Source organism: Gymnodraco acuticeps, unplaced genomic scaffold, assembly GCF_902827175.1.
Source record: "Gymnodraco acuticeps unplaced genomic scaffold, fGymAcu1.1, whole genome shotgun sequence".
NCBI classification, from domain to species: domain Eukaryota; kingdom Metazoa; phylum Chordata; class Actinopteri; order Perciformes; family Bathydraconidae; genus Gymnodraco; species Gymnodraco acuticeps.
In genome coordinates this window covers 920,882-1,065,060 of record NW_022991705.1, presented here as the reverse complement: position 1 = coordinate 1,065,060, position 144,179 = coordinate 920,882, and the positions used below count along the sequence as shown (strand labels likewise).

The window sequence follows — 144,179 nt, the reverse complement described above, 5'->3', positions numbered from 1 at the left end:
AAGTGCAATAAGAAGCTACAGGAACGTTAATCTACGTCGGTAATCATAGCATACAGCCCATGTAGTATATTATTTTACAAATAATGAATTACAGCAAACATGTGCAATATATCCATTATTACAGCTCCGTGGGCTGGCAGTAAGGCGATATGGTCCGTTGTTATTGTGCATCCATGGGTAAAGATAAACGCATGTAGTGCTAAACACGTCACATCACATGAACGTGCCGGGCAGCGCGGTCCCGTGGGTTAGATGCGCGTTCATAATGCAGAGGGAAATAACTCTCAAAATAACGTTATTAGCACATTTCTACAACTTGAGGAACGAATGTTTTTAATAAGGGCTATACAAGTGTTCATACTGGGTTGTTTATTTAGTTTAAAAAAAATGATCCAACGAGTTACAGACCACTCTTTCCCCATGTAAGTCAATGGGAACAAGTGTTTCCGGGCCCAGCAACCAAACGGAAGTGTAGTACCGCCGTTTGGCCACTACGAATATTCTCATCAGACTCCGGCGCACTTCCTGGGGGCTTGGTTGGTCCCTCTGTACATTCACATGGGCCCGCTATAGTAACTCAATGAGAGAGTAATGTCAATTGACCAATCATATTTTCCCTCTAAATGGGTGGGCTTTATTTTCGCGGACTTTATGACAAGTTCCACCCGCTTCGAAAGTCTATGCCAGAGCCCTAGAGAGATAAGAGTTACGACACTCTTTGATGTCGCCGCCAGCCGGTCACGTGGTTTATGTATGCCGGGATAGTTCCAAACGCACTTCCGTTGCAATGCTTCTCTATGGCAAAAACAGCACAAACATGGTCAAAATAGTCATAGATTAAACCAACGCTGTTATTTTTTAAAGATTGCTTTCATATTTACATGATGTGGTTACACTTTGTATGGATTGGCACTATTTATAAGTTTCGTTATTTAACGATATTTTGAGGGGAAAGTGTGGTAGCACAAGCAGGCTATGTTGCTGTCACTGCCAGGGCAGTCACGTCCGTAGTATAGTTGCGCTGCGCTGTCATGTTCTTCTATGGGACAGACAGACAGCAGCGATTGCGTTATTGAATGGTAAACATATATAAAAAAACACACACACCCAAGTACTTTTTCAGCTGTAATTGCATACTTTTTATTGACAGTTTTGCATTTGGAGAGGCAGGGTGACAACACGGAAAGCTTGGTAGCCTATAACTTAGATCCGTTTTATATTTTTGGAGGGAAACGCTTGTAGTCATGTTAGCATGGGTAGCATGATCATGTTAAGACTATGAATATCATTTTACCACAACAGTGGATGAACAATTGATATATGTGTTTGAACAAGAACAAGAGGAAGAACAAAGTAAAAGGGACGAACAAATGTGTGAACAAGTATTAAGAACAGTGTATGGAAAAAGTGATGTGATGTGGGATGTGTGTTAGAACAAAACAAAGTAAAATGAATGAGAAGGAGAACAAAGAGGGTTAGGGTTCAACAGAAAAAGATTAATTCAGCCAAAAAACACAATTTTGATTAATCTAAAGCAGGGGTCACCAACCTTTTTTAGGGTGAGGGCTACTTTCAAAAAATAAAACAAATCGGGGGCTACTTTTACTCCTCTTTTTTTGTTTTTTGCTGATGATCACAACCAATAACAAATCACTTAAACTGGTTTATTCTCATGTTATGTTACCTAGTTAGCCTTCTTTCTTTTTATTTATGCATATTTTACTAATCACTCCCCTTTTAAACTTTTTTTTTTTACTGTCCTATAGCACATGTTGGAATAATTTCTTACTTTATCTATATTAAATAGATAAAGGTGTGCTCTCCCTAGCTCTCTCTCTCTCTCCCTCCATCCCTAGCTCTCTCTCTCTCCCTCCCTCCCTAGCTCTCTCTCTCTCCCTCCCTCCCTAGCTCTCTCTCTCTCTCCCTCCCTCCCTAGCTCTCTCGCTCTCTCTCTCTCTCTCCCTCCCTCCCTAGCTCTCTCGCTCGCTCGCTCTCTCTCTCCCTCCTTCCTTCCCTCCCTCGCTCTCTTGCTCTCTCTCCCTCTGTCTCGCTTGCTCACAGAGGCTGTGTGCTCCTCCGTGGCTTGCGTTAAAAAATTATAATAAATATATTTGTAAAGTGGGGGGACACAAACAGGATTTCGAAAAGAGCGGGGGACATGTCCCCCCTGTCCCCAGTGGAAATTACACCATGCGTGTGTGCGTCAAGTGCAATAAACATATATGCAATTTGCAACACACAGAGTAAAACTCTGCCCCTCATGTGCAGTATAGGCTGGCATGATAGGCTGTTCAATGGGGCTGATGACGTGTAGATTCTGCCAGAAGGAAAATCAGCGGGGAGGTGCCACATAGCTTTTCTTCCCGACTGCAACGCTGGTCCCGCAAATCAAGCAAGAACGTGATTGGTCGATATTCATTGTGGGGGTGGGGGAGGGGTGTAAGATAGATATAGAGTTGTAGTAAGTAGATAGAGTTCGCTATGATTTAGGTTTCCTTTATGCATAGTGTAGATTCCTTTAATTACATTTCCTTTTTTGTTTTGTGTGTATTTTATACATTTTGGATTTGCTTGGCGAGCTATTTTTAGAACATGCCCCGCGGGCGACTCACGTTACCCCTGCGGGCGACTAAGTGCCCGCGGGCACCGTGTTGGCTACCCCTGATCTAAAGTGTAAAACAATCGTCAACACAGACCAAATTAGTGCCCTTGGACAACAAAACATATGGTGGGGCAAAGAAACAATAAATTAAATTGAGACAGAGTGGGAGACTGAAAATGATTACTATGATAAATATTCAAACTATTTACAAAACTATTTACAGAAGCTCCTGTTGAACCATGGTTCTACAGAGCAACAAAAACAGGTTTGTCAATGACGAGGCCACTTTGCTAGGGGGAGGTGATCCAGCGACGAGACAATAAAAATAAAAGAGAAACTGAAAAAAGCAATTCATATTAGGTTCTGTTGAGACACTACAGAATATAAAACCTTCCAAGCCATGACCTCTGCCTGAAATCAGGACCACTCAGAGGAGAATGCAGCACATCAAACTGGAGTCAGGAGTGTGAATAATACATTTTGGGCAAAACAAATTGTTGCTTACCAATACAGTGGCTGCACAATGGACACCAAAAAGTGAAAAACAGAAGCATAATTGTGCGAACAACAATTGTGGAGGGGGGGGGGGGGGGGCATTTTACAAATATTTACAAACAACTATTTACGTAAAAACAAACAATTTATAAAAAAGCAATACTATTTACAAAAAAGGGTTAGGGTAAGCAACTATTTATAAAAAAGCAATACTATTTACAAAAAAGCAATACTATTTACAAAAAAGGGTTTAGGGTAAGCAACTATTTACAAAAAAGCAATACAGAACTCTAGGGCATCCAGGAGCCTAACCATTTTCAAAAAAACAAAAAGGTTCCTTTGTGAAAGGGACATCCTCTTCATCTGTTTCCTGGGCCCTAAAAAGCAGAGCAAGAATAGGAACAGTGGTGAATAAGGGGAGAGAATACAGTTGGGAGCAGACCGAACAGAGGACATAGCAATATTCATGTTAAAAATGTTGCACAACAAATATTATGGCACTTTCGTTTATATTGCATTTTAATAGATCAGTTGTCATACCATGGTTGGATGTGCAGCATTTGGATGCTCTAATCCATTGGTTCTCAAATGGGGGTACGCGGACCCCTAGGGGTACGTTGGAGTACTGCAGGGGGTACGTGACATTTATTTTATGTTAATGAAAAAAAAAAAATACCAATTTTAGGAAAAGTAAGGAAGTTTGAGCAGTGTGGGTTTTATATGAACAGAGTTACACATATTTCAAAACGCGAAGTGTAATAACTGCAGTTTGCCTCCCTGTCAGAATGACAAAGATCCTCAGTGAAGCACAAGCCCATGTTTCTCACTACATTGTAAGTACAACTTATTAAAAAGATCAGTTCAATGCAACTAATGTCGTCTTGATGTTAAAATTGCTTTGCGATGAATTTAGTGATGGATTGTAAACATTTGAAATGTAGCATTTAAGTGTTTCTCAGTTACTGTTGTTGTTTTAATAAATCAGACACTGATGGTGCAGCGCTGTACTGTACCTCTTTATATAGGCATTTCTTCCCAAACAAATTGTTTTTGCGCTGATCAAGGGGTACTTGGCTGAATTTCTTTTTCAAAGGGGGTACATTATTGAAAAAAGTTTGAGAATCACTGCTCTAATCGATCCGAGAAGGGGTTCCAGATGTATGGCTTCCCTAAGGACGTAGAGCGAAGGAAGAGATGGATGGCAATGGTCAACAGACAAAACCTGTGTCTGACAGAGGACAACAACAGCAGAAAACTCTGTCATGTAAGTAATGTTCACAGAGGTGTCATGACTTGTTAACATTTTAAAGGGCATCATATTTACAAGTGTAGAGAATTATGACTCTTCAATTACATTTGAAGTGTGGAGTGGAAACTGATCACACCTACCTACCTACCTACCTACAGGTACACTTTGAAGACGACCAATATATTGGCAACAAATCAGGAGAAAATTTGAGGTTGAGGCCAGATGCTGTTCCAACAGTATTTATACATCGGCCTAAGCCGAAAAGGAGGAAATCCACGTCAAGGAGTATGCCTCCAGCTGTTAATGTCAGGAATGATGACCACACCTATTATGACACATCAAACATTGGTATGATATATGAAGCTAACAATGTTATATAATTCAAGGATAGACTACACTCCTAATGCAACCTTCAGATTATACAGCTTCAAAACTACCAGGGTTCAGGGATTCTCTGAAGATTAATATACCACATGTAGATAATCTACAGATGTCTTCATACTTTACATTGCCAATAGACGGACTTAGATGAATGTCACTATAGGAGTATAGTGTACCCTTAAATGACAATAGGTGCACATGTAAAGGCAGCATACACATACAGTATAACAGCAAGTTTGCCTTGTTATTGTTACAGAGATTCAGGGAGATATTGAGGTGGAGTTCCAAGGGAATGAAAGGGACATAACAGACAGAGAGAGTGAGACAGATGTCAGCAGACTGCCAGGGGCCAGTATGTCAGGGGCCGACAATCAAGAGGCCACCTTACCAGAGATCAGTGTGCCAGGAGCCAGTCAGTCAGGGGTCAGCTATGAAGAGGTCAGTTTGCCAGGGTCAGGTGCTCCAGGGACCAGACTGCCAAGGGCCAGTTGTGACCGGGCTCACGTGGAGGATCTAATGAGGCAACTGAGAAGGGAGAGATTATTAAGAAAGAGAGCAGAGAGGGCTCTGGTAAACCGGAAAAGGATTAATTCGGCATTAAAAAACACAATTTGATTAATCTAAAGTTTAAAAAAATCTTCAACACAGACCAAATTAGAGCCAGATTACCGTCCATCTGATGAGGTTTTCACCCTTGTTCAGAACGTGGACCAGCTGTTCCGTGTGAGGACGAGCGATTCCCTCATGGAGTCCTCAAATGCAGTGTCACAGCTGGAACAAGAAGCCATGTTGCTGGACAGCAACCTTCCCTCATGCCATGACCTGAAGAAAAAAATCCTCTCAACATACATCAGGCTGAGGTTAAGGATTGCATCAAAGTGCATCAGGGCTGAGAGGAAGGATAAACATAAAGGGTATCTTGGCAGCAAGAGTCAGAGTAAGAAGGCAAAGAAGACCCAACAGACCTCTGCACCGAAGGTCATAATATCTAGGCCACTGCCAAACACCTTACTCGTTGCCATCAATGTACTTGGCATCTCCATTCCCGGTCCACCGTCAGCAGCCTCCAGCCTCCTCTTCTTTCAGCAGTCATCACCTGCAGCCGTTGCCAGCACCAGCCTCCTTCAGCAGCAGCACCCTCCAGCAGCAGCACCCTCCTCCAGCAGCAGCACCCTCCTCCAGCAGCAGCACCCTCCTCCAGCAGCAGCACCCTCCTCCAGCAGCAGCACCCTCCTTCAGCAGCAGCAGCCTCCGCCAGCAGCAGCTGCAACAGCCATGGCTGACATATGAGGCTGAATAAAAAAAAGTGCTAATTATTTTTTTGTTAAAAATAAACATTTTGGATGCATGACCATGTTTTAGGCTCATCCTTCATTCACTGCTGTAGAGTAGACTATTCAATAGGCTATTATTATTTTAAAGGTGACATGTCATGCTTTTCCGGTTATTACCCGTCCCCTTGTGTGTTATGAAGGTTTGTATGCATGTAAATGGTGTGCAGAGTCAAAACCCTCAAAGTACACCCTGTAGCGAATAAAACTCTAAAACAGAAAATACCTCCTCAAAACGCCTCGTTGGAGATACGTCACTGTCCATTTGATTCTTCCTGGTACATCATGACGTCATGTCGTCCCCGGAACGAAATGGACCAATCCGTGGAGCCGTTACGTTACGTCCGCGGAGCCGTTACGTTAAGCCCCCGCTGATTGGTCCAAATTGACCAATCCACGGACTTCCTCACACACTCAGTGCAGGCAGCTCTGCTGATATCTCCTCCCTGCCTGCAGGCTGATAACAGACAGTTGGGATCGCGGCGAAATTCTCTCTGCAGACCCATTCTCACAGCGTTTATCAACCTTTTTCTTACTCAATATCAAGCCACACTTATTGTTTTTACTTCGGCTGTGACTTTGTGTGCGCTCAGGGTGAGTTTGGCTGTGTTTCGCTGTGTATCGCTAAACAAGGAAATCCCACCTCCAGGGAGCTCAGCGCGATTCACAACGTCCCGACCGGTCCCGACCAATCGGAGCACACTGGGCTAACAGGGAGGGGGGGCAAGAGCTGCAACGAGCCGTTTAGTGGAGAGAGTGAATACTGCTGAATACACATACTTTACAGAGATGCTGTATGCGAAACCAATGTGAGTTTGGAAAATTGCACAGTATAAATCTATTCTAGTAGACCTCAACAATGGAATTATGATCAGTGGAAATGGCCATGACATGGGACCTTTAAGACTGAATAATACCTTTGAAGAACAATCATTAAACCAGAGTGTATATTACAATACAAAGGAATCTATCCTAGCATGCCATCAACCATTCAAAAGTAGCGCTAGGCTAGTTGTACAGTACAGATGAGTTAACACGGAACAGTACAAAAAAAACTAAGTACAGTCAACATGTCACATAATGAAATGTTAGTATATCCCAAAATTCAATGGAATATTAAATGAAATATTTATCACAAACGCCACCTCATTTCTACTAGTGCTAGCAGTTAAGTCATATCATACAGAAAAAGCCGACTAAGGATGGCTGACACGGTCAGGTTCAGCAGATAAAAACCAAAATAACAAAAAAAAACACATAATCAATCTAAATCCTGCTTGTTAGTTACCCAGCATCATTGATATATAAGCTGCTAGCGATTAATTACTGAAATCTTACCTTCAAAGCTGACGAAGTCGCGCTAGCTAACTAGCAGGCAATGCTAGCAAAATTGGTTGTAACAACCAAGATAAAATATAGATAATTACGCTGTGCATTAGGGCTGAACGATATACCGTGTCATAGCGATAACCGCGGTATGCGCATGCGCGGTATTCACACCGCAGGGACGTGCGGTTTTATTCATTTAAAAAAAAAATGCTAACGCACTTTAGCACAGAATTCAAAATAAAGATACCCTTATTACTTATCGAAACTGCACATACAATATATCCGATTAAAGCTGAGACTCCACAGATTATTTAAGTATAGTATCTAAGCGATCCGATCTCGCAACAGGGGAACCAAACACAGACATCACAACACGTACCTTTTACGGAGCTTTTACGGGAGATCGTCTCACCGTAGCTGTCAATCTGATCAAAAGACGTGTTCAATGGCATAAAACGCGGCTGAATCGGTTGATCCATAGGTTGATAATGTATCTGTGGCTTTGAAGCAATTGTTTATAATCCATAATTCCATTTTTATGTAAAAATCGGATCACAAAAGTTAGCTCCTAATGGTAGCCACCTTGGTGGTATGCAGCTTCCAGTTTTGGCTACGCGTCGTCACTCTCACTCCTTATTTGTTCATGTGTTGGTGTGTGTAGAACTTCCCCTGATATTTGACCTTTTTAGACAGATTTAGCACAAAAAAAACCTCTTTTGGGGCCATTTGGGTGGATTTTCCATATCTCTGGCCCACCTTGCTGGATTTTGACATGTGACATCTCTTTCTGACCGTCAGAGCCAATGGAATCGAGGGGGAAATCACACAGTCCTTATTTGGTAATGTGTGTGTGAGAGACTTCCGCATAGCCAATACCGGAAGCAGCAGCCACTATGGTGGCTACCATTAGCAGCTAACTTTTGCTCTGCGATATTTACATAAAAATGGAATTATGGATTATAAATTAAATCATTTTTTTATACAGAGACGTTAAAAACCTATGGATTAACCGATTCAGCCGCGTTTTTTCTTTCTCGTTTTAATGCCATTGAACACGTCTTTTGATCAGATTGACAGCTACGGTGAGACATCTCCCCTCGAAGCTACATAAAGGTACGTGTTGTGATGTCTGTGTTTGCTTCCCCTGTCCGAGTTCAGATCACTCAGTGATGATACTATATACCAGGGGCGTCGCCTGGGGTAGGCATCCGGGGCTTTAGCCCCGGATGTTTTTTCTTTAGCCCCGGACAAATTCTCCCTCAATAATATAATACATGAACCTACTTTACCTATAGGACGGACAGCAGAAATGTAATTTCCCATGTTCAGTGAATGCAACACAGAGGCAAGACGACGCAACCAGACCAATCAGAGAGTTGCATGGAAATAAACGTGTTTTATTGGCTGACAGGTACGTACCTCTCCTCTGTGACAATGTTTAAACTTTAAACTGTCAGCACCGGACGCGGAGATTCTGAAGATGGACATTAGACATTTCTTTAATAAAAAAGACGGCAATTCTCAAGTGGTGGCTCATACAACAACCCCAGAGCCACCACCTGAGCCAGATGAACAAGGTATGTACCTGTCAGTAAACTTACAAGTTATGCGAACATGTAAGCAAAGCATACATTATAGCTACGTTGACGTTACTTTGAATCGCGCGGGTAAGCTAAACCGTTAGCAAGTAGCTAGAGCTAGCCAGATATATTAAATAAACACTTTGTCATACAATCTAAATGTTGTGTTTTTTAGCGTTACTTGGTGATTTCAAAGAAAGCTCTCTGGGAAATGTTGACTTACTGTCTGTGTTCGACATGAAGCTAGAAGCTACCTTACCAGTTGATCCTGATTCCTGAGTCCTGTCAGTTAAAGTGTTTCATAGTTAGCTTAGCTAAGCATCAACCTAGCACTGAAATATATGGATGTTATGTGACAGTATTTCTGAGAAAAAGTCAGTTGAAATGGTGGCATAGTTGCCACTGCTTTACGTGTCGACAGCATGTTTGAACGTATTTGCAGCAGTAAATGTGGCTGTCTGGCCACTGACGTTGCCATAACAACACCTGCATTTAAATGTGCAACCTCTTTTTGTGACATATTTTGCATGAAAATATAATTCTTCTGATTTATATTTCCTATTGACAGCTAGTTTCTATGTGAACATTATGAGATGGACAGCCAGCTAACAAGCTTTTTATACAAATATTTCAGATCAAAGCCAATCCAGTGGGGCTCCTGAAAGGGAGCAAGGGACACTATGCTCCCAAATATTAAGCCTTGACCCGCATCTTAAAATTGATATGATCAAAAAATGATCTGCATTGTCGGAGGCCTTTTTTCCTCATTATCATGTCAAATTGTACAGCTTTCCTTAGTGTTGAATGCAGAAAGATGACTATATTAGAGTATTAAGTGAAAATGACTATATTAAAGTTTTAAGTAAATATATTAAGTGAATTACTCAAACTGCATTTGTATAGGAATGATTCTGTCCTATTGGCTGATAACTACTCTAACAGTGATATCTACAAGATATGTAAATTTAACAATTTTCAATTGGTTAGTATTACATTTTGTGACAGTGTGGTGACACTCATTTTAATGAAGACAAATGTGTGTATCTTGAAATTCATTTATTTGACAGAGCTGGAAACTGATACATACTTGTTTGTGTTTACCTACACAGTCATCACAGATGAGCCAAACAGAGTAGAGGATGAAGAAAGGAGAACAGGAGAAAGGGACACACAAGAAGGAGAAACAACAGACCAGAACGACAATGGAGACAACAATGAACAGGAACACCAGAACAGACAAGAGTCAATGGGTAACATGACTGATTTAGGGACTGCAGATACAGGGCCAAGGCAAGTGAGACATCACTGCTTTCCATCCAGCATGTTTGGCCAGCAAAAGAGATCATTTCAACCGCAAACAGCAAGTGATGAGGGATTATTATTTCCTCCTTCCATCCCTTTTTTCTGTTTAATCTGATTAATAACTACTTCTAATAATTTGACATAGTTTATGATTTAATTGGAAAATGAAGTGTTTTTAAATAATAAACCCGTTTCTGATTCTGATTCTTTGATTTATTTTTGACATATGGGTGTTGAGAGATGTATCCATATCTCTTAATGTTGCTCTCAAAGTGCACAAGATTGATGCTTTTAACTTCAGTATTTAAAAAAAGAATTCCTGGGGGACCCCAGAGGAGGTGAGTTCCCCCCAAAATAGCACTTTATCTCTGCTTATGTAACTCCGGTGTAGTGTCCCCTCGTCAACAGATCACTCAGAGCTGGTGATTACTTTCCTGCATTTCAATGGACAGCATATAAAAAGGACACGTGAGCTGCATTGCTTAAGAGATCCTCTCATGCTATCTCTTTTACAAAATAAGTGTCCAGTCAACAACAAAACATCAGTGATCGTATTGTGGTAGTATATTTTTCACAAGCAATGTGAAACATTAAACTTATACAAACTGGTGTACAAAACTCACATACCTGCGTTGATCTCCTGGAGTGTCTCTACTCTTTCTTCTCCACATCTCTTGTCCACCATCAGAGATTGCAAACATTTCAGAAACAGCTAGAGGTAGGGGACAAACAACTTGTTCGCTGGGCATGTCAAAAACCTCCCTGCTTTGATCAAGACTTTAGGGAGCCTTTCAGCCCCTCTAGTAAAGGGACTGGAAAGCAAGCTTTGAAAATTCAGTACCATCTACATGCTGTCATGTTCCAGACACTGCTCTCAACCACTCAGGGCCTGCTTAAATACCTGCAGAAAGAAACATTTGACTTGGTGCAGGCAGTAGATTACAAGACAGCAGTTGGGAACACACTGAAAAGTTACCAAAGTAACGAGAAAGCACATGAGGTCTATGACAAGACCAAGGCCCTGTGCAATGATCTTGATATTCCCGAAACTGTGACACAGAGGAAGAAGCGTAGAAACATGGAAGACTTTGTAGTCAAAGCATCATGTGGAGCAATGTGAAACATTAAACATAAATAAACTGGTGTACAAAACTCGCATACCTGCATTTCAATGGACAGCATAAAAGGACTCGTGAGCTGGGTTCTGGTGCTCAGATTAGCTATTGATGATCACGTTGATAAATCATATAAAACAAATCACACTAAAAACATGTTGCTGTGATTGTGAGCATTAAACAATTAACATTAAACTAAACAAACACAACAGTACGTTATTGTCCTTATAAAATAAAAACATACATTTTGTCCACCGAGATAATACAGGCACCTTACCCTCAAGAGATCCTCACGTGCTATGAGAATCTCCCACAATCCATTGCCGTAACAAAGCTAATGCAGGCACACGTTTGTGACACCAGATGGCGCAATTGTGTATGTGCGTGTGGGGAGTCTTGCAGTAGAAGATTTGACTGTTGCGCCGCCACTGTGGGCTAAGCCCCGAATGTTTCCAGCAGGTCCAGGCGACGCCCCTGATATATACCTAAATAATCTGTGGAACCTCAGCTTTAATCGGATATCTTGTAAGTGCAGCTACGATAAGTAATAATAAGGGTACTTTTATCTTGAGTTCTGTGCCAAAGTGCGTTAGCATTTTTCGCTCAGGGGTCATTTAGATGCTTCTTATGAGACTTGTGTTTTGTTTTGGTATAAAATGGTTTGTATCGTCCAACAAGTCCTCCAACTCATACGACCAAATGGGTCGATTGTTTAAGCCCTTATTACGACAAAATATGTCGTTTGTTCAAGCGCTTAATACGACCTATAATTACGTTTTAAAGTTGTCGGCTTCTAGTGCTCCCGTTGAATGCAAACGTTACAGATGTTCGTTTATTCACAAATAACCCTCTCTGTAAAATCCTAAATTGTAGGATAGTTTGGCCATTAAAACGCTTTATGATTAGATTTCTAGCGAGAAGTATATATTGTACTTTTAGAATCCACGTCCAGTCGTTATGTAGGATCTATAGTTTGATAGATATTACGAAGATGATTTGAGGTTTCGTCAGGAGAACGTGTATATGCGGCAAGCTTCCATGTAAAGTTACGGGTTGAAAACAGTATTTCCGGTCTCGACGTTTTCATAATAAAACCAATGATCAAATGATTTAACAGTGATATCTGCAGTACTCATCCACTAAAAAACATCAGTTTATCCTAGTTAATTATACGACATTAATTGGTTTAAATTGTGTACAATGCTTTTGTGTTTTTCCCATAGGGTTTTCTCTTTAGATTCTGAGAGACACATTTCTTTTTTCAGAGGTTTTGATAGGCTAAAATCACGCCGCAATGCACGTCGGGATATGGTGTTTATGTGATATGAAATCGGAAAACATTTAAAAAAATAATAATAATACTTTATTCCGAGTGTTCTTGCTTTTCTCTTTGAAAGTCATCACATAACGGCATTGTAATACACGGTTCGGCTGCATTAAATATTACATATCTGCCGTAGATATGTATTTATAGAGCCCTGATCAGAAGACCTTTTGACAAACTGTAAGAGATGCCGCCAAAACTGAATACGTGACGTGGACCATAAAATATCAACAATTAAACAACATCTTCCATTTCTTTTCACACAATACGTCTCCTTGCAGTATCAACACTAATTCGGCTGACTTTTATATTTGATCCAATTGGTAGATAGTCTGTATTTACACCATAACGGTGCACAGCTGATAGAAAGGGATTTTTTTGTAGTTTTTAAAGATATTACTGATTTTCTGAACTACCTTTCCAACTCCTCATGCAGTTGACTGTTACAGGTCTATACAAGTTTATGGTACAATGAATAAGCTTCACATTGAGAGACTGAAACTGTATTTTCCTTTACCGTTCTGTTTTAATTTCACAATAAAGTGAATAGTCATATTATGTTTGATATTATTATGTTTTATTAACTAGACCACTGGTCTAAACCGTACCTCCTAGTGGTTAAAGCACGTTATTGAATTTAGTTGTTGAATAAGTTTAATTTTTATGAAAACATTTAAATATTAAGAGTAGCCTACATACAAAATAGGGGTCAATGATAGAAATATAGAATAGAAAATATCAAGAAGATACTGTAGTGATCTCTACAATAAAACAGTTTAGTGCAGGACGTCCAAAGATATTAACAGGTGGATGTGCAAAACAGACCAACTGATAAGGCTGAATTTTACTCAGGTGTAACGAAAGTCTGATTTAAGGGTTGTTTATATAGGTTGACCTCTGAATTGTAGTGGAGTAGAACAAAGTAGTACATGCTGCTGTAACAAAAACATTTCCCAAATTGGGATCAATAAAGTATCTTATCTTAAGATGATCGATGGCTACTGCCATATTTGCTAAATGTGCATCTGAACCTTGACAAGTGCATGTTTCAGGCTTATCAATTAACAACAGGAGGGGTCACAGACATAAGACCAGCTGTTAAATAAAGCTCTTCTGACCTTAGCTGTCATGTGGGTATATTAATGCTGCCCATTATGGACACAAGCAATTTTCACCCATGTATTAATTATATGTTTTAAATTTGATAACACCAATGTGTTTCGTATCCCCTAAACCTCCAGGGATGTATACAGTTTAATACTGGCAACTTCTAATTGTGGGAAATACGAAAACGTCTTTTAAAACTACAATTCCCAGTGGAGACGTGCCATAGAACATGTTGCGATACACACAATAGCCAGCATGTGTAATTCTGGGTGGGGGGGGGCTGGAGCCGGGGGCTGGACCTGTCCAAGTCCAGTTTTGGATAGTCTGGCGTGGTTCCATTCCATTTCAAAGAGCTGTTTGACACTCGGCGTAACCTTGTCGAACTGCCACTCCAACATCCAATCACAGAGCTTGAGGGCTAATCACGGGGTTTGTAAAGCAAGGCGGATGTTGTAGTCCCAAATGATAGCTGGGGATTCTGGGTAGTGTAGTGTCTTCGGAAACTCTGTAGTGTCTAAACTCTGAAACTATTTGTTTCTCCGAATCGAAGGTTAAAAACACAAAAGCATTGTACACAATTTAAGCCAATCAATATTGTGTAATTAACAAGGATAAACGGATGTTTTTTAGTGGATGAGTCATGGAGATATCACTGTGTAATCATTTGACAGTGTGGGGAATACTTCCGGTTTTAAATACTGTTTTCACCCACGCTAACTTTACATGGAAGCTGCCCCACACATTCTCCTGGCGAGACCTCAAATCATCTTCGTATATCTATCAAACTGTAGATCCTACACATCCACTGGACGTAGATTATAAAAGTACAATATACACTTCTCGCTAGAGATCTAATAAAAAAGCATTTTAATAGCCAAACTATTCCACAATTTATTTGTGAATAAATGACCCTCCGGAGCGTTTGCAATCGACAGGAGCATGTTGTTTCTTACACGACCACTAGAGGTGCTACACTTTAAAACGTGACTCTGGGTCGTATTTAGCTGCTGAACAATCGACCTATTTGGTCGTTTTTTGTAGGAGGACAGGCTGGTATCGTCAGTTAGCTGAGATTATTTCCGTTAATCTGGTATAACACATTAATAGGTTCTTAAATATTACGATCCCCTGAGACACTGTCGTGAAACAAAAAAGTAAAGTACCCGCCGGGACTTTGGGGTTTAACAGGTTAAAAAAAACGCGATATATACCGCAGGGGGGGGAAAAACCGCGATGTCGGTTTTTTTCAATACCGTGCAGCCCTACTGTGCATATACAAATGAAGACCAGTATAAGCATCATAAAGGGCCTCTGATACAATATAGACAGTTGACAATTCAAAAGAGTTCGATATTTCAGCAACTTACCTCTGGAACTAATCGACGCGCCGTAATGTAAGTGAATGAGGTCCAACGCCCAAATGACAATATTTGGAACTATTTCGATGTCCATACCCCGGAAGTAGGCGCCACCAATTTTTACAACGGAGGTCTATGGGAGTGTCGTAACTCTTATCTCTCTAGGGCTCTGGTCTATGCAAGTGGTGCAGTGACACGTCCTAAAACCCGGAAGTAAGCTGCGCTCGGATTCCCTCGACAGAAAGCAATGGGATTTCTCCATAGGATTTTGGAAAATAGCTTGAAATAAGGTCTGTGGAAAACGAACCTGTTAGATAAATGCAAGTTGTGTTCAGCCGGATAATATCCACATGCCTACCCTACTTTTATAATTTTCGAATCATAAATCTAATCGATAGATTTATGATTAGCATAAGTTTGTTCATGATGGCTCATGTCAGTGACATCGTTGCAAAATTATTAACCGAGTCTTTTTCAAGATTGAGTTACAATGATAAATTGGAGTGGCAAAGGATCAGCTGCATGACCCGCCATCAAGTGCTTCATCCAAAAGGACAGGAGGATGGACTTTGTGTTTAAGTGATCATCAAAGGTAGGCCTAAGTCATTTTCAATGTGGGCCCCTGTGCCGACTTAGTTCATTTGTAATTGTTGCTTGGCTGTGGGTGCCCTGTCATGATAGGTGTTTAGATAAATTGTGTTGTTTTGTGTGGTAGAGCAGTGGTTCTCAAACTTTTTTCAATAATGTACCCCCATTGAAAAAAAAATTCAGCCAAGTACCCCCTGATCAGCACAAAAACAATTTGTTAAGGAAAAAATGCCTAGCCTATATAAAGAGGTACAGTACAGCGCTGCACCATCAGTGTCTGATTTATTAAAACAACAACATTGTAACTGAGAAACACTTAAATGCTACATTTAAAATGTTTACAATCCATCACTAAATTCATGGCAAACCAATTTTAACATCATGCAATAACACTAAGACGACATTAGTTGCATTGAACTGATCTTTTTAATAAGTTGTACTTACAATTTAGTGAGAAACATGGGCTTGTGCTTCACTGAGGATCTTTGTCATTCTCGGTGACAGGAAGGCAAACTGCAGTTATTACACTTCGCGTTTTTAAATATGTGTAACTCTGTTAATATAAAACCCACACTCTTCCCACTCTTCTTTACTTTTCCCAAAATTGGTATATTTATTTATTTATTTTGGGGCGTGGGGAATAAAGAGAAAAAAATATAAAATATGAGCATTTTATGAGCATGGGATTTTGACCCCTCATTCCTCATATAAACATATGCATAATGCTGCGCTTTACTTTGTGGCCACACACCGTTGCCAAGCAACGCTGATTGTTTAGGTGTCCTTTGATAAGCAGGCAGTCATATAATTAACTAGAACTAGCTAGATCTGATAGATTTGGACATAAACGGGAGTGAAGTTTAACCGGACGCGAGAGAGATCAGAGATCAGATCAGCTGCTGCTGACGGAGAACACGCAGCTCTGCATGATCACAGCTCCACCGCTGTGACGGACCGTTGAGTGGAGCAAAATTAAATAGGCTACACTAAGAGTTAGACCTAACACACTTAGCTTGTTTATCTACTCTGGAACAAGCTAAACTAGTTATAAATATATTTATTCTTTACTGTCGGGTCACTTATTACAGGTTCAGCGAGCTGCACGAGACTGATGGGCTGTCAGGAGAGGGAGAGGAAAAGAGAGCACCCCGTTTATTTTCCCCATTTTATTATCCAGAATTACTGTAAACCTTTGAATAAAGTAGTTACTATTAGTAGTTTGTTTAAATGCATTACTTTTGTTGTTTTTTTCATTAACATAAAATAAATCTCACGTACCCCCTGCAGTACTGCAACGTACCCCTAGGGGTCCGCGTACCCCCATTTGAGAACCACTGTGGTAGAGGGTCGCTGTCATTGATGCGTTTTGCACCCCGGACCGCTGTTTTGATATTCCGTTGAAGTATACGCTGTGACGTAATAACTCTTCTTTTTTTTCTTTTTTTCGAGGGCAGGGGTGGGGGTCAGAGGGTCAGAGGTATAAAAGTCACGTCTCGCCACTGAATTCTGATTATTCTGACAAGAAACAACAAAAACAAACAAAGGTACTTTTAAAGTTTAAACATGTTACACTTTTGTGTAACATGCATTACATGGGAACAAATATGGCTACCACTTCCTATTTTTTTATGGGATCCACCTTGTGATAGCTCTGCCAGCAGTGAGCCGCTCTGTAAGGGAGGGTCGTTTATTCACAAATAACCCTCTCTGGAAAATCCTAAATTTTGGAATAGTTTGGCCATTAAAATGCTTTTTTATTAGATTTCTAGCGATGATGATTTGAGGTCTCGCCAGGAGAACGTGTATATGCGGCAGCTTCCATGTAAAGTTAGCGTGAACCCTCACGGGGTGAAAACAGTATTTCCGGTCTCGAAGTTTTCATAATAAAACCGGAAGTATTCCCCTCACTGTCAAATGATTACACAGTGATATCTCCATTACTCATCCACTAAAAAACATCAGTTTATCCTTGTTAATTACACAATATTGATTGGTTTAAATTGTGTACAATGCTTTTGTGTTTGTAACCTTTATTCGGAGAAACACATTTTTTTTTCGGAGTTTAGACACAACAGAGTTTCCGAAGACACTACACTACCCAGAATCCCCAGCTATCATTTGGGACTACAACATCCGCCTTGCTTTACAAACCCCGTGATTAGTCCTCAAGCTCTGTGATTGGATGTTGGAGTGGCAGTGCGACAAGGTTACGCCGAGCGTCAAACAGCTCTTTGAAATGGGATGGAACCACGGCAGACTATCCTAAACTGGACTCGGACGGGTCCATCCCGTCCCCCCTCCCCCACCCTGTCCCCAGAATTACACATGCTGGCTATTGTGTGTTTCGCAACATGTTCTATGGCACGTCTCTACTGGGAATTGTAGTTTTAAAAGACGTTTTCGTATTTCCCACAATTAGAAGTTGCCAGAATGAAACTGTTTACACCCCTGGAGGTTTAGGATACGAAACACATTGGTGTTATCAAATTTAAAACATATAATTAATAAATGGGTGAAAATTGCTTGTGTCCATAATGGGCAACATTAATATACCCACATGACAGCTAAGGTCAGAAGAGCTTTATTTAACAGCTGGTCTTATGTCTGTGACCCCTCCTGTTGTTAATTGATAAGCCTGAAACATGCACTTGTATAGGTTCAGAGACAAATTTTGCAAATATGGCAGTAGCCATCGATCATCTTAAGATAAGATAAGATAAGATATACTTTATTGATCCCAAGTTGGGAAATGTTTTTGTTACAGCAGCATGTACTACTTTGTTCTACTCCACTACAATTCAGAGGTTAACCTGGTATTTTTACTCCACTACATTTATTTTAGTTACTTTGCAGATTCTGATTAATGATGTGAAATATAAACAACCCTTAAAGCAGACTTTAGTTACACCTGAGTCAAATTCAGGGAAGGTGATTGTCAAGTGCCAAAATAAACTATGCAATATATTAGACGTTAAGTACTTTGTCAGACTTAATATTTATCTGTTGATAACCCCAACGTGTTTTTCTTATTCAAAAGAAGACCTTAACTTAAAGTATTCTTTAATGTTTAAATAAAGCCTTATTAATTTGTCTGTTTTGCACATCCTCCTGTTAATATCTATTGACGTCCTCCACTAGCTGATTTATTGTAGAGATCTTCTTGATATTTTCTATTCTATATTTCTATAATTGACCTTCTACTTTCCCCCTATTTTGTATGGAGGCTACTCTTAATATTTAAATGTTTTCATCAAATATAACATTCAACAACAAAATTCAATAACGTGCTTCAACCACTAGACGGTGCGGGTTAAAAAAACAGTGGTCTAGTTAATAAAACATAATAACATCCAACATAATATTACTATTAACTTTATTGTGAAATTAAAACAGAACGGTAAAGAAAAATACAGTTTCAGTCTCTCGATTTGAAGCTTATGCATTGTACCATGAACCTGTATAGACCTGTAACAGTCAACTGCATGAGGAGTTGTAAAGGTAGTTCAGTAAATCAGTAATATCTTTAAAAACTATAAGTCCCTTTCTATCAGCTGTGCACCGTTATGGTGTAAATACAGACTATCTACCAATTGGATCAAATATAAAAGTCAGCCGAATTAGTGTTGATACTGCAAGGAGACGTATTGTGTGAAAAGAAATGGAAGATGTTTTTTAATTGTTGATATATTTATGATCCTCGTCACGTATTCAGTTCCGGCGGCATTTCTTACAGTTTGTCCAAAGGTCTTCTGATCAGGGCCCTATAAATAAAGAACTATGGCAGATGTGTAATATTTAATGGAGCCGAACCATGTATTACAATGCAGTTATGTGATGACTTTCAAAGAGAAAAGCAAGAACACTCGGAATAAAGTAGGCTATTTTTTTTTTTTACATGTTTTCCTATTTCATATCGCATAAACACCATATCCCAACGTGCATTGCGGCTAAAACATCCAGGATTATGGGTGTAGTTCTATGTTATATTTCACACAGGCTCCGCCCTCTACTGGACTCTATGGGTACTACTCTCTATCATGCTGTGCGTGCTTTCACCTACTGAGTTTACGTAAACGTAGCCGGCCAATCGGGGCGAGCCTACCTGAATGCGCGCGCAGGCCCACAGTATATAAAAGCGGCTACACCCGCCGCCCACTATCCTTTTTCTCTTCAGACGAGCTGACAACTGAAGAGTTAAACGAACGAAGATTAGAAGATTAGAAGGAAAAACTCACTCACCATTACTGGAAGCTCGGCCATGCACCTGCCCTGGTTTGATCGCGGGCGCCGGTCTCCACCACCTCTGCTTAGACTAGAGTTTTTGGGGGACCAGGATATGACTGAGGCGGTGCCATTCACGTCGCCATTCCAGCGGGCCGGATGGCTCCGTTTGCCGTTGTCGGGCACTTCCGGGTCCGGTCCATGGAGGTCCACCGCCCTAGGTGATGACCATGGCGGCGGAGCGCAGCTGCTCCCAGCGGGCAGCAGGCTGGGCAGGGAGCTGAGAACAGCTTTGCCATGCTACCGCGTGACAAGGCGACTGCAAATAAACACGGGTGTGTTGGGCATCTCGCTCATTGCTGGAGATGCCCCCACCTCACCACTCAGAGCGATTATTTGTAGCTTGATCGTGGCCGCCGCCGTTGTCTGCCGTGTGATATCCCGGTGAGGGATCACGCCGCATGGCACTTTCCAAAAGGACCGTGTTGTTGATCTCCCGGGCCGGGAGCCCCCGTGTTTACGCGGAAGGGCTCTTTGGATCGATCTCCTTGGTTACGTGGGTGAGGAGTAGTCGCAGCGTGGCTGCTTCTTGCTCATCCCCAGAGGAAATAACACTGTCCCACACTCCCCGCCCCCTCTGTAAACTCCAGCATAGGAGCCAGCAGGTGGGCGCGTGCACGTGAGTGGAATAAACCGAAGTGCTGTCAAAACACTGTGCGGGTTCAAGAGAGAGTGATGTGTGTGTGAGAAACGCATTCAGTGAAAACGATTGCATTTATCCCAGAGTAAGAGTCATCTCTCTCCACATTTCCACTTTTCACCATAATGTCCGTTTCAAAGAGCAGGAGCGGGAGCGTGCCGCGGTGCGTTCAATGACCTCAGTAGAAAATCGGCCCTTTTCTGTGTCAGCCCCCATGCCAAAACTCCCTTCTTATGGAAAGGTTTGGCAGCGGAGTAGGCCACCAGAGAATACTACAGCTTCTTAGCTTTGGCTCCACAGCTGCTGGCATGTCCCCTGAACACAGTTTTGTGGGGAATGGAAGCCCCACAAAAGCTGTGTACTGACAGAGTAGAGGGGCAGGACACTGAGACTGGGTTACTCACTCAAGCTTTGCAGCGTCCCTCCTCCATTCAGGGGCAATAGAGTCAAATCTATCATCCTGGGAGGAGATAGGTTTCCTTTCAACAGGAAGTCGAAAAGAGGCCCTGTTGCATGAACGGTGGGTTACGTATTGTAACCAGGGCCGCCTTAATGCACGGGCTGACCTGGGCTGAAGCCCAGGGGCCTACGGAGATCGTGGGCCTATCATGAGCCAATAAAAAAAAATATATATATCTTTTTTTATTTTATTTCGGGTGTTTTTTAAAAATATTTTAAATAAACAAAGTCTTAGCTTTCAGAATATGAAACTTTTATTTCCAAAATCACACGATAAATACATTTTTGAAGCTTGTAAAGGGAAGAAGACAGCTCTCCCTCGCCACTCTGCTGTTCCACAGCGCGGCTTCCCCTCCCTCCGCTGAAATTATTAATGTAAGGTGTATAGTAATCATAGATAACATGGCAGGGTCCGTTACAGTTTGTTTTCATCTGATTTAAAATAAACAAAGTCTTGGCTTTCAGAATATTAAACTTGTTTCGGCAAATACAGATGATAAATACAACTTTGAAGCTTTTAACGGCATAATTACAAGCGGAGAACAGAGTAACTTGAAACAGCCGGTGTTTCTCGTGAGTGTTTTCCCCGGGAAACAAACAACACACACAAACGCAAAAATACACAAACACACACACGTATATACACACACACACACACACACACACACACACACACACACACACACTCGTGAGCTTCCCCCAGACCAGTAATCCAAATGAAAATATCTTCCCTCCATACTATTTTGATCATTTGCTCCGCTAATCAATCAGATCGATGGATTCCAGAGATTTTTCTCAAAAATGATGACTCCGTAACAGTCAGTGGGCACCACTTAACAGCCAATCGGAATGAGAATATGCTTCACATGTGATTTATTCAAATTGCGAGTGATTGAGTGACAGATGAAGGTTGTTTAGGAGAAAATGTCTGAGAAGAAAAAGTTTGAGAGTGGCGGATGAGGAGGAAGGACAGATTAGTTCTGTACCGAGCGGCATCGGTGCCGGTGTCGGTACCATATGTGTTCGGGGTACCATATGTGTTTGGGGTCCATCTCTTACCAATGACGTCATGACGTCACGCATTGTGATTGGCTGTACGGTAATTTACCGGTAATTTCGATGTATATTTCCATTGAAAATGCTAACCACTAGCCGCAAAGCTAGCATCGCAGCCACTGCTCCGTTTTCGGAGATTTTGCACACGTTTTTCACAAACATTTTCACACGCTAGGAGTATGGGAGTACTTCCATTCGCTTCGTCTTGGTCTGTAGATGTGATTTGATGTGTCGTGTGTCCCCCAAAAATAACAATCGACAGTGTAAACATAATTATGTAAATAACCCAATTTGTGTTCTGTGAAACGGAAAAGGATTTTACATTGGTTTTGTTACTTTCGTTGCAGTGTCTTAAATGTAATTTAGGTGAACTTCCTGTTTGAGTAAGAGTCATCTCTCTCCACATTCCACATTTCCCCATAATGTCCATTTCAAAGAGACGGCATTATGACGACCCCCCCCCCCCCCCCCCCCCCCCCCCGAGAGCGGGCCGCGGTGCGTTCACGGACAGAAGAAGCTCAGATTAATGCCTCTTTCTCTCTGAGAGAAAACAGCATTATGGCGGAGCGCGCGCTCTCACGTTCATGCCGTGGTGTGTTCAGGGACCTCAGTGAAAAATCGGCCGTTTTGTTCTCTGAGTGGAAACTGCATTATAGAAAAACGGCCCTTTCTGTGTCAGCCCCCCATGGGTCAAACTTCCTTTTATGGAGGGTTTGACGGCGGAGTGGGCCACCAGAGAGTACCACAGCCTCATAGCTGCGGCTCCGCAGCTGATTGCACATCCCCTAACACAATGTTATGGGGAATGGAAAATCAGTGGTGTATTAACAGGGCGGACGGACAGGACACTGAGACTGGGTTATTCACTCCAGTTTTGCAGCATCCCTCCTCCGTTCAGAGGCATGAGAGAGGCAAATCTGTCATCCAAGGAGGAGATAAGTTTTCTCTCGGCATGTGCACTCTCAAGTCAGAGAGAAGGGGCACTATTCCCTGTACTTCCTGGTTCCCAAGAAGACAGGAGAATTCAGGCCCATTCTGGATCTTCAAATGCCTGCACCAGCACATTGCATGCAAGAAGTTCCATATGTTAACTATGAAACAGTTACTGGAACTGGTGCAGCCAGGCGATTGGTTCACAACCATCGACCTGAAGAACGCTTACTTTCATGGCGAAATGGCTCCAAAACACAGAAAGTATTTGCGTTTTGCCTTCCAGGGGGTAGCCTACGAGTACAACAGACTGACGTTCGGCTACTCCCTATCCCCACGCACGCTACGGCGCTGCAACCGCTGCGGGACCATGACATGAGGGTGTTCTTTTATCTGGGCGACCTCATAGTCATGGCCAGGTCCAGGGAATGGGCAATGTTTCACACAGCCCAATAGATCCTACACCTAACCAAGTTGGGTTGAAAAAGAGTTGCGGTCAATTGGAAGAAGAGCTCCCCCATACCTCACCAGCAGGTAGAATATCTGGGGGTGATGCTCGATGCAGGCAGACTACGTCCCACCCTGACAGAAAGCAGACAGGCATCCCTGCTGCGTGCAGTCTGCAGGCTGTGTCAGGGGGCGACGGTGACAGCTTTGATCATCATGCAGACTTTGGGTCTCATGACGGCTGCTCACTCCGTAGTGCCACTCGGACTTCTGCATGCACGTCGCATACAGAGGTGGCTTACCGGCCTTCGTTTAGATCTCAAGACACAAACGACGTCTGGTTATCATCCCCCCCTCAGTAGAGAGCAACCTCCGATTCTGGGAGTCCCCAGATAATCTGCGTAGGGGAGCTCCACTGGGGCAAGTGACCTCCTATATCACAGTCTTTACAGACGCTTCAGTGACAGGATGGGGGGGGGACGTGCCTAGAGAGAGCTGTAGGTGGTTGCTGGCCTCTGACAGAGGCTCGGCACAGCAACCTCCTGGAGCTGCAAGCAGTGATGCTGGTCCTACAGCACTTCAAACCCTTAATACAGGGTAAACATGTGCTAGTGAGGAGCGACAACCGCACCACAGTGGCGTACATCAACAGGCAAGGCGGAGTCCGCTCAATAGCCTTGTTGACAGCGGCAGAGAACCTGTGGTTGTGGGTTTCACAGATTGTGTTGTCTCTAAGGGCCCTGCACATCCCGGGACGGGAGAACGGGGGGGCCGACCTCATGTCAAGAGGCGGACCCCTGCCAGACGAGTGGAGGCTTCACCCGGAGGTGGTGAAGCAGTTCTGGACTCAGTTCGGGAGAGCAGAGGTGGACCTGTTCGCCAATCGGCGTAACAGCCACTGTGCCCTGTGGTTCTCCCTGGCTCGGTGGGACAATCCGCCCTTGGGGGTGGACGCATTTGCACACGAGCCATGGCCAAGGAAGCTGCTTTACGCCTTTCCACCACTGCACCTTATGTGTGTGAAAAATGCATTTAGTAAAGACTATGGCATTTATCCCAGAGTAAGAGTCATCTCTCTCCACAATTCCACATTTTCCCATAATGTCTCGTTGAGATCGGCAAGGCCGTTTTCATACGATGTTAATTGGACACCCATTATGAGACGCGGCCCCCGTGAGAGTGGCCGCGGTGCGTTCAGGGACCTCCGCAGAAGAACAGTGGGTTACGTAGTGTAAAAACGACTGCAGTTATCCCAGAGTAAGAGTCATCTCTCTCCACAATTCCACATTTTCCCATAATGTCTCGTTGAGATCGGCAAGGCCGTTTTCATACGATGTTAATTGGACACCCATTATGAGGCGCGGCCCCCGTGAGAGTGGCCGCGGTGCGTTCAGGGACCTCCGCAGAAGAACAGTGCGTTACGTAGTGTAAAAACGACTGCAGTTATCCCAGAGTAAGAGTCATCTCTCTCCACATTCCACATTTCCCCATAATGTCCATTTCAAAGAGACGGCATTATGACGACCCCCCCCCCCCCCCCCCCCCCCCCCGAGAGCGGGCCGCGGTGCGTTCACGGACAGAAGAAGCTCAGATTAATGCCTCTTTCTCTCTGAGAGAAAACAGCATTATGGTCGGCAAGGCCGTTTTCCCTTCTGGATAGGGTGAGGCAGGGAGCAGCTGTCAGTCATCCTAGTGGCCCCAGATCGCCGCCTGGCGCCGTGGTACGTGGGGTAACACAGATGATGGTGGGCCAGCCCTGGGCTATTCCTCAGGTCTGGGGAGCGCTGTCTCAGGAAGCAGGGGCAATAGGGGCGTTACCCACTCTGGGCCAACCTCTCCAGGCTTGGCTCCTGAGAGGGACAGGCTGAGACAGGTGGGGCTGTCTGACAACGTTATTCAGACTATCCAAGCAGCAGGAGCAGAATCCACCACAGCCTGTTACAGGCCAAAGTGGGCGGGATTCCGGCGATGGTGTGAAGGAAGGAGTCTAGAGCCTCTGTCGTGCACGCTGGGCTCTATTCTTACCTACTTACAGATACTGGTGGACAGGGGGCTGGCTCATTCCACAATTAAGGTGTATGCAGCAGCCATTTCATCCTGCCATGAGGGATTTGGAGGCAGGTCAGCCTTCAGTCAGCCGCTTATGTCGCGGTTTTTGCAGGGGGTCAGGAGACAGCGCCCAGTGGTGCACACCTCCTCCCTGCAGTGGGACCTGCCGTTGGTGCTCGAGGCTCTGGTCACAGAACCATTTGAGCCCCTGGAGCTCTCCTCCCTGAAAGCACTGTCATGGAAGACAGCATTGCTACTTGCCTTGACTTCGGACAAAAGAGTGTCCGAGCTGACTGCTCTGTCGGTGCACCCAAGCTGCCTTTTGATCCGGGGTGACCGTAGCGGGGCGACACTCAGACCGAACCCCTCCTTTACTACTAAGAGCCTAAGGAGTTCGTTCAGGTCAAGGGCTATTCAGTTAGGTGGCTTTAATCTTCCACCCCATATTGAGGCCAGGGAGGCTAAATTGTACCTCCTCTGCCCAGTGCGTGCGCTAGCATGTTATGTAGAGCGCACGGCTGCCATTAGATGCACTGAACAGCTGTTTGTGTGCTTTGGGGATGGTGTGGCTAGAAAAGCTCTCTCCAAGAAGCGCCTAACAGGATGGCTATGCGGGTGCATTACACATGCCTATGGGCGGGCGGGGAGAGCCCTCCCCACTGGGGTCCGTGCGCATTCTACACGGGCTGTGGCTGTGGCTGTGTCAAACAGCCTTATTCAGCAGCGTGAGTGTAGAAGATATATGCACGTCGGCGTCTTGGTCTACGCCAGGCTCCTTCATAAAATGTTATCTCCTGGACATGTCTGGCTCCTTCTCGTCGCCTGTGAGGCAACGCATGACTGGTGAGAGGGGGGGTGGCTGTGGGTCAGCAGGTGTGTCCCCCCCTGGACATAAAGCACTTGTGTTTTCCCATGCTCCTGAGGGACTCGGGAGACATGGTGCGCAATCAGCCCCATACAAGGCTGGAGGCAGGCTGGGAGAGCCTTCCTCACTATTGTCCATACCCACTCTACATGGAGCGTGTGTGAGTGTGGGCGAAGTGGTGCACTTATGTTTTCCCATGCTCCTGAGGGACCTGGGGAACAAGGTGCGCGGTAGGCTCCAGACGGAGTCTCCGCACAGATCTTTTCCATGCACCCTCTACACGAGGTAAGCGTGTGTGAGTGTGCCTTATCCAAATTGCGGCCCCAACTTCTCTACGGTTACAACCGGATGGGAGGAAGTGGGGATGCAATGGATGTTAGCGAAAAGCCGGTCAGGGACGGTGTGGTGGGTCGATGTTGTTGGATGACAGGGCGTGTATACATCGGGGCTCCACCCACTGTACCCATAGAGTCCAGTAGAGGGCAGAGCCTGTGTGAAATATAACAGGGGGTTACGTATTGTAACCCTAGTTATATAAGCACAGGCGGAGCCCTCTACCTGGGGGCCCTGTCTTTCCTAGTTCGCTCGCTGAAGAGTGTATAGGATAGTGGGCGGCGGGTGTAGCCGCCTTTATATACTGTGGGCCTGCGCGCGCATTCAGGTAGGCTCGCCCCGATTGGCCGGCTACATTTACGTAAACTCAGTAGGTGAAAGCACGCACAGCATGATAGAGAGTAGTACCCATAGAGTCCAGTAGAGGGCTCCGCCTGTGCTTATATAACTAGGGTTACAATACGTAACCCCCTGTTTTATCCTATCAAAACCTCTGAAAAAATAAATGTGTCTCTCAGAATCGAAAGAGAAAAACCTATGGGGAAAACACAAAAGCATTTTACACAATTTAAACTAATTAATGTCGTATAATTAACAAGGATAAACTGATGTTTTTTAGTGGATGAGTATTGCAGATATCACTGTTAAATCATTTGATCATTGGTTTTATTATGAAAACTTCGAGACCGGAAATACTGTTTTCAACCCGTAACTTTACATGAAGGCTGCCGCATACCTCAAATCATCTTCGTAATATCTATCAAACTATAGATCCTACATATCGACTGGACGTGGATTCTAAAAGTACAATATACACTTCTCGCTAGAAATCTAATCAAAAAGCATTTTAATGGCCAAACTATCCTACAATTTAGGATTTTACAGAGAGGGTTATTTGTGAATAAACGACCCTCTGTAACGTTTGCAATCAACGGGAGCACTAGAGGGCGAACACTTTAAAACGTGATTATAGGTCGTATTAAGCGCTTGAACAAAATACCTATTTGGTCGTAATAAGGGCTTGAACAATCAACCTATTTGGTCGTATGAGTTGGAGGACTTGTTAGTGTAAAGGAATATTTTAGTCTGATGTCTTTGTGTTCTTAGCTGTCCTGAGAAACTTTACATGAGTGACTACTCTTTTCCTGTGTGGGGGAAGGGTTTACTGCCCGACGCCTTTACGAGACAGAGCATCTTTGTTTGTTCATCTGGAATCGATTGGGGTAAAGGCCCGCGTTTCTAGGCTCCGCCCCTTCTCAGAGACCAGGTTCGAGCGGTTCCGTCTTTGTGTGGGCAGAGTTCATTTGGCAGCTTGCATTAAACAGTACGAGTTGCTTTGTTAATCCTCCGGCCGTTTTGTCTCTCAATAAATATCAGTGTATTGACTAAGGCAAATCCAGATTCCATTCCTTTCAAGAACATTGGCTCAGCATTGATAACAGAAGTTTTCCTAACAGTTAGCACCAGCATTAGCAAACATGGTAGCTGTGACTCACAGGGTGGAATATACTCTACATACCTGTGGTGACAGCAGGAACAAAGACTTTCCTCGCAAATATGCATGTGTGGGACACTGCATCACTCACAGGTAAACCTGAGAGTGCTCGTGTGAAGTGAAGAGCTGTGGAGCCTGACCTCTCTCTCTGTTAGCGACCCCATACACATATTTATCATCCTCTCACAGTTTACTTCAACTTTTCTTCCATCCTTTTTGGTGATAAAATAAACCGTATTAGCTAAATGTATTTTGTTAAATGTTGATGTATAGTGCTACGGAGAGAAAAATAAACGTAACCTTTGGACTGTTTTGACTGCACAATACTTGAGTACACATTTGAGGTACTTGTACTTTACTTTAGTATTTTCATTTTTATAGCACATTATACTTCCACTCTGCTACATTTTTTGTATTCAACTATATATGTTTTACAGATATAGTTAATATATAAATTCAGATTTTGATGCACAATACTTCCATCCAACATTGAATTTCAGTAATTAAAACCATGGGTGGGTTAGCTGGGGAGCCTCTGGAGCAGAAATGAAAGAGTTTTCACATTTTTTACGTTTTGGTAAGTTTTTAGGGAAATGTTGTAATATTGCAACGTTGGGCTTAGGTGGGAGCAGAAACTCACATTGTCTGAATACATATATTGAACAACTAAGGGTTGATTTGCAGGATTGATTGCTTACTTAGTCAGTATATAGCATGAATAATCACACATCAGTCATATTTGTTATGAATAGTCATTTATTAAATATGAATACAATGGTAGTCCCAAAAACAGTTCCTATTGTCGGAAAAGCAGAGACGGACGTCACACATTATTAACCCGAAAGCACACAAAAAGCACACTTCAGATGCTCAAGGTCCTTGAGATGCTTCACGCGTTGACATTTCACCGATATCTGTTACGGTTCTTCAACAAAACGTTCACATGTAAGAGGTTTATCTCTCATTCAGAACAATGGAAAGGCTCTCCTCTCACTGATTACTGCACATCACCATGGAAACCTTTGATCTCTGGGCTCAAGTGCAGGTGTTTCATAACGACGTTAGCTCAAATATAAACACCAATGTCATGGAACACGATGATGTCATAACTCCAACTGACATGCTCAGAACGCCACAAAACATCACATGATGGTTAACGCTGTGGCCCTGAACAGCTCTACATCAAATCTGATGTTACATAATGTGGTGTAACTATGGCAACGCATCCCTCGCCATAAAACACGATGTCGCTGTAACTCCAATGGACACGGTCCAATCGTCCCCCAATCTTCACTTGTATATCACCTCTATGGCTCAACAGCTCTATGCCAAATCTGAGATCTCACTATAGGCCGTTTCCATGGAAACGCATCCCTCGCCATAAAACACGATGTTGCTATAACTTCCTGTGTAAATGGTCAAAAAGTGCTCAAACTTCACGTGTGCTAACAGTCCAGCCGTGAAGACATCTACGTGAGTTTTGAGATTTCTTCAAATATCGTTGCCATGGTTTTCTCATAACTTCAGTGAAAATGCTCCAAACGGCCTAAAACTTCACAGGTTTGGTTACGATGCAGCCCTCAACACATCTAAGCGTATTATGGGGTTTCATCAAATGCCGTTGCCATGGTGACAGATCACTCGCCATCAAGTTAGTTGAAACGTTTACAGTTAAAATATTCTGATGCTTTTCAAAGCCTTTTTACTTTCTTTTCTCTTCTTAATACACATTCATTCACTACTACTTACATTTAATATCTAACTCCTTCAACCTACTTTCAGCTGCAGAAACCATTCAACTATTACATTATTCAGCTATGTCAGGACATCAAGGCTATACATGTGGTTGTTTATACCTTTTTTAAACCTTTCCTTTTAAATATTAAGCTTCTTCACTATTTTTCCTACTCTTCCAGTTTAACATTTCACTTCCAAGTCTTCAACAAAGTCCTTGCAATGCCTTTGAGCTGTAACTATTTTGATTCAAATCATTTCACTTTTCTGCATTTCTCCGCTAAGTTCAGCAACACACTTACTTGGTTTTTGTAGCTAAAAGCAGCTACAGAGACCATTCAACTAATAAAATATTCAGCTTTTTCTGCATTTTCAGCTAAATTCAGCAACAAATGTTCACAGTTTACAGCATTCGCACGCATTTTCAGGAAATGCATTTTCTAGTTAATAAATATCAATAATAAATATGCTTATTATAGTGTAATAGATTACCTGAAGGAATAGATAGGTTGGTGGGACAAGTGTTCATTCTGTCTGGCTTAGCCTATTGTCATACTAAAAGGAATGCATGCACCACCACCTTCCAGGTGTTCCGATGCAACAAGTATATTAATCCTATTTACATTGTACACTTGAGTCAACCTGTGTTACGGTTTGGGAAAGGTAGGACCCAAAAGCAGACTACAAAAAAAGGTAAGTTGGTAGAAAACAAAAACGAGCTTTATTGTAAAAGCTGATGGCAAAAACAAAAAGGAAGCACAAGCAAGATATAATACAAAAAGCTGATGATGACTGACATGGAGAGTGACGGGAAAAACAAACAATGAACTGACGGCCCGGGAGCAAGGCAGAGTCCATGGTGGGGGTCTCGGGCGGACGGCCCGGGGGCAAGGCAGAGTCCATGGAGCGGGTCTCGGGTGGACGGCCCGGGGGCAAGGCAGAGTCCATGGAGGGGGTCTCGGGCGGACGGCCCGGGGGAAAGGCAGAGTTTGAGGAGGGGGTCTCGGGCAGACGGCCCGGGGGCAAGGCAGAGTTTGAGGAGGAGGTCTCAGGCGGAGACGGGACCCTGGACGGAACATGGGCCGGCGTCAGTGGGACCCCCGACGGAGCAAGGGCTGGTGTTGGCAGGACCCTCGCACGTGTCGGCGGGACCCCCAACAGGACAGGATCTGGTGTTGGCAGGAAATCCGGCAGAACAGTAGTCGGCGGGGCCTCCAACGGCACAGGACATAGGGTTGGCAGGACCCCCCGGCAGAAGAGCAGTCGGCGGGACCCCCAACGGGACAGGACACAGGGTTGGCAGGACCCCCGGCAGAAGAGTAGTCGGCAGGACCCCCAACGGGACAGGACATAGGGTTGGCAGGACCCCCGGCAGGAGAGTAGTCGGCGGGACCTCCAACGGCACAGGACATGGAGTTGGCAGGACCCCCAGCGGAACCTCCAACGGCACTTGAGTAGGGACTTGAATAGGGACTTGAGTAGGGACTCGAGTAGGGACTGGAGAGGGGACTCGAAATGGAACTCGAGAGGGAACTCGAGAGGAGACTTGAGCGGGGACTCGAAAGGGAACTTGAGAGGTGGCTTGAGAGGGGACTCGAAAGGAGACTCGAGAGGGAACTCGAGAGGTGACTCGAGAGGGAACTTGAGCGGGGATTCGAGAGGGAACTTGAGAGGTGGCTTGAGAGGGGACTCGAGAAGAGACTCGAGAGGGGACCTGAGAGGGAACACGAGAGGAGACTTGAGACGGTCGGTTCGCCGACAGAACACGGGGGGCTGGAGTCGGCCGGAATGCCGACAAGACACGGGGAGCCATGGCGTCGGCCGGAGAGCCAACAGGAGACGAGGGGCTGGAGTCGGCCGGTACGCCAACAGGACACGGGAAGCTGGCGTCGGCCGGAGAGCCAGTACTGGAGCCGAAACCATGGCTACTGGAGCCGGAACCATGGCTGTTGGGCACGGAACAGAAGCCTGGACCCTGGCTGTGTAAGCCAGGTAATGGAGCACGGAAGCATGGCTGTGTGGGCCGGTACTGGTGCACGGATCCATGGCTTTGTGGGCCGGTTCTGGAGCCGGAACCATGGCTGCTGGGGCCAGAACTGAGGCTGGGACCATGGCTGCTGGGGCCAGGACTGAGGCCGGAACCATGGCTGCTGGGGCCGGAACCATGGCTGGTATTGGCCGGTTCTGGAGCCGGAAACATGGCTGTGTGGCTGATGGCAAAAACACAAAGGAAGCACAAGGAAGATATAATACAAAAAGCTGACGATGACTGACATGGAGATTGACGGGAAAAACAAACAATGAACCGACATCGAACACAGGAAGAGACAAGACTAAATACAGGGAGGGGGAATCACGAGACGAGAAACAGCCGGGCAGGGAAGGAGAAACACAAGGGCAACAGGTGAACACAATCAGACAATCAGACACACCAGGGAAACTAACGACAGGGAGGAAAACACAGGGAGAAGGACCAGACAAGAAACAAGGAGGAAAATATGACAGGGAGAACAGAAAAGCAAAATAACCCTATAATTGTGTGAGTGTATTGCCAGAGGGCACATTTACTACCCAATAGCATTGTGAGGCTGAACAAAAGGACCTTTTGACTATGTGAATGTAGTCTTTAAGGATAGCTTAAAGTAATGTTGTAAAATTAAAACCGTGGGCCTTTACAGGGTTAAATGTGAAGATTTGCTGCTTTTGTTTTATTATATATTTTTAATATTTAAAAACCAAAACCCACCGCCACTCGAACAGCTTCCTCTTGTCTGATACTTGCCTCAACAACAAGGCCGGGACCCCCCTGACCCTGGCTCTTAACCCCTCCTCAGACACTTGTGTTACATTGCGAGCAAATCTTGTTTAACTTGTGTTTTTTATTGCAAATAAAGGAGAGTATACATCATATTTTACGTTACTTAGTTCTCTGTGAATTAAATTTGTTATAATAGTCTTTTAAATCGTTGTTATTATTGTAAAATGACTACTTTGCCACAATGTATTCCTCTCTCTGTGTCTGTGTGTTCACACCAAAGCTCATCCCTGTGTGTAACCCCACTCTGATTCTGAAGAACCTGTCTGTGTTTCAGTGATACTCACTCTCTGCAGCGTCCTGCGTGGGCTAGGGTGTGGTGTGTAAAACTACACCCAGGGCTATGAAGGTGTTGCTATTAGTGAAAACACAATAGGTGGATTTAGCTCAGCCCATACCTGCAGCAGGGGGAGGCTTGGATTTCAGCCCCCCCCCACAGTGTCCACACTGTGGGGAAATGTTTTGCAAACAGCATTCCCTGCTCTTGATTCGTCACTGTTTGCGGCACGAAGCCAAACACACGGAAGCTGTTGTCTGAAGCTTCTTCTCTGTTGAACCACTCAGTGTCAGGTTTGGTTACTGAAATGCACTCTTTTTGTATTGAATCATGGATTGCCCAAGATGTATGGATAACTCTACATGTCCAATTTCTAAAAGCACACCTTCCCCCGACTCCCTCAGCTACATGCAGGAAATGAATATTTTGTATGAACATCTGACAGTAAGTTTGTGAGGAATTCCACACCAGACCCTGAACGCGGCTCTGGCTGAAGTTGTCTTTCATGCCTCAGCTGCAAACAGATCTTGTGGCTTCAGCACCTCTGTGTAAACTGCATGAGGACTTCTATCAGTTTCAACACTCCTAGTGCACCATAACTAACTAATAGCAGCAGAGAAGTGATGTTTTGTTCCAAAGAGGGTTGGTCCAGACTCAGCAGCTTCCTTTTTGTATCAGGAATCTTAGCCAGTCCTCTTGCCTGCTGTGCTTTGTTGTGCAGGCCCCATCTCTATGGATGATAAAGAGAAGAGAAGAACCACTATCATATTAAAAAGGGCTTTTGTTACATGACGGGATCAGAACATTAAAGCATCCGTGGCCCATAGGATCAATAACCGTCTTTTATAGCAGTGGTCAGATCTTTTAGTGAAGCTTTCACATGTGGTTTTGAAATATAGCATCTTCCAGCTGTCAATCAAATCTCAACATGCTATTTGATGGTGGCTTCACTTATTTGTTGCACAGTGTAATTTGTATTTGTTGAGTACTTTGTCTGCACTGTATGAGCTGATGTGGGGGCAAACAATGTTTCCCAATTGGGTATTAATAAAGCTTTCTGAACTAAAAAGTATAGCACTATCAGAATCAGTTGTAGACGTAGAAACAGTAGTGTATTAACAGCAGTAATAATAAAGATAAACATTGCTACTACCCCAACTACTGCTAATGCAAGTACTACTAATACTAATATTAATTACACATGCGCACCTCAGAAAAAAAAGGCAACCTCTTTGCTGATGATCATCAGAAAAACACAAAGTACAAACACATTTCTACTTTTATATTATTACTTGGTAAGATACCACCACGGCTCCTGGAAGACCCCCACACACAGGGGCGGACTGGGGGGAAAAAGTGGCCCGGGGATTAATTGACAGACAGGCCCACTTAATGCGCGGCATGTATCAGCCGGCCGGCGACGAAAGTATGTTACTTAACGAAAAACCCTATGCATTTTATGTTATTTTGGACCATTATTCATATAGTAATCACATTACCTGAGCCCTTGAGTTGTCTAGAGCAAAAATAGTTACGGCATATATTTAGTGATTTTAATGTTAACAGATTATTGATGCAATAACATTTTGACCCAATTTGCCTGACTTGACACATGGAATAAAACGTGGGCGTAGGAAGCATCCTCAATGTGGGTGAGACAATTTAACAGGGGGCGTGGGCAGGTGGTGGACCTCACCTCCTCTAGGGGGGTCCGGGGGCAAGCTCCTCCGGGAAGAGATTTTTTTAAATGTTGAAGTTAAATGCATCAATCTGGTCCATTTTGAGATCAAAATTAGGGACTAAATCTATGGCAGTCAGTGGGGGCTTGGACTGTGAGCCGTAGGGTCGCCGGTTCAAGTCCCCGACCAGACCTACATTTGGAGTGTGGACTTCTACTTGGAGAGGTCCCAGTTCACCTCCTGCCCTGCCGTGGTGCCCTTGAGCAAGGCGCCGGGCATCCCCCTTCCCCCCTCACTCCCATTGCTCCCCGGGCGCTGTACAATAGCTGCCCACTGCTCCGAGTACTAGACTCCTGGTACTAGGATGGGTTAAAAGCAGAGAACACATTTCACTGTGTGCTGTGTGCTCTGCATGTGTGACCATTAAAGAGGGTTTCATCCCTCCCAATTCTTCTTCTTTCTTCTTCTCTTATTCTTCTTCGCTGTCTTCTTATCTTCTTCTTCTTCAATTCTTCTTCTTCTCTTCTTTCTTCTATGCGTCTCTTCTTCTTCTCTTCTTCTTCTTCTTCTTCTTCTTCTTCTCTTCTCTTCTTCTTCTTCTTCTTCTTCTTCTTCTTCTCTTCTTCTTCTTCTTCACCTTCACCCATATAAACAGAACTGTAAACAGATTAACTTTTTCTTTCAACATTTATTTGAACAGCAAGTGGAGGCAAAAGTGACTGCACCCAAAACAATAAACCTGCTAGCTAACTAGCCTAAACTCAGTAACAGAATGTGGGCAACACGTTCTTCTCCACAGCCGCGCGACCTCTGAGTCAGACGTCACTTCCCCCTTTTCTATCCTACGGGTGCAGCCACTCCCCTGAACCCCGTTTCCTTGTGTCTTTATAATTTCAAATCTAGTCAAAAAGTTCTGCGAGGAGTGACCAAACTGATTCCAAGTCTGACAGATATTTGCCTACTTTTGAATACAGGAGACATACAGGTGACATGAGGGAGGTCTGTCAGCTTGCTCACAAAATGTATGCCATCACAGCCGAGCCTTCCACATATTAATATGCATGATTTAAGAGGAAAGTCCTTCAATTGATGGTGTTCTTTTGAAAAGAAGAAATGTCTTCACACTGAGTGCTATAACATAATGCAACAAGCTCAGGAGGATGAGGAGCCTCAGCTAACTCTTTAGAAAATAGATCAGATGTATTCTGCGCAACAAAGGATATGTTATTCAGTTATAAAACTGATTTGGGATTATAACTATAAGTATACTGGCGCATCATCTGTTGTATTGTTTGTTAGTGTTAGTTGGACTATCTAGTATCCTATACCAGACATTTCAATTATAAAATACAACTTTTTCCTCTCTAATACTTACAGAAGTATCCAAAAAGTATTATTATAATATAAATCATAAAATCCCCCATAAGCAATCTGAAACAGAATACCTGTTGTAATCCATCTGAGGGGTCCAGATCTCTGTTTCCAGACCAGCAGAGTCACTTTTATTCCCATGTTTAAATTCAGTATAAACTGTTGGGGTTACTTTTAAAATGTATCCCATTACAGTTACTAGTTACGTGTAAAATCATGTTATCAGTCACCTAATCTGAGTATCAAAACATAAAAGTAATGCAACCTGATTACTTTCCATTACTTTTGTATAACATCATTTTTCCAATGCAATGCCGATAAACAAGATTAATTAAATAAGTTAAAATTAAATATGTTATACTGAGATGTATTATTTAAGACAATGTAATCAGAGTATAAGGGAACATAAAAGTGTAAAAGTCCCACATTTTGTTCTCAGAAGACAGCAGCAGCCACACTTTGAATATGTATATGTGTAGGAACATGGAAACCAACAGCAGGAGGCCTTAATGTTGTTTGACTGCTTTAGTCAGACAGATTCTGCTCTGCCACATGCTAACACAAACAAACACACACACACACACACACACACATTCATTTCCCACTAATATCTCTGTCTGTTTTTAAAATGGCTTGTTTTGCTGTGACTTCAGACCACCACTCCTTCTCCCTCAGACTGTTCAGAGGAGGGGGGGGGGGTGAAAGCTCCTGGCAGTCTAATGCAAGTCCACACATGCCTGCATGGGAATGTCTGCCCAACCTGAGGAGACTTAAGGATTGTCAGGATGGGCGCATTAACATAAGAAATATACCTGCAGATATCTTAAATCCCACAATAAAACATGCGCATTTCCGGATCTTACAGGATCTTGTATGTTTAATGTCCACTTTGTTATCTTTTGGCTCCTGACCAATCAGCACTACCGTGTTTTTACTTACATCGTCACGTTGCATAACCCTCCAATGACTTCACGTTCTCCCGCAGCCTCACCGTGGGCGGAGAGACTTCACCTGAAGAGGCCAGAAACATTTCCTCCTCCGCCCTGTCTGCCCCCAGGTGAGTGGAGAGTGTTACCTGGCTGAAACCTGCACCTATCGCTCTGCTTTCCATCGGAACGGCTGCTCTTTAACTCTGGAGAAAAGGTGAATACCCATTTCATATTCTTCTCAAAGCACTCCTTTAAATGTACCCGACACCTGCGCTTGTTTTTACTTCTCCCTAGGAGATGATTTGGTGTGCCGTTTTGAACCTTAGTTTAAAAACAGAGAGGACTTTATTTGGGATTTCCCTTTACGCGCTTGCGTAAAGCCTCTTTGACGCGCTGTGTCCGGAGGTGCAGTGTGCACGAGGAGGTTTCCCCGTGTGTGTGACTGTGCCAAGCCGGGTCTACTCATCGCTTGATCTATGATGAATATTGCGTGGGAAAGGCTGTAGATATGATGTGGCCACTATGTTCCACAGCATGATTTAAATGCGCATTATTTATCATACACTCACTGCTGGTGTGAGTGGATGCGCTTTTCCTTTCCTGTAGCTACATCTAACAGAAGGAGCGCGTCCTCCAAGTGACAGCAGGCGGGCAGTACAAAGATAGGTATGCAGATAAAGGGACAGGAATCATGTAACATGTATATAGTGTCTGTTGCTATTGGGACATGTAACAGAACGTGAGAGACATTTAGGACATTTGTGTTCTCCATAGAAAACGAATAAACTATTAATCCCACAAGGGGATGTTCAGTCTTCACTCGTTTTTAGAGAACACCCCTGAAATACATACACATGTACAGGATTGATAAACACTCCCGAAATGCAACGCATGCATTAATAGAGGTATCAGAGTCAATGGGGTGCAGTTGAGGGTTTGGTACCTTGCTTAAGGATACATCGGAACTTTTTTTGTCCGTACGCGGACTCGAACCAGTGACCATCCGGTTCCATACGGACTGAGCAACTACCTACTGTTCAGCAGCTGTATTCATGAACTTGCTTCATATTGATGCTAGACTGCTGCTCAAAGTGGTTGAAGTCATGTTTTGAGAGCTCAGTGTGTTTCATTCTCGCGTTGCTGTGATTTGGTTTTACGAGAGACCACTACAGCGAGCGCTCGTGCGCTCTGACCACGTCGCGCCTCCTGGAGGACCCGAGCGCGAGTGGGCGGCACCAGCTGGTGCAGTGATGCTCAAGACCAATGCTGCTTTCAAACCCATAGGAAATAACCATACATTCACACGTTATATTTAAAGTAGCTGGAAGACTAGTTCCCCATCATTTTTGTTTTACATTCAGCCATTGATTAATTATTTACACATCCTTCAATGCATAAAAAATAAAATGGTTCAGATTTAGTAAGCAAAAAACAGTGGGTTCCTCGTGTGTGTTATCATCATTTTGAAGAGTGAAGATTGGGATTTTCAGAAATATTAATAACCAGTAATATTTGATACATCTACACAGGGCAGTCCCTGGCCAACTTGGGGCCCCAAGCGACATTGTGAGATGAACTCTCAAAACCAAAATGCACCAACAATAATGAACAAAAAAATCCAGAAAAGCGAGCAGTCAGGAATTGAGATACAAAGATATAATACTTTTTGGATTTTAAATGATTATTTTCAGTATAGTGTTACCTCGTTCAGATATGCATAGATATGTCGTTTTTGATAAACACATTTTTCTATTGAATACTTTGGCTAAAATAACTAAATTATTATTTCCTTTTTGGACCCCAACAACTAATGTCTGAATTAAAGAAGAATATGCACAATTAAAGTACTTTTAAAAGCGTTCCCATTTTATGATTGGATCTTGTTATCCAGGTCCCCCGAAAAGACCCTGAGGGATTTTCAAAGCTCTAATTGTGGTTAATTCTCTGCTGAATGGTAGTAGAGGCATTTAAAAAAAAAATCTAAACTCTCTTTTCTCTACCCCCACCACAACAGTCTCATTTATTAAATCAATCCGAAAAATAGAAGGAAAAAAAACGTGTCTTAGTCCAACTAAACCTAAAAGGTGAAGTCATGTCAAAGAATTGTCCCGACACTTACCGTGGCGTTTTATGCCAATGGTTAACATGACCTAGGAATATTGCCATCCTTATCGTTATAGAAGTAGCTTCCCTGCACAATTATTGTAGAAATATCCAGTTAAACAGTTTCAGTTTATCACCTGAAAACTGAAATCTCTGAGGAAAACCGCTGTTATCTGTTTTCCTATGGAACTTGAACGCACCACCATTCTAGACAGTTTTGGCACGATTTTCGCTCAGCTTCCCTGCGCGTTATCCCTCTGCTGAGTGAGGGGATAATACCATTTAGACAGAGAGCGTCCTCACACGAGGACAAGATGTTTTAGCATAGAAGTCTCACTGTGACAGATGATGATATTCAGGCAGGAATTATCCAGAGCTTTTGTAATATTCTTTTTTGTATATAAACTAAAATAAATAGATTAATCCAGTCGTTTCAATCGAAGGAGTTATTTATTTTCGGACAGATCACACAGGGAATTTGTGACGGTCTTTCCTAAAGAATGAATTAGTGGCTCTCGGGCAGCGTTTACATGCAACAGCGCAGAAAGCCCCGCAGCACACGGACGCACGGATAGATGCTGTAGACCGCGTTCACCGGGACTCAGAGCGCCTTTTAGAGCCGATGGAGCGACAGGATGATGGGGAGGATAGTGCCGAGGAGCCGGGTAAGAGCTTTACACCTTTGGCAAGAAACGCAGGAATATGATGGCCAATATTTGTGCAGTAGGGAGAACATAGAGTTGGTACTCTATTTTCCAATTGTCATGCATGTCCCTAAATTCCCTCTGGTCAGTTCAGAAGATAGCGCACGTGCACTGGGTCTATACAGCTGTTTGTATGGAGAGAGCAACATCACAGTGAGCCCATAAAAGGAGATTTTGACATTAAAATGCACATAAGTGCTACTTTTATTTATTATTTTCTCATCGGGCAGTCTCATTGAGATCACGGTCTGGGAGGGAGACCTGAAAGCAAGAAACTCTTACGTCAGCTGCAAAAACACAAACAATACAAATCATTACAAGGAATGAAAATAGTTTGATAAAAAAATACCCGCTACTAAAGTCTCCCATTAGATAACAAGACTCCAGTTCAGCTTGAAGTCTGTGTAAAAGGCACAGTCCCTGAAAACAGTTCTGCCAACGTGTGTGTACAGGTATACTTTCTAAGGTAAAGCATTGACTGTACATTTTAATGAGAGAACATGTGCGGTAGTTTGGAAGCTTTTTAAATGAAAATCACAAGATGGCTTTACTGCTGGGCTGTAAGGAGCTTCATTCTATTGTTACACCAAAAACAAAAATATGTAGTTTGTGATTTAAAATGATACACTACAATACAATGCAGGGTAACATGGCTATAGTTTGGATGGTAGTTTCACAGACGTCCTTCTATTTAACACAAGAAGTTTGATTTCTTCCATTACATGTTGTGGAATGTTGGACCAAAAACTGTTGTGGGTAGTGAGGATAGTTGGTGTGTATATCTTTTAAGATGAGTTTCAGCCATGTTTAAGTTAACAGTGATTACAACTACACATTGTGGATGCTTTTTGATTGTGTAAAGTCATTTCTAAGTCGAAATAAAACACAAGGTGTGAAATAAAATGTTGCTGATAATATGAGCAATATTATATATGTATAGTGCAGCTAAGTGGAATCACTGTCATGAACATGAACAGATCGGCAGAGGGATGCTCTTTTGGTCATTCTCAACATGTGTCCATATTTCCCAGCCATGCTCTCTCATGTGAGCTCAGTTGGTTTGACACACCTGTTTGATTCTCCACACATGCCTCAGAAGTTTTGTGGCTTTCTTCCAGAAGCAGGCAACATGTGCTGAATTGTTGGATAGTTGAATTATGTGGCACCCTCTTTCTTATGAAACAGAGCCATTGTGTAACACGTAAGTATTTGTGGTGGACAGGTACACATTGGGGTTGATAGATGCCAGTTCCCATCGCCCTGAGTAAACACTGTCAGCATGCCTTGTGATACTGTTAGATTGCTATTATATTCAATGTAAACCACTCCTGTGTAGCCAAGGCCAAGGCAGGTGAAACAAGGTTCAGCCGTTGAGTTTTTCTGCAGGTTTTCTGATTCCTGGATTTCCTAAAAGTGTTGGCATGATCCTCGCACCAGTTCTCAAGGTAACAGGCAAATGACTATTCCAGTGATTTGCATGGAGATCTTTTATTTTGCAGCATGTCTCTGTTCGGGCTTGGCTCTTATTATATTGCAGTTACTATTCTGCTAACTGAGGTCAAAGGTATTTCCTAACCTGTTGACCATGCTAACACACTGCTTTTTGATATCTAAGAGAACACAAATGGTAACATGATAACCTTGTGTGTGCAGATTTCAGAAACAGGGGGTTATCATAGTCATACATGTAGATTTACAGTGAAACATCTCATGTTGTGAAAGCAAATCCATTCCCACACTGGGTGCCGCTTGTCTAGGCTGTGTATCAAGACATTTGGCAGATTATATCAAGACTTGGGCAAGGTTGCGTTGCCATGGAGTACCTGAAACTAATAAAGCCGTTATAAATCTGATTGATATTATTTTAAGGAAACACATAATGAGGTTGCAGAGACTTGTCGGAACTTAATTGTGGCAATTAGAGGATTTCCTGTGGCAGTATCTACCAACAAACCAATAGCACAATTCAACAACAGCATCAAGGACTTTCTTCATGCAATGATAATTACATATAAAGAATACTGTTTAACCAGATAAAGAACACACATTTGGGGAAGTATTCTTGCCTGGATTCTGAGTGAGATATTCAGTATCAGTAGGCTGATTCTTGTCAACAACAAATAGCGTGTGCGTTCCATTTTCACTCTACAGCGAGAAGCTCATGGGGCTTTCCCGAACCTGTGTCGAGAGCTGGAGTTAAATGAAATCTCAGATTTGCCTTCTTAATAGTTTGTTTGGGTCCCTCACTTCCGTTTCGCTTCTCATGCCCTGATTGAGTGATTTCTTTGACATTTTGACAGTAGGGCGTGTCGCCGCTCATCGTCGGCCTGACGCCCACAGACGCCGATAATCAGCTTGGTGTGTCCGTGCCTTTAGGTAGGCCTGGCCTATAATAATAATAATATAATAATGCCCATTGCCAAGCATCGTTGTAGCATTTCCCTCCGAATAATGGTTGAAGACTTGACAAATGATATGAATTTATTGAAATCTCCAATATCAACGTAAGAGCTATAAAGACACAAAAATAACAAATACATTTAGGCTCCATCCGTATTAGAATCACTTTAGCATACTACCAAAAGTAAACTGTAAACAGACAGCAAAGCTACATATACAGCATATAAACGAATTAGCACAAAACCCACATGTTTATATTATAGTTAATACCAACTTTGTGCCTCTTCGGGGGGTGCTAAACTTAAACATAAACGTTATCCTTTACTTTCTCCGTGTTTATATGTAGTTTAATCTCCGCTCCTTTTCGCTGTCACGTTGTTTCCATAGCAACAACAACTTCCTGTCAACAGCGTACACTCGCCTTCAAAATAAAAGCATCTAAATAACACAGGAAGTTAACCTAAATTACATTTAAGACATATTTACAACTGCAACGAAAGTAACAAAAACAATGTAATATCCTTTTCAGTTTCACAGAACACAAATTGGGTTATTTACAATCGTTAGTTTGGTAACTCTTTTATTACACTAGGTAACAGCAACAATAGGTTGTAGCATTCAAACCTGCTCATGGACTTGCAGTGGTCCTCGCTTTTTATATGTCTCTCCAACGAGTTACGCAGGTGCTTCCAGTCTACATATCCATCCCTCGTAAATGCACCTTCAGCTCCTGGGCTGGGGAAATGTCTGCACATTTTACAGAAAAGCGCTGTATTCCACCCAGGGAAAATCTTCATACCACCTCAACCAGTTTTTACCGGAAATTAGTTCCGTTCAAAGGATAAAACACATACCACAGTAATTCAACTCGATATTTGTTCACTTGAATTTCACTTTGAATGCTTGGATATTCTCAATGGGTGAATACAAAAATGTATAATAATAATACAAAATAAAAAAAATTACACCGAAGCTTTCTCAGGGTGGGCCAATGAGTAAACTGGGTGGTGGCTATGCCACTGCATCAAGTTCACTTCAGGTATTTAAATTTGCCCAAACAAAACAAGCCTGTTCTATCCTCTCACGTTTACAGCGAGCTTCGCCTGAGGCCCTGTCCTGTCTGTGCCAGTTCTACATAACACCATGGAGCTCAATGATCCATTTAAGTGTCATTGTTGAGCTATAGTTGCCTTCATTTCATGTACACTTTCTAACTTCCCCTTCATCGGAAAGTTGGACGCAACAAGTCCTCTTACCTATGGACATGACTTTACTTTGTATAGCCAAGCCTCCACGAAAAATATCTCGCTAAGAGGTTCTGTGGCAGTCTAACAGCTCCTTGCTTGTGATTGAGCTTCTGTGGTAGGGCACTCATTATGTACACCACCACTAAAGCTGGTTGTCAGGAAGACAGAAAGACTCATTTAAGTGTTTATAGGAACATCTTTCCCACTGGTTCCTACTGAAGCCATTATAGGCTGCAAATCATGTATATTCAGTCAGAAACAGGACTCAAGTTACTGGTTAAGTCTGAATGAAACTGTTGGCTGCATAACACTTCCACTAAGCATATAAACAATATCATTGTGGAGGCAATATTAAAATATATATATAGCAATAGCAACAATTCATAGTCTTATTAGGGTGATAGTCATCCCGTGAGGGATCTCATCTTACAAGAATAATGACTCTACTATCCAATGTTGGCAGTAAACAACTGCAGTTCAGAGGAAATTGGGCGTATTAACTTGGCATTTACCCTGTCAACAGATGGTAATGCTGGTGTCCCTATACTGTAGAGTCCAATGTATTAGCTCACCCTTCAATCTTTTTACCTTCTTGTCTCTTTATTGAATGTTATCTCTTGGAAGCATTTCTATAATGTCTTCAGAAAGTTGCAGTGCGAATCCTGATTAGCCAACAAAACGTATTGGTTCGTTTTTGGAAATATGGACATTTCAAAATAACTATGAGTTGGGATTGCTTATGTAAGGAAGTCACATAACAAGTAAGTCAATGTTGGTTTCAAATAATGATGGAAGCCTTTTTTGACCAAACCCAAGACTCTTGCCATTACCGGATTTCGGTGCTCTTTATACTCACATGTCCTGGCCCGTGATAACATCACCTAATTGATTATGTGGGTTGTTAATTATTGTGCTTTACTATTGTAGGTATAAATAAGAACAACGTAGGAAAACAGCCTGTAATATTAACCAATCATTGCTCAATGATAGTTATGTCCCTATCATCAGTAGAAACAGGCGTGTGTTAACCGACTTGGCAATAAACCTGTTCCTGATTCTGATTCTTATGATGATAGTGACAATAACAAATGCACAATCCAAACAACATGCTGCTGTATTACATAATTAACAAATGTAGACCTAATTTGTCTGACTTCCTTTAAATATTTTTTAAAACATACCTCTTTATAGCCACCAACACGTGAGGCTGTCTAGTGCAGCTTTATAGAACCACACAGCACTGGTGGCATGGTTTGCAGTCCATTAGCTTCAAACCACTTCTTCTTCAACGTTTCCCAGGTTTTCTCCAGACTGAGATTCTTCAACAGATTACCACTCAAACTCTTCCACACTGACATGAAGAGCTGCTTTAAAGGACCACAGTGATGGTTTGTTTGAGCTCATTAACTATATTGTTTATACTTTACGGTCTCAGGCTAGAAAATGACATTCTTCACTTCTAAAAGGGGAAATTAATAATCTTTTTTCTCAAAGCAAGGTTACATCTGTGAGTTGGATGTAGAAGTGTCAGAATCAATATAGATGTTTTTATTTTAAAGTAAATTCAGATTGAACATAGTAAAAAAATGTAAATTATAGTGTCCGCCCAAAAAGAACAAATTACTTATAGTGAAAACCACCCTTGAATGATGGGATGGTAGACTAAAAGCTTTAGGAATCCAAACTATAACATATAATAGAGAACTGCAGTGACGCGTCCTAAAACCCGGAAGTAAACTTCTTCCGGTTCCTTCGTCAAAAACCAATGCAATTTCTCCATAGGATTTTGGGAAATAGCTGGAAATAAGGTCTGTGGTTGACACACATTTAAGAGACGGATCACGTTTTGTTCAGCCGGATAATCTCCACATGTCTACCCTACTTTTATAATTTTTGAATCATAAATCTAGTCGCCAGAAGCAAAATGCTAACTTTATGCTATAAACTAACTACAAGCTAGTACAGCAGAAGGGTCGCACGACTTCAATGTCACGCCAACTTAAGATCGTTTCAACTGGCTTGCACTGAAACTGCACTTTGAACACTTTAAATATATTATTAACATGCTACACTGTATACCCCGGTTATCTAGGGCCTTTTTGTTTTGTTTAATGTATACATGTCACACTGTGGGAAACGATATTTCTGGATGTACAACACATGTAGAATTTTTGACAATAAAGCTGACTTTGACTTCCGCGTGCTTGCATATTTTAACAAAGCTTTTTTTAGCCACACTGAATTTAACTAGAAGTCATGGCTGTCAATTACCAGTCTGATATCGTTTTACAAAGATGACAAGAAGTGTAGATAGAGGAGAGAACCACTACAAGTCAGGACACGTACAACAGTGCAGCCTAGATGAAGGTGTGCTTACCGGTGTTGTCAGGGCTAGCATGAGGGACAAGGTTTATAGTGTCGGTGAATAGTGATAGCAAGAGTACCGTTAACCTAGAGTTAATTTATTCACATTAGTGACATTAATTCCCATCAACAAATCCATTTTATGTGTCACATGAAATCTTTATTACAAATATTACACACCAGAAAACACAGAAATATCCATGAAATAAACATACAGTAGGCTGTAAACAATTAAAGGGATAATTGGGAAGGCATTACAAATGTAAATATATTTTAAATAATAAAACAATCCCACCACCACAGGTATCTACAGGAGAAGAGGGAATTCTCTCCACAAAATGTGAATGCCCACGTGGAGAATGGAAATGCAGTCATGCGGCTGCATTAGCCATCTTTGCCATCCACAATTTCAGCTGCACTGACACCCCCGGTCAGTGGAAGAAGTCAAAGGCAGCTAAACGTACGCATTCAGTGGAGGAGCTATTTCCTCCAACCAATAACTCATTCAACCCGCTGACAAGAGAGCCCACCTCCGAAGATCGTGACTGGCTGAGGAACAGACTCGGGGGCAGGTTCTCAGGAATTTCTTGGCTTCTCTCCCCCGAGCCAGAAGAGGAACACTACAGCTTGGAAACACTTACTGTTCCTGAAATTCTCAAATCTGTTGGGCATCAGGGACCTGAGGCAATTGTGGCAAGCATGGCATTGTCTGAGGAGCAACAGAGGGCAATTCAGGTGGCTACCACTGGTCAGCGAACCAACCCAAACTGGCATTTGTTCAGGAAAGGAAGGTTGACTGCCAGCAACTTTGGAGCTGTCCTGAGGTCAAAGCGTGTGACTGCTTCCCTTACGGCCCCTACACACGGCGGCGTGCGTTGTCGCTTGCCAGCGGGGGGGGCTGAAACTCGACCAACAACCAATCACATGAATCTCCCGCACCAGACACACAAGCACGCGGTTTGATTGGCTAGAGCTTGTACTGGCATATGATTCGATTGGCTGACGCCTCCGTCGAGGCGTCAAAAGTAGAACATTGCTCTACTTTTGCAGCGAGCACCACGAGAGAAGCTACGCTTTGCTCCCACAATGCAGTGCGGCGAATCGTGACGTCACCCCATTCAAAGTAAATAGGCAGAAGCGTTGAAGCGGCAACGCACGCCGCCGTATGTAGGGCCCGTTATTGCCAGGGTGCTAGGGAAACAACAGGCCCTTGATGGTGTTTTGTCTGTACAGTGGGGGACTATGAATGAATGTGAGGGCGTCAGGGCATTCACCACTGCAACCCAGATGCAGGTCCATGAGTCAGATTTGTGGCTCTCCCAATCAGGATTGTTGGGGGTTATCTCCATATGGTCTGGAGGTAAAGTGTCCCTGGGAAAGCCAGGGAAATGACAATTAGTGAAGCATTGCAAACCAAGGGCTTCTGTGTCAGTAAGGAGGGAGAAACATTCAGCCTGCGTGAGGAACATCCTTACTGGCACCAAGTGCAAGGTCAGCTTCACCTCACTGCAAGAAAGAAGAAGAAATGAAAAAATTGTGAATCGTTTTTAATTTACATTTACTCGCCTTTGCAATGTTGTGGTTGTTAGAGTGTTAGGCTTCCTGTCAGCTCGTCTGTTGGGAAGATATAAAATATTAGTTTCATGGAAGTCACACCGTCACATATAAGAGCATTAAGACATACAGTACATAGGCTAAAACAAAACATCTAAAGATATAACCTTGCACTTTGATAAGTCTCGTGAACATTTTCACTATTTTGACATTTTTATAGATGAAAATTGAACTAAAGAAATAAATGGTAGATTAATCCATATTGAAAATAGGTGTCAGCTGCTACACTAATTATAATAGTTATATTTCTTAATTAATTAAGATAAGATATTACTGTATTGATCCCAATTTGGGAAATGTTTGTTGCAGCAGCATAACAAGAAAAACTAAATATAAGTTATTATATATACAAAAGTATGTGAGGGATGGAATATTAAATTGAATATAAATGTAAAATGTACATGTGATTTTACGTCCAAGAGAAGCTATGGAGCAGAGAGTTCTCTGCCAGCCAGAGGTGATTTGTTATTAGTTCAATATGTCAAACTGATTTCCCTGACTACAATCTTTAGTTACGTGGTGAAACGTTATGCTGCTTGTACTAATTAGACTTATCATATAAGCCACACAGGTTTTAATAGGATGTATTCATTATCTTTACTTATGTTGCGGTCTTTTCAGCAGCGCCATCTCTAAAACGGCGATACAGTCACTACCCATCATTTACATTTCACCGTGACATGGACAAAAATGTAACGTCAGCTTACCAGACTCTCCTTTGGAAAACATTTAGTTACTTTTTTAGTTACTCCACCTCCTCACCTGCTGCGACCTCGGTGGGAGGAGGACAGAGCTCTTTTAGAATATTCCGAACCGTTTTGGGGCCAAGCACATTGGCTGTTATCATCTCAGCCTTTGTTCTTCCACATTGCATTTTGTGTTCGAATCACTAAACATGGCACTTGCCAGTTTATTACTGCAGTCCATGCTGTTGTAACTCAAACCATGCTTAACTGTGTGATACACTGATGGTACCTCACATGCAGCAACTTTGTCTTGTTCTGCAGTTGAACTGCCGAAGAATTTAGTTATATTTGATGCACCTTTATTTTGTGTTGCTCGCTTGTGCATTTCTGTGCCAGCATGAAAACTCACTCCGACACAAGGTGCAGAAGACCCGAGACAGATCTCCACTCACGGGCTTTACCCAACTGTGTTTTTCTTCCCACTGTTTGTTGTAAGACACAAGTCTTTTCTTTTTAGAAGGGCCAGGGCCCAGAACCACATCCTCTCTCTCTTCTCCTCTTTCATTATCACCTCCTCCACCGGCAGCGCTCATTTTCTCACACAACTGAACAGGCTGACATGCCACACAAACAATGATGCCGCGCCCGCCGCCCGCGGCCCACCGGAGAACAAAATCTCACACACACACACACACACACACACACACACACACACACACACACACACACACACACACACACACACACACACACACACACACACACACACACACACACACACACACACACACACACACACACACACACACACACACACACACACACACACACACACACACACACACACACACACACACACACACACACACACGTGCGAGCATTGTGCCTGCCCTGTCAACTGAGCGGTCCTAGCGCCCTTCACATACAGCACACAAACACACAGGCACGCAGCCAGACACACTGAATTGCGCGCAAACAGAAACATATTTTTTATTTTTCCCTTTACACGGGAGTCCGGGACAAACAAAGTCCCGTACGGGACACGTCCTTTTTGCCTCAAATACGGGGCGTCCCGGCTAATACGGGTCGGTTGGCAACCCTACCTGTGGCTGCAACCCGGAGCAAAGCAACAAACCATTGCGTAGCTAACTAGTAGCGCTAGCTTTAGCTAACGTTAGCTAACGAAACGAACTGCCGAGTAAAATTGGAAAACAATGGTAATTAAATATTCTATAATTTGTAAAACTACGGTGTTAAAAACGACAATTTCAAAAATACAGATTCTAATGGTCAGATATAGATATACAGATACTAAAGATAGGCAGGTACATGCTTTCAAGCAGAACACAGGGGAAAACAAACTTAGCGGGAGTGTTTATGTGTTGTATAACGGCCTCGACAATTTCTGTAGTCCTATTCAGCCACTCGGTAACAACTAGAGATGTCCCGATCCCGATCTCCGGATCGGATCGGCCCCCGATACTGGGTTTTAAGGTGGATCGGGATCGGCAGATCCAATTAAATGTCATGGCCGATCCATAGTTAATATTTCCCATGATTCCATTGTTACGTTGTTACGTTGTTTGTCGTTGTTGTTCTAGCATCAGCCGCCATTATCGAGTTGGAAAAGTGGAACGGACACATATCGTTAGCTAGTTAAAATGTCTGCAGTTTGGCATCATTTTAAAATAACTACAAGTGAGTCGCCGACTGCGACATGCAAAGTCTGTGGTGTGAAAGTCTCATGAGGTGGTGCTAACAGGGTCTCCTACAACACCACAAACCTAATAAAACATCTTAAAAAGCACCACCCCGACGAACACGCCGCCTACTGTAAAGCGACAGCGTCTGCGACTGATGGACTCCATCAACAAACACTGTGGGACAGCTTGAAACGAAAGGCTTTACTTCCTCGAGACTCCGAGAGATTTCGCAAGATTACTGAGCTGATTGTGGAGTGCATAGCAGGGGACGACCAGCCAATTTAACTTGTGGAAAACTCCGGTTTTTGTCGTCTAATAAATTATTTGGGTGCCTGTCTATTTCTTAATGTATACGAAATTAAATGCTGTTTGCCAACACAAAAAGTGATATCGGAAATCGGTATCGGAAAACCGGTATCGGGAAATATCGGGATCGGATCGGAACCTATATGAAAATATCGGAATCGGATCGGAAGCTAAAAAATGAGATCGGGACATCCCTAGTAACAACCATCGTTTTTTCAGACACGTAAACTCTTCAAAAATCACCAGTGGGGTCACTGCTGATGTATTTAATGTCGTAGAACAAAACGTGATTTATCTCTTAAATTTGTGTCAACCACAGACCTTATTTCCAGCTATTTTCCAAAACCTTATGGAGAAAATGCATTGCTTTTTGACGAAGGAACCGGAAGTGCTAAAAATGCTAACTTACTTCCGGGTTTTAGGAAGCGTCACTGCAGTTCTCTATAAGTACCCTGCATCAAGATTGATGCAAAACAAGTGAAGTTTGACCTTTTTAGAGAGTTTTAGAAGAAAAAAACACTTCTGGGGTCATTTGGGTGCATTTTCCAGATCTCTAGCCCCCCTCACTCGATTTTGATGATTGACATATCTTTTTGACCATTAAAGCCAATAGAATCGAGGGGAAGTTCCTAAAATCCATCTAAACATTACCCATTGGTGAATGAGTGCTGCGCAGCCAGAATGCCAAGGAACCGGAAGTTGCGATACACTCTGGTGGCTATCATTAGCAGCTAATTAATTTTTACATACAAATTGAGTTATGGATTATCAATAATTTGGTGACAGACACATTGGATTAACCCTCAGCAGCGTTTTTATCGTTTTAATGCCATTGAACACGACTTTTGATCAGAATAACAGCTAAGGTGAGACGATCTCCCGTGTTTGCTCCGTAATGCTACGTGTTGTGATGTATGTGTTTGCTTCCCCTGTCGCGAGTTCTGATCGCTCAGTGATGACACCAATACCTATATAATCTGTGGAATCTCAGCTTTAATCGGGTATCTTGTATGTGCAGCTACGATAAGGAATAAGGGTACTTTTACCTTGAGTTCTGTGCCAAGTGCGTTAGCATTTTCACTCAGGGGTCATTTAGACGCTTCTTATGAGACTTGTGTTTTGTTTCGGTAAAAATGGTTCGTACTGTCAGTTAGCTGAGTTTCTTCCCGTTAATCTGATATGACGGTAATGATGGTAATAGGTTTTTAAATATTAAGAAGCCCTGAGACACAGTTTTGTGAGAAAAAACCCTGCAGGTTAAGGCTGCACCCTGTTGCATTAGACAGACTTTTACCATCAGACAGTCAGTGGTTTTAGTTCATTTAATAACAAGGAAATCTCTCTGATGGATTATCTGCAGTAACTTTTGAACGGCTGCAAGTTGATTCAAATTATTAATGAAATGAAATCTTAACTCAATGTATTTAACATCTGGGATGCTAAAAACCAAGTGATCCCAAGTTGGTTTTGGTTTCTCCGCCTCCATATTGATTGTTTTGCTTCAGTCTCACAGCTCTCTTCAGTGTTGTTTCCAGCAGCAGCTGTTCAGGAAATAAACTGTGATATACACTTTGCAGTACACTATCTGCTTGGCACAAACTTCAGTTATGCAAAGTTAGCATCTAGCTAGTGAACACAGTGGAGCATTTAGCAGCTAAAGAGCCAGATATTACAGGAGTTGTTGGAAACCAAAACAGAGCTTGGAGAGTTTTAACATATGTTCATCGCAAAAATAACCACAAATAAACAGAGAAGTTGACTTATTCAAAATGTACTTAATTTGTAGTTTGTTATTGTCAAAGGGCAATGCACCAGAATAGTCTCTTTGCTCAGCCTTGTTTGAGGCGCAGATGTTTGTAGTTCTCTGATGGCCCCTTGCAGAACTGATAGTTCATTTTTCATTCTGACAAAATCATAAGGGTGGTGAAATGTATCAGTGGAATGATGGTACAGCATTTTACAGTCATATGTTCTACCAACAATGAACAGTCACTGAAGACCGAAATGTACGCAAACCATTCACTGTTGTCTTATGAACCCCCCCTCTTCTGGTCTTGACGGATGATAAAGTGTCCCCAAAGAGGTTTCTACCGAAGTGGGCAATTGCCGAGTTGGCAATTTCCTCAAGGAGTTGTGTTTCTGTTAAACCTAACCGACGATAGGTTGGGACGTGTCACGTGTGCCGCAGACGATAGGTTGGGATGTGTCACGTGTGCTGGATGACGTTATAGGAGCGAAAATTCTGGATCTGCTCCCCCCCTTTTTTTTTTTTTGTTAGATGTGGGTACGGAGGAAAAGAGAGAGAGTTTTGTTTTGTTTTTGTTTTGTTCATCAAAAAGTGCATTTTGCATGATAGGTCCCCTTTAACTTGTGTTTACAGTACCCAGAGAGGACGCCTTCCGAGTGTCATCTTGTTAAACGTCTGAGAACTGAGAATATCTAATATTACTAATCTCTCTAAACATTGAACACATCAGCATCGAGTTGTGTTTAGCAGTGTAACAAGCAGTTATCCAGTGATATTGATACTATATGAACACCCAGGAGAGGTGCATTCAATTGTTTTCTTCATGATGGTTCCTCCCGAGCTTTTTATTAATTAAAAGTATCCATCACGGTTGATGGGAATGTCATGATTACAGACTGTGGCCTGGTGTAAGAGAAGGTATAAATATATATGAGTGCTTTAGCCTACAGCAGTCTGTGACTAATAACCTTCATCTTGAGAGCTTCATTACACACAGAGGAAGGTGACCATGTTGAAATGTCTGCCATTGGAGCACACTAACCTCCATCCCATAATTCTTTTCAGAGATAATACTCAGCCTCCGCTAATGAGTTCACATAAATCAGCTGGATCGTGCTAATTTTGGGGATATTACAGAAGAACAGCTTGTAATATAATGGTTGAACCAGCCTTGCGTTTATCAGTATCCATGGCGACAGCTGTTTCCTGTAAATGGAGAGTTGCCGTCATCCGTCTTTATCTGTTTATTTCTAGCCTTCCTCAGTGTGCCGTGCTGCGTTTACTGCCGTCTCGTAAAGTTTGTGAGTGATCTTGGACAATAGGGGGTAAAATGTGTTACATTTATGAACCAAATTGTTACCATGGAAACAAAACGTAATATCTCAAAATTGTATTCTGAATGGTTGTTAATAATGTTTTATTTTCGTATAATAAATGGCTGATAGTAGCATTTCCCTTGATGAGCTGCTAAACAATCTGTCTCATTTAGCAGATTATAAAAATCTGGCTTTCACATTTGGTTTGTAATATAAATCCTCACTGCATCAATTATTGTTTTTGGATTTACTCATTTGAACTTGCCTGAAGATGATCATATCCATACAGTTTTGCTTATTGAGGGATTACTGAATGAGTTGATCAAGAGCCTGTTTGAAACAACCTTTATTATATATTTTTTGGGAATTTTATGATGCTGTTTTACATATTTTTAAAGCAGTGCAACGTACTGTGGCAACACTAACTTGAAAGAAAATGCATTAGTTATCCAATTTAAAGTCAAGTACAAAACAGTTCTGCTTTCAGAAAAATAGAAGCTGCATCGTAGGTTGTCTCTAATGGTTTCATATTGCATTTAGTCATATATGTAGTCTCAGTGTGAATTGTGTGGCAGGAAGCTTTGGCCGGGAGTCAGATTCTTACTAACATGAAAGAAACACTATTGTTCAGCTGCAGTTGAACCAACAGCTGCTCTTGATGGCTCTGTTTCCCCTGTATAATGTCACTGAGAAAACAACTCGATGTAATCTGTAATGGATTTGTTTCTTTCTCATTTGATGGGGTGCTCTTTTCAGTCTGTTATGTATGTGCATGTTTAAAGCCTCGACACAGGAAGATTTAGCAATATGTTTTATAATAATACATTTATTTGTATTTAAGCATGCCTTTCACGATACCCAAGGACACCATACACTTCAATTAATACTCTAAGACAGTGATTCTCAAACTTTTTTCAATAATGTACCCCCTTTGAAAAAAAAATTCAGCCAAGTACCCCCTGATCAGCGCAAAAACGATGTTTGCCTATACAAAGAGGTACAGTACAGCGCTGCACCATCAGTGTCTGATTTATTAAAACAACAACCTTGTAACTGAGAAACACTTAAATGCTACATTTCAAATGTTTACAATCCATCACTAAATTCATGGCAAACCAATTTTAACATCATGCAATAACACTAAGACGACATTAGTTGCATTGAACTGATCTTTTTAATAAGTTGTACTTACAATGTAGTGAGAAACATGGGCTTGTGCTTCACTGAGGATCTTTGTCATTCTGACAGGAAGGCAAACTGCAGTTATTACACTTCGCGTTCTGAAATATGTGTAACTCTGTTCATATAAAACCCACACTGCTCAAACTTCTTTACTTTTCCTAAAATTGGTATATTTATCTTTTTTTTCATTAACATAAAATAAATCTCACGTACCCCCTGCAGTACTCCAACGTACCCCTAGGGGCCCGCGTACCCCCATTTGAGAACCACTGCTCTAAGAGGTTCAAAGCAGCATCACATGATAAAAAAGAAACAAACAGGCAAACATGGAGGAGACAATCAAAGAAGACACAAATGATGGGGACAGGTTGTTCAGAGGATGGTGAGCACTACAGTGAGGAGGCTTTTGTTGGGATTTGACTGTGGTGATTGTGTCAGGAGGATGTGTGTTGTGAGGGACTAAAAGCCTGAGTAACCATGGTGATTTATCCACTGCGACATCAACAAAAAGAAAAAGTCGGGTAGAAACAGGATATTTAGCCTGGATCAAGGGCTTTAAACTCTGCATGGTCAGTGCTATTGTTAGGCTAATAACTCATTTCATATTCATCTCTCTGCTCCTCTCCCAGGATCTCCGGCCCTAGCTCGTGAGCACTCAGGCAGCCCACAGCAGGAGGTGTCTGGCAGCATGAGGAGGAACGACAACTACCTGCCGGTCCCTGGCGAGGAGAAGAACCTGGATGTGGACAACACCACTGCCAGGAGCAACGAGTCCATAGTAAGACCCGACACCGTACTTTTCTACTGGGTCATGATGTGTGGCGTAGAGCAGTGACTTAGGGCCATTACGGAGGATCAGTCAAATACATTTTTATGAAAAGAGCCAAAAAGGTGCACATTACATTTCATTAGAACACAGAGGAATATTTTCATGGCTTTGTTTCTTGACATAGTTAGCAAAGACTTGCATGTCTCTGATTACTGTGAAAAATGCTCAAATATCAAGCCTGAAAGTATCAAGTTAAAAGTGGTCTAATATTTCTTTGGATTACCGGTTAACATTGGAGTTAGTTGGAAGCCTGGTTAGTCAAATCAAGACGCTGAAGGTTGGCTTGTATGTCGGAATCAAACACAGAGGGGTGGGACAACGCGTCTGTATTTGACGACCAGGAAATGATAACCACCTGCAGTAACACTTGAAGCTGGGGACATGGGCACACAGAGTTCTAGAATACTCCTCAACTTACTAGGAATAGGAAATAGGAAAACCTCTTGCAGGTAAACCTGTGTGTGTGGCAGGGTTGTGTTTAAAAAATATGACAATAGCAGGGACCTTAAGGTGATACCATTTCCAAAAGAGTATCATTTGACACGGATTTGTGATGGAGGCATTCAGTTGCATGAAAGGTCAACGCCACTCCCCAAAGCCATAGTTTAGTTTTGCAGGCGTCTTGACAAGCTAAAGTGCAAATACACACATGGCCCTCTCATGAAAACAATTTATTTCTTTGAGTAAAAAATATTCACAATGTGCTTAGGTGCTTACACAGCAATGCAGGACACAATACAAATGGAGAGATTTCCTGAAGATAACTCAGTGGAATCTTCACTTGCATTGCATCACAGTTGTTTGTGACACGAGCTGTGTTGTGTAATGAGCGCTGATGAAAGGTCAGGTGCACACACTGCATGCCAACACAGGCTCACCTCTGATATGTGATTATGATCGGCTCCACACTGTTACCATGGTGCTGGATATAAGTGATGCCCTATTATATGCTACATGTATATTGTGAACAGCCCAGTTACAGCATTCCTATGTTATGGAAATGTGGGGACTACTCAAAAGTATGTGGTGCATAAACCATTTCAAAGTGCTAACCATCAATAACTCTAACTTATGCTTTGTCATTGCATTCATAAATACCTTTTGACTCTCTACTACACCTATGCCAAAATAACTGCTGTAATTTAGGCTATAGCCAACTGTTTTATATGTTCATAGTGTCCGGGGAACAGGAAGTCATTTGTTTTACAGAACATGACTGAAATGCAACAGGGCACTTGAATATTGAGCTTGAGCAGCAGTAAAAAGAGCAGCTATGAAAGCGCCACTTGAGCTGAAGGATATTCCTGCAGCTCGGCGCCTCTCCTTCAGCAGACAGCTTTTTCATGTTCACCACAAACAATGTCCTTTATACTGGAGATCAAGGGTCTAAATGAAACATATGTTCATATTAGCTCAGAGTGAAAGTGTTGCAACCTTTCACATGTTTACATTATTTATAGATTTTTATTGTGAAGATATATTACAGCCAATTGACTTGCTTGTTCCGTGTCACTGCTGCAGCTGTTTTCAAAAGCAAACAGCTGTAAAGACTGCTCACTACCTGCTGAACAGTAAACACACACATATTATCTGCTGAACCTAGTGGAGCCTTTAGCAGCTAAAGAGGCAGATATTTCCCTCAGGAGTTACACCAGAGAGTGAATGTTGGACCGACAATCATCAGGTGTCCAGAGACATGATATCACATGAATAATAATGTTCCTTTGTGTCTGCTAGATGTGTTGATAGACGATAGATGATATTGTCAAAAAAGTGATTGCAGGTTGAATGATCTATTTAATATTGCATTCGCTTACTCACCACTGAAATGTGTTTTTATAATCTTCATGTTCTATTGAAGTCTGTTTCATTACAGTTATGCATGGACTTAAGGGAGGAATTATGAAAATGTGTTGTCTAGACTTAATAATAATGAAGACTTCATTTGAATTTGGTATCTTTTGAAAGGTTTGCATAATAATACATAATTGTCAAATTAATCCGTTTTAAATCTAGGAAAATGTGTTTTATCCAAAAATAAAAAGTGCACTCAATTGTCTCCCAAACGTCGCCTCTCTGTTCATGGGACACTGAAGCGGCTGTCTATACTGATTCTGTCTGAGAATGTCAAAGCCTCGAGCTGCACTGGAGCAGACAAAGTCATCTGAAGGAAATGTAGCTGACCCTTAAATCATTCATCATTTCACATCAGAAACCATAGGACATTCAAATGTGACGCACACAGCTGGGACCAGGACCATGGGAAACGTACCTAAAATATTAGATCAAACTTTTTTAGCTTGTTCTAACAATGTGATCACATGATTCCTTCCGTCCTGCAGATCTGCTGTAAGCTAGCTTGCTAACGTAGGCCTACTGTAGATAACCTAGCCATTTTAAATATACTGACAAACAGCGACGTGCAGTAAGGGGAGGCAGGGGAGGCAGAGCCTCACCTGTCATACTTCAATGTAACGGAAAAACAACTAAAGCAAAACTAAATAGTAATAATAATAAAATGTCTCCACTGATCTGTGTTGTAAATGTGATTTCTGTATGATTCCAATCGCTTTTTATAGTCAAAATCAGCTAATTTGACGAGCTCCGCTACAACTACATGGGAGCGATGAGGAGTGAGACAGGGACGAGCTCTGCCTCTCGTAAGCCCACAGTAACTGACTGGAGCGCGGGCACTAATTTAACGCGGGCACTTATTTTGTGAGCGCGCTCAAGCCAGTTACTGTGTGGTGAGGTGAGGCACAGATGAGCTCTGCCTCACCTCAGAATGCGTCACCTCACAGAAACTGGCTGGAAAGCGGGCCCTAAGCGCATGCCTGCACCATCTCACTGTATGTCACCAATGTAATGTTTGTAGATCCCTTTATTACATTTACCCTCGCCATCCATAGTCTCTAAATAACTTATTTCACGTATGATATTTAAGCCCGCTGGTCTCATCATACAACGGCAATGAAAAAAGCACCAGGGGAGGCAGCCATAACCTCTGCCGCACTGAAGGGGGCGCACGTGAGCCCACAGGTTCTTGTTGTTACTGTTATTCTACGCAGGGACGGTAGACACAAACAACAAACTAGACTTTTGAAACTACAGGAAGATAAGGAGGACTTTTACAAAAAAGTAATAGAGATTGTTGTCCAGAAGGATAGCATGGACTTCATCTTCAAGTCAAGGTAAGACCACCATTGTAATGAAAATGGGATCTTACTAAGAAAGTACAATCCAATATTTAGATTTTGGGTATCCTTTTGTTGAACGGTCTGTTTAAAATGAATCGAAGCATCAGACTAAAAAAGCTTTTGAAAATAACAGAATATTTCGATTAAGGTCAAAATATAATATTTGTAAATCTGACTCTGAAAGAGTCAGTGCCTCACCAGCCATGAACCTCACCGCACGTCACTGCTGACAAAACACTTACAATTATAAAACTGACTAACTCTGCCAACAGTGACACTTGTTTAAATGTATAATCTTCGAACATCAACAACCCTTTCCGTGCTTTTGAAAACAGCTGCAGCAGTGACACAGAACCTTTTTTAGTGTCCCCGTTTACGTGGTGTTTTGAGCTTCGGCGTTTTTTCATTTCAGCGTTTGTTTTATACAGTGCTTTAAGTAAAACCCATTTGGCACATATGTTTTTTTATATTGGACTTGTTTTTGAAAGTGCAGCTCATGTTTCTCCTCATGGAAATGTGTTTGGGCATTACATCAGCCACTGTAAGATAAGAATGTACACAATAGAGGAACAAAGAGAACAGCAACATAGGAGTACATGCCATCTGAAACAATACAAAAAGAAACTCTGGTGGAGCAAGGCACTAATTATGTTTTAGGAATTATACTCAGAGGACGTCTTGGTTAAAAATGTACTTCTGCTTTGCAGCAAAATCAAAGCTTTCACTTTTCCTCTAGAGGGATTAGTTATTTCAAAGAGTCGCTTTCTCACTTAGATCTTGTGCTATTCAGCTTCCGAAATACTGAAGAATGAGCCACTTCAAAAACTGTATACACTGAGGCCAGTGGAATATACAGTGGAGTATGACAATGTTACATGTTGTTAACAAGCTTCTATGTAATGTTGTGAGCACCGTAAATGGGATTGTTTTTACCTGTGTACAGATAATGTACAGATATCTCTATCATAAAACGTTCTGCATTGCCCTTGCCTATCTGGGTTTGTAATAACTTACTGCACATTTATTATTGGCACTGCGGCCAAAATTGTGATTGAAAGCCTCCAACGTGCAAAAAGACAGTTCCCAGTGCTGCATGCTGCTCACTGCTGCTGCGAAAAACATTAGTGACTTGAAAACTGCTGGCTCGTCTCAGCCTTGAGCTTATTATGGCTCAGAAATCTGTCTGTGTGTGCGTGTGTGTGTGTGTGTGTGTGTGTGTGTGCGTGTGTGTGTGTGCGTGTGTGTGCACGTGCGTGCGTGTGTGCGTGGGTGGGTGGCTGTGTACATGTGGAAGCCCAGAGGAGAGGAGAGCCTCATTTCCCGGTGGCTTAGTGAGAAAAGAGTTCCTATTGGTGAATGATGCATACACCACCACATCCTCATGCAGGGCCCTATGAGGAGCGACCTCTGACCTTTGCTGCTATGACTACTTCCTGTTGAGAGAGGGCTAAAGATGAGTATGTGTGTGGGGATGAGGCAGGGGGCTGCTATATACAGTTTACACACACAGCAGACCCTCCTGATACTGGTTCTTATCTCCCACAGGATCAGTGGGTCGGTGGCTGTAAAAGGAAAAGCTCTTCCACTCAGTGTCAATATTAGTTTTGAGTTTTATTGTTGATTTACATCGATGAGAGCAATTCATCTTCAGTAAATGGCTCTTTTATTGGCCATGCAATTGTCTCTATATCACTAAGTAAACATCCGTGTTGGATATCAGCAGCTTTTAGTGCCATGACACATTCCCATGCAGTATTTGCTGCCTTCAGATTTGCGTATTCTCGTCACTCTAGGAGTTAATCTTTATTTGTACTGCTTTAAAGCTGCATGTTAACTGATGAGTCAACATAACATTCACATGCATCATTACATTACATGTCACTCGTTAGACGCTTTTATCCAAAGCGACTTACATACTCAATACTGTGGGCAATCCCCACAGGAGCACTTTGGGCTGAAGTGTCTCAGGGACACAACGACATGCTGACTGCAGTGGGGTTTGAACCTGTGACCCCCTGATCCGAACACCAACGCACTAACCCACTGCACACACACCATCACAACCAGACACTCAAAAAATAGCTTTCTCCAAATGCTAAATGCACACAACACTATAAACACAAATGCAATGGGTCAGTACCTGCAACCACAGCAAAGTTATCACTGTATACAAATATACCATAGACACACCAAGCAGAACCAGAGCAACACCATTTAGTCTAAATATTGTCCAATATTCGTTTAGCTCTGTTTTTGGTCTCCACCAAGTATTAAAAGAAAATCTCTGCCTAATTTGCTATTAAATGCTTGGCTTTGTTCATCAGCTCATTTCTAACTTTGTCTTTCTTAACTTAAAGCAACATTAGAGTGCCAGTTTTAGTGCTAGGTAGCATGCTGAACCAAGATAGTCGACATGGTAAACATGGTTTCCAAAACATCCTCTCTAATTTTCAACATCAACTTCTTTTTAACTGTGCAAACAAACTGTAGCCCTAAACTTGTATCTACTTTTACATTAGTTTACTTAACCAATAAAGCTGCTAGCATGGCTGTATACTCTTGTTATTGGTTAATACCCGCATTATCTGGTAGACTATTTGTGGAACATAATTCCTTTTTAGATGCACATGTTTACACAATATAACCCCCTACAGTATTTGTTTTGACTCTATTTGTATGTCTGTCCTCTATTGTGACCTTCCTTGTTTTGGTGACCCAGTGACATCACTTTCCCCAAAGCATCATCAATTCTCATGTAATGTAATCAAAACAAAGATGTATCCGTCAGCACGCCTTTTGTACTGTGTGTCAACTTTGCCGAGGGTCAGTGCAAGTCGCTGAGGATCTGTGTGTGTTTGACCCATGTGTGCCTCATGGTTGTGTCATAAGTGTGTTACCATAACCTCTGCCAGCACACACACACACACATTCTAGCACACACTCACGCACACACACACAAATGTGAATAGCCTGGAGTTTAGTTACATTACATTACATGTCACTTGTTAGACGCTTTTATCCAAAGCGACTTACATACTCAATACTGTGGGCAATCCCCACAGGAGCAGTTTGGGGTGAAGTGTTTGAAGTATTTCACCGCATTTGCTCCTGTGGGTAATATCCACAGTAATGACATTTACATGTCTAATATGTGTAATATGTCATTGTAAAGCGCTTGAGCACCTGTAAAAGCGATCTAATAAAAAATGTAATGCATTATTATTATTAAGTGTCTTGCCCAGGGACACAACAACATGCTGACTGTAGTGGGGTTTGAACCTGATCCGAACATCAACCCACTGCACCATACGCCTCCCTAGTTCATCAAGTGGCAGGATACACTGAGCTGTAATCAGACAGGGTAAGGTCAAAATGACGTTTTTATTTAGATTTATGCTAGATTGCACCAGAAAATACATCTGAAAAATAAATACGACATCAAAGATGGTGGTTTTTCAGAGTTTTAACAGAAACTAAAAGAATGAATGTTGTCAAATTGTAGTTTAAGGTTATTTTCTGCAGTGATATTTTGTTGGTGGCCTAGTCTTAATAGAATTTCATTCTAAATCCTACCTCAGCTGTTTTCAGTGTATTAATATGAGTACAATCTGTTTTGAGACTGCTCTTAACATACTGCAACATACAGTATACATTCAGCAAACCAATCCCTTTTCCACACAATGTAGTCTCCCTAATATCCTGTTCTAAATGATGATTATGACTTACGGCCCGTCCACACGGTGGCGTGCATTGAAGCTTCAACGCTTCTGCCCATTCACTTTGAATGGGGTGATGTCACGCTTTGCCGAACTGCATTGTGGGAGCGTCGTTTCGCTTTGCTCGCGTTGCTCGCTTCAAAAGTTGAGCAATGTTCAACTTTTGAAACTTCGACGGAAGCATCAGCCAATCGAATCATATGCCAGTACAAGCTCTAGCCAATCAAACCACTGCTTGTGTGTCCGGGGCGGGAGATTCATGTGATTGGTTGTTGGTTGAGCTTCAGACACGCCCGCCGGCAAGCTTCAACGCACGCCGCCGTGTGGACGCTGCGTTAAGCATTTCAAGCCTGTAGATCCTATATTTCTGCCTCTGCAAAAATAGTTAAACTGTGGCTTCCTGACAAAAAGTCACACTTCAGCTAACAAGTACCATGCAATTTAAGCCCGGGGGAGAAATGCTAACGCTAACGCAACATTAGCATCAGCGATCTTTTCTACTTCATACTTCATTTGTGCAGACAAATGGTTGACATTAAACATTAAAAGATCAGGCAGTTCAGAGAGAATCAAAGGCAGGCAGGCAGGCAGGCAGGCAGGCAGGCAGGCAGGCAGGCAGGCAGGCAGGCAGGCAGGCAGGCAGGCAGGCAGGCAGGCAGGCAGGCAGGCAGGCAGGCAGGCAGGCAGGCAGGCAGGCAGGCAGGCAGGCAGGCAGGCAGGCAGGCAGGCAGGCAGGCAGGCAGGCAGGCAGGCAGGCAGGCAGGCAGGCAGGCAGGCAGGCAGGCAGGCAGGCAGGCAGGCAGGCAGGCAGGCAGCTTTGCATGACATTCTTCTGGACGTGTTGATAGTAAGGGTAGTCAATCCCTTTAAGACAGTAGTCACGGCCATCTCGGTGACATGTGTTGTTGTGCGAGACCAGAGATGTAGTTCATTGAGTGTTTCATATGTGTAATTCGTGGCACAATTCAAACGGGATCGAAAGATAATCTTTCTCTCTCCATTGACTTCACTACATAATTTTTCCGAAATAAGGTCCCATGGAGCTCTACTGGAAGGGGAGGGACTTTGCCACTCTATAGTAACTCAATGAGAGAGTAATGTCAAACGTCAGTACAATTGACCAATCATGTCTTCCCTCTAAACTCGCAGACTTTATGACAAGTTCCGCCCGCTGTGAAGTTTATACATGTGTATGGTATAAAGTGGTGCAGTGACGCGCCCTAAAACCCGGAAGTAAGCTGCGCATGGATTCCCCATGGGATTCCCTCGACAAAAAAGCAATGGGATTTCTCCATAGGATTTTGGAAAATAGCTTGAAATAAGGTCTGTGGAAAACGAACCTGTTAGATCAGTGGTTCTCAAACTTTTTTCAATAATGTACCCCCTTTGAAAAGAAAATTCAGCCAAGTACCCCCTGATCAGCACAAAAACAATTTGTTAAAGAAAAAATGCCTATATAAAGAGGTACAGCACAGCGCTGCACCATCGGTGTCTGATTTATTAAAACAACAACAATAACTGAGAAACACTTAAATGCTACATTTCAAATGTTTACAATCCATCACTAAATTCATGGCAAACCAATTTTAACATCATGCAATAACACTAAGACGACATTAGTTGCATTGAACTGATCTTTTTAATAAGTTGTACTTACAATTTAGTGAGAAACATGGGCTTGTGCTTCACTGAGGATCTTTATCATTCTCGGTGACAGGGAGGCTAAATGAAGCTTAGCGCAAGTTCAGGCAGGAAGACCTATCATTCCGTATTGCACGTCATGGCAATACTCGCTCCCTTCACTAGCTAGATGACAGGGAGTGCCACTCCTTAGCTAACCTATCACTCCCCTCCATTCACAAGCCTAATTATCGCACCTGTTAATCCCTCTATATATGCTCTCCCCTTTTCTATCAGCTGTCTTCCAGGTGTCAACGCGCAACCCTCCTCCACCCCTTCGCCTCCTGCTTTCAACTCAGGGCCAAGCTTAACCTTCTCCCTTCCAACCGGACCTAACCACTTATCACCACCACCAGTGTCTAGACCCAGGGGGGTTCATCGGAAACGGTTATTTCCCTTCCCGAATGATATCCTACAAAACCTGGGCCTAATCGCCAAACACCATTTCATTCACTTGTTATAAACTGTCATCATTATGTTTCATTTATATAATGTGACCGATAATAAACATGTATTCCATACATCACGTCTCTCCTGATTGAACTGCAGTTATTACACTTCGCGTTTTTAAATATGTGTAACTCTGTTCATATAAAACCCACACTGCTCAAGCTTCCTTACTTTTCCCAAAATTGGTATATTTATTTATTTTGGGGCGTGGAGAATGAAGAGAAAAAAATATGAGCATTTTATGAGCATGGGATTTTGACCCCTCATTCCTCATATAAACATATGCATAATGCTGCGCTTTACTTTGTGGCCACACACCGTTGCCAAGCAACGCTTATTGTTTAGGTGTCCTTTGATAAGCAGGCAGTCATATAATTAACTAGAACTAGCTAGATCTGATAGATTTGGACATAAACGGGAGTGAAGTATAACCGGACGCGAGAGAGATCAGAGATCAGATCAGCTGCTGCTGACGGAGAACACGCAGCTCTGCATGATCACAGCTCCGCCGCTGTGACGGACCGTTGAGTGGAGCAAAACACACTAAGAGTTAGACCTAACACACTTAGCTAGTTTATCTACTCTGGAACAAGCTAAACTAGTTATAAATATATTTATTCTTTACTGTCGGGTCACTTATTACAGGTTCAGCGAGCTGCACGAGACTGACGGGCTGTCAGGAGAGGGAGAGGAAAAGAGAGCACCCCGTTTATTTTCCCCATTTTATTATCCAGAGTTACTGTAAACCTTTGAATAAAGTGGTTACTATTAGTAGTTTGTTTAAATGCATTACTTATGTTGTTTTTTTCATTAACATAAAATACATCTCACGTACCCCCTGCAGTACTGCAACGTATTGTCATACTGATATTTTGTACAAACTGTAAAGTCCACTGAGACAAATGTAACATTTGTGATATTGGGCTATATAAATAAACATTGATTGATTGATTGATTGATTGATTGATTGAACGTACCCCTAGGGGTCCACGTACCTCCATTTGAGAATCACTGTGTTAGATAAATGCACGATCGCAGACATTGCTTTGGTGTGACAGAACATATTTGACCACAGTAAAAACAATGGAGAGATTGTTGACCTTGTTGTATTTTAACTTTGTCCTTCTTTTTAAATTAGATGTTTATATATAAATACATCTAGTCATTTCCCTCTTTGCCTGTCTTTCTTCTAGCCAATGAAAAATATGTATGCGGATGACGGCTCGCCTCTGTCTTCACGACTTGGCCCATACTTCTCTGACGGACGGCGCCGGGTGGACTACGTGCTGGCATACCAAATCCAAAAGCCTGCCAGCATTCGGCGCCAGTCCTCCAGGTTCGGAGATAATAACTTCATCCGACGGCTCCGGCGCAGCCTGAGCATGAGAAGCAGCCGTGCCCCCCTGCAGCCAAAAGAAGACCCTGAGATCGCCGCCCAGGATCAACGGACTGACTACCATGAGGATGACAAGCGCTTTCGGCGGGAGGAGTTTGAGGAAAACCTCCTGGAGACTGGGCTGGAGCTGGAAAAGGACGAAGCGGTGAGATATAAATGTGATTTGACAATTGACCTGTCTTTCAAGGTTTCAGTTGTAGCACTATACCTTTGCATTTTACAACATTAACATTGGCAATACTTGAAATTGTTAGTCCTATTTGAAACTGACTCCATGCTAAAAGGCTAATGCTAAAGCTGCATGTTCCAGGCAAGTCATCCTGAGCATAACGTTGTTATCCAGGTAGATTAGCAACATTGCCCTTGGATAGCAGTGTTTACCAGTTAAACATGGTAAAATAAGAAATACAAGATCAAACCTTTTTTTGTATCTAACATAAACTTCTTTGTCTGCTTAGTTTACAAAGTATATTATTCGTTTTTTCTCCTGGAAAATGGAATTGAGTGAGAGTAATAGATCTGAAATACATTTCCATTATTTCTTCTTATAAGTACCTACCTGCTATAAAATAGCTATTATACGCTCTTTCTTCAGCAAAATGTAGGATCAAAGTAAGTCCAAAGTGTCAGCCATTGACAAAGCATTGAGTGTACTAGTCCCTACTGGTCTGAATTAATATGTCTGCACACTTTAGTGAAAGAGCTTGAAGATAGGAGTATGTGATTTTGTGCACAGTTTGTAACATTAGGTGCTCAGTGTGTAACACACGTGTGTACAAAAGCGTATGATGATAATAAAATAGAGGAACTAAAGAAATACAGATACAATCTGAAAGAACAGGAACAATAATCATATTACTAAAAGAGAACAGAATATTGTGTGTCACTGAGTGTTCAACAACATTAAGAGGCTGTGCTTGAGCTGGTATAATAAACAATGTTCACCAGGAGGATTTAGCTTGTAAGTGGGCAAATATTTGCTAATTAGTATTTAACACAAAGTACAACTGATATTTGACAAGAGGGAAATCGTTGACCCGTTTGTGGCACGAGAAGTAATGTCAGAGGACTGAATACTTGCAAACATATTGTGCAAAACTGTGAGAAGTAGCAGAGAAAGAAAATACATTTTGCCTTTGATTCCAGCGCATATTAAGTAAGCAAGTCTGTTTTTGATTGGCGCTTTCACACCGGAGTACTTTTACCCGTACTTTTCCCGTTTAATTCCGATAGTGCCTGGAATTTTGCGTTCACACCAAAAAGATAACTTTTACCCCCCTTTTTAGTGCCTGCTAGAGAGGTGGTACTATCCTGGGGAGAAAAAAGTACCAATTTCTGATTGGCTGGGCGAATTGCAAACCACGCCCCGTAAAACTCTGAAAAGTTTTGTGAAGCCGTTGTATTTGCTGGCATTAGCATTATTAGCATTAGCATTAGCCCCGCGCACCAACGGAGAGAGACTAACTTATGGCAACACAAAATAAAACATGGGAGCGGTGGAGATGAGGAGGTGTCGGCGTTCTGGCGATTTACTCGGAAGGCTTCAGTAGAAGCTGCTGGGAGTCCCAGCAGCTTCTACTGAAGCCAGTCCCCAACTCCGGGGACTTCCGGCCGAAGCAGAAGAAGAAGAAGAAGTGACATCAGCGGCTTCATTTGCCTAATCCTCCCTCAGGGAATTTATTTCGGTGTGAACGCGATCTGTACTTAGTTCCATGGGGGCACTAAGTGCGGCAAGGTACTTATGAGACAAATGAAATGATGTTGTTGCCTTTATAACTTCAAAGGAAAGGCTTATTTTAGGTAATGTAGTTCTTCTGAGTATATGCTTACATTTTAAATACTGATCAAATTGGTTTACATTGTATTATTGACACTCTTTTTAATTGAATCCCCCTCTTTAAAACTGACTCCAGAGAATTACTCTGGTGTTTATTTGTACATCTTATCTTATCTAAACGTGGATGTATGGTCGGCTATATTGTTAGAAGCTCTTGTCTCACTGCTGAGCATTTGCTACGTGAGTGGACCCATGAACACAGGGACTATGTTTTCATTAACAGTGAACCAGAGCTATTTGTCATCTCCTCGTCCGTTTTCTGTAGAAAAGCTAAATGGGGGGAAATTGGCTCTTGGCACAATGAGTCATCCAATAAAAACTGCACGAACAAACCTGTGACATAATGTAGCTTGATATTTAACACATTTAAAAAAGAAAAAGAAGCTTTTAGCAACTCACAGTGTCAGGAGATGTCACTCTAAATGGTTTGAAATGTTTGGGCAAACTTTGGAGAAGGTGAACTATGGAGGACGATGAAGGCAGGAGTGTGCCTATAGATCATATTCTGTAGGCTGATCCATGATGGAAGCCTGATGATAGATACAATTAGGTTTCCCTTTTCAAGTCCATGGTTTTCATATATCTTGCCTTTGGGTTTTTATCACAAAATAATATTGCCACTTTTGAAGGAAACTAAAATCATAAAGCTGTGTTTACATTTTTCCCATTTAGTTTAAGTGTTGGTGGTGTTAGGTTTGTTCATGTGGACTAGCATCTACTAAGAAAGGTATAAGCCAATATGGAAGTGCCCTAAACCTGCATGTTGTTTCTTAATTGATTTATTATGGTCTGTTAAGGTCCCAAATGCTAGTTTCAAGTATTTTTGTAAATATGGTTTCTTTGAAAGTGAAAAATACGTTAAAGCATAGGCTTTAGGTCTTGGCTAACTTGTGAGTGACAGATCCATTCAGCCCAATGTTGTATATCTACCTTTCACCACTGCATGGCTGCTGCATATTCTTTTGATGACAAATCCGGTTACGTGGACATTAACCCTTAAAGGCCGAGCGAGCCGCCCGCGGCTTCAAAGAGGTAGCGTTCTAAAATGCTTAATAACTTTTTAACCGCTAATCCTATCCATCTGATTTAAAAGTGAGGTAAAGCGGCTATTCTAGGCTTTTCGCTGGTATCACTATGTCCTTTTCCGGGATTCAGAGGCTCCGACGTGATCGGGGCAACGTCATCACATTTTACAGCCTTGATTCGTCAAGGAGACCCACGCGGCCCCTCCGTCTGAGCCAAACAGCAAAGGTTTTAGACTAAGTCCCACCCCCCTGTGTCCGGATAGGTTTAAAATGTAAAGGTCCAGGCAAACCTCTGCCCATGCTACCATCTTCTCGACCAATCAACATAGGTTGCTGTGTATGTTTTTGGCGGCGGGAGATAAACAAAGAGAAACAGAGAGACGAGAGATTAATACTAAAGAAGAGTAATTTTGCCAGCGTAAGAGAAATAAATAAAACACGAGATATCTAGAAACAGTCACACACATACACAAATACACATACATACATACACACACACACATATCCCAAGACAAATTCAAACCAACATGTCAAAACGGCGTTACACTACGGAAGAAGCCATAGAATTTATTTTGTCTGGCGGACCGCTTAGCAATGCAGCGGTGGATTCCTCAGATTCTGAAGCTGACAACTGGCAATGAAGAGGAGTATGATCACGGGATTGATCCCTTCGAAGATAAAAAAGTGAGTAACTTTGCTTATTTCTTATTGTTTGTGTTGCATTTATCGGTTGTTGTTTCTGTATAACGCCGAAAATAATTAGTCTTTAGTTTAGTTTTTATAATGGATGGCCATTTGCCGTAATTGTGTCATAAAGTGAAGTCCTGAGCTCAAGATTCACTATCAATAGAGGCTACTATTTATTTCAGTAAAAAAACGTCAAGCAATACCTTCCATTTATTGCCTCATTCCGCTTGCCCTCTTTGGTTGTTTGTTATGAGGTCTAATGTTATTATATTCATTGCATTACAATTCAGTTACTGATTCCATCAACTAGTAATGTTAGCAGAGGGATAAAGTGTGAATCAAATCAAAAGTTGAGACTGTGTTTAGAAAATAGATAGGATGACACTGGAGAAATAAAAGCAATAAAATAAATTCAGACATTTATATCTGTATATTTTCCTCCCTTTTATTTTAGTACAGAGGATGAGAGAGGGGATGCACAAGCCACTGTCCCCATCAGTAGGCCTCCTTCAAACCGAGAGGGAAAAGAATGGCCGGGAGGGTGCAGCATCCAGAAAAAAGGCCAAACCAATGCCAGCCCCCCTGACAGTGAAAGGGAGAGGAAGAGTGTTACGACCCGCCTCCCTACTCAATAGTAGTGGCTCGTGAGGCAGTCCGCAACATAAAACAAAAGTACACAACACGTAGGCACTAAACTGTGATCGTACATTTATTGCCACAATACTTAATCATTCCACTGGAGGACAGGTAAAACAAACAAACAGACGGAGGGGACTTGGGCCAACCACACCACGGGCCGTAGGATCCAGAGCCTTCCTCCGCTACCCAAAATCCAACAGAACCTAACGGGAGAAATAAAGCCGCGAAAACCTAATACTAACACGTCCTCCAGGAAACACAACAAAAAGGCAAAAGAGCTCTGACACAGCAGAGACATCCGGAGTAGTGATCGGCCTCCTCCTTCTCCTTCAGTCTCCTCTTTTATGCTCGGCTGATTGGCAACTGGGAACACCTGCGCCAAGCTCGGCTGAGTGACAACTGGGAACACCTGGGGAAGGCGGAGCCAGGTGTACCTGCACAGCAGAGAGAACAAAGAGGACAACAAAAGGGGGGGAGTACGTAACAGAGGAAAAGGGAAAAAAACATCTCTGATCCCAGAAGAGCCAGGAGCTGTTTGGAACGGACCTGAGGTGCCAGATACTGCCCAACAACTACCACACTTTTGCCCGAAAAGAGCCCCTGGAGTCCAAGGTTTTGTTGGTGTGGAGTATACTCCTGCACAAATATTTAGACATTTTTTGAACAACCAAGCTGTAAATATCATCTGCAAGAACACAAACAAAAATGCTGAAAAGGAGCAGGCTAAGGGGGAAAAGTTTGTTTGGGAAAGCCGGTAAAATTCCTCATGTATGTCGGCCTTATGATGTTCATGGCACTTCTAAAACTGAGAGACTACTGGAGGAAGGGATCACACCTAAGTGTTCTCTTTCCTGCTTCTGTCATGACAAGAGACAGGTTCATGGCAATCAGCAGAGCTGTACACCTGAGCGACCCAGACCATGATGAATGTGGATACATTTCCTTTGCTCTTTATATATTTTTCTAATATTTTGTTTATAGTTTGAAGATCATTTGCTCTTTGTACTTTTGCACTTTCTATATATTTCGAATACGTTGTTTATAGTTTCAATATAATTTGCACTTTGTTAATTTGCACTTTGAATTTGTTTCACTGTTTGTGTTAATGTTCAAATGATAATATATTTCTCTGAAACAAGTCATTTTTGTTGCAATGCCATCTGTTATGGTTTAATTTTTTACTCTCAACGTTTTTTTGACAGAAGAAACATGATCAGTCATTTAAATATGGAAATACATTTCGTTTTAATTATTCCATATTATCCTAGGCGTTTTTCAGAAAAACGCCTAGGGTAATATTGTAATAAATAGCTGTAACTTGCTCAGGGAACATAATATGCAGATGACATTTTATTTGAAAAACATCTAAATACAGCTTTGTAAATAATAAAAAAGAAAATTCCTATGTTCCTGGCGGAGTAAACAGTAAAAAAACACAACATTTGTACTGGTGTTTTTGAAAAGTGCTGGTAAATTCAGCCATTATCACAAAAAGTTATGGTAAAATTTGGACTTTAAATTAGCCAGACTTGAACTAGAGGTTCTCCTGAATCAAATGAGGTAAGGCACTTGATACTGACTGCTAGAAAAGGTTAGAACAGGTTAGGAGAAACAAATAAATACAGGAGAGTCAGGCAGGCGAAAATTCCGTCTAGGTCTTTAAAGGCCCTGTCACACTGTCCCGAAATTGACACCCGATGGACACACGATAAAGGAAATGTTCAAATTCGGCTGTGATCGTAGCAACATCGGGCCATTCGTGAGGGCATCTTAAGCCATCGTATGACCGCCGGTGGAGTTTCTCAGGCTCCGGCAGCAACTTAGTGAGCGGCAACTTCGTAAGGCATCGTGAGGGCATCTTGTCAAATCGTGTTATCATCGGTGCCATCGGGCATTCGCCCTCACTCTGATCGGGGCGAATGCCCGATGGCACCGATGATAACACGATGCCCTCACGATGGCCTTACGAAGGGCACAATTGACACACGAATTCAACACGAAAATGAACCTTCGCAAGGTCCTTCGGCAATTTTTTGGCATGCCAAAGATTTTGCCACCGCTCACGAAGTTGCTGCCGGAGCCTGAGAAACTCCACCGGCGGTCATACGAAGGCTTAAGATGCCCTCACAAATGGCCCGATGTTGCTACGATCACAGCCGAATTTGAACATTTCCTTTATCGTGTGTCCATCGGGTTGTTTTATTGCACAACAAAATCATGTAAATATATTATGTAAATAACCCAATTTGTGTTCTGTGAAACTAAAAAGGATATAATATATTATTTTGAAGGACAGTTGACAGGAAGTTGTTGTTGTTATGGAAACAACATTACGGAGAAAACGTAATATTTTCTACATATAACGACGGATAAAGTAAAGAACAAAGTCTGAAGATATCAGTACAGTATCATAGTACTGTAACACAATTGTTTTTGGTACTTTCATTGCAGTTGTATGTCTTAAATGTAATGTAAATGTTGCCTTCGTGTGTGGTTCGCGGCCATCATCGTGCGAAATTCACAATTCCATATTCGTGTGTCCATCGGGTGTCAATTTCGGGACAGTGTGACAGGGCCTTAAGGGTTAACTCAAATCTGGCTTGAAGGTGTCAGATACAGCACTAAGCAATAATTGAACTACTCCTTAAAAAGTGCAGCTATGTTCTAAAATACATTGTTGCATTCTGAAAAATAAATAAAATAACATTGTCTCTTATTGACCTGAGTATATCAACCAACATTCTGTATTTATCTAAGCATATAGCAGAGGCTTTTGACAAAAGCTTAGGGTAGCTTGCTCTTTTTCCCCCCATACATTTGTAGTCAGACCTGATTCAAACACTAACTAAATGATGTATTTAGATGTACCATAATGGCTGTTTTTAATAAACAAACATATAAACCCAATGAACATTGCCGGATCCTTCCAGCTGCAGCAACCTTATTTCACCACGGATTTACTCTATCAGTCATTAGCTATCAGCTCACACACAGAAAATATTGATTTTATATTTAAATAACTGGAAAATCTCAGTGATGTATACCGTTAGTCAGCTAGTTGGAATTTGGTATGTATTTCTGTATCCAGACAGGTCAGTGTGCCGAGCTGAAGTGTGTGAAGTGAGTCTGGCAGTGTGTGAGTGGTTTTACATAACAGCAGGCCTAGAGGCTGCAGAAACATTCCCATATGCAGCAATAAAGATGTGAGGTTTTTTTTGCAGAAATAGCTGCAGAGGATTTTTCTTGGACTATAAAAGTAGAGATTTCAGAACAACAACTTTCTGTTCTGCCAGCTTGTTTGTTCTGATATGTCAACAAAATATGCATTATTTATAGATGTGGTTTTAGAAAATAATGAATTGTCCCAATTTTATTTATTCCGTTTATTTCTCAGGGACATTGCATATTCATGAACATGACTGTGAATATATTATTTACTAACACAAGGCAGTTCAAACAGAATATTATTTTAATATCCAAACTGTGTTTGTATTTCAGACTAAGATCTCTGGAATTGGCTTCTTGAAGATCCATGCTCCTTGGAACGTTCTGTGTCGTGAGGCTGAGTTCATGAAGCTCAAGATGCCAACCAAGAAGGTACTCCACCCATCAGTCAATCGCCAATTTGTCAAATGCATATTTCCCGTAGCTTTTTCTTGTCATTAGGCTAATTGAACTGGTTCCCAGAGCTGCACTGCTTTGTGACAAGAGTGAAGACAAATGTTTCCTGTTCTGAGGCCAATTTGCGGTGACAGCTCAAACAAGCCTTGTAATGTTAATTTGATAGAAATCCAACCGGATTGCTAAATGCATAAATAACCAGTGGAAATGTGTTTAATTCCATATTGTATCATGTTTTCTGTATTTATAATGGTAGTGTGTGTGGCAAGAATCTCACTACATCTACCTTATCATGAATTAATCAAAATTAGAGGTTTTGTAAATTGGAGCAAAACACAAAAATACGAACCACATTGTCTGAATATTGTGCATTTCTGTAGATAAATACCAGATTAAAACCTCAGTAGTCAAGATTTTAGGTTCAAAGGCTATCTTATTCTTCAATTAGACATATCTAATGGTTCCAACTAAGTCAAGAGCTCTTCATTTAGTAAAGGTGTCCTGCAAGGGCCTAGTTTTGGTCCCATTCTGTTCATTAATTACATACATCCTAATCTGGCCATTGTAAACATAGTCTGCTTTTGAATCATTTTTATCCTATAACATTTTAAGCTTTTGAAAAAAATTCTGATGTCAATATGACCACCTTTTTTAAGTATATGCAGTGAAATAACATGCAGTCCTCTGACTTCCAGCTGAATGTAGTTATTTGACCTCCCCTGCAGGTTTACGAGGTGAAACAAGGCAGTAATCTGGTGGAGAAGATCCGACTGTTCATCCACAAAGTCACAGCTCCCCTCCACCCCAAAGTGGACGCCAACCGGCCACAAAGCATCAAGTCCCTCTCTCACCCCTTCTCCAGAGAGAAGCAGCATCTGTGAGTCACATCTCTGGGGACTTTCTGTCTGTAATCTTTCTAACACATGTAGCTTTGTGCATCTTGCTATGCTATGTACATGCTAAAAAGATTGAACACATGTGATGCACACTTTCTGACAGAATGTTTACAGGACACTTATACATTGATACAACCTCATTAATGCACAATGGAAGTTGTGAGGTATATTGGACGATTGTCAACATAGTCAAATGTACCTTGTTATCAGTCTATCCACCAGCAAAGAAATAGGCACAAAGGGAACAAAGCCTTTGCCATAGATTGATACACTTAAAATGTGTCATTTTGTAATATGTTAATATGAGGTGTTTTTGACAGCTAGTGTTAGGAGTAGAACTGATATAGATAGTTTAGATAGGCCTAAACCAAAAGTAAAAAAAAGAATATAAATATAAGTCCTGCAAATGGTCTCAGGACATCTCTATTTACTGTGGATTGTTAACTTAAAATGCTAAGATGTTTCTGACCATGAAATCGATTCATACATCAGCATTTCAGTCCATTTCAAATCTAGTACACTGGATCGACACAATATAACTCTACAACAACATATTGACCATTTCATCAGCCCAGTTAGCGACTAGCTGGTGAACAGAGTGGTGCATTTAGCAGCTAAATAAACATTATTTTCTCAGGACTTGTTGAAGAGCAAGAGTTAAGAAAGTAAATATTGGACCTACATTTGTCGCGTGGACACATCTTGATGTGAATGCTAGTGTTGCCTGGTGTGTTATGGATGAGGCAACTATTCACTTATACAGTAGTCTGTATCACCTCCACATGTGGCTCACACCTCTGTTCTCAACTTTGAAAAGTGGAAGAGCCTGAAAGTGCTGATACACAACTTTGAAATATCTATAGTTACAGTAGTTGGCTAAATGATTCAATGTTATCCAGGTTGCTGAAGAAACCGTTATCTTTTACATGTGTGTAACACTATTGTATATAAATGTGGGTATAAGTGTGTTTAGATACATTCATAGATCTCAGTCATAGATTCAAAGAGAATGTTCCAAAACACATCATTTACCTCTGACCTGGAGTGTTTTGAGATTAGTTGGTTGCAGAGTGTTGCAGGACTTATTTATAATTTTGGTCGTCCCTTTAAATATCAGTAAGCAGAGCCATGTCTGCGTAGGTGCCATGTATCAACTGAAGTCTGCATATAGTAGGATAATGCAGTAAAACTTCCATAATAATCTCACACTGCAGTAAGATATTTCAATAGATACAATATTCTGAAGCGAGAGCTCATGGTGAAATATTCTCTCCAGCTGGTAGATGAAAGTTATTTCTGTGTGACTATAAGAATAGTGTTGGATTTGAAACCTAAAAGAAGAATTAGCATGTTTGATGATGTTTCACCTCTGAGTAAAGCAAAGTAGCATTACCCACACAGACACACACAGAGGTAGCAACCTCAGAGGTGTCAATTGGAATCAAATACTGACAGGAAGGCTGAAGCGTGACGCTCTCCTGCTGCATTCTGCTGAAGCTCCCATTCCTCAGCTTTCTCTGCCTCCAGGAAATGAACACAACTCGCCTGAATTGCAAAAGTCATTTACATTTTCTCAACAGTGTGTTGGAGGATTTTGGAAAAGGCAAAATAAAGGTTTAGACTCATTTAGTGGATAAACTACAGACAGAAAAAATGACTTATTTGCTGCTTTCAGTCCCAACAAGTAAAAGCATTTTGAAAAGGCAGTGATCAGAGAGGAAGAATGTCTTAGCATAAACGTCAGCCTGCTGGGATGTATGGAGGAGAGAGTGGGCAGTGGGCAGCTATATTTACAGCTCTGACTAACAACTAGCAGGAGATTTCCCTCCACATATTTTCCATCACTTCATCTTCATCAGTACTGCCACTTCCCATAGATTAAGCCTAGATTACAGTAACAAATGTCTTTAGAAACTACATGAACTCAATCTGGCTTTATCAGACAATGCCGTGCCTGTTCCGCCCATTGATTGGCCTCCAAGGCAAGGCAAGGCAAGGCAATTTATATAGCACCTTTCAACAAAAGGCAATTCAAGGTGCTTTACAAAAATGAAAGACATTCAGAAAAAGGCATTTAAAAACAGTCATTAAAAAGCAAAGATAAAAAATAATAAACATTAAAAGAAAAATACATGTATAAAAAGTGACAGTGCAGTTTAAGACATGAATAGTTCACACAGATGTTCAATTTTACTGATGGCTTTCTTTAAGGTTTCTCCGAACATGAGCTGTGTACGCTTGTATGGCACATACGTCCCGAGCAGCATACACAGAGAAAACCAGCCAGGACAAAGTCCCCAGACACTGATTCCCTGGGGTTACTAGCCCCAAATGTTCATTAACCAAAAAACGAAACACAACCGCTCAGTTTCAATTAGAAGCAGCGGCAAAAAATAAGTCTTCAGCCTGGATTTAAAAGTAGTCAGAGTTGCAGCGGACCTGCAGGTTTCTGGGAGTTTGTTCCAGATATTTGGAGCATAATAACTGAACGCTGCTTTACCTTGTTTAGTTCTGACTCTGGGGACAGAAAGCTGACCAGTCCCTGAAGACCTGAGAGATCTGGATGGTTCATAATTTAGCAGGAGGTCAGAAATGTATTTTGGGCCTAAACCATTCAGTGCTTTATAAACCAGCAGCAGTATTTTTTAAATCAATGACACACACAGGAAGCCAGTGTAAAGATTTCAGAACAGGAGTGATGTGATCCACTTTCTTAGTGTTAGTGAGGACTCGAGCAGCAGCGTTCTGAATCAGCTGCAGCTTTCTAATAGATGTTTTAGTGAGACCTGTGAAGACACCATTACAGTAGTCCAATCTACTGAAGATAAAAGCATGCACAAGTTTTCCTAACTTTTATACGTTCTGCCTTGGCTCCAAAAACCATTACCTCAGTTCTATCTTTGTTTAATTGGAGAAAGTTCTGACACATCCAGTCATTGATTTGTTCAATGCACTTACTCAGTGTTTGAATTGGAGCATAGTCTCCTGGTGAAATTGTTACGTAAATGTGTGTGTCATCTGCATAGCTATGGTAACTTATTTTGTTGTTTTTCATTATCTGAGCCAGTGGTAGCATGTAGATGTTAAAGAGAAGAGGCCCCAAGATGGAGCCTTGAGGAACCCCACATGTCATATTTGTCAACTCAGATGTGTATTTACCTATAGAAACAAAGTTGTTTCTGTCCTTTAAGTAGGATTCAAACCAATTTAGAACTGTTGATGAAAGTCCCACCCAGTTTTCCAGTCGGTCTAGTAATATGTTGTGGTCAACAGTGTCAAACGCAGCGTCTTAGAGATGGAACATTTGCCAATAATGTATCCTGCTAACTGCAGCCAGGATGGTTGTGCCACAGCAGTAAGCTCATGCACACATCTCAACTATTAGAAAGATGGAGAGAACATGTTGCTGTAGCAGCAGTAAGTAGAAAAATAAACTGTTAGAAACATGTTCTCTTCATCTCTAAAACGCCTGCCCATATTGTCTGACTCTCTTTCTTATCCGTCAAAGTCCGTTTTTGGGTGAAGCTCTTCAGTGCAGGCAGTTGCCAATGCCGGAATAGCAACTTTCCTGCAGGATATTCGGCATTTGTATCAGGCCTTTACCATGTTCGAAGATATTCAAATTCACCTGCTTTTGTTGAACAGCCAATAGTATTGCTTTCTTTATTATATGATCCATGAACCGCCAAAGACTAGATTTTCTGAAGTCTGAAAACCAAGAGGGAGAACAGATATCTTGTTTCATCTCAGTCCACTTGAATTATAAAAGACTGCAAGGTTATTATGGAATGTTTGCCCAATATGTTCAAGTAGTATATTGCCTACCTCAGCTTTAATGCCGCCTGTCAGTGAAGGCACCATTTGGACTTTCAGCCAACACAAGCACTGAGTGACTGACAGCAGCCGCCCACTCAGTCAGTGCAAACACTTTCCAGTGCTTTTTTCTAAAGATGCTTCCCCATTGCTGCGCAGCAGGCGCCCTGACAACCGCCCTGGCTACCGCCTACCAGCCAGGGCGGTCCCCAAATCAGCACTGTGGCTTGGACAGAGCCAGGTGGTTACCACAAGAAGTTCATCACAGTGATACAAATATATCTGAATAGACCTAATATCATGATCAGACCTGCTTCCTCTCTGCCCTTTAGTCAAATAAAGTAGACATTGAGTTATGTTGAGTTTTGTTACCCCATATGAATAACCCTCATTTTTACTGAGTCGGACTGCTGTCTCTAAGTAAAGTACATAAATAAGTAACAATTATATAATTCAACTTTATCGTGAACTAATTATATATTACTGAAATTAAGTATGTATCTAAAGTGTTAGCAGCAGATTGCCCAAACAGCTGTGTTTTGGTTATAAAATCTTAATTATTTTATTCTTATATTTCATGTGATCACATTCATTGTCAGCAGTATTGTTTAAAATGATGTTCTGTTAATTAAAAAGGGTTAAAGGAGGATGTAAAGCAACTTGGTTAACACATCTCGCAATATATTCATACTGATCTAAATACAAATACATGTAAGTAACAAATACAACCATAGACACATATATATTTCTTCCACCCTCCATTTCCCAGGGTTCAAAAACTTCAAAAAATTGTAAAAATGAAATATATTAAAGCATTATCATTAGATTTGAAAAGGCTGATTTGCCCTTTGAATATTTCATTATGCATTTATTGGGTAACTTTGTTTATGAACAACTTGCAGTACGCCCTGAATGGCAGTAAATGTTGCCACTGATGGTAATCACTGCAGCATATTTCCTGCTCATGAACATCATTAGCAGGGGTGGCTAGGATGACAGGAGTTTATAGTGCTCCACCCTTCATTATATCTCTGTTGGAAGTTGCAGCTGGCGGTAATGAAACATATTGACAAAGCCTCACTTTAATTGTTGTACTTTAATTTACATCATACATTTTCACTGTCATTTTACGTTTGGTTCTTTTTGTGCGAGTTTTTTTGTTTTACAATTTAATCTCATTCTACATGTTATTCAATCATTTTTTTAACTCACTTAATCTTGGTTCTTTCACAGAAAATAGGTTGTTGCTCCACATTCCTTTAATCAGAACAGAAGTATGAAAAAGGTATTTCTCTTTCAGGCTTTAAACTTTAAAGGAGGACCTCAATGGTCTTTTTAGGTTAAATAAAAAATAATATAGAAAACGTATTGTTTGCTGAACAACAAAGGCCAATTTAGCAATTTCTATACCATTATCTGTGGTATTGAAGTGGCCTTGGATAAAGGTGTGAGCTAAAACGACATGACATGTAATTTAATTGAATGCACCATAACCCTGCAGATGTTGAATGTTATTCATCTTCTTTTATCTTACCTCTTCTAGCATATTTGATAAATATGCTACTATCAGACTGCACTCTATGTACCTGCTAAAACTGGACCTGTTGTGTTCTTTGTTGCCAGGTTTGATCTGTCTGACAGGGACAAGTTCTTTGACAGCAAGACCCGGAGCTCAATAGTAAGTATTGGTTGAAGGTGAAGGGAGACTTTTAGAAACAGTTTTAAATCCAACATGTTGACAGCATGTTTATTCCATGTTTGGCACTGCCCCTTTGGTCTTAAGACTATTATTTCTTTAGTAGATTAGTCACTTTTAAATGCTTTCTTAATGCTGGCTTATTTCCAAGACACTTCTGTAAACACAATATTTAAATAGGTGCTTTATCATGCATCCTTGTGGAAAAACTCAGTTTATTTAATCAACAAAATTATTAGTTGACAAAATCGTATGAATATTATTTGACATTCTTTTTGGCCAATACAGCACTCGCTAATGCATTATGTATTGTAACGTCCACTTTAAGCAGCTGTTTACAAATGTGCTTTCCTGCTCATATCTATCAGTAAAGAACACCCTGTGCTCCCTGGTGTGCACTTTGCTCCAATAGCACCCTTTGCTTCTGTTTGACTCCAGTGAAAAACGAATACGTTCTGTAAATCTGCGTACACATTTGCAACACTGACATACACCTACACAGCCTCCTTTGACTAATGACTGGGTAATGTGATTGGCTTCTCATTATTGGACGGAGCTCTGCAATTGGTGCAGTCGTTGGCTTTTTAGATCTTTGTGGTTTCAGTATTATATTTTAATAGGATGAAGGATTTTAGTCATGGGACGTCTGCATCTTAAGTTATCAGAGAAACAAGTTGAGCTAACGTTATCGGCAGCAAAACAGAACACAAACTTACTATGAAACTGCTTTATTCAGTGTTTTTACTGGTTTTAATATCTGGGTCTGTTTAATTTTGAGAAGACAAGACCACCACAGATAATTCGGCTCCAGTCAAAGAACTCCTGAAGGTTTCAAGTCATCACAAAAACTAGCTTAGCGAGCGTTAGCAGTTGGCTTTGAGCACCTCAATCCTAGTCCGCTTTACTGCTTCAGAGAAACCCTGATTTCAACATGAAACTACTTTATTGAGTATTTTTACGGGTTCTTATCACAAGTTCCCTTTGTTTTGGAGACAATTAAACTTCTGCAGATTGTTCGGCTCTAGTAAAAAAACTCAGAACCTCAGGACACTGAGGGAATTCAAACAGGGAGAAACTGACTGCAATGACAAACTCCAATGACCCCATGTTACTTCCCGCTGAAACCAAACTCTGTCTTTTGTTATTTTATAAAAAAGACAGACCCGTTGTTACAGAACATTTGGTAAATAAGAGTTTTTAATGTTTTCTTGTATTGTTAGGTCTATGAGGTTCTGAAGAGGACGAGATGCACCCGAGCCAAATACTCCATGGGTAAGAGATTCTGCCTGTAGCTCTAATTCAAGAGATACAAATCAATATGCAATTAATGTGGGCTGTTATCATCCGAGTTAGTGTAATTGCCACCACAGAAGAATGCCAGCATATCTCCACAACTAGTGACAGATTCATTCTCCTGAGAGAAGAAACCTATCGAGTGCAGTGACTGCATGTCCCTTCCTCTGGTGCTCGTGTCAAACACAGCCACTTGTGCTTTATTACACAGCAGTGTTAACTTAAATTAAATGGTAACTGGTTAAGTTATTCAGCCGCACCTGGGTTCAACAGTTCTTGCATGTGTGTTATGAAGTAAAATTCAGTTGGAGAACACAAATACAATACATATGTTTAGGTCACATTTTGATCAGAAAATGTGGAATACGCAGGGACTGGTGGAGGGAAATCAATTATTTATTTTAAATACACCTGTCTGTCTTTGTCAAAGCCAAACATTTGGTCAGACGCTCTGAGCTGACTTTCACGATGTAGACAACATGGCATTTAGACAGCACAAAATGTAAAGGATATCTCTGGTTTGTAACAACTTTTATTTTTATTTTAGTGCCTTCATTCCTATCAGTTTTGAATGTATTTATTTTGGTTGGTTGCAGTTTCATTATTAAGCTCACATTCTTAACATAGTAAAACTGGCAATTTAGGCAAACAGACTAATTTGCCAGAAAAAGTAAAAGAACATGGTTTGGGTTAAAATAGGTACACTGTAAAATGTTTTGCTGTAAAATTACAGTAAATTACTGGCTACTAGTTGCATGGATTTCACAGTCATTTACTGTAATATTTAACAGTAATAAAAGTACAACTACATACTGTGACTTTACAGTTGCCATGCCCATGGAATTACTGTGATATAGCAGTACAGAGCTGTGGTATTATGGTACCTTGCTGTACATAAATTACAGTAATTACCTGTATTTTCACAGTTTTACTGTAGAAGTAATGCAACACAGTAGCCAGTAATTTACTGTAAATATAAAAATGTAAATAATACGATAATATATTGTAAATTTGACTAGTTAACTGGGATTTTACCATAACTACACAATTCAAGCAGCTCAATCAACAAAAAAAAACAATTAAAATCTTAACTTTGTATTACTCCATTGAAGTGCAACATGTGGTTACGGCCCCAACCTCTACTCCGCGGTAGTGGCTCGTGCTGAGACCCGCAACATGAAAGAATACACGCAATAACCGGTACTTGGTAACGAGCATTTATTGATAATAAGTTTGCTCACACAAGCGAAACAGGAAACAAAAAGAGGTCTGGAGGACTGGCCAAAAGGAACAAACAGAAGGAGGGAACCCGAGCCAGCCACACCACGGGCCGTAGGACCCAGAGCTCCCCCCCCCCCCCTAACCATAAATCAAATATAAACCCTATGGGAAACAAAATAAAGCCGCGAAAACTGGACTACCAGGTCCTCCAGGCTGAACATAAACACATCTGCAAAAATATGGCCTACAGCTCAGAATGGCAAAGAGGTATTCTAAGGAGAGTGTCTCCCGGCGTTAGGATAGGCGAGACCTCCTTCTCCTCCAGCTTCTCTTTATATGTACACGGCTGAGTGGAATTTGGAACACCTGGACAGAGGCAGAGCCAGGGGCAGACCAGGTGCACCTGGGCAGAGGCGGAGCCAGGGGCAGACCAGGTGCACCTGGACAGAGGCAGAGCCAGGGGCAGACCAGGTGCACCTGGGCAGAGGCGGAGCCAGGGGCAGACCAGGTGCACCTGGGCAGAGGCGGAGCCAGAGGAAGACCAGGTGCACCTGGGCAAGGCGGAGCCAGGAGCAGACCAGGTGCACCTGCAGGGAGACAGAAATAAAACAAGGAGGGGAGCATGTAACACATATCAGACATCCACTCAAAGTCAACAAGTTTTCTGAAGAATGCTGACATGGGGGTTTAAATTGCCATGCCTCTTTTGGCTTTCGAGCCCGTCTCAGGGTTAATGCCCAGGAAGCACCTGAAAACAATAAGCCAAGACAACAATTTCAATTTGACATAGATTTATATGTTGCATCATTTATTTTATGGCACATGCAGCGGTGCCCCTTTCAATTTAAGTAAAACCTGCACCAAAGAAAGAAATTAGTATTTAAAGCCAAGCAAGAGCGATAAAAGCAAGAAAATCACTTAATGTGTTGTGTTATCACAGAGGATGGTCTGAATACAGTATTTTACTATGAAATAATACAGTAACATGTTGTGAATTCCTCGTAATCATTGATCCTGTGATCCTGCGGTGCCCCTTTCAATTTAAGTAAAACCTGCACCAAAGAAAGAAATTAGTATTTAAAGCCAAGCAAGAGCGATAAAAGCAAGAAAATCACTTAATGTGTTGTGTTATCACAGAGGATGGTCTGAATACAGTATTTTACTATGAAATAATATAGTAACATGTTGTGAATTCCTCGTAATCATTGATCCTGCACATTCACAGTAATTAACTGTGAATGTATTGATTTCACTGTGAAATTCTAAATTACAGTATTATATTGTGAACATCACAGGTAAAGACTGTAAAGTGGTAAAACAGTAATTTATTGTAAAATATTACAGCTACATATTGTGAAATGTATGAGTGTGCGTGCGTGCATGCGTGTGTCTCTTCTGCTGGATTATAATCCTGTGTTATTTGGCTTCTTACAGGGATCACCAGTCTACTAGCTAATGCTGTCTATACGTCTGCTTACCCTCTGCATGATGTGAGTTTTTATCTCACAGCCATCTCTGCCTGACCGGCCTGATAAATTGCTGTTTATATACTGAGAGATTTATTCCAATTCATTGAGTTTCTAATATGAAAATCACCAAAGCTAAATTGACGGTACTCTATAATGTATGTAAAATAATCCTAGGTTTCTCATTTATAATTGTGTGTTAAATTAAAGGCGTTTTTCCATTACATGCATGATGAACAAAGTGCATTTATGGTTACAGGGAGACATCGAGGGGGTGAATGCAGAAGCAAACGACAGGAAGGTACGTAGAGCAAGTCCACCAGTCAATACATTGAACCAGATGTCACCACGGCAACACCTTCAGTCAATTTACAGATACTCAATCATCAATACGTCCTAAAGGAAACACAACACCACCTTTTCATTTTCATTAACTTCCAACTTTTCTTCCCCGCTCTTTGTCACTCTCTCTCAAACATCACAAATGAGCATAGTGAGGAGGATTTGGAGAAAAGCTGCATTCAGCAGCAACATGTTTTTCATCTGATAACGATGACACACAATCTCATGTGAAATACATTTGACTTAAAGAGGACATATTCTGCTCATTTCTAGGTTCATAATTGTACTTTGTGTCTCTACTGCGACGTATCTCCATGCTTTAATGTTCAAAAGGCTCTTTATTCTTCTCATACTGCCTGTGCTGCTGCACCTCTTCTCACCCTCTGAAACCCCCTCTGGAGGGAACACAGGGATTTTAGCCTTTGCAGACCATTAACATGCACACAACCTAAAGAACACACTACAGGAAAGACAAAAATGACTTTAGATTAGATCAGATTAGATAGAATTGTATTAATCCCGAAGGAAATTATTTTTGCCAGGTTGCTCCAAAATTACAATACAGATAATACAGATACATCTTAATAAAAGTATACAATATACAACAGCTCAATATACAAAGTTTTATATATAGTGTGGGGCTGTTTTGCAGCCTCAGGCACAGGGAGCCTTGTTCGGGTGCAAGGCATCATGAAAAATTAAAATGATGTTGACATTTTGAGGGATAATATGAACAAATCTGCTCTTAGTCTTCGCTTAGGTCGTCGCTGGGTCTTCCAACAAGACAATGACCCAAAGCACACACCAAACTTGGTCCAACAGTTCCTAAAGGACACCAAAACCAAGGTGCTGGAGTGGCCCGCACAGAGCCCAGATCTCAATCCTATTGAGAATCTGTGGCGGGTGCTCAAAGTGAATGTCCATGCTCGGAAACCACGCAATTCGGACCAGCTGGAACAATTTGCAATGGAAGAATGGGCCAAAATCCCTCAAGAGACCTGTGCCAACCTAGTAAAGAACTACTCTAAGAGGTTCTTGTCAGTTGTGGCTCAGAAAGGGTACACTATTGACTATTAATGGCCTGGGGGCTAATATTTTTTGACCAACCCATTTTTCACTATATTTGATATAAAGCGAGCCTAAAAACTTGTTTTATTTTCCAAAATATACCAAAAGCTACTAAATAGCACTGGTGAATGTTTGATTATATCAAGTGTTATCAATGTTGGAAACATTGGGAAGAATTTTAGGAAAATGTTCCATAACTCCTGGGGGGCTAATAATTTAGGCCTCAACTGTATGTATCATATATCACCTATACATATATATAAACTATATATAATAATAAAATTATAAAATTCTATAACGTGCTTCAACCACCAGGTGTCCCTTTCTATCAGCTCTGCACCGTTATGGGGTAAATAAAGCCTATCTACCAATTGGATCAAATATAAAAGTCAGCCGAATTAGTGTTGATACTGCAAGGAGACGTATTGTGTGAAAATAAATGTAAGATGTTGTTTAATTGCTTATATATTTATGATCCACGTCACGTTTTCAGTTTTGGCGGCAGTTCTCCTGTTTGTCTAGAAGTCTTCTCAGCAGGGCTCTATAAATAGAGAACTACGGCAGATATGTAATATTTAATGCAGCCGAACCGTGTATTACAATGCCGTTATGTGATGACTTTCAAAGAGAAAAGCAAGCACACTCGGAATAAAGTATTATTTTATTTTTAAAAAACGTTTTCAGATTTCACATCACATAAACACCAAATCCCAGCATGCATTGCGGCTAAACCATCCAATCATCGAGCTGAGGATCTTGCCTACGTCTGTTTCCGGTTTCGTTTAATGACCGATGTATTTTGTTATACACACATTCCTTCACATTTACATTTTAATTTGCATTAAAGTATTTCGTGAGGCCTTCTAACATGTTTTTAAATATAACTATGGTTGTAGTTGAAGAGTTTGTAAATTAACATGAACCGAAGCTGTTGCCTGGCAACGGAATCGCACAACGTCACGTCCGTTAATTCCACCTCCACACGCATGGATTAACATCGATTTAATACATTAATGTAGCCTTTGTTTCTGCTAAAAGAGGTGTCGACCAGCTGGGGCAACAAGAAAATCGGCGTAATCGAGTGTGACTATTACAAAATAAATCATTATTATATTAATATTGACAATAACAACCGACCGTCGGGGTAGCATTTGCTTGGCATTTCCGGGTATTTCTCCACTGGTTAACATGGGTTAACAATACCGTGTAACTGTCACGTTTGAAGGGACGAAATCGTGACATCTTCACGTCTCCCAGCATGGTACATCGTCACATGTTCACGTCTTGCCGTGATACCGGGTTGAACAGTACAGCATGTGTGCCATTCTGAGCCTTGCTCCCACTGTACAAGAATAAAATCACCCGGGCTGCGTCTGAAGTCATCTCCTCCCCTGCTAACACTTTCCATAATTATACTGTAGGCAACAGTCACTACGGCAACAGCCTAAGAATTCCCCTCTGTTGTTCTCGAGCATCAGAAAAGCTCTAGCACGGTGCTTTCAAGTGCCTCCACATCAGCGTACTTGTATAGTGTTTTTAGGAAATGGGTTCCTCGGATGTAGGAATTACTTGTTGAGTCTCAGTGATCTGTAAAGGCTCCTGCTGTGATTAAAAGCCTTCATTTGCTGCTCTGCCTGCGAATGGAGTGTGATTGTGTGTGAAAAAGCTGTGATTTATTGCCTCAGAGTAGTAGGATCACAGCACACACTCAGTACGCTGTTTGATAATCACTGTAAAGGCCCTATTATACTGTACATAAAGAGATTTGCATATAAATGACACTGGGACACAAACACACATACAGTACAAACACATACACATGTTTTATTAATCATGAGCATTTGGTCCGATATTTTAGAACACACTAATCACACAACGTTGTGAATCCTATTTGACTTAAATTATTAATACAATAAATAATAATTTGCTTATATGAACAGTGTGATTTTACTGTAACCTAATTCCGCAAACTTAACTATACTAAAACCAAAAATGGGGAAAATGTAGCTTGAATTGAGCCTTTACAGAATCATTTGCTGTTCAGGTAGATATGTACGGTGGCCCTGAAGTGCAAGACACCACAGCATTTCAGAAAACACTACAGCATTTCACAAAACGCTACAGCATTTCAGAAAACGCTACAGCATTTCACAAAACACTACAGCATTTCACAAAACGCTACAGCATTTCAGAAAACACTACAGCATTTCACAAAACGCTGCAGCATTTCACAAAACACAACAGCATTTCACAAAACACAGCAGCATTTCACAAAACGCTGCAGCATTTCACAAAACGCTGCAGCATTTCACAAAACACAACAGCATTTCACAAAACACAACAGCATTTCACAAAACACAGCAGCATTTCACAAAACACCACAGCATTTCACATTGGACGGAAAGGGTATTCCTTAGGGAGAACACTTCTTGTTTGTGATTGGACAGAGCCAGCCATAGAAGCACTGCTGTGATTGGTTGTTTTTGCTGCCAGTCAAGAAATGACGCTGCGTGATTGGCCCAACACATCAGCCGAGCCGTTAGCTGTTAGCACACACTCAGAGCTCACAGCTCCTCATATCTGTTCAGAAACTGGACAAAAGTTAAACATATACAAAACACAGACTGTCTGTCATTTTGAATACAGTTGCTGCTTTATATATGTCTGTATGATGTTGTTGTGAGTGAGAGCAAAACTGGCCCCGGTAATGGTACAAATCTCAACCTGTCGTTCAATGGACAGCTTCCCCCCCCCCCATCTATGTATATACTCGCATTTTAGACTCTGTTACTAACTGTATATCTGTAGACTTGGTATGTCTTAAATGTCCGGTTAGGATGTATTAGAACGAAATCTAAAATGAAAATTGTAAATAAGCAATCTGTATGTAAAAAAACACCTGTATGTAAATTGTAAATAAGCCATCTGTATGTCAAATATGTCTTATATGTCTTAAATGATATGATGAATTGGAAATGGGGGACCCTGATGTAAACAAGACGAAAGTCTTTCTCTGGTCTGCATCCCCTTAACAATTGTATGTTTTGAGCTGTACTGTACTGTACCCAATATACAAGCTGTTAATAAACTTTTCAATCAATCAATCAATCAAAGTGTGGACGGTGCAGCAACAGGTTAGTTAGTCTGATCGATCCGATTCCGATATGATTTACATGGAGATACGGCCCGCCCCCTCTCCAGCGTCTTGTTTGAATGACAGGAGTAAACACAGAATTAATGCTTTATTAATTCATGGTTTTTAAGGGGCTTATCTCCATGTAAATACTATGGTAGACCACCCAATATTCGCATCGCTCTAATCGCTCGAGTTTCACCGCGGCTGTCAGCTGTGTTTGCTCCTGTCATTCAAACAAGACGCGCTGAGAGGGGGCGGGGCGTATCTCCAAGTAAATCCTATGGGAGATACCAACTACAACAAAATGAACATATTTGACCGTGATTTAATTGTAATACATGTTTCAAAGTGATGCCGAAGTAACTACATACTGATAACGGTTAGTAAAAACCATGAATTAACGCTTTGACAAGTCTGCAGATAAAACGGCAGGCGAAAAGCTTTTAAAATGCATGTTTTCTGAATGGAATCGGATCCATCAGGCTAAACTAACCTGTAGCTGCTCCGTCCACACTCACAACAACGTCATACAGACATAAATAAAGCAGCGACTGTATTCGCCATGACACAGACAGTCTGTGGTTTGTACATGTTTAACTTGTGTCCAGTTTCTGATATGAGGAGCTGTGAGCTCTGAGTGTGTGCTAACGGCTGATGTGTTGGGACATATTTCGCTGTGTTGACCAATCACGAAGCGTCATTTCTTGACTGGCAGCAAAAACAACCAATCACAGCAGTGCTTCTCTGGCTGGCTCTGTCCAATCACAAACAAGAAGTGTTATTTCTAAAGGAATACCCTTTCCGTCCAATGTGAAATGCTGTGGTGTTTTCTGAAATGCTGTGGTGTTTTCTGAAATGTTGTAGTGTTTTCTGAAATGCTGTGGTGTTTTCTGAAATGCTGTAGTGTTTTCTGAAATGCTGTAGTGTTTGGTAAAATGCTGTAGTGTTTTCTGAAATACTGTAGTGTTTTCTGAAATACTGTAGTGTTTTGTAAAATGCTGTAGTGTTTTCTGAAATGCTGTAGTGTTTTCTGAAATGCTGTAGTGTTTTCTGAAATGCTGTGGTGTTTTCTGAAATGCTGTAGTGTTTTCTGAAATACTGTGGTGTTTTCTGAAATGCTGTAGTGTTTTCTGAAATACTGTGGTGTTTTCTGAAATGCTGTAGTGTTTTCTGAAATACTGTGGTGTTTTCTGAAATGCTGTAGTGTTTTCTGAAATGCTGTAGTGTTTTCTGAAATGCTGTAGTGTTTTCTGAAATGCTGTAGTGTTTTGTAAAATGCTGTAGTGTTTTCTGAAATGCTGTAGTGTTTTGTAAAATGCTGTAGTGTTTTCTGAAATACTGTGGTGTTTTGTAAAATGCTGTAGTGTTTTCTGAAATGCTGTAGTGTTTTCTGAAATACTGTGGTGTTTTCTGAAATGCTGTTGTGTTTTCTGAAATGCTGTAGTGTTTTCTGAAATATTGTAGTGTTTTCTGAAAAGCTGTAGTGTTTTCTGAAATATTGTAGTGTTTTCTGAAATATTGTAGTGTTTTCTGAAATATTGTAGAGTTTTCTGAAATATTGTAGTGTTTTCTGAAATATTGTAGTGTTTTCTGAAATACTGTAGTGTTTTCTGAAATATTGTAGTGTTTTCTGAAATGCTGTAGTGTTTTCTGAAATGCTGTAGTGTTTTCTGAAATATTGTAGTGTTTTCTGAAATACTGTAGTGTTTTCTGAAATATTGTAGGGTTTTCTGAAATACTGTAGTGTTTTCTGAAATGCTGTAGTGTTTTCTGAAATGCTGTAGTGTTTTTGTAAAATGCTGTAGTGTTTTCTGAAATGCTGTAGTGTTTTGTGAAATGCTGTAGTGTTTTCTGAAATATTGTGGTGTTTTGTAAAATGCTGTAGTGTTTTCTGAAATACTGTGGTGTTTTCTGAAATGCTGTGGTGTTTTCTGAAATGCTGTAGTGTTTTGTGAAATGCTGTGGTGTTTTCTGAAATGCTGTAGTGTTTTCTGAAATACTGTGGTGTTTTGTAAAATGCTGTAGTGTTTTGTGAAATGCTGTAGTGTTTTGTAAAATGCTGTGGTGTTTTGTAAAATGCTGTAGTGTTTTCTGAAATACTGTAGTGTTTTGTAAATGCTGTGTGTTTTCTGAATAGCTGGGGGTGTGTTTGTAAAATGCTGTAGTGTTTTCTGAAATGCTGTATGTTTTCTGAAATACTGTAGTGTTTTCTGAATACTGTAGTGTTTTGTAAAATGCTGTATGTTTTCTGAAATTCTGGTGGGTGTTTTTTGAAAATGCTGTTGTGTTTTCTGAAATGCTGTGGTGTTTTCTGAAATACTGTAGTGTTTTCTGAAATACTGTAGTGTTTTCTGAAATACTGTGGTGTTTTGTAAAATGCTGTAGTGTTTTCTGAAATGCTGTAGTGTTTTCTGAAATACTGTGGTGTTTTTTGAAATGCTGTTGTGTTTTCTGAAATGCTGTGGTGTTTTCTGAAATACTGTAGTGTTTTCTGAAATGCTGTGGTGTTTTCTGAAATGCTGTAGTGTTTTGTAAAATGCTGTGGTGTTTTCTGAAATGCTGTAGTGTTTTGTAAAATGCTGTAGTGTTTTCTGAAATGCTGTAGTGTTTTCTGAAATACTGTAGTGTTTTCTGAAATACTGTGGTGTTTTCTGAAATGCTGTGGTGTTTTGTAAAATGCTGTAGTGTTTTGTGAAATGCTGTAGTGTTTTGTAAAATGCTGTGGTGTTTTGTAAAATGCTGTAGTGTTTTCTGAAATACTGTGGTGTTTTGTAAAATGCTGTAGTGTTTTCTGAAATGCTGTGGTGTTTTGTAAAATGCTGTAGTGTTTTCTGAAATGCTGTAGTGTTTTCTGAAATACTGTAGTGTTTTCTGAAATACTGTAGTGTTTTGTAAAATGCTGTAGTGTTTTCTGAAATACTGTGGTGTTTTTTGAAATGCTGTTGTGTTTTCTGAAATGCTGTGGTGTTTTCTGAAATACTGTAGTGTTTTCTGAAATACTGTAGTGTTTTCTGAAATACTGTGGTGTTTTGTAAAATGCTGTAGTGTTTTCTGAAATGCTGTAGTGTTTTCTGAAATACTGTGGTGTTTTTTGAAATGCTGTTGTGTTTTCTGAAATGCTGTGGTGTTTTCTGAAATACTGTAGTGTTTTCTGAAATGCTGTAGTGTTTTCTGAAATACTGTAGTGTTTTCTGAAATGCTGTGGTGTTTTCTGAAATGCTGTAGTGTTTTCTGAAATGCTGTAGTGTTTTCTGAAATGCTGTAGTGTTTTGTAAAATGCTGTAGTGTTTTCTGAAATGCTGTAGTGTTTTGTAAAATGCTGTAGTGTTTTCTGAAATGCTGTAGTGTTTTTTGAAATGCTGTAGTGTTTTCTGAAATGCTGTAGTGTTTTCTGAAATGCTGTAGTGTTTTCTGAAATACTGTAGTATTTCTGAAATACTGTAGTGTTTTCTGAAATGCTGTGGTGTTTTCTGAAATACTGTGGTGTTTTGTAAAATGCTGTAGTGTTTTCTGAAATACTGTAGTGTTTTCTGAAATGCTGTAGTGTTTTCTGAAATGCTGTAGTGTTTTCTGAAATGCTGTAGTGTTTTCTGAAATACTGTAGTGTTTTCTGAAATGCTGTAGTGTTTTGTAAAATGCTGTAGTGTTTTCTGAAATGCTGTAGTGTTTTGTAAAATTCTGTAGTGTTTTCTGAAATGCTGTAGTGTTTTTTGAAATGCTGTAGTGTTTTCTGAAATGCTGTAGTGTTTTCTGAAATACTGTAGTGTTTTCTGAAATGCTGTAGTGTTTTGTAAAATGCTGTAGTGTTTTCTGAAATGCTGTAGTGTTTTGTAAAATGCTGTAGTGTTTTCTGAAATGCTGTAGTGTTTTTTGAAATGCTGTAGTGTTTTCTGAAATGCTGTAGTGTTTTCTGAAATACTGTAGTGTTTTCTGAAATACTGTAGTGTTTTCTGAAATGCTGTGGTGTTTTCTGAAATACTGTGGTGTTTTGTAAAATGCTGTAGTGTTTTCTGAAATGCTGTGGTGTTTTCTGAAATGCTGTAGTGTTTTGTAAAATGCTGTAGTGTTTTCTGAAATACTGTGGTGTTTTCTGAAATACTGTGGTGTTTTGTAAAATGCTGTAGTGTTTTCTGAAATGCTGTAGTGTTTTCTGAAATACTGTAGTGTTTTGTAAAATGCTGTTGTGTTTTCTGAAATGCTGTAGTGTTTTCTGAAATACTGTGGTGTTTTCTGAAATGCTGTTGTGTTTTCTGAAATGCTGTAGTGTTTTCTGAAATGCTGTAGTGTTTTGTAAAATGCTGTAGTGTTTTCTGAAATGCTGTAGTGTTTTGTAAAATGCTGTAGTGTTTTCTGAAATACTGTGGTGTTTTGTAAAATGCTGTAGTGTTTTCTGAAATGCTGTAGTGTTTTCTGAAATGCTGTAGTGTTTTCTGAAATACTGTGGTGTTTTCTGAAATGCTGTTGTGTTTTCTGAAATGCTGTAGTGTTTTCTGAAATATTGTAGTGTTTTCTGAAATATTGTAGTGTTTTCTGAAAAGCTGTAGTGTTTTCTGAAATATTGTAGTGTTTTCTGAAATACTGTAGTGTTTTCTGAAATATTGTAGTGTTTTCTGAAATACTGTAGTGTTTTCTGAAATATTGTAGTGTTTTCTGAAATGCTGTAGTGTTTTCTGAAATGCTGTAGTGTTTTCTGAAATGCTGTAGTGTTTTGTAAAATGCTGTAGTGTTTTGTAAAATGCTGTAGGGTTTTCTGAAATACTGTAGTGTTTTCTGAAATGCTGTAGTGTTTTCTGAAATACTGTAGTGTTTTCTGAAATGCTGTAGTGTTTTTGTAAAATGCTGTAGTGTTTTCTGAAATGCTGTAGTGTTTTCTGAAATACTGTAGTATTTTCTGAAATACTGTAGTGTTTTCTGAAATGCTGTGGTGTTTTCTGAAATACTGTGGTGTTTTGTAAAATGCTGTAGTGTTTTCTGAAATACTGTAGTGTTTTCTGAAATACTGTAGTGTTTTCTGAAATGCTGTAGTGTTTTCTGAAATGCTGTAGTGTTTTCTGAAATACTGTAGTGTTTTCTGAAATGCTGTAGTGTTTTGTAAAATGCTGTAGTGTTTTCTGAAATTCTGTAGTGTTTTGTAAAATGCTGTAGTGTTTTCTGAAATGCTGTAGTGTTTTTTGAAATGCTGTAGTGTTTTCTGAAATGCTGTAGTGTTTTCTGAAATACTGTAGTGTTTTCTGAAATGCTGTAGTGTTTTGTAAAATGCTGTAGTGTTTTCTGAAATGCTGTAGTGTTTTGTAAAATGCTGTAGTGTTTTCTGAAATGCTGTAGTGTTTTTTGAAATGCTGTAGTGTTTTCTGAAATGCTGTAGTGTTTTCTGAAATACTGTAGTGTTTTCTGAAATACTGTAGTGTTTTCTGAAATGCTGTGGTGTTTTCTGAAATACTGTGGTGTTTTGTAAAATGCTGTAGTGTTTTCTGAAATGCTGTGGTGTTTTCTGAAATGCTGTAGTGTTTTGTAAAATGCTGTAGTGTTTTCTGAAATACTGTGGTGTTTTCTGAAATACTGTGGTGTTTTGTAAAATGCTGTAGTGTTTTCTGAAATGCTGTAGTGTTTTCTGAAATACTGTAGTGTTTTGTAAAATGCTGTTGTGTTTTCTGAAATGCTGTAGTGTTTTCTGAAATACTGTGGTGTTTTCTGAAATGCTGTTGTGTTTTCTGAAATGCTGTAGTGTTTTCTGAAATACTGTAGTGTTTTCTGAAATACTGTAGTGTTTTCTGAAATGCTGTAGTGTTTTCTGAAATGCTGTAGTGTTTTCTGAAATGCTGTAGTGTTTTGTAAAATGCTGTAGTGTTTTGTAAAATGCTGTAGTGTTTTCTGAAATGCTGTAGTGTTTTGTAAAATGCTGTAGTGTTTTCTGAAATACTGTAGTGTTTTCTGAAATGCTGTAGTGTTTTCTGAAATGCTGTAGTGTTTTCTGAAATGCTGTAGTGTTTTCTGAAATACTGTAGTGTTTTCTGAAATGCTGTAGTGTTTTCTGAAATGCTGTAGTGTTTTGTAAAATGCTGTAGTGTTTTCTGAAATACTGTGGTGTTTTGTAAAATGCTGTAGTGTTTTCTGAAATACTGTGGTGTTTTCTGAAATGCTGTAGTGTTTTCTGAAATACTGTAGTGTTTTCTGAAATGCTGTAGTGTTTTGTGAAATGCTGTGGTGTTTTGTAAAATGCTGTAGTGTTTTGTAAAATGCTGTAGTGTTTTCTGAAATACTGTAGTGTTTTCTGAAATGATGTAGTGTTTTCTGAAATGCTGTAGTGTTTTCTGAAATGATGTAGTGTTTTCTGAAATGCTGTAGTGTTTTCTGAAATGCTGTGGTGTTTTGTAAAATGCTGTAGTGTTTTCTGAAATGCTGTAGTGTTTTCTGAAATACTGTGGTGTTTTGTAAAATGCTGTAGTGTTTTCTGAAATACTGTGGTGTTTTTTGAAATGCTGTTGTGTTTTCTGAAATGCTGTAGTGTTTTCTGAAATACTGTAGTGTTTTGTAAAATGCTGTAGTGTTTTCTGAAATACTGTGGTGTTTTGTAAAATGCTGTAGTGTTTTCTGAAATACTGTGGTGTTTTTTGAAATGCTGTTGTGTTTTCTGAAATGCTGTAGTGTTTTCTGAAATACTGTAGTGTTTTCTGAAATGCTGTAGTGTTTTCTGAAATGCTGTAGTGTTTTCTGAAATGCTGTAGTGTTTTCTGAAATACTGTAGTGTTTTCTGAAATACTGTAGTGTTTTCTGAAATGCTGTGGCGTTTTCTGAAATGCTGTAGTGTTTTCTGAAATGCTGCGGCGTTTTCTGAAATGCTGTAGTGTTTTCTGAAATGCTGTAGTGTTTTGTAAAATGCTGTAGTGTTTTCTGAAATGCTGTAGTGTTTTCTGAAATGCTGTAGTGTTTTGTAAAATGCTGTAGTGTTTTCTGAAATGCTGTAGTGTTTTCTGAAATGCTGTAGTGTTTTGTAAAATGCTGTAGTGTTTTCTGAAATACTGTAGTGTTTTCTGAAATACTGTAGTGTTTTGTGAAATGCTGTAGTGTTTTGTGAAATGCTGTAGTGTTTTCTGAAATGCTGTAGTGTTTTGTAAAATGCTGTAGTGTTTTCTGAAATACTGTTGTGTTTTCTGAAATGCTGTTGTGTTTTCTGAAATGCTGTGGTGTTTTCTGAAATGCTGTTGTGTTTTCTGAAATGCTGTAGTGTTTTCTGAAATGCTGCGGCGTTTTCTGAAATGCTGTAGTGTTTTGTGAAATGCTGTGGTGTCTTGCACTTCAGGGCCACCGTAGATATTAGTATCCACTGAGGTGCTACTTGGTTTACGTGAATGACGCACACTTTTGCTTGTAAGATGAATATAAAGTCAGATACTAAAGTTTCAAATTGGACACTCACTCCATTTATTTTCCATTCATGCTATCTATTAATTTCCATCCGATTCCCTCACCGTAAAAAAAATGACACTTAGAAACAGAATAACTTAGCTTGGACAGCCAACTTTACCGCAGCGATTGTACGTGTACAGTAAACCGTGTTTTTGTGTGTGTGCTCAGGTGTGTGGTCAAAAACAGCTTTGGAATCAACAAACATTAGTTCCTACCTTTATACCCAGATCGCTAATTGGCTCCTTCACTACTTATTAAATAAATCAATGATTTGATAGAATTATAGAATCGGAGGATGAAACCCTCTCTAATGGTCACGCATACATGCACACTGCACACACTGTGACATTTGGTCTCTGCGTTTAACCCATCCTAGTACTAGGAGCAGTGGGCTGACATTTGTGTCCAGTGTTCTGGAATTGGCTGACAATGTTATTAAATTAACAATTACAATTATCACCAAAAAATGGTCTGTTCCATTGCAGACCTACAGCTGGAACTGAGGTGACAGCAACGTAACTCAAAGTGACAGCAGCTCTGATCAAGGTTTTCTGAAACTGTCCAAGTCTGTTCACATTTTCTTCTACATTATTTAGTCTTTAAACACTGCTAGAGTCCTTCTCCTCTGTCTCCCCCTTACAACACGATTACAAAGTGTTTTCTGATAGAGAAACCCTAACATTAAATGGATCAGACTTCTTTCTGCGGATTGATATGGCTCACATGGTCCCTGATAAGAGTGTCTTTAGTAATGGCCTGAATCCATTGAACCACCAATTACAAAACTTTAATGAATAAAGATTTATCTGAGGCTTTCCAAGAAACACAACCTATACAGTACAACCATTTTTTGTAACTAAAGCAAGTTGCTTAGGAGGTTAACATCTCGATTAAACTATACTAGTTTGGACTTTAGGAGCATTTCCACTGGGGGATCGACATGTCCTCAACATTCAATCTTTTAGAGAGATTTTCAGTCTTGAACAGTTTCCATGATCCAGATAAGAGATGCTTTAAATTAAACATTTAAAAAGCTCATCTGAGTCACCTTGATTTATAAGTGCAATACTTTATTCAAATAACAGCAGCGTGTGCTCTAAGCAGTTATTAATGCTGACAATGAATGCAATCCAATAATACCTAGCATTGCATTGTAAATGTCCTTGATGTCTGCTGGTCCAAAGTTTGTTTCACATTAGCAACATGACAGAAGTCCCTGTTGGGTTGGAATATGGTCTCTGTTGAAGTTAATGCTTTCAGGTTTCAGCCTGCAGGTTTGTTTTTGATTACATCGATTGTTGTTGTCACGCAGCAGCTCCTTTGGATGTGTGAGCAGATAACTGCGGAGGTCTCAGTGTGCAGCTCGGCACTGCTGCCTGAGAAGCATATGTTACTATGAATATGCTGCTTCAGTGGATTTGTATGAAATATGCAAATATGATTACATTTGAATGTATCATTAGTGCTCCTGAGTATAATATATCATCAAGGTAAAGCCAGCGGGCGAATCATCTGACGAAGCAATAAATAGTGGGATGATGAATTTGTTTAGTATATTCACCATCATTTCAATTTCCACACCACTGATTACATCATTTCAAAAACAGTCAATGGAATCACGTCATCCATCCAATCACAATTCTATTCTTCTTAAATACATTTCTCGTATTGATTTTTATTTATCTGGTTTACAGCAGTATGAAACCCAAAAAGAGATTTTTCCGTTTGCAATAAACGGATTAAAACTATGCAGAAATAACTATATAAAGGTGCTGGATTTTGTTTTAACCTCGTCATGCTGTTATCAAGAAAAAAACAACTTTGAAAAACACTGAATTCTGAATTGAGTTCTGTATGGCTGTGCTAACATCATAGCCGCTCCATCAACACTCACAATAAAGTCACCTGAACTAGGATGAATACAGCTCCAAGTTATTGTTCAGAAAAAGAGATATCTGCATACTGTAGTTTAGTCGGGGAAAGCAGGACGTTCAAAGTTGTCACTATGGGCTTTGGGAAATCATGGATATTCTCCACTTATTGGTGGCATTTCATAAATAATAATTACCAGGTACTCTCCGTTCTTCTTAAATGCTTTGAAAAATAAATGAGAGGGACACTGTTTTGCAACCAGTAAATATAGAGGAAGTATTTTGTTAGCTTTCAACAGCCAACTTGCTCAAGTGTGATATATATAAAATTGTTCAGATAATGGCCGGTAATATATAATTGAATATGAACATTATTACAGTAATGATTGACTCTTCTCTTCCCAGCTGCTTTACGAGGAGTGGGCCAGCTACAGCGTCTTCTACAAGTACCAGCCCATCGGACTCATAAGGTCAGATCAATAGCAATGAGCTTTGTCACACATCAGAGGAATTACAGACACATTTGCAGGAATTATATGTATTGCTTTCACAGCTGCATTAACTGCCTCCAGCAGCCTGCGGGCAGGAAGGACGGAGGAAGACTCTGAATCAGATCGAAGCTCCGCTGAAGCTCCCTCACAGTCAGGGCTGAGCGCAGAGCTCTCCAGGAAAAAGAACCTGAGCAGCTCACTCTGCTTAGGGACTTTAATCATGTCTTTTAAAGACTGTCATGTCAGCGTAGGATGAACATGATCTGGTTTGAGAGATGAATGCAGTTGGTAGAGGATGAAAAAAACGATTTACAACAACTAAAGACAGCAGGATGGGATGTTTCTTGCTTTATTATTTATAAAAAATTGAACACCCGTGATAATGTCTATCATGATCTCATTTGTGAAGGGGTTATGGTTATGGACAGTGATGTATTAATGTTGTAAATGTAGGATATTTCACCGATGGTGTATCCTTCCACAGGAAGTATTTTGGGGAGAAGGTGGGACTATATTTCGCCTGGTTAGGAGTCTACACACAGATGCTGATCCCTGCAGCCATCGTCGGAGTCATCGTGTTCCTCTACGGCTGTGCCACTGTCGATGATAACATACCAAGGTACACACACACACACACACACACACACACACACACACACACACACACACACACACACACACACACACACACACACACACACACACACACACACACACACACACACACACACACACACACGCACACAGAGATCAAGCAGGATTTTCAATACAGAGTTGCTTTTCATGCCTACTCAATAATTTTTTGAGGTAGGATGGGTGTTGTGATCACATGTCTACTACTGTATGAATCTTTATAACCATGTTTTTCTTTTGTAGAGAATGTATTTGCAAAAGAAGCCAAAAAGCTCAAATGTTAAAATATTTCCTAAATATTATTTAATAAGGTTAAAGACATGGATAGACAAAAGGAGGTGACTCAAAGAGTGCAGATTATGTCACAATGTTAAAACTAATTCAAATAAATAATGTTCCTTATTGCACAGATATTTAGATTGACCAAAAAGGGGAGTAGGAGCACATTGTGCCATGTTGACTCACAAGGTGAAACCATACCTGCCACACTCTGTTGTAACTAGACTGGGAACTTATAAATAGAACATTTGATGACATCTTTCAGATGGAAGGCGATACTTGGTGCTATGGACGCCTTTCAGAAGCCACCAAAAAGTGTTGATTGTTCATACCCAGCTCTGAAATAAAAAATTAAATAAAATGAGACACTACATTAAAGGTGGAGTTGGTAATTTTGGAGAAACCAGCTCGAGTGCGCTAGAATTTGAAAATACACAGCCAGAAAAAAATCTGCCACTTCCTTCCAGAGTCCCTCCTCCAACACACACGAACGCACACATGACCAATGAGGGCACGAGATAAGTTTGTGCACAGATGGAAGGCTGACAGGCAGGTAGGCCATCCAGTTATTTTAGCCGGGCCGGCTCAGATAATTGGTCGTGCTTTTTACAGCACTACGGCTTCCAGAGATGACATTTTGTTATGGATTTTTTGTCAAAGCACTTCAGATATTCATTGCTATTGGGATGTTAAGAGCATTCCATGGAATATAACAAGTGTATCTCAAGCCGGTTTCTCAAACTTACCTACCCCACCTTTAAGGTACATATCCAAAATTATTTCTCATGTCGTTGTTAAGGTTGTATTTACTCCTAAAGGTTTTATTTATTGACTGGCTGGCTCTCTGGCAAGCTAGCTAAATAAATACTATGCCAGTGTAAAAGGAGATGCTAACCACTGCTCCACATGGAGTTCAAACTAAGTTAGTTTTGCTGAAAAAAGGAAAGTGAGCTTATTATTGAGTGCAAAATGGTATACAGCATTTTCCTAAAACAAGTAAGCAAAGTTGTTTCACCTGTTGGTGGTACAGTATAAGTAAAACGGTTAGCATTGTATGTGAATCTAGTGTAGTATTGTTTTATAATATGCAGAAACTGAATATAACTTGTGAAAAAAACACACTTTTAACAACTATTGGTTTAGAAAGTCCACATCAGACCCAATAGAATAAAGGAGGTCTCTTCCACTGTGCAGCCTGATGGTAGACGGCAGGATTAGCCCACACCCTGACTCTACCTGGTTACATAAACACACTTGGAAGCTTTGGGTTTATTGCAACACCGCATCATTACACACTTTACATTTGCACAGTATCAATGATTGTTTAGGAACATGAGGATAAAGTATGTTAAATGAGGCAATAGAAACCATTTTGCTGAGCGTTTTTATATGTACAAAAGTGGTGGGGCACAAAAAACTTAGATGTCTAATAAGCTTCTGCAGTGAGGTTCATGGCTGGTGAGGCACTGGCACCGACTCTTCAGGTTTACAAATATTATATTTTGACCTAAATCAAAATATAATATTATTTTCAAAAGCTTTTTTTGTCTGAAGCTTCAATTAATTTTAAACAGACAGTTCAACAAAAGGATACCCAAAAAATGTAATTGTATCATTTAAATATTGAATTGTTCTCTCTTAGTAAGATCCCATTTTCAATAAAATTGTGGTCTTACCTTGACTTGAAGATGAAGTCCATTTGCCTATCCTTCTGGACAAAAATCTCTATTACTTTTTTGTAAAAGTCCTCCCTATGTTCTTGTAGTTTCAAAAGTCTATCATAAATCTGATCTAATCGATATATTTATGATTCAAAAATTATAAAAGTAGGGTAGACATGTGGATATTATCCGGCTGAACAAAACGTGCATTTATCTAACAGCTACGTTTCCCACAGATCTTATTTTGAGCTATTTTCTAAAATCCTATGGAGAAATCTCATTGCTTTTTTGTGGAGGGAAGCCATGCGCAGCTTACTTCCTGATTTTAGGACGCCTCACTGCATCTCTCTCCTCTCCTCTTCACACACCACACTTTTCGCGGCACACGTACTTACAGCCAATCAGCTCTGAATGATGTGAGATGATGTATGGTGGGGATGGCAGCTCTATGCCCCTATGGTCATTATTTTTTGCCACACACATTAAATAGGAAAATACTCTGAGCATGCGCAGTGTAGTTTTTACAGTCACCGTTCACTTAGACAGTGAGAGGGAGGGGCAGGATCGGGTTTTGTCCCACATGGCTCAAAATGGCTCAATAGGCACACACTGTAGACACTAATTAGAAGAACACGTACTAAAACAGCAATGAGACGAATCAGATGATTAAACATGATCTTAAAATATATTTAATATTTTTTTTAATTTATTTTCTGCATTTTTTGTAATCATTCTTTTTAATACTTTCTGCTGACACTAGGTGGGGCTGTGCCACCTGCCCCTAATGACCAGTCGCCACTGGTGTCACGATCTGTCTGTGTTGTGTTTTGTCTTGTCTTTTTCTGTCTTTGGTTTCCTGTTTTATTTTGAAAAGTGTTCACCTCCTGTTTTGCCTGTTGCTTTCTGTCTGTGTTCCCTCCTGCCTGATTACTCGATTGTGTTCACCTGGTGCCCCTGTGTTTTCTCCTCCCTCCTCACCTGTCTCTTGTTTGTTTGATTAGTCCTGTGTGCATTTAGGTTCTGTGTTTTCTGTTAGTCTTTGTGAGTTCCTTGTTGTAGTTTGACGTTGTTCACGGGGAAGAGTTCTGTTTGGTTTCATTTTGCCTTTGAATAAAGGTGTTTTTTCTGAGAAATCTGCATTTGGGTCCTGCCTGCTTCGCTCATCCCTGACAATGGGCAGGGATGAAGGACTACATTTCAAATGTAATCACATATACTAAACAATAGATTTGGGTTTTAACAATTATACTTGTGCAATATTCCAACCTCTGCCATTTACATGGATTTAATGATTTCTTATTTATTTACAATTTGCAATCACTAATCACAGCCCCTGAAGCAGCGTACTGTAATTGTAGGCTTATCTGGATGTTAGGAAATACTATCAAAGGTGGATACATTTTCACAATCGCTCTCATAATCCAGAACCTTAACAGACATACTGTAAATAAGAGAATATATTTAAACAAAATGGTTCACAAAGTGGGTGACCTCGAGGTGCCGCAAGATTGATCAGGTTAGTGTTCACAGTGCGTTACGGAAACATGATGACATTTACATTAACTGTTTCATTCTAAGTTGAAAGATAATCAATACATATATAATTGACTCCATAAAGGGCAGCTGAGGCCTTTCTGCAGGGTTTTAGCATGTTTTCCCACACATCTCGGGTTAATGGGAGTGAAGGTGTGAATGTGAGGGTGATGGCTGTCAGTCTCTGTACAGGGAGTGTCAGCCCTGTGATTGATTTGTGACCTCTCCTCGGGAAACGCTCACCCAGTGTCAGAGTATATCAATTAAATATCCATATTTCTGTACAGATATGGGTGTTGGCTGGCACTGGTTTTGAAACTGCTGCTTCAGAAACAAAAAAATAAGCATTTTAGTTGTAAAATGTATTTTGTACTTTGCAATGTAACCTGAATCTAAACTCTTGTTCTGATCCCTCTCCAACATCCTTTTCCCATCTCCTTAGAGAACACATTTTATGATCGTTAATCAATTGGTAGCTGGTGGCATTTCAAAATATACAAGTCTTTCATTAATTCTGTGAGAGTTAAAATTGAATTCATTTAATTTTCAGCACACATTTATTTGGTGTCTTTTGTTTGTTAAAGTAAGCTCATTAAGCTCATAAACCCTGGACTAAAACGCTTATTTGTGTTTCAGCTAGATTTGTGATCATCATAAACCTCATATCTGTCAACGTGATATTAGTATACGATATGTTTTAGATTTAAACCAATAATCAATCGCTTTCAATGAAATGAATGGGACCATTTGAGGGATTGAGGAAAGTGGACCGCTTTGCCTTTGATTAATTGGTCTTCTTGTGTCCATCCGTCAGTATGGAGATCTGTGATCCCAGGAACAACATCACCATGTGTCCGCTGTGCGACCGCGCCTGCAGCTACTGGAAGCTGGTGACCGCCTGCGGGACGGCCCGGGCCAGCCACCTGTTCGATAACCCCGCCACCGTCTTCTTCTCCATCTTCATGGCCCTCTGGGGTAAGGACCCTTCACATCCAAAGAGTCCAATAAAAACCAGCAGCCAGTTGCACAAAATATCTTAAATTAAAATAAATTCCAAGGTCTGACTTTGAGTTTCCATGTTTCTAAAAAGGTTTAGATGCTCAAAAAACAATTTTTTTTTTTACGGTTTGCTTAAAACGTTCCCTTAAGTATTTGAAGTTTTGTCCTTATTTTGGTATTATACTTAAGGAATCTCCTAAGGCCAGTTAAACCGTTGCACAAAATACTTTAACAGCCAAAGTGAAAAAGGAAACTAGATTAAATTAGATTAGATCATCTATACTTAATTCATCCAATAAACATTAGTATTAGAATAAAATCCAAGTAGAATAAGATAACCATAAACAATAAATAAATACATATCATCAGCACAAAATATATATATAGATTATTTAAAATATACACAATATAAATAAAATTCTAAATACATTAGAGTAATCCATAATAGATACATCTACTACAAAAACTGCATAATAAAGATACATTCTACATACAAAAGTGTGCAACATTGAGTGCAGTTTTTGAATTAAAATTCATATCAATTCAATGAAGTAGCGTGATATGCCCAAAATGAGTAAATTGTGTTAAATAGGGAAAATGAATGTGTCTAAGAGGGATGACGAGCTATTCGTTTTACACAATATATTTGACCATTGGTCAGTGCATGATTTGTCTTACCGTCTACAGTTGGATCACTATATTTGCTGAAACTCTGCAATTAATTATTACCTTTCAGTTTTATGCTAATGGGTACTTCAAGAGAACACCTCAAGTGTATTTAAAAAAGGCCACTGTAGATGAGTAGAATTTCAAACACAACCTGTTCAGCAAAGTAGTTGCTAAGTTGCCAAGTAAGTTGCTAGTTCAACCGTTTAACTTTATAGACAATACGGTTTAATCCATTCAGTTTAGAAAATGTGATTACTGCCCCTCAGGCTCACATAGACTTTACAATAGGAATCTGCAGAGTAACTCTTGAGTAAACAAAGAGCCGCTCTTCTGATGTCCTGCCAATCCACACTGCCATCTGCGAGTGGCAGCAGGGCGTCAGACCAGAGAGGTTCTGGAGCTGGTGTCTGACAGAGTCACAGCCTGTCTGCCATCTGGGTTCATGTTCTGTAGCCCTGATGAAGGAGAATATCATGAACCTGTACATACTGCTCCTTGTGGGAAATCATTGCAGGAGCCAAAATAGCAACATGTGTGCAAATGAAACACAAATGTGTGTTGCCTTCTTGTCAACTAATAACATGACAATATCCAATCCAACAATTACTGCTTCAACTAACAAGTATTGTAAGTTCTGTAAGTACATTTTCTTTAGTAAAGCACCCTAAATCAAACAATATCACACATTTCTTCATGACAACATAATGATTAACCATAAAAACCATATATACAGTCTATGATAAAAACACATGAGGTGAGAAGAAAGGCTAGCTTTAAGTGGGTCTTCAGCTGCTTTTAAAAAAGGCTCTAAATGTTAAACAGGTACCTTGAAATAAATGACAATATTAGACAATGTAATAAAGGAGATACATTGGGTTTGATCTGGGTTTCCCTGCTGGTAGGTGTTATCATTGCCATGTGCAGAAGTATTCAGGACCATTAGCAGAAGGTTCAGAGACACTTGACTGTGGCAGATCAAAAGGGAGACATAGGCTGCGTTTCACTTCTCTTATTTTTCATTTCCTCGCTCCTCGGTCTCTGTATCACCGGAAGTTGATTTGTCTGCGCCATCTTGAGTAGCGTCCCAGTGCCCTTATTTGTGCCGGAGGACCGAGGATCGAGGAGCGATAACGGAGGAGCGATAATCGAGGAACTACCAGACCATCCTGTGGTGAAATCCTCAGACACTCGCCCTGCCCCATTACTGTGTATCGCTCACTGATTGGACGATGCAGCGCATGCACTGATCTAGCTGCTGTCAGACGATCAGCTGTGCGGCGTCATCACAAAAGGATGTCGCTTCAGCAATTATGAAAGCTATGTTATCTGAAGCGACCATGGGACATCATCCTTAAGAGATGTATACCTGAATATCATCAGCGTTACAGTCAAATAAAATGTTCTCATTTTTTACCTAAATAATAACCTCGAAAAAACATAGGAGAAAATTATATAGGACCAAAGACTCATCCCTGAGGGACACCCCAGAAACAAGCAGCAGTTTCAGACTCTTAGGGACCAAGGGACACAGAAAAGAAACTCCTATCGAAGACATAACAGGAGAACCAGTCCACATTATGTATCAAAGCCTAATAGCTTCTTCCTCTGAGCCATAGAGCTCCACTGATGCCCATAACTATTCAAAACACATCGTTGAGCCACACTGTTGCATTATCATGATCCCACTCACACAGTAGTTTATTTAAACTCAATCCCACGTACACTGTCCTGATCTAATATTAACCAAAATTACCTTTTGTTGTTGTAATTAAGCAAATACATCTAAAGATGCATGTTTATTAGGAACCAACAGACTTGGAACTGAGAGCCACAGACAGAGTAGTGAAGGATAGTCCATTTGGGATTTCTAGAGATACATTGTTAATGGCATTGCAATCACTACAGTTATCCATTTATTTCTCCAATCCATTTTATTTCTATAGCACATTTAACAACAACAGAGTTGAACAAAGTGCTGTACATCAACAACTGTATAAAAACATAGCATAAATACATAAAAAACAGACAGGACATGAAACAAATGTGAAACACGAGACAATGAAACCAGATCAGAAGCCACAGACTGAGAAACTCTCCTACATGACGTAAAAACAATATAAAACACTAGTAAGATAAAAACCCAAATTGAAAAGCACAGTGTCACCTGGTCTGTAAATGCCAGGGAAAAGAAGTGGGTTTTTAAAGGAGATTTAAAAACAGGCAGAGTTGGAGCAAGTCTAACCTGGAGGGGCAATTTGTTCCATAACTTTGGAGCTGCAACAGCAAAGGCTCTGTCTCCTCGCTGCTTTAGCCTTGGGTTATCTAGCTAGGCATAGAGGTTAACTATATACAAGCTGATGATTAGTCACAATAATCATTGTCAATGTCAATTATAATCAACATAAAACGAATTAACCCTTTAAATTAGAGTCTAAAAGAAACAACGGAGATACAGCACATCTTTACAGAAGGAATCCAAAAAAATAACCTTATTGTTTGTTTATTGTCATGTATAGATGATGGTATAAGGGGCATGTATACAGATGTTGATTGAGCCTGTGTTAATATTGCTGCGTGTGCTTGGTTATGTAGCGGTTCTCTTCATGGAGCACTGGAAGAGACGACAGATGCGGCTCAACTATGTCTGGGACCTGACGGGCTTCGGAGAAGAGGAGCAGGTGAGACAATGCTACAAATTATTTTTGGATACAAATGTCTAAAGATATACGTTTATTACAGGAGTATATTTGATAACAATAGTTTCACATTCTGGTAAAACCTATGATTTGTTTCTTTGCTGAGAGTTATTACTCTTGTGTCTGAATATGAGGCTACAGTCAGCAAGCTTAGCATAAAGACTGGAAATAAGCAGCAACAGAAACTAGCTTACAGGCAACAAGCACCTCTAAACAGAGGTGGGAGAAGTGCCAGAGTGTAAGAATACTAAAATATTAAATAAATGTAGTGGACTATTTACCTCTGAATCGTAGATAGGCAAGGCGTCGAAGAACATTGAAATACTCCAGTAAAGCACAAGTCTGTCAAAATTGTACTCAAGTACACTACTTGAGTAAATGTACTTAGTTACTTTACACCACTGCCTCTAAAACGCGTTTATTAACATGTTACTGTATGTAATGAAATGCTAAGATAATAAGTTGTGTTTTCTACGCAAGCCTCGAGAGGCAAATGACTTAAAAAAGATGTTGGTGGTCCAATTTTAAGTCTAATTTGAATAGTTTTCCCTACAAAATGTGTGGCAGTTTATTTGTTTCATTTCACCATGCTATCTTATCACAAGGTAGACATATGTTTGTGTTAGCAAAACAATAAGCAACATAACTGTCAGGTTTTTCTTTGAGAGCCCACATGCAATAAAGACCTTGTGTTTCGAATGCACGGAGAGATGAAAGCCTTTAAGAAAACAGGACTTAACTCGTGCTGACACTATCATGACAAGAAATACAGATGTGTCACTGCAAAGTCACACAGTAATATGGATGACAGAGAGGTGGGGGTCTGTGTTCCTGTGTCGTGAGTCAGCCCTCAGCTGTAATGTTCCCACACACACACCACAGTCAAACACATCACTATCTTTTCAAATCATAAGGAAATGAAGCAGTGTCCTACAGCCTTCTTCTAAAAGGTTTGTGTCAGTATCATGTCCTGTATCATTGACATTTGTTCCTTTTGTGTTTGTGTGTGTTGTATTTGACAGGAGGAACATAAGGTTTGGAATCCGACTTGCTTACCTTTTTTTTAACCTACCGTTTACGATCCATCCTGCAGCCGCTAACGCTAACATGTTCTCCCTCAAGGTGTCTAACAATCTCCCTTAGGAGTATTCCCTTGGCATTTTGTACTCTTGTATCTGCTGTGTAAGGTTTACTGCGGCTTTTCTCTTTCTCTCTGAGGTTTATACTGAAGCCTCTTGTTAGTGTGGCCTCTCAACACTGTGTTGTTGCTGTTGTTTGTCTCCTGACGGCAGCAGAGATGACAGGACCATTTATTTGACTCATAGCTCTCTGTCCTCCTCCTTGCTCCTCTGCTTTTCTTTTGAGATATACAGGGCCCATAGGAGCCATAACACAAGTAGCACACAAACTCCCAATGTTATATAATATGCATTTGAACAAGTGGTGTGAAATATAGGCTTAGCATTTTGTACTTTTAAACAAAAAGGAACAGAACTGGCTAACCTGTTGGGTCAATACAATCTGAACATCGTGAAGCACTTTAAATGCAAATGGCATAACAGAATGAATACGGTTGGTTTAATTATGTGAGGCCTTGGTTTTCCAAAATGGTTGAGTAACGGCCCAATGAAAGAAGTGGCTATCTGTCCCTTTTACTTCTCACAAGTCCTAAAGGCCCAGAGAGTCATGTAGGGCTCATAGCACTGATGGTATTCGACCCATGTGCGCCTCATATACTTTTCACACTTTAAGCCTGTATTGGGCCCACATGGACATGTTGGCTGGGAAGTCAGTGGTATGTCTAACCGTAAACTTCACAAATACCTGGAAATATGTTTCTCAAAAATCCACAACCTGGAACAGGACCGAAAGGGGATCAAATAGGCAGGGTAGCTGGTTTTTGTTCCCAATTAAAACAGTATAACAAGTCCACGCTTTTATATTTCCAGAGGTGTAATGAGTGTGTCATTTGAAAGGTGTGATATATACTGTAGTGATGAAACCCCAAAGAGTTATAACCTTGCTGTTATTATTATCACCTCAGCTTCAAAAGCTCCTGTAGGGCTGGTAGGAGAGTGCATTTTTGACTTATATTTGTCAGGTGGCCAAACATGACTCCAAGTTACTGCTGTGTGTGTAAATAGCAGCTTGCTAACACCCTCTTGTTACAGTGAGGAAGAGTTGCCAACAAATCTGATAATGCAGGTTAAGTTGCAGTAATGATGGGTCATGAGGACTCTAAGAAGAAAATGATTACATTTCTACTGAATATGAAATGATAGAAGAGCAATTGTTGCTTTTAATAATCCAATTCTTGAAGAAGTCACTCTTTACATTTGCTTTTTGTCTGCATTTGGGTCTTTGTTTGCCTACTGTATCTTCGCTCATGTTCTAACCTTAACAATGCAATAACTATGCCTAACCACGTTTTGCAATTCTTTCCAACCAAGGGTTCCACCAGAGTCCTCTGTGTACACTGCACCTCTTCATTCCTCCTGGCTTAATGCAACAAGTATTACTCTGTGACAAATGGGTGCATATACATTCATTTCTGACGGCATATTACATGGAAATAAAATGTTACCCTGATATTCCTCACCATGCAAGGATTATTTGATCAAAACAAAAATTCAGCTTGCCATATCATGGAGCTTTGTGAATCAAATGGTAACAGCTGGATTAAGAAAGGACAGTTTCAAATGTCAATCACAGACACATACTGAGAGAGGTAGGTTTTGATGGCATATACAGCACACATGTAGCTGTTAGCTTAGCTGTATTGCATTAAGCTTGGATAAACATAAATGCATCAAAACTAGCAAAAAAACTGGACTGGCTGTTTTTATGTTATTCTAACATTTAGTTTCACATATTCCTAATCCTTTCATGGTGGGTCCATGCACAGCAGTCGAACTCAAACACACCGTTTTGCTTCATGCACACAGGCTGTTCATTTCATGGCTGTCTCCAAACGTTCTACTGTATATCGCTCTGTACTGCTTACTAACCCACAGGGGTCACGTGTCCGTTACTGTAACATTCAAACTGATTTCCATTCCAGGACCACAACCGAGCCGAGTACGAGTTGCGGGTCATGAAAAAGACAATGAAACTGGAACAATCCAGCCCCAAGGTAAAGTAGATTTACTTGATGTTATGTATGTGTGTAAAGCAGACCTGCACAGTGCATCATGTTTTAGAGATCTGTCCTCAGAGCGTCGGCATCAGAAGATGTACTATTCACAATATTACATGATTGTGTTACATAATTTGTTACTTGATATGCCTTATTTGTGCCTTAGTACTCGAACTGCTTTGGACACCTACACTATCATTTACATTACTGCATCATTTTCTTAAGCATGCCATTAGTTTAACCCATAACATTTCACTTTGGGAACTTTTTGAAATGAATAAAGTGCACTTTGTATGGGGTCAGATAGGACTTAAAATAAATGGCTGCACACACAAGTTTCATCAAATCATTTGGGATTTACATACAAATGTCTCTATTCACAAAAATAGTTTTCAATGGACACACAAATATTAATCGTTTTATATACATGTAAGACAATCCATATAAATAAGTTGCACAAATATACTTCCTATCCCCGCAGAAACATTTATTGTTTTCAATACATATATAATAATCTACAAATATATCTATTCAAAAGTGTTGTATTTTCCATACAAAACATTCACAACAAATACAAAATACATATTTGAATGTTGTTACATTTATATAAAATACACTTGGTGTGTATGAACCGGTTTGTGTGTGTGGCCTTTTGAGACGCCACTCAACACTAGATTCACAAATGCCTTTCCAACACGGAACTTTCCTGTCCGTGGAACTGTTAAAGTGAGACTGATCGGACTCCATACTTTAGAAATAAACAGGGACAAGAAACTTGATAAGGAAAAGCTCACTAAACACAGTAAATATGAAGTCTCCTTTAATTGTATTACTTTTAAATGACTTTGTTGCATCTTTGTCTGATAATATTACTCAGAGACATCCAGCAAACATGGTTTCTGTGAAATGGATAATTAGACTTGGTCCTCTCTTGCAAAAGTCAAAGATAACATCCTGCCAAACAGAGTGAAGACACACACCGTCCGTCAGCAGCTGACAGGGAACGTGGATCACACTGAACAGTGCAGGAATCAAATCGAATGGTGGCTTCATCAGCATGAAAGTGCTGATAAAACACTCTAACAACGTGCGTGTGTGTGTGTGTGTGTGTGTGTGTGTGTTTTCAGAGTGAGAAAGTGAAGCTGACCTGTACAGACAGAATGCCAGCTTACCTGACTGCCGTGTTGATGATGGTCTTCATGGTGAGTCTCATTTTTTGAACATGCTTGTGGTTAGCAGATTTTCATGCTTTGTTCTATGACATAAATTACGTCAGTAAATACGCCGCTAATGAATGTCCGAAGCTTCTATGTGACATCAAAACGGCGGTTGCCAACAAGTGACTAAAAGAGACTAAAAAACGTCATCATGCCAACACGAGTCCACCTTTAGCTTAGCATTAGTGACGTGCAGCCATGACACTGTGATGTAGTCTGTTTATAACCTAGCGTTAGCTTTTTACTTCTGGCGATTGCATTTACGCTTCAAAAATCACAACGTGGTGTTAATATGTGGAAATGATCCTGCTGAACAAAAGTTCAGTAGCATATACGAGAGTTTCCCTTAAGCAGGTTTTTTGCTTCATTTGATTCATTCATGGTTAGCATGGCAGGATAACTCAACACAAAGGACTGCGTGTCCAACATGGATATGACACACACACCAAGGGAAGAGCTTTTCTTTTTAAAATGCAACTACAACAACATTTCAAGCCACTACTAATTATTTGACAAATTCTCCAAAACGGAGCCTAACCCAGATTTGTCAGGACTTGTCAGGGTTGATTGCAGGAGGCTGTTGTGTAGCAGAAGTTGTTGCTATGGACACAGACACATTAAAGTATTACATCCAGGCTCAGGTGGGTAATGATGCATGTCAGAGCAGTCACCCTTATTATTTATATTGTTTGTGACTCCTGTAAACGGCATGTTTAAACAAGTGTAGCCTTTACTGTGCTTTGATTTAGTCAAATGATTATACATTTAAACCTTTCAATGCACTTCCTGCTGATTGTTCAGATTCAAATACAGTTGAGGCCTAAATTATTAGCCCCCCAGGAGTTATGGAACATTTTCCTAAAATTCTTCCCAATGTTTCCAACATTGATAACACTTGATATAATCAAACATTCACCAGTGCTATTTAGTAGCTTTTGGTACTTTTTGGAAGATAAAATAAGTTTTTAGGCTTGCTGTATATCAAATATAGTGAAAAATGGGTTGGTCAAAAATATTAGCCCCCAGGCCATTAATAGTCAATAGTGTACCCTTTCTGAGCCACAACTGACAAGAACCTCTTAAAGTAGTTCTTTACTAGGTTGGCACAGGTCTCTTGAGGGATTTTGGCCCATTCTTCCATTGCAAATTGTTCCAGCTGGTCCGAATTGCGTGGTTTCCGAGCATGGACATTCACTTTGAGCACCCGCCACAGATTCTCAATAGGATTGAGATCTGGGCTCTGTGCGGGCCACTCCAGCACCTTGGTTTTGGTGTCCTTTAGGAACTGTTGGACCAAGTTTGATGTGTGCTTTGGGTCATTGTCTTGTTGGAAGACCCAGCGACGACCTAAGCGAAGACTAAGAGCAGATTTGTTCATATTATCCCTCAAAATGTCAACATAATTTTAATTCTTCATGATGCCTTGCACCCGCACAAGGCTCCCTGTGCCTGAGGCTGCAAAACAGCCCCACAGCATGATGTGTTCTTAGGGTTGAAGGCCTCTCCCTTTCTTCGCCAAACATAAGCAACATCCATGTGCCCAAACAGTTCCAGTTTAGTCTCATCAGACCAAAGCACAGACTTCCAAAACTCATCTTTACCTTTCAAATGTTCACGGGCAAACCTCAGTCTGGCTCTGATGTGCCGCTCTTTGAGTAAAGGGGTTCTTCTGGGACGATGGCCCTGAAGCCCACCACGATGAAGAGCCCTCACCACTGTGTCCCTTGAAACATCAACTCCAGAAGAGGCCAGGTCAGCAACAATCATCTTGGCAGGTGTCCGGGGATTCTTGCCAACATCTCTGACTATTTTCCTCTCCAGAGTTCTTGACATCTTGCGCTTTTGACCACGCCTAGGTTTGTTTCTTACAGAATGTGTCTCCTTGTACTTCGCAATGATGCAACGTACAGCAGTTCTAGACACTGTGAAGCGCTTGGAAATAGCAGTATAGCCTTCCCCCTTATCATGAGCCTCCACTATCTTCTTTATGAGCTCCAGACTGATTTCCTTTGACTTTGGCATGGTGAGTCGGAGTAGTAGTATAGTCCCTCTCAGTAAGGTATTCAAGTGCCTGTTTCTTGGAGTCCTTTTATGCTGATTGAATTCTCAGGTGTGGCTTGAAAGCCGATTGTTCATTAGGTGTGGTTTGAAAGCAAAAATTCACATGGGGGTTAATATTTTTGAGCAACCCATTTTTCACTATATTTGATATACAGCGAGCCTAAAAACTTATTTTATGTTCCAAAATGTACCAAAAGCTACTAAATAGCACTGGTGAATGTTTGATTATATCAAGTTTTATCAATGCTGGAAACATTGGGAAGAATTTTAGGAAAATGTTCCATAACTCCTGAGGGACTAATCATTTAGGCCTCAACTGTAAATGCAATAGAAATGAAGGAGTGGTTGTTTAGAAATATCCACTTGAGAGTGAATCCAACAGGCTCTTCAATACTTCAGCAGAGTTCACATATCTCCTTCCTCCCCGTGAATGTTTTGTCTCATTATCAGCAGATTGTTAGATTGCGTGTTCTCCTCCTCCTCCTCTCTTTAGATCCTCGTGACGTTTGCCATGGTCTTCGGGGTCATCCTGTACCGGATCAGCATTAAGGCAGCGCTGCACATGAGCACTTACTCCGCAGCACGGTCCAACATCAGAGCCACAGTCAAAACCACAGCCGCCATCATCAACCTCATCATCATCATCATCTTAGATGAAATCTACGTCGCCATCGCCCGCTGGCTCACCAAACTGGGTGAGGCACATTTCACTGTTAACCCATTTAAAGCAAGATAATCTTCCTTTGTGTTTGACTACAGATTGACAAGTCAAGATGTTGGAGCTTGGCTGTTCAGAATGATGTCTGTGCAGTTTGTTTTCACATTTATCTGCTCTCTTTGAGCTTACTTTAAATCTCAGTTCAAAGTAAACCACTTTAACCAAATGTGTCTTATTGTGTCTGTAGATTGGAAATAACGAAGGTTTCATGATGATATCTATTAGTTAAATGTTTAACCCTATTAACCAGTAGTGCCTCGCAAAACACATTTCTTTAAAGGTTATTTTTTCAAAATAAGCTTTCTTTCACCAGAACTCTCTACTTCAATTAGTAATACCAACACTTTCCAGTTTCACTCAGTCTAAGAGGGGTTTGTCCAAATAAAACTCACAACCTGATTATAAAGCATTGTGTTACCTAAATAAAAATAAAACATGTATCATGACTATTTGAAAGTCTTATCTGATTTAGCAAGTGAAATCTAAAATGTAAAAAATGTGACATCACAACCAGGTAGGAAACCAATCAGTATTAGTGTTCAAACACAAATGAGGTTGCCTTTAATGGTGCATAGAAATTGCAATGGACATACACATGTAAAACACACTGTACAGCTCATGAAGGGAATTCCAACCGATCTAGAAAAGTAAACACAGCTTTTTCTTCAGAATCAAAGTTGCAGAGGCTTCAGTAACGCTAATGATGAATGGATTTGTCTGTGATATATTCAAACAACATTTGATCTATATTTCAGAGGTGCCAAAGACAGACAAGAGTTTTGAAGAGCGTCTCATCTTCAAAACCTTCATCCTGAAGTTTGTCAATGCATTCACGCCCATCGTCTATTTGGCCTTTTTCAGGGGCAGGTAAACAACGGCTATATTTTGTAAATTGTTATGTTGAATCATTTTTATTAAATTCCTATCAGTCATTACTTAAAAAAGATGAATTCAATTGACCTATTTAATTGAGTTTGTTTGCATAACCACATTGTAAACCACCCGATGTCCACGTCTCGTCTTGTGTTTGGTTCACAGGCTTGTTGGGCGGCCTGGAAGCTACTTGTATGTTATTGGATCGTACAGAATGGAAGAGGTAAATACACGTGTTCAAAATGCATGTTCCTGTTGTCAAAGACTGTCCATGACAATAAAATGTGAAAGATGTTATATATGACACTGACCAGTTCCATATTATATCACAAAAATGTATTGATCTTTCCTCAATTTAGGTGGTGTTAAAGCTGTTTTACTTTCTTAAAGTCCATATTTGATTTATGTCAACAAATCAACTGCTATTTGTTTTAATCACTTTTTAACCTGCTTGGGGCATAACAGCGTAAGATTATACACCTAATAGATTCCTAAGGAAGAGATACATTTTCAACAATATATGCGCTGCATTATAATAGTATAGTTTTTAACCGAGGTTACTAAAATAGTAGGAAATGGTTCACCTGTCCGTGACCATTATAAGTACGCCTAGTGAGAATATTTGGCAACAGGACAGTGTAGGTAGCATTGATTAAAAAGAAAAAACTCCAGTGTGTTTTATAGAAATAATTTGAAAATTCAACGGACCTTGGCTGTTCTCGTGGTCATTTGACCAGTGTGGTCCAAAAAGGCAATTGTTGTTATGGTTAAAGCCACATTCATGTGGGTGTAAAGTGTAGTGGTAGCTGGCCCAGCTACAGATATAAATGAATGGCTAGTTAGATAGGTAACTTCTCCCCTAGATTCCACCGGGTCCGTCTGCGGCGCGTAACGGACGCGTTACGGCTGTGCCGTGGCGTCCGCAAGAATCACGGCCACTCTAGTCAATGGGTTCTATTCCACCAGACGCGCCGCGTTACGGCTCAGAAGCGTCCCAGAAGCGTCTTGCCGCTGGGCTCCGCTAGAAATAGGATTGAAGTCTATTTTTCGACGTGACGCAGCCGGAAGGTAATGTCGGGCAGGCAGGAAGTGGAACGTTCAGAGCATATATAGCATATATATGCACACACAAACTAATGTTGCAGACCCTATCCCTCCGTAGTCTTTCAAGTAGGAGGAGAAATGCCAGCGTTCTCCTCCGGTTTACAGGCACTGTGTACATTATATATATAGAATAATTATGATGATGAATGCATTTTTTTACCACTGAAATACAGCAACACATCTATGATTCATGTCGTTTACAGTGGCGACTGGTCATTAGGGGCAGGTGGGGCACAGCCCCACCTAGTGTCAGCAGAAAGTATTAAAAATAATGATTACCAAAAAAATGCAAAAAATAAATAAAAAAATATATAAAATATATTTTAAGATCATGTTTAATCATCTGATTCGTCTGTACATTGCTGTTTTAGTATGTGTTCTTCTAATTAGTGTCTACAGTGTGTGCCTATTGAGCTGTTTAGAACCATGTGGGACAAAACCCGATCATGCCCCTCCCTCTCACTGTCTAAGTGAACGGTGACTGTAAAAACTACACTGCGCATGCTCAGAGTATTGTCCTATTTAATGTGTGTGGCAAAAAATAATGACCATAGGGGCATAGAGCTGCCATCCCCACCATACGTCATCTCACATAATTCAGAGCTAATTGGCTGTTAGTACGTGTGCCGCAAAAAGTGTGGTGTGTGAAGAGGAGACGAGAGAGCTGCAGTGACGCGTCCTAAAACCCGGAAGTAAGCTGCGCATGGCTTCCCTCCACAAAAAAGCAATGATATTTCTCCATAGGATTTTAGAAAATAGCTCCAAATAAGATCTGTGGGAAACAAACCTGTTAGATAAATGCACGTTTTGTTCAGCCGGATAATATCCACATGTCTACCCTACTTTTCGAATCATAAATCTATTGATTAGATTAGATTTATGATAGACTTTTGAAACTACAAGAACATAAGGAGGACTTTTACAAAAAAGTAATAGAGATTTTTGTCCAGAAGGATAGGCAAATGGACTTCATCTTCAAGTCAAGGTAAGACCGCAATTTTATTGAAAATGGGATCTTACTAAGAGAGAACAATTCAATATTTAAATGATAAAATTACATTTTTTGTGTATCCTTTTGTTGAACTGTCTGTTTAAAATTAATCGAAGCATCAGACTAAAAAAGCTTTTGAAAATAATATTATATTTTGATTTAGGTCAAAATATAATATTTGTAAACCTGAAGAGTCAGAGCCTCACCAGCCATGAACCTCACTGCAGAAGCTTATAGACATCTAAGTTTTTTGTGCCCCACCACTTTTGTACATATAAAAACGCCACTGGTCGTTTATAACTGGGATATTACAAGTATTATTAACTTTGTCTGTACAAAGTAGCCTGTCCAGGAAATATGCCCAAATCAACAAAAACTGCGAGCCGACAGGCAAGACGCTCCGCTTCTGAAACGCGCCCGGTAGGGTATGACGCCGGAGGAGGCCGGACCAAAACCGCGGCGTAGCCGTACGCGCCGCAGACCCGGTGGAATCTAGGGGTTAGGGACTGTTGGACCAGCCACTATTGCACTGTTTTGCAATTCTTGTGTAACCAATATAGATTCAATCATGCTGGAATCATCAAGCTAGCTAAGTCTGCCTTAGTGTTAATGCTAACATGATTAGAGAAAATGTGCCAACCAAAGTCGTCACTTATCTACCGACAGAAATGTGCTTTCCCAAGCGAGTTGTGTAGATGAAGAACAATACTTACATGTTTTATTAAATCTGGCTCTCTTTGTGTAACGTTACCACTCAGCTGCTTGTTGAAGTTGTTAAAACCTCACTTATGTGAGTCCAAAACTTGCCACCAGTCAGTTTATATGGAAGTTACACTGTTTTGATTGTTTCAATAGTAAAGGAACACATACAAATTACAACTGGCCTGACCAAGTTGTAATGTTGATTTGAATGTGAATCTCTGTTCTGCTCTCATTCTATTTCTAAGATAAGTTTGTGTGTTCATGGCAATAAGGGAACACCGAGTGACTTGGCTGTCTGTGGTCCGCTACTCCTGACTGCATTTTGAACTCCCCACTGTCCCCCCGACTGTCCCTCCATGATCTTTGCCTCTATCGGACCTCACTTCCTGAACCTTCTCTCTGCAGTGTGCTCATGCAGGCTGCCTCATGGAGCTGTGCATCCAGCTGTGCATCACTATGCTGGGCAAGCAGCTCATCCAGAACAACCTGTTTGAGATTGGCATGCCGTGAGTACATGACTTCCACTGTGCAACATATATACCCACGAAGCTAACACAGTGAACAACATTTCCACACACAATGCGTCGGTTCAGCAAGCCCCAGAACAAATATTGCACTCCCACTCAGTTGTACTTTTGCCCGAGAGAAATCATTTAAAGGCCTGTCTGGTTTTCAGACGCACTTACCTGGGAACTAGACAGCATTATGCCGAACTCTCTCAGCCTTCAATGTTCTCTGTCTTGCTTCATCCGTACAGAACTCTGTAATGGAAGCCTATTTTCCTTTTTGTGTGGTTCCCTTTCTTTATGACGTGGTACAACAAAAGCACAGTTCTCCACTGTGTCACATATATCATTTTTAGACCTAAGTACATTCTGTCCATGAAAGAGTTCTGTATCAGCAAGGGGAAACCACATGCTCTTGTATTTTCTATAATAGTCAAGGAGAAAATGACCTTTGTCTGGATTTATCATGAGAGCCTTGAGACTTTAAAACCATACTCCACGAACAAATGGTGTTGCTATGGTGATTACATCCATAACCAATTAACCACCAATAATCCAGGTGGCATGTTTCACGAGGATGAAGATGGATCAATTGGAAAAAAGACTTTCAATTTATTTCACAACATTGAGTTATACAAAGAGGTATTTATTTGATTTTGTCCAGCCATATATATCAATAAGGGTAGGCAAAAATAAACGATTACCCAATGCAGCAACGTCACATTGCCAAGGAATCTTCATGTAGGGAGGTTTTTTACCCTGTTGCATTAGACTGCATTAGTTTAGCATCCATGTAATGGGTCCTTTTTATCAAAAGAAAAGACTCTGTTAACAATGTGTTGTTCCCATACTTGTATGTATGTACAGGAAGCTGAAGAAACTGCTCCGGAGGAGGAAGTCAGAGTTGGACTCAAAGCAAGAGGAGGAGCTGAACAAAACCCTGCAGCGGCACGAGAAGGACCACAACCTGGGTCCCTTCGTCGGCCTCAGCCCCGAGTACATGGAGATGAGTGAGTCTGAACACAAGGCAGTTGAACACACATAACACACATAGCATGCACACTGATGCTCTGTTGGGATTGGTTATGTCTCCGCGCTGACAACTTCTGGTCCCGAGGCTACAGTATATGTTTTCTGGTTGTCTGTCTGTCACGTGATATTTCATTATCACCTTGAGGGAATTCTTTAAAATTGCTCACAAAGGTTGAACTCAGGGATGAAATGATGGGATGTTGGTGGTAGAAGGAAAAGCTCACTGTGACTAACAAAACCTGTTTCTAGCCTAACTTATGAAATTCTATTTATTACATTTCACACAAATGTCTAATAAGATACAATTAAGAAGTGATGACTTTTTGGTCATTTGTAAAATACAACTTGACTGGTGGAGGTTTTATTTTGTTATTTGATGGTTGCTGAACATGAAATAGACACACCGACTGTCCTCAGGAGCAGTCTGTAGTTCGATCCTTGTTGATCTTGCTCTTCACCTCAGTGATGCATTATCCAGCTGACTAACAGCAGAGGTTCTCAGCCTCATCGCTGACAGAGTGGTGCCCCCCACCCTGACTCAAGAACATCCCATTTGAAGGTCAAATCTAACAAGCATAATGTTTGCGAGCACTTTGAAACAAACACTATGTGCAACAAACACATATAGTGTCAGCACAATATGTTAGCTTTAAGAAACAAGTAGGCTTAGATATTCCATTGAGCTGTAATACAAGTACATGTTCGCTTTGAAGTCAACTGTGTTGACTTTAATTGTATAAAGATATAATTTAGCAGCACACGGACAGTCAGTCAGTGTCACGATTCTCATGTTATGTCACGTTTCTAGTTTTGTAGGTTTGGGTGTTTTGCTGTTCTCCTTGTCATGTTTTCCTCCTGGTTTATTGTCTGGTCCTTCTCCCTGTGTTTTTCCCCTGTCGTTAGTTTCCCTGGTGTGTCTAGATTGTGTTCACCTGTCGCCTTGTGTTTCTCCTTCCCTGCCCGGCTGTTTCTCGTCTTGTGATTACCCCTACCTGTATTTAGTCTTGTCTCTTCCTGTGTTCAGTGTTGGTTCGTCTTTTGTTGGTGACCGAGTTCACCGTGGAGTGTTCTGTTTTGTCCAAGTTATTTTCATTATCCTTGAAATAAAGGTTAATCAGAGTTATCTGCATTTGGGTCCTGCTTCCTTCACTCAACCGTAACAGTCAGTCATGTGGAAAACTTGGATTTATCATTCTTCATGTGCACCAGGGATGTCCGTGCATGCATGTGTTTAATTAAGTCGTTTTAATTTGGCTCATGGAAACTGCGGTCATGTAATTGCTCTTTTTTTAATCTAATCAAGCCGTTGATCCATAATTCCCAAGGAGGAAGAAGATCCATATCACTTAATGAAGGATGTCAGAAGCTTATCCCAATACAACTGAGAGAGGATTAAAACTGCTTCAAGCTCAATACTTCTACTTCTTGTGCCCTTTTTAGGATACTCAATTACACTTTACATCATTTCTAATTGGCAAATAAATGCTCTATGAGGCTGTACTTGATTCCTTTGAGCTAAATGCTGACAACATTTCATGGCAATCCATTAAATTGTTGATGAGATTGTTCAGTCTGTACCAAAGTGGCAACCAACTGAAAACCTTATACTAAATAAACATTGAAAAATAATAAGGGAATCTCAAAATGCATTCTATCACCATCTTTAGCCAGACCATTCTATGTGCTGGTGCATTCACTTCAAATGTTCAGGACTAGTGTGGGCTATATTATTATTTCCTTTAAGGCCCTGTCACACTGTCCCGAAATTGACACCCGATGGACACACGATAAAGGAAATGTTCAAATTCGGCTGTGATCGTAGCAAAATCGGGCCATTCGTGAGGGCATCTTAAGCCATCGTATGACCGCCGGTGGAGTTTCTCAGGCTCCGGCAGCAACTTCGTGAGCGGCAACTTCGTAAGGCACTCGTGAGGGCATCTTGTCAAATCGTGTCATCTTCGTGTTATCATCGGTGCATTCACCCTCACTCTGATCGGGGCAAATGCCCGATGGCACCGATGATAACAAGATGCCCTCACGATGGTCTTACGAAGGGCACAATTGACACACGAATTCAACACGAAAATGAACCTTCGCAAGATCCTTCGGCAATTTTTTGGCATGCCAAAGATTTTGCCACCGCTCACGAAGTTGCTGCCGGAGCCTGAGAAACTCCACCGGCGGTCATACGAAGGCTTAAGATGCCCTCACAAATGGCCCGATGTTGCTACGATCACAGCCGAATTTGAACATTTCCTTTATCGTGTGTCCATCGGGTTGTTTTATTGCACAACAAAATCATGTAAATATATTATGTAAATAACCCAATTTGTGTTCTGTGAAACTAAAAAGGATATAATATATTATTTTGAAGGACAGTTGACAGGAAGTTGTTGTTGTTATGGAAACAACATTACAGAGAAAACGTAATATTTTCTACATATAACGACGGATAAAGTAAAGAACAAAGTCTGAAGATATCAGTACAGTATCATAGTACTGTAACATAATTGTTTTTGGTACTTTCATTGCAGTTGTATGTCTTAAATGTAATGTAAATGTTGCCTTCATGTGTGGTTCGGGGCCATCTTCGTGCGAAATTCACAATTCCATATTCGTGTGTCCATCGGGTGTCAATTTCGGGACAGTGTGATACGGCCTTTAATGAATGGCCATGTTCAGTCGGTACAGATGGGATTTCAGTCTGTGATGGAAGATGTGTACACTTTCAGCTGTCATGATAAACACTATATTCATTTGAGTTCAATCTGTCCAACTCTGACAGCAGAAGATAATACTATAATATATATATTTTTATAGAGCCCTTTTCAGGGTACTCTGACACTCCACAGGTAACATTAATTAAAACACAATTAAAACAACTCTTACAATAACACATGGCAAATAGAAGTTGAAATTAAGGTCACATCAAAATAAAAAGTAAGTTCTAGTTTTTTTTATCATTTGAAATCATAAATGTTGGCGAACCGGAGCTAACCCGGAGAAAACCAATGACTGAGATCACAGAAGGAAGTTGGGCGGAGTTAAACCTTACTCTCTTACAGTAAAGCCTCAAACAGCTCAGACTCCCCTCTGGTCAGCTCACAGGGACGTACATCCTGAAGACTCGTTGGAGTGTGGGGACCCCTGGGTGCTGTTGAAGCCTCTCTGGGTGCCTGGAGGGCTCCACAGGTCAGACAGCTCCTGCAGCCCCTGAAAGAGCTGAGAGACGAGCTCCAGGCTGGCTCCCTCCTTCTCCTCTACCATGGCACCATCGCCTTCCTTGGCGTTTTTCAGCTCTTGAACTTTGCGTCTCAGCTTCTCCCTCAGTTGGAGTGCGGCGTCTCTCTCTGCTGTGATGGCTTCGTTTTTGGCCAACACACCGTAATAGTTTCTGGACCTGCTGTGATTGAGAAGGACCTCAATGTTTTTGCGGAGGAAATAGTTCTCATCGCTTATTTTGTCCTTTTCCATATCCAGCTCCTCACATTCGCTGTCCAAAGCGTTCCTCGCTCTGATCCTGGTGTCCAGAAACTGATGTTGCTGCCTGAGAGCTTCATGCTCGCTGGAAATGGAATCCGCCTCAGCCTTGACCTGGTCACAACGGTTGGCCGGCAGGCGTTGGTGTCTCTCTGTCAGTTCTCGGACTCTGCGTTGGAGGATGTCAGTTTGTCTCAGCTTGGCCGGTTTTTCCGCTGTCATACGTGCACACTCGGCCATTTTACTTTCTTCATCCGCAAGTGTTTGGGTTAGTTCCTGGACCCGTGTTTTCAGGGAAGTGTTGCGTTCGGTGACGCTAATACACTCCTCCTGCAATCGTTTACGTTTGTCTTCCTGTTTCCTCCCACCTTTCTTGCGGATTTCCCTTAGTGTGGTCTGAATCTGCCTTTCCAGCGCATCGTTTTCCCGGCTCTTTGTGGTGTTTTCACGTTTTATTTTCTCAAATTCACTAAGCAGTCTTTCGTGGTCTGTGAATCTTCCGTTTATCTCCACGATTTCACTCTGCAGCAGCCAATTTTCCTGGAGGAGTTTTTGCTTCTCCTCCTCAACAGCCCTACATTTTTCCTGCAAGGCTGTTTGAGTCTGGAGTTTGATGCGGAATTCCTCCACTTGCCTTTCAAGATTTCTATTGAAATCTTTTGCTGCTTTCCTCTCTTTCTGTAGGTCTTTCAACTGCTTTTTAAAATCTTGACTGTTCACAAGCTGAGTGCTAAGCTCAATTATTTGCACACTCAAGCCAGCATTCTGTTGGTTGATGGCTCCTGTCTCCATACTTAGAGACAAAACGTTGTGGGACAGACTATTTTGTCCCTCCAGGGTTTCACTTCCCTGGAGGGTGGTCTCGTCCCTGCTGGACTCCTGAGACATTTTGTGTTCAGACTTCCTCTACTTTTTATAGCACCGAATATAATATAGTAGAAGCAGCAGTCTGAAGTACGGGTTTGTTAAAGTAACGTACGGGTCTCCTGAGAAGATACTGTTACTGGAAAATGTGTGTATCTGAGTATGTCAGTCAGGGTATATTCAAACGTTCAAAGCCTAGAATTGTTACCATGACATCCCTGGAACTGCCTTTGTGCTGTCATCATATTCCAAAAGCATTTAGCTCCGCCCAGAATTAAGAAGCGTGGAATGTGATGACATCATTACATCATAAGTATGTGCTTCTGATAAAAAAAAAGAATAAAATGGATGGCTTTGGTTATATTACATACATTGTGATATAGAGATTTTTATATTGATTTTAAAGATATATTGGGGGCTTTATTGGAGATGCAGTGTGTGTGCTGTGTCATCCTTACACGCTTACTTGAAATAATGTACATTTTTGCAATAAAAGGTCTAAATCTACACCTAAATGATATACTTTGTTGAGTTGTGTATTTACTTTATTCCAACTGTTCATATCATTTTCAAGTACAGAGAAATGTGCGATCTAAATCAAGATAAAGGTTTATGTCATTTGCCTGTAATGGCAACATATCCCTTTTGAGCATGATTCAATGTAGCAATGTCTACCAGAAGCTGGGATAATATCATCTTACACCCTACTACATACTTTTTGTGTTTGTTGATTTTACACATATATTTTAACAGATTAAAGGATTTTAGTAATTTAGCATCTGGATCTTAAGTGACCAATTTTCCTATATTAACGAAGTTTTTTCAATGTATTTATTTCATTTATATATATATATATATCATTTGTAGTATAGGGGCATTGGCATATCCAAGCATCTTTTGGACCCGACACATTCCACCCAAACTTAGTTGATACAGTTGAACAGTATAGCATTCCAATACTACACTGTTAATGTCCAGTAGTCCAGGTCAGTAGCAGAAGCGAGTGTGACAATTCAGTAACTCCTGCTCATGTTTCCCCTGTTCTGTGTCTTCAGTCATCCAGTTTGGGATGGTAACTCTTTTCGTGGCCTCCTTCCCTCTGGCTCCTCTCTTCGCTCTCCTGAATAACATCATTGAGATCCGCCTGGATGCCAAGAAGTTTGTCATGGAGCTGCGCAGGCCGATTGCAGCCAAGGCCAAAGACATTGGTAGGTGACCCCCTGATCTGCCCCCCTATATCAACTTTATTTTATTGTAAAAAAATCCAGGAGAATAGCCTGTGCAGGAGGAGACGAGAGGTTCAATCACAATAAAAACTAGAAGGACATGTACATACATAAAGGCATGTCAATATTGATTTATAACCAAAATGATTAGCAGTCTTAAAAATGAAGGTGTTAACATGTCATTGTGAAAGCAAATATTCTTAGACTACCCTTAAATGTGCCAGACATCCAGAACATTTTAAATGTTAATAATAATAATAATGATAGTTACCTTTTATTTGTTAATTGTCTTAAAACAAAACAAACTGCTTAACTTAAACAAACAATCATAATAAGTGATACAATAAACCTCACAAATATATATCTTACTCAGACCATCAATAGGAAATGAGAATCCAAACCTGCAGTTTGGTCCTGCTCAACTGCAACAACACAAAACATGGGGAAGTTTGACCAACTCTGTACTGGGGCCATCTAGTGGTGGCTGGTAGTAACTGATTACAATAATAATATAATGTGCACCTGGAATGACTACTTTTTGATAATGTCAAAAAAATATTAAAATCCTGGAAAAGGGCATATTGTCTGTTTGCACAATAGCAGGAACATTAATAAGAGGGGGTTCTGGGGTCTCCCTCAGGAACACTCGGTTTCCTTCAAGATTTCTGCTCATGTTCAAAACTTTCTGCACATTTTCCAACATTTCTGTTTACTCTGGGAAAACACAAATCAATTGTAATATTATGATATCAAGTCTTATTTTATAGAGAATGAATTCATAATAATCCAAGAACAAATCTACCCACCCTTACGATTGCTGTGCATTATCACACAAATAACAAAGAATAAAAACATTTTATAATTTACATGAAACACCAAATAACTAGATGTCTTAGTTATTTTACTTAGTTATAAGCCAACATCAACATATAAATACCAGCACATTCTCTCAGGTTTTACCTACCATTATAATGCTTAGGTGCTGCACCCATTTTGGCTCCACCTAGCTAAATGAATGTAAAATCAACAGGCAGAGCATCAATGTTAAATACATATCTTTTACCAGATACAATGGTTGTAGTTGTTCCTGAGTGGACTTCTGCAGGTTTTGTCTTTAGGCTATTTGAGTGTTTATTCATTGTCTGCTCTAGCTTTACCAAACTCTTGAACAAACATATTGTAGCAATAATAAAATGATCAGAAATAGCATTTCTTTTTTTCAGTAGTGTAGAATTGTAGGGAAACCCTTAAATACCCTTCATGCACTGAGGGCTTCCAAACAGCTTAATTCATTCAAATTAATAATAACAAAAAGAAGTAGTCAAACTTATGAGTTGCTTAAATTCCATTTAGTTGCACCATGGGATGAATGTCAGTATAAGCTCAGCTGGAAGCATGTTCCAATAGGATGAGGGAGTTAGGGTAAGTGTAAATGTAAAAGCAGATTAAACAAAGGCATTGGGCCTTATGGGATGTGTAAATCTGAGTGTAGAGCAGATTAAGAGGTTCTGCAAATATGCTTAGTAACATTGTCAAAACTATTGAATACCAATTGACCTTCTGAAAAAACCTGAGGAGGCCAGTCTGCAGGAGCTGAAGCCCCCTTTAAGGTCTGTGTGTGCATGTCCCAGTTGAAGCTCCTGTTTCCCAGCTTAATGGCAGACCTTCTGTCTTTCTGCAGGCATCTGGTACAACCTCTTGAGAGGCCTCAGCAAGGTAGCAGTCATCGTAAATGTAAGTCCTTTACCGTCACTGCACTGTTGTACTTCAAAAACATGTCTGAAGAATAAAAATGTCAGATTATGGAGATTTTCTTCCTCTGTAATTCAAAATAACAAAGACAAATTAAGGGAATGCGCTGATTAGCAGTTCTCTGCCCCCAGGCCTTTGTCATCTCCTTCACCTCGGACTTCATCCCTCGGCTGGTGTACCAGTACATGTACAGCCTGGACGGCACCATGCACGGCTTCGTCAACCACACCCTGTCGTACTTCAACGTCAGCGACTTCCAGCCCGGCACAGCCCCTCTCCAGCCAATGCACCTGGGCTACAAAGTAGAAATATGCAGGTAACATTTAACTTTATATCCAGGACCACTTCACCAAAAGTGATATATTTAAAGGAGATTTATTGGACACATTTGAACGTTCATTCTAGTTTTTTTCACACGTATTGATTTTCAAAAAACACATTATTTATCTCATACATATACAGTGGGGCAAAAAAGTATTTAGTCAATCAATCAATCAATCAATCAATCAGTCAGCCACCAATTGTGCAAGTTCTCCCACTTAAAAAGACGAGAGAGGCCTGTAATTTTCATCCTAGGTACACTTCAACTATGAGAGACAGAATGAGAAAGAAAAAAATCCAGAAAATCACATTGTCTGATTTTTAAAGAATTCATTTGCAAATGATGGTGGAAAATAAGTATTTGGTCAATAACAAAAGTTCATCTCAATACTTTGTTATATACCCTTTGTTGGCAATGACAGAGGTCAAACGTTTTCTGTAAGTCTTCACAAGGTTTTCACACACTGTTGCTGGTATTTTGGCCCATTCCTCCATGCAGATCTCCTCTAGAGCAGTGATGTTTTGGGGCTGTCGCTGGGCAACACAGACTTTCAACTCCCTCCTAAGATTTTCTATGGGGTTGAGATCTGGAGACTGGCTAGGCCACTCCAGGACCTTGAAATGCTTCTTACGAAGCCACTCCTTTGTTGCCCGGGCGGTGTGTTTGGGATCATTGTCATGCTGAAAGACCCAGCCACGTTTCATCTTCAATGGCCTTACTGATGGAAGGAGGTTGTCACTCAAAATCTCACGATACATGGCCCCATTCATTCTTTCCTTTACACGGATCAGTCGTCCTGGTCCCTTTGCAGAAAAACAGCCCCAAAGCATGATGTTTCCACCCCCATGTTTCACAGTAGGTATGGTGTTCTTTGGATGCAACTCAGCATTCTTTCTCCTCCAAACACGTCTAGTTGAGTTTTTACCAAAAAGTTCTATTTTGGTTTCATCTGACCATATGACATTCTCCCAATCCTCTTCTGGATCATCTAAATGCTCTCTAGCAAACTTCAGACGGGCCTGGACATGTACTGGCTTAAGCAAGGGGACACGTCTGGCACTGCAGGATTTGAGTCCCTGGCGGCGTAGTGTGTTACTGATGGTAGCCTTTGTTACTTTGGTCCCAGCTCTCTGCAGGTCATTGACTAGGTCCCTCCATGTGGTTCTGGGATTTTTGCTCACCGTTCTTGTGATCATTTTGACCCCACAGGGTGAGATCTTGCGTGGAGCCCCAGATCGAGGGAGATTATCAGTGGTCTTGTATGTCTTCCATTTTCTAATAATTGCTCCCACAGTTGATTTCTTCACACCAAGCTGCTTACCTATTGCAGATTCAGTCTTCCCAGCCTGGTGCAGGTCTACAATTTTGTTTCTGGTGTCCATTGACAGCTCTTTGGTCTTGGCCATAGTGGAGTTTGGAGTGTGACTGTTTGAGGTTGTGGACAGGTGTCTTTTATGCTGATAACGAGTTCAAACAGGTGCCATTAATACAGTTAACGAGTGGAGGACAGAGGAGGCTCTTAAAGAAGAAGTTACAGGTCTGTGAGAGCCAGAAATCTTGTTTGTTTGTAGGTGACCAAATACTTATTTTACCGAGGAATTTACCAATGAATTCATTAAAAATCCTACAATGTGATTTCCTGGATTCTTTCCCCCCATTTTGTCTCTCGTAGTTGAAGTGTACCTAGGATGAAAATTACAGGCCTCATCTTTTTAAGTGGGAGAACTTGCACAATTGGTGGCTGACTAAATACTTTTTTGCCCCACTGTATATATCATATATAGCATATATATCTATATTCACCCTTGGTTTGAAATGTTCCGTTTTGGCGCCTGTTTCTTTAAAGGTCCCATGTCATGGCCATTTCCACTGATCATAATTCCATTGTTGAGGTCTACTAAAATGTATTTATATTGTGCAATTTTCCAAAATCACATTGGTTTCTCACACAGCATCTCTGTATAGTATGTGTATTCACTCTCTGTCCTAAACGGCTTGTTGGAGCTCCTGCCCCCCCCCTCCCTGTGAGCCCAGTGGCCGTCTGCGAGACAGCGAAACCCAGCCCGAGCTCACACACACACCCGCAGCCTGGCTGGGAGTTTGTGTGTGTGCTCACACACACAAACTCCCAGCCTCGCCGCATCCCGCCGTCTCAGGCGGAACAATCGGCAGAGCTGCAGCTGAGAAAAGATTGAGTGTGTGACGGCTCCGCGGACGTAGCATTTGGACCAATCCGCAGAGCCGTTACGTTACGTCACTATACCCAAATACGTCACTGTACCCAGGAAGAAAAAGAGAAATCTCCAACGAGGTGTTCTGGGCATAGACAGCATAGACAGGTATTTTCTGTGTTAGAGTTTTACTCGCTACAGGGTGTACTTTGAGGGTTTGTGACTCTGCAGACCGTTTACATGCAGAACAACCTTCATCACACACAAGGGGACGGGTAATAACCAAAAAAGCATGACATGGGACCTTTAAGCCCATTCTACTCTGATTGGTCAGTGTTTCAGAGGGGTCTGTATCCGTGGCATTGGCATCTCTGCCAAGCCCAGAGGAAGTATACAACACAGGGTTTTGAAGCAAGCTACGTGGCCATTTTGGCCAAAAGGGGAAATATTAAATAACAGCTCAGTCATTTGATTCCATTGAGCCCAGAGAGAATTGTTCTCATTGATTTACATTGGAAAACACACATCAGTAAATCAGCGTATGATTTGTCTTTGAAGTACACCTTTTTGAATCGTCTTAAAGGTTCCCTATTATACTCTTTTTCAACAATATATTACAGGTCTCAGATATGTACAGAACATGTCTCTGAAGTGTTTGACTGAAACACCAAACAGATCATTGTAGCATCCCATAAACCCCTCTGTTTCAGCCCTGTTCCAAAAGTGCTGATTCTGTAACTTTAAATGCTAATGAGCGGCTGCGGGCAGCGCCCCACTGAGATGATTGGTTACTAAAAACACAATGGTGCTCTAGGAGGAGATCCAGGTGATAAGGTGGGTGGGGGTTACCTTGGTTGGTTATAATGGTTGCACAACCCAAAGAACATTGTGACATCACAAAGTGGCCAAAATCTGATCAGCTAATTTTCAGACAGGTTTCTATATAGATGGATCAGGACAAAAAGAGAAAGAATATTTTCCCAATCTCTTATCACAGAGGGAAACATATTTATTGATGAAAGACATGAAAAGTGGATTTTGCAATAGGTGACCTTTTAAAAAGCGCTAACATCTGAATCTACAGTTATTTCCCCTCCTCCATTCACACGATGGAGTCAAGATCAGACATCACTGAGCAGCCTGGAAGGGGGGATTGAGGAAAGCTTAAGGGCGGATGACCTTTGGGGCCCATGGATGTAAAAGATCGCCGGAACATCCTGGGAATTTTGTACTTGAACTTGCCATTTTGGCTTCATGTGCAACTTAGCACATTTTTTGTGACATTACAGCTCTATTGGTGTCCTGATGGTTCATAATTCAAAATTCAAACAATACTAAAACTCCTCCCATTCTCAGGAGGACATTTTCAAAGTCTTATTCTCATGGCCTGACCTCCTAAACTAGAACTGTTATACAGTAAAACCATGAACTATTAAACAGCATCGTCGTCTGTATTTCTGTCCTTTGTACTATTGATGATCTCCATTTCTTTAAGGGGAATAGGTTAGATTGACAAGCATCAAATGTAAATTGCATTTCTTAATAAAGATGTGTTCTGTGTCCAGGTATAAGGACTACAGAGAGCCTCCCTCCTCCAGCTCACAGTATGAACTCTCCAAAGAGTTCTGGGCGGTTCTGGCCGCTCGCCTCGCCTTCGTTGTTGTCTTTCAGGTTTGGAACAACACACAGATATTAATATCACACACACCGTGTGCTTCAACATGCTTTCACACAGTCACTTACTTTAATCATTCATATTTGATGTGGGTAAAGAAAGCAAACGTGCAAACAACTCATCCATATTTGATGAGGTGTGTGAGTGAGGGATTCTCTGCAGACTTTAATATGAAAGGTCTTTAAAGGGAACAGGCTGTCTGCTTCCCTTCAGTTCATTTGAATTATCTTGATTTTTATTTTAACTTGATTAATTAAAAAAATGTCTCCAAACAAGGAGATTACCACTGTCAATTTAAAATAAAACAATAACTTGCTATTTGTTATCATGCCTATTAGCTATGCCTTATTTACATTTCTAACCTACAGTAAATCAAACCATGTTGTCCCTGGCATATATCTTTTGACATCTGCTCTGTTTTGGTTGGACTTCCTTTCTGAAATGTATTTGTAGATTTTAATTTACTTATACAATCTGTTAGCAGATGGTCAGCTTCTCAAAAAAACGTATCTGCTTTTTGAGAAAATGTTTCATGAGACAGTGTCTACCTTGGAGTGTTTGTCCACTGCGGTGCACCAACTAGTTTATTGTTATACTGTAAAATGTCCCGTTTAGGATGTATCTTTACAATAGAAATAATATTCTTTAAAAATTATCGTGACAAATCTTTTTTAACTTGTTCTTAAGCCAAAATCACTAAGGCAAAACAGTTTGGATCAAACATATTCAATAATAACTCAACAGGAAAAAAAAGCTAGGATAGCTAATGTAGTGGACCTCATTGCTTTTGCTGCTAACCTACAAAAATGACTCTTTCAAATGAAAAGAAACACATCCTCATCCTAACAATGATTAGTTGAGATACAACTTGTTCTGGATTGACCAGTAACCAATGATGGCTTAAGTTAGCTGTTTAAAAGACATTACTAATTAAGTTCAAGTCTCCTCTACTTCTGCTACCAGGCATGGCAGAGGATCTTCAGGCACAATGCTTCAGTAATGACGGGCAATAGGAAGACACTGATATTGTACTGCTGAGATACTGCTTGCCATAAACTGTGTTTAATATAACTCACAGATCATATAATACTTAGTAAGCACACAATTAGAAAAAGTACCACATAAGCTTTAGATAAGATGTATTAGACACAGGTTTCTTCTTTTTTGTTTGTTGATGTTATTGATTAGTAAAACAGTAGTCGAAAAAGGGCCCTTCTTTGAGGTCTATCTGGGCACAAAAAAGGGTCTCAGCATGTCACAAATAAACAACAGTTGGACAATAGTTATTTAGCTTGGCTTTATGTTACTAGGCTAGGCTGTGTGCTTCCATGCTTTATTTCTGAGGTGTTCCCATCTTCTCTCTGGCCCCCCTCTGCAGAACGTGGTGATGCTCATGAGTGACTTTGTGGACTGGCTGATCCCGGACATCCCCAAGGACATCAGTCTCCAGATGCACAAGGAGAAGATTCTCATGGTGGAGCTCTTCATGAAGGAGGAGCAGGGCAAAAGGCTTGCAGCGCGGGACAACCACAACCAGGACAACTGCAACTCCCCCTCCTCTGCGACGCAGACCCCCCCGCAGCCGCGCTCCAGAACCGCCACGCACGCAGTCGGGTGGGAAAACAAGCACAAGCAGCCAGAAGAAAACCCAGCACCTATATATAAACTGTAAATACGCTACTTTAAGACAGCTGTTAAAGACCTTAAACACATGATCAGTTTTTAATAATCAGCAAAGCTTTGCTGCGTTCATGTTGTTTGGTAATACTTGCAGTAATTAACCTGCAGTTCAAACATTAACGTGTTAGCAGTATAACTAATTGTTTGCCTCTTTTTATCTTTTTTCCCTTTTTCCCATGTAAAGAGCAAGCCATACATTAGGCATACATCTAGCCAGTGGTTAAACAATACTCTTGGATTTAGAATCGCAAACTGTGTTTGAAGGGAACAAGCCATTAGTTCACTTGACTCTGGGAAAATTCCTTGTCAATGGGATCTTCATTCAGGATGTCCAAACCCAACCCAACCTGCAACTTAATATGAATATTTTTGAGCAGTACTGTAGGTTCATAACTGCCACCTTTCTCACGGGACTTGAATGCAGCTTTTATATTAAAGACAGCCTCCGTCCAAATGGCCCTGCTGAGAAGAATTCCCTCCCAACACAACAGGAAGTCCTTTCTCCTGCCAACACTAAAGCTCAGAGGCCTTTTACCCCGTGTCTTTGCAGAGTTATATACAAATGCAAGATTGTATTGATGTACTGTTTTTAATGCGCAACATGGTCTAGCACATGTGTTTTGTTTATTGAGATGAACACCAGAAGGTTTTGGAAGAACTTCTGTGTCATCAATTTGTACTCTTGTTTTGTACGAGCACCATTTTGCTCATTGTTACATTTGTTATATTTTGACTATGTACAAACTGTCAAACAGTGCTCAGTGGCATTATTCCTGGAAGCACAAGTCACATTATTTTTCATTCCAATTAACTGGAGTCTTAAAGCTGTATTTGGCTAGATTTAGAGGATAAACACAAAGTGACGTCACGCTCCTCTCGCTGAGATGATATACTGTAGTGTAGATACTTCGGGTGTGCCCTAATAACCACGAGAGAAATATTTTCAACACAAGTTTTTAATGAAAATGATTCCTTAAGCTTTATAAATAGATTGTTTAGTGATTATCTTATGGAAGTTGTCAGCACAACAAGTTGAAAACCACAGACTGAATATCAAAGTAAATGTACAGAAGTTACCGTGACATCAGCCATTGGTTTGTAGACTACTGTTTCATGCCTCAAATGTTCCATTTTGGTTGTCACCATTTTGGTTTGCATGATCCATGGAGGAGAGGTACTTTAGGAGCTGGAGAGGAGGGAGGCCAGGCGATGCTAGGTACTGTTAGCATGACAAGCACTAAATTACCAGCTAACGCTAGTGCTGGTTTGATAGCTTGGTTAGCAAGGTCGATCTGTAATTCATGTTAACTTACCTGCTTTCATTAACAGGGCGCCAATGAATACTTACGTTGCAAAAAATACAGAGTTTGTTAGCATAGTGAAGTAGTGCGTAATCAAGGGAGTTGTTGTCTTAACCACCATTGCCGCTGCACTGCACTCATTTTCTCCTGAAAAATCTTGCGGATGTGAATCCCTAATATCCAGGAGGGTCCACTTGTATAGAAGTCTCTAGGAAAATGAATTTCACTCAATGAAATACCACAGTAAATCATTTTCTAGTGAGTTATCTCAATCACTAGCTCCAAATAGCATGATGTTTATTTTGTAAATGATTTTGAGTACATGGAAGTTAATTGTAATGGTTTGATTGCCTGAAATGTTTCTTCTTCAGTATTTGGTTTTATTATACTTCACTAGGGATGGGTATCGAGAACTGGTACTAAGTCAGTACCGGTACCTGATTGGACGGTATTGGTATACCGTTAAGCCGCTGGTGCTGCTATCGGTATATGAATTACGCTACCTCCTTAGTTTAAATAATTCTGGTTGGTTGGGAACCCTCATCCCGTGTGACGTATCCGGTTTGAGTACCACTCTGATTGGCCACTGTGAATGTCACTCGTCATCTCTCCTAACAGCATTCTTATTGTTGTGAGACTCCCGGGGGCAGACCATAGCAGGGGCAGGGGCAACATCTTGCTAGAAACAGCATCTCAAGGCTTCTTAACATTTAACAACCTAATAATGATGCATACCCACTTAACGGGAAGAAACTCAGCTAACAGACGATATTAACCATTTGACCTACACGGAACAGAAGTCCAACACCAAGAGTCTAAATCAACACTTAGCAAAACGGGCTAACGGGGCTAACGGCTACTTTAGCACATAACTGGCAAAAGCGATCTTTTCTAAGTCATTTTATCATTTTATCTGCACAAACAACATATCACATGAAAGCTGAGATTCCATTGGTGTAACTGTACGACCAAAACTCACTGAACTAGCAGCCAGGAAAGAGCAAGAAAACAACTTCACTTTACGTAGCCATGATGATAATGATGTCTTACCTTTGCTGTTTTGTGATCAAGGGCATAAAAACGGTTAATCCAATGTCTCTGTGTAACTTTAAAATAATTACTGATAATCCATCATTACAATTATAAATAATAAACGGATTATAATGGTTAGCTGACGGGAGCTTCCGGTTTAGGATGTGCGCACCCTGCGTCTCGTTTTAACTGAATAATGGTCATATTTACATGGATTTATGAACTGCCCCTAATTACCGCCCCCCTTCCAGAGACACACTGTCAAACACACTCATACCTGCTTGGTATGACATTGAAAAAGTTACATTAAATAATATATAAAAATAAATTACAATAAAATGACAGTTGTTTAATCTTCACATCTTGTAATCATGTCTATAATTTTGAGCACCAAATTATTGAAAAGTATCGATAAGAGTATTGAAAAATACCGGTATCGATCAAATCCTAACGATACCCATCCCTATACTTCACCCTCTCTCTCCAAGATGATGAGGCCAAGAAACCAGATGGCCGAAAGTGCTACATTTGAGGCTTCAACACCATGCAACCTTTGTGGCCACCTTTCTCACGGGACTTGAATGCAGCTTTTATATTAAAGACAAAAAAGCTTCCTTATTATGTGTCACTAGCCAATGGGTGGTTGCTATATCCACTTTTTGTTTGCAGTCTGCTTCCAGTTAAGATTGGTCATCGTTTAGAAGGTTTTTACCATGATCCAAATTATCAGCAGAGGTGTCCTCTCTACAATGAGGGTCAGAAGCTAACTGCTTCTAAGTTCCAAATGTCCCTTAAACTAAATTCTTCATTAGGTATAAATATATATAGTTATAACAAACAAAATCTCAAGAAGATCTTAAAAAATGTGGCAAAAAATCCGTTTTGACCGCATTTGCAAAGGGGAAACACCATTACAGATGACTTAAAGAAAACGGTTAAGGACTTCTGTATATTTGAAAATGGTTGAAAACATTTTGCATATTGTATGTACACAACTAAGCAAAGTATGTTACGTAGAACTAGTCTTTTTTATAGACATTTTATTTGCGGAAATGTTACATTTTATACATTTAAAGTTGTGCACTGAAGATGGATTTCAATGTTTAAAGTCACGTGTAGTGGTACAAATATGTCCATCGTGTTCTTATATAAAATCAGAAAACTGCATCTTGAAACAAATTTGATTGGTGAATGGAACCACACTGATAGCACTATGGGCTCATTACTTAAAGCTCACCTATTATGCTATATTTGAACAATATATTATTGACCATATCTATACAAAATCTGTTTTGCTCAAAATACCAAACAGATCACCCATTGTAGCATGCCTCTATTTCAGCCCTGTTACTAAAGTGCTGATTCTGGGTCTGGCCCTTTAAAAGTAACCGAGCTGCTGCTGGCCACGCCCCTTTGGACTGCTCGCATGCAAGCAGTGAGCTCTGTGAAGAGAAGGCTGCCTACCAGCAGAAACTCAAGGATTATTTCTGAAACAGTATGGAGCTCAAACGCTTTCTCTCTTTCGGGTTCACCACAAGGACAGTACCTTTTATATCAGGCTTATTTACACATACTCTCTCCAGTACAGCGTTAGCTCTGAGTGTTAGCGATGCTTGCTAATGTAAACACAGACCATATTACTTCCAAAACACGTCGCGCATTGTTTCTGATACAGCGATGTTTCTGATAGGGGACGATAGGTTGGGGCAGAACGTTGCCAGCAGTTCAACGTAAAGCCAGCCCACATTTCCGATATTACGTCATTACCGCATCAAATCTGGATCAGCTCCGTTGTACCCCAGTTTTTAGAGATGTGGGTAAGGAAGAAAAGAGAGAGGGTTTTATTTTCTGACACTTTGTGAGTCTCCTTACACACCGGGGACCAGAGATGGGGTCGTTACTAAAAAAAAGTAATATATTACATACTACATATTACTTTTTAAAAAAGTAATATATTACACTACTTCGTTACTCTCTACATAAAGTAACTCGTTACTTTACTCGTTACTTTACTCGCAGGGCCGGCCCGCCCCTACCTACAGGCAGATCACGCAGACTGCGGTGCACCTACAGTGTAAGCGCGCCACAGTTTTGCCTCTGCGAGACTCCACTTGCACCCCCAATTACTATTGCATTAAGGAAGACATAACACAAGTCTTTCTCTACAATAGGCTACCAGCCACACAACAAGCTAACAGTCTGTGAAACGTCAAGACACTAATTAATGAAACCAGTTCAAGACGCATTATTCTTATCATTCTTTATGAGCGCAGTAACGGTAAGGTATCTAATTAATTATTTATTTAGTATTCCATAACTTAGTAACAGAGATGGTCAAACTAAAGTGGTGGAGACATGGCAGAATTCCTACAATGAAGCGGGGCATTGAACTGTTCACCCGTGAGAGGGCGATCAACAAAAGAGAGCGAGCGACGCGTTGAGGGAGTTTACAGATGAAAAGACTCATCCATGTTTATGCAGCACTGCACGTGGAGATGTGGTCTCGCAGATTACATAGGCCTACATGTATATAAACCATAGACTGTAAACCTGCGGCGGAAACCCCTCTTGTCTGTCAGTGAGTGTGATTATTTTATAAAAGTAACGAAGTAACGCGTGTCGGGGCAATGTTAGTAACTGTAGTGTGATTGCTGAATTATAAAAGTAACGCGTTACACTACTCCGTTACCGACAAAAGTAATATTATTACAGTAACGCGTTACACCCAACTCTGCCGGGGACACATATTTATGTATAAAATACATAAAAAAGTGCATTTTGCATAATAGGTGACCTTAAGGGAACTCTGCATCTGGCTAAAGTAGGAATTTTGAGCTTCTTAAGGACCCTTAAAAGCAGCGCCGGGGTTTGCTCACACCACAGTGATAGTTTTTAAGCGAAGTGACTGATTTACTGCCTACTTCAGGAACTCCCTCAACTATTCTGACTTATTTCAGATTTCCATCAGCAGATCAGTACAAAGCAAAGGCAACACTGTTTATATTTTATTATCTTGCCTTATTTAAAGCTTTGAATGAATTGGCATTTACCTAAAGCTGCAACTCTTTGCAGCACAAAGACTGAATAATATTTTGTTTTGTATTTATCAATCTGCAAAAAATAACACGGGGAGTGACTGGATGCCACTTTAATGTTCTGGAAGGAGCAGTCACATGTACACTCCAAACTCACCCATGTGTCGAAACCTGCCCCCTGCTGTATATATATCAAACTACTCCTGATTTAAGCCCTAACCCAGACTTATAGAATGTATTATTATTTTATTTTCCCGTGATGTATAATCACGTTTAGATCAAAATGTTGTCGATGAAAATGCATTTAATGTGTCAAATGGTTTTATCAGCCCACAGGAGACCACCTATCTATTAAGACTATCACAAAGACAGTGATGTATTTTATCTGATTGTCTTCATTTGAATTATTTAGTGGAAACGATGAATTTGGACCTCTCGATGTACCTGGGAGGGTGCGTGAGAAAACATCTCCTAATACAGACTACAAAGACATTCTATCACAGAAGATGTTGCTTTTTCTTGGAAAATGACTCGCTTTTTGAGCAAAGACTGCACATTTTATTTTTTACCAAATCGTAATACTCTGTATGTAAGTAGGTTAGTGTTGATATTCAGTGATAGATGCTGTCACAGGACTGCGGAGCTAGTGTTAGCTGTGTGTTTTCCCTCTTAAATCTCTTATAAGATTATGTCACATGTGAAGCCCCTCCCTGGCGTCCCCCATGAAATGTCCCCTGCCTTGTGTGTCATGTTGTAGTTACAGCATGAATCAAACACTGCAAGTTGTGCTAATATCTATTATAACATTGTGTCAAAGCACATTTCACAACATGTGTGAGTGTTTATGCATGTATAACCGATCTGTCTGTCCCTGCGATTTTGAGTCTGTTTTTGGTTCAACTAAATGCAAATAAATGCGAGATGAACTGTCTGCAGCCTTCGGACATTTATTGTAAATTCCTGTATTCACTTCATGGCATTTTTATTCAATGTACTATAGATCCTCCTGAGACCCACCCATTCATTTTTGTCCTTTTTGACATTTGGTTTTGGTCCATAACTATGAGGTTATACATGCCACAGCATTACGTCCTATTGTACTCCACAGCCCTGGGCTTTTCAGACATGTGACATATGTGGGGGTGTGGCTTTGAAAAAGATAATCTCATTGTATTTCAAAATGGCGTCCATCAACACAAGGACTATTTATAGAAAGATAAATTGTAATTTTGTAATTACCAGTGTTGTGAGTTCAATATTTTTAATTAATTATAGGGAACATCTTAGGAGTTAGTGTAGTGAGTTTCAGAGCAGTGTAATACTTATTTGACCTCAAACTAAATGTTTTTATGAATGTCCTCTGAGGAGTGCATGGGGATTTACTAACTTTTTATTTGCCCCATTTTACACGACACAAATGTAGTCCACTATGAGCCACAACTAACACGTAGGTTTCTGTAGGGTTCATGGCAGACGGATGCAGTGGGAAAACATACATCAAGTGCCTCAAGTGTCAGATGTATCTCTGCATTTCAGAAAAGGATGGAGTACTACAAATGAGGGCTCAATATTTGTTGCATTGAGTTGTTGTGCTCTAATGTTGTCTAAATGTACTTGTATGTTAATGTTGTCTGTATACTATGCTTTGCATAACTAACACCTGATGTCCTCTTCAGACGACACACAATATAGTTTATGTTTGTCATTATGTTAATACCACCCTAAAGACTTGTGTGATCTAAAAAAAAAAAAGGATATTTGAAACCTTTTTCTTTCTGGGTCTCAGGAGGATAGAAACACAATATATACCACTAAGATTGTATTATAGCTTATTTTGTGGAGATACACTCTTATAATGTGTGATCGTGGTGCATATTCCATGGTAAAAAAGGAAGTGTTTGATGATAGAAATATTTCAAAATAAAATATTCATATCCTTTAATTGATACACATATAATAATTTGGTGTTGGCAGACATATTCTGTCTACATATCTGAACTCGTAATGTAAGTGTGAAATTGTCCAATAAGACTCACAATAGAAATAGCAAATATGACTGACGGAAAGCACAACACCTTGTATGATTAGAAACATGCCAGGGGAGGTAAGGATTATGAGAATAAAAATGATTCAAAATAAAATAAATGGTTTTTTTTTATGAATAAGTTTTTATTGCGTTCTCATTTATAATATATTGTTATGGTGGTGCCATATTGCTGTGGTTTTTGGTAGGAGTGTTAAAAACTTAGTTTGGATTCAGTCCATCCTTGTGCAAAAAATAATAATAAATAATTCTATCACATCATCTTCAAATGATATGCACATTTTATCCTTACATTTTGTATTGATTTTCATTTTTAAATAATATTCATGTGTGCTCTCTTCTTGCACCTGACATCAGTCGTCCAGATGTGACTCAGTGCAGGTAGGAGTCACATTCAAGGAAGTGACCGGAAAAGTGACAAACAAGAAACACTAAGACACAGTAGAGGTAGGATCCATTCCAAACCAACACTTAAAGACGTAACCAGTGGTGGAAACTGGAAAGCAACTATGTACAATTAATCAAGTATTGTATTTAAGTACTTTTTTGACACATTTGTAATATCCATTTTATGCTACTTTAAATCTCTACTCTGCTACATTTTAGAGGCTAATATCTTACTTTTTAATTACATTTATATAAACACTCCCCTTTACGATTTTATTTTTTACATATAAAAATAAAAACACATGATATGCTGATTTTGATGCTTATATTTTTGAACTTTTACTTAAGGATTTTATAGTGGATTATTTTAAGATCCTAGTATTTGTACTTGTATCTAAGTAAAGGATCTGTGTTTGTTTTGTTTATATATTTTTCTAGTTCATGTTATGAATGATTATGTACTCATGTTTGTCATTATGCTCATGCCAATAAAGCTATTTGAAATGAATTGAATGGATCAGCTGGACTAACCGACAGTGCAACAGGCGGAAGTGAAAGTGAAACGCTGCTTCCTCCTCCCGCTCCCTCCCTCAGACTGCTCGGTGTCTCGGCGGAGGCTCACCGTGAACACCGACATGAGCTCCCTCCAGTTCAACAGCCTGCTGCTGGACATCTCCAACCAGCTGACGGAGAAGCAGCTGGAGGACTTGAAGTTCCTGTGCGGGGACATGCTGGGGAAGCGGGAGCTGGAGAAGATATCCAGCGGGGTCCGACTCTTCCAGGTGCTGACCGAGAGAATGAAGCTCGGAGCAGACAACACCGACTGCCTGAGCCGCTTCCTCACACAAATCCAGCGGCAAGACCTGGCGGAGAGGTTGGAGAGCTTCGAGAGTCAGGCCGATCTGAGCGACGTCCTGCCGGACAAAGAGGAGAGAGGTGGGCTACAGTCACACTGCTACCTACTGTTTGTAGTTCCACAGAGGGTGTTACTCCTCTAGGACTACAACTCCCATACCATAGACTGTGTACACATTACCATTGGTGTACAGTAGCCTAACTAACTTCCCTACTCGACACATACACTCTTGTACTGTACTGAAGTATTATTTTATGTTGCTTTAATTGAGTATTTCAATGTCATGTTGCTATAGAAGTGAAGAAGTATATGGAGTAGAAGTATAATACTTCTACTCCATTCAGGCAAACACAGTAGGCCTACTATTTACTCCTCTAAATGCATTTCAACATTCAAAGGCTTTAACTATTTATATACTTTAATGAAATTCACATTGTCTGTAGGCCTATATTGTAAAATAAATAAATGATAATAATCCATGTTTATTATTCTGAAAATTAAACGTTGTTCACTATTAAAAGTTATGTTCGTACCACAGCACATTTGATGCTGTTACTTCAATACACAAGTCACTAAGTAATAAGTACTTTAATTGTCTTATTTAATGATTTATAAAAAATACATTGTAAAAAATGCAAGTATATATCTTATATATAAGAATTGAGCAAGTGACACAATGGTGCAAGTTAAATGCAGGAAAGAAATCAACAAATATATGTTAACTATATTGAATTAAAACAAAATGTAATATTTAATATTGTACAGTGGAACAACATACTGCATATTGTAATGATATGTAATTATGTAGACTGTAAATAGATCAATGTGTTTTAAAACACAAGTACACAGTTTCATTTTTTAAATATAATTTTAGAGTCAAATGCTTTAACTAAGGACAACTCTTTGGACCCATGCATACTTTATAAATGAAAAAACTACCATCAGCATTTAAAAAAAACAAAAACTATTTTCACCATGATTAGATATGCAAATGAGGCCTTCTCTAATGCTAACTTTTGTTCAATTTAGGAGAAATCTAAAGACAAAAATAAACCAAGCTGGTAAGGTAACACTAAAATGTGCTTTTTGGATGTTATTGGTTCTAGTCTGAAAGAACATTTCATTGGATAAAAATAGCCCAAACAAACTCTCAAAATGTAACGGTACATAAAAAACAATGTATTTGTCTGTACAATCTTCCCTTAAGTAGTAGTGTTTGCAGTTCCACATTTTCCTTGAACTAGTCGGATGGATTGTGGATCAGCATCATACTTTTGTGGAGCTATCAGCATGTGAAAATGAAATGACCATGTAAGAAGCGGTCTTGTTCTTGGAAGAATGTTTTGGGGGAAAAATAGCAAATACATGTTTAGGAGATTTGTTTGAAACTGCTGACTTTTAAATTAGCTAAATAAAATGACAAAATTATAAATCGCCAAACCCTCAACTGTTCCAAATTGTTCCTTTTAGCTTCCAAATGTCATTTTTGTCCTGGGAAGGGTGTTTGAGTAGATGAGTTTCATATTTGCCTGAGTATACTTTATTTCAGAATGTATTATAATTAGAGAAATACAAATTATTTCTCTCCTGCCAACCCATAATGCCTCCTCCTCCTTTCATCAGATAAACTGGGCATCGCCACAGAGGTGATCGTGGAGAATCTGGGAAAGAATTGGCGTAAAATGGGCCGCAGACTGGGCCTGACGGAGGTGAAGATAGACTCCGTCTCCAAGAGGCATCCCACAGATCTGGAGGAAACAACCAGGGAGCTGCTGAAGGAGTGGAGGAGGAGTCGGGGGGCCCAGGCCCAGACCCAGGAGCTGATCCAGGCCCTGAGAGCCTGCATGCTGAACCGCACCGCCGACCAGGTGGAGGACAGCCTGCCCTCCTGTTGAGGATCCACACAACAGTCTGACAGAACTGTGAGGGCTGTGATTAAACTACAAGAAACAATATCAAGAGAATGATACGCAAATATATAAAACTATGCAAAATAATCAACTTAAAGAGCAACTTGTAGGTTTGTTTTTTTAATAGATTTATGCTTAACCTTGCCTAAAAATTACAATTAAAAAAGTTAATGCAGGATTTGATACAAGACATAAGGGCAGGAATTCAGAGGGAAAGGAGCCGTTTTGAGCTCTGCTACTAAAAACTGCTTTTTTTTTTACGTCAAACGCGTCATATTACGTCACATGGGGGAGCAACTTTCTCGGACTCCTTCTCTGCCCAATCCGCGGTAGTAGTTTGTAGTTGGTTTGAGCGGTTGTGATTTAGTGAGCTGGTATTTTTTCGGTAATTTTACCGTAGGTTGCACAAACTCCAGCCTGTCAGGACATCGAGTCCACAGTTTCCCTAACAGGAAAAGGACCGGAGCTAGCTTTCGTTCCTGGGTGCGTTGTGCGAGGTGCATCCACCTCCCTGCAGCACATACTCTCCACAGCTGAGGCCTATCAAACAAAACGTTTATCAGGAGACGACCGTATTACATCTCTCTCCCACATTCGCTCCTCTCTCTCTCTCCCCTCCGGTAAGACGTAGTGTAGAGTTGCATTAGGTAACGCGAGACACGGCTGATACTTGCGCATTAGTTTCTGTTATGGATCAGTATCAACAGTCCTGCCAGTAACGTTACTATATTATCAATACTACTTTAGTTATAGCCTGATATATGATAGCTAACTTTAGAATGTTGTGATGTGACTGACATTAGCTAACATTAACTGTAGCTAACGCCGGTGTTCCGGATTAACTGGTTTACAGAGGTGGGGTGCGTGGCCTTCGACTGAAATACACATTTCGATCGCTTCTTCTGTCATTTACATACATCTTTTGGTATATTTGGCTCGGTAGGAAGACTTTGATGCACATTCAGTACCAGTGTGAGAGGTTGTGGTTACGATGGACGATAGCCGGACGCAAACAGCGAGGACTACAAAAAGAAAAACTAGTTGACTGGGGATGTCTGTTCAAAACATTGCGAACTCCAATAAATCATTTAAACCAGCTATTGTTGCCAGACTTATTACTGAATATCGTTCTTAATGTGATACCAAGTCCATCTGAGACCTGTGTACACCTTCAGACAGCCTCCAAGTGAAGTGTGCGTTGTTTACTCACAGTTTGAAAGCAGCGTGGAGAAGTCTTCAGCTGTGGTAAACTGTGATCCTCTCAGGTAAACTGTGATCCTCTCAGGTAAACTGCGATCCGCCCAGGTTAAACCGTGATCCACCTCTGTAAACCAGTTGATCGGGAAACCAGTTAATCCTGAACA

General features: G+C 40.7%; 2 protein-coding genes across 4 annotated transcripts; both read left to right on the top strand.

Annotated features, from left to right (window-relative positions):
- Positions 1 to 37,166: 37,166 nt before the first annotated feature.
- ano1a (anoctamin 1, calcium activated chloride channel a) lies at positions 37,167 to 135,762 on the top strand. Of its 3 annotated transcripts, none has more exons than XM_034198840.1 (26): positions 37,167 to 37,335; positions 55,123 to 55,271; positions 65,559 to 65,906; positions 73,448 to 73,546; positions 74,296 to 74,447; positions 79,903 to 79,957; positions 81,196 to 81,247; positions 83,924 to 83,979; positions 84,215 to 84,256; positions 98,185 to 98,249; positions 98,755 to 98,889; positions 103,191 to 103,351; positions 106,637 to 106,722; positions 107,763 to 107,774; positions 109,802 to 109,873; positions 111,004 to 111,078; positions 113,648 to 113,849; positions 114,628 to 114,739; positions 114,911 to 114,968; positions 117,948 to 118,048; positions 118,916 to 119,058; positions 124,480 to 124,632; positions 126,332 to 126,384; positions 126,534 to 126,718; positions 130,461 to 130,566; positions 131,949 to 135,762. In XM_034198840.1, the coding sequence occupies exons 2-26, from the start codon at positions 55,182 to 55,184 to the stop codon at positions 132,240 to 132,242; spliced, it is 2,907 nt and encodes a 968-aa protein (XP_034054731.1). In that variant the 5' UTR covers positions 37,167 to 37,335; positions 55,123 to 55,181; the 3' UTR covers positions 132,243 to 135,762. The 3 variants fall into 3 exon arrangements, with proteins under 3 accessions (XP_034054731.1, XP_034054729.1, XP_034054730.1); XM_034198838.1 differs by lacking the exon at positions 37,167 to 37,335 and adding an exon at positions 39,471 to 39,889; XM_034198839.1 differs by lacking the exons at positions 37,167 to 37,335; positions 107,763 to 107,774 and adding an exon at positions 39,471 to 39,889.
- Positions 135,763 to 140,589: 4,827 nt separating this feature from the next.
- fadd (Fas (tnfrsf6)-associated via death domain) lies at positions 140,590 to 142,912 on the top strand. The gene is made up of 2 exons (XM_034198866.1): positions 140,590 to 140,985; positions 142,529 to 142,912. Exons 1-2 carry the CDS (start codon positions 140,685 to 140,687, stop codon positions 142,798 to 142,800), a joined length of 573 nt encoding a protein of 190 aa, XP_034054757.1. The 5' UTR covers positions 140,590 to 140,684; the 3' UTR covers positions 142,801 to 142,912.
- Positions 142,913 to 144,179: the final 1,267 nt, after the last annotated feature.

Bases quoted from the DNA above. Each gene is read 5' to 3' on its own strand.
- fadd (XM_034198866.1), top strand. From the start codon at position 140,685: ATGAGCTCCCTCCAGTTCAACAGCCTGCTGCTGGACATCTCCAACCAG. The intron at 140,986-142,528 runs GTGGGCTACAGT...TCCTTTCATCAG, and splicing joins GCCGGACAAAGAGGAGAGAG to ATAAACTGGGCATCGCCACA.
- ano1a (XM_034198838.1), top strand. From the start codon at position 39,847: ATGGAGCGACAGGATGATGGGGAGGATAGTGCCGAGGAGCCGG. The intron at 79,958-81,195 runs GTAAGTATTGGT...TTGTATTGTTAG, and splicing joins GCAAGACCCGGAGCTCAATA to GTCTATGAGGTTCTGAAGAG. The intron at 118,049-118,915 runs GTGAGTACATGA...ATGTATGTACAG, and splicing joins CTGTTTGAGATTGGCATGCC to GAAGCTGAAGAAACTGCTCC.